Here is a 143,538-nt window from a genome sequence, read left to right as displayed (position 1 = left end):
CTAAAAGTGCAGTTGAATACCACTGTAAAAAATCGTTAGAAATAGCATCTTGTGTTTAATGGGATTTGTATTATTTGTTTACATTAATTTAAATTCTCTATTCATGCTCATTCTAGGTCATAGTACTTTATCCCGAAGCAGAACTTACTAGGTATAATGTAAATATAACGATGTATTACCTTTTTGCCAGTGAAATATAGAAATTATCAAACTAATGAAAGTTATATTTTCACTGCAGCGACGAGCAGTGATAATATAAGATTTTGCAGTGAAAATATAAGTTTTTTGCTTTTGAAACAATCAGGGCAAACCTTTGTATTCCCCTTATTGAAACATGCCGATTTTTGCAATCGAAGCGAAGATAGATAAATTGGTTAATTTACTGTATTTCTGAAATATTTAGACTAGTTTTTGACAAAATACTCACTTGCCGTTAGCTATTCAACCACAGATTCTGGTCGATAACATCACGAAATGGTGCCGTCAAGTTGAGGCGGAGGAACTTCACAAAGAGATGACTGATTCTTTTGACACTATTAATTTTTCGATGTTTTTAATTTTGTTTTTAAGTCCATGAAATGCAATAAAAAGATAATTGAATGGTTTCCTGTTAAATATAACATATATTTCACTCGTATGACATAATTTTCCGATATCTTTCTCTCGTGCTTCGCACTCGTGAAAATATCGATATTATGCTATACTCGTGAAATATATGTTATATTAAACTGGAAACCATTCAATACCCTCTATGTATGACCCATTAGTACAGTAGAAGGAACATGCCCAATCCTGGAACGTTTTCATCGGATGTTCTAGTCAGAAATCTAAGATGACGTCTAAAATGAGCATTTACGTGACTTCATGAATTGCCCAAGCCCGCAAAAATGAATACTTTTCATAAAAAAACTCATATGAAATGAAAGAACACATGTGAGGGGAAAACTCCGCTGAATTACTTTTCAGAATGATTTCACATAAACAAATAAGCGCCTTCTACCACTTTAAAAAGTTGAAACCGTCTACCCTTAACAGATTTTGTGCGTAGACGTTGGGTACGTCACTTTGGAATGGATGACAACAGGTTCAATTACAAAATCTTCAGGCAGACATGCATCATATATGTGTGTGTTAAAGCTGGGTGTCTTCGGCAGTATGCTTCAGTGAGGTAGCACTATAAAGTAGGCATCAGCTCTGCTCTATCATAAGAAGACAAACATGAACATACCGCAGCCTTCCAAAATGCACACGTGACTGTAGCTGTTCATAGGACATAAAACAATGTAAAACAAAACCATCGCGACAAACCGATTGCTGTTTCATTCGAAATCAAACATACTATCAATGATGTGAACTATGGAAAACACGGGCTAGGGAAAGACAGCGGGCACGCAATTTGACGCAATTCGCAAAAGGAATTTTTTTCTAAGATGTTTGGAACACTGTTTATTGACAATTAATGGGGCATAACTCTAAAATAAAAAATAAAAAATATTTGAATTATTAGAAATTATCATAAAATGTTAAGTAGTTTAAAACAATGTAGAATTAGCTTTCAAAATTAATAGGTTGAAAACGTTTCGATCCCGTTCCACAAAAAATGATTTGAATTGTTACCTTTTAAAGATGAATGGAATCCGCTACAGCAGGGCTTCTGTAGTCGCCGTAGTTGTACATGTGCAAATGGCGAAGGTGTTTCCAAAATTGTCGCGCTACATTACCACGAGTGACAGATCTGTGGATGGTTGTTTCGGACGCAGGTGAACTTCTGCTCATTGACATAAAATTATGCAAATTGAATTTAGCATCTGATTTGATTTAAGTTTTCAAATTGGCTGTCAATCGTATTTATAATAACTGTAAATTGTTTAATGATTAAATACCTGTAAAGAGGGAATACTAAATCTGTATGTCAGTGAGGAGAAGAAATATACGCTCAAACGTTTGTGTGGCTTACTAGATAAAGAAGAAAAAATATAGACAACGTTAAGAAATAATCTTTTAATTCCTAATATGTCGGGTATCAGCAAACATGTACCAAATATGAGATTAATATTCCAAGCAGAGAACCTATTCAATTTGCATGCACCACCATGATAGCGTCCATCAAAATATAAACCTCGACTCATATAACTGTCAATATATGCCAACGACTTGTATGCTTGTAGATAAGACGCTAATCGTTAAATGTTTACGTATGTTCGACGGACATCTCGCGCATCAATACATGACATCGTGATGTCTTTGACCACGTGTATCTCGACATTGCTGTCATGTTTCTATGTCTATCAGGATTTTATACCAGCTTATATCTGTCTTGATTTCCGTGGACAAGTTATACCGCAGTACTGATGGACAAAGACTTTGTGTCACCCTACACAGATCAGAAGATCTAGGTGGTATTAGCAATGCTGGACGAGAAGGTATATTTTTATAATGCGTAAGCTTGTCATAACAAAACAAACTGAAGTGCATGTCAGACTTGGCCGAAGGATTTTCCCCTTCGCCCAGCAGCACAATTACCTAAGACAAGTTGTTTCTTATCCGCGATAACTTACAATAGACACAGGTCAGTCCCACAGGCGCTTGCATAGAAAATGAGAATAAAAAAAAATGATATCAAAGGTATGTGTACTGTGTAAAAATGAAGGCCGAAAACTCCTTCGCGAGCGAAACGGAACCCCACCTCACTTCAATCGACTAAAATTCACATTTATTTAAATTGATACAGCGCATACTATATACTACCGTCATCTAGAAACATTCATCTTCGACCTACCGTTTCACTCAATATGAATTGTTACATCACAAACACAATAATCTGTGAAAACATTGCCGAATTCCTCCTTCATGACACCATTTTTCAAACTGCTCTTTTACATTCAAACGTTTAAATTAAATTTTGTCTTCTCTGAGAATGTCACACTTTTAAAGGCTGTAAAATATTGATCATATGAGGCGACCCAAAACTCTTAATTGGTACAAAGAAGTTTAACTTTCTGGATGGGAAGGTCAAGAGACCAATAACTTGATAAATGTCCTTATTTTTAGTAATGAATTTAGAAAAAACCTTAATTTAAAAAATTCAATCAAGTTCAAATTTCAAAATTTGTTTCATCCGGTAAGGGACAGAATAAACAAAGCACCTGTCCATCAGACTACCTGAGACAAAACTACGCCCTGAAATAAGAAAGCTGGTAATTACACTTTCGCTCTACCGCAGTGAACTGTTATGAAGACTGTCTTTTGCACCTGTTGTTTAACAAAGAAAACAGATTTTTTCCCTGAAAATGAATAAACACAGCTTTGAAGTAGTATGAAATATATGGGGCTCCATAACAAATATTTGCTGTATATTGTTTTTCCGTTACTCGTCTGAGTTTTTTTTTTATATTTCTTTTATTTTTTTAAACATTTTGCATGATAAACATCAAACAGGTTACATTTCACAAGTACAATTATATAATTACTCGCTCACAAATTTTCTTCATTTGAACAGTTTAACTGATCACACTAATACTTATGTTAGATCCAATCCACCTTACATTCACACTCGCATACAACATGAAGACATATAGAATCAGACAAAACACAAAGAAACAGCAGAACAAAAACATAACACATACAAAAGAGCTATAGTAAAGAAAGAGACAGAAAAGAGGGGGGCGGGGGGGTGATGGTGATGGAAAAGATAGAGAAGAGAGGGGGATATTAGGGTGAGAGGTGGTCAGACTTTCGGTTTATATATATAAAATATTAAATTTAGCGTTTTTGATCAGGCAAGTTCAACAAGTTTTAACCATTTTTTCCATTCATTATTTAAAACATTGAGGCACTGTTCACCTTTTCCCTGAGCAATGTACTTTTGGACTTTGTAATAATCTTTTATCAAATTTACCAATGCCATAACATTTAATGATTTATGAGCGCAGCTGGTTTGGTACAGATATTGTTTAAAAATTAAAATAATTTCATTATCAACTTTATTATAAATGCCTATATGTTCAAATAATCCAAAAATCATAGCTTGTTTATTAATTGCAAAAGGAATAGTAATGATCTCTAAAAGTGATTCAAAAATGAACAAAAATTGTTGAACTTCATTACATTCCCATAAAATATGGGTGATTGTCACCCTGTCACCATTACAGAATGTACAGTTAGGATTATTTACTCGTCTGAGTTTGTTATTGATCCAAAGTTATAGAAATTACAGTGTTTTCTGTAAATTCAAACAAAAAACAAAAAAAACAACAACATGTAACTAACACGAGAAAAGAAATACTATATACAACAACTACGAGTTCCTGTTTCTACCATGAGATTAAAAAATACTTAACCTGACTATCCAAATACGACTAAATGGCACCATTTAAAGTCCGATTTTCAAAATGCTCCTTTGGGACGCTTGCGTCTGCGCTCGCATGAATGATAGCCTGTCCTATGACATTGATAACCATACAGCTACGCCCCTGATTTAATAACTTGAAACTCGATTAATTACTCTATATATATTTTAAATATTATAAAAGAATATTTACATTTCTGGTGTGTATTCGTTATATAACCTTACTAATGAAAACATCGTTTACAAGTGTGTAAACGTCAAATTTGACGGACCTGTCCACACATACGGGAAAAGGTGTGAATGCGCAATGAAACTTTTCGTTTCTGTTTCGACATACATAAAAAACACAGGTTAAAATTTAAACATAAGGAAAAATCTTTCTTGTTTTTTATCGTTTTTAGGTGAAAAGACTGGGTTTTTTTACATTATTTCAACATGAAGCACTAAAACTGCAGTTTACACACTAGTAAACGATAAAAAATAGGAAGTACTCCTTAAACAAAAACAAATGAGAAAACAGTCCATAAAAGAAAACTCTAACTAGATTTTTTGAAGTTGAGATGTGCATTACACTAACTTTAGAACGGCATGGTAACCATTCGGAAGATTTTCAAAAAGAATATCACTTTTTAACAGCAATTTAGTAATTACTATCGTGTTGCTTAATACACTAGTATTATAGGAGAAGTTCCGGATTAGTTTCTTGGTAATGTTGAAAACTGATAGATAACAAGCAGCAACTTACAGCAAATACTGTTTTTAATAAAATCCAGCTAGCGGGCTAGTCGGTATACATGAATAAGATAGAGAGGTGTGATATCAATAATAAATCAAAGAATAGTAATGGTGGCCCTCTCTACACCCGTGGGACAGCATGGTTAGGTAAAACATGTAACAAGGAGAGAGTAAATATAACCACGCAAATCGGAACTCATTGGACAGAAAAGGTTCCGATTAATCAAAACTGTCCGGTATTTCAAATATTAATATCAAATATCAAAATGAGATTTATTCATTAGGTCGTTATCGACAAAAAGAGAATATCAATGTAACCCTGGTAAATACTAGCCGCAATATACCGCTCGGCTAGAGAGATCTTCTCTTTAGCTCGATCGGTTGAGTGTAAGACTAGTAAGCCAGAGGTCCAAGGTTCGATCCTTAGCGGAGGCAGTGATTTATAACCATGCGCTCTGTTACATTGGCGCCCATGTAGGGACTCGGGAATGATACTCAACGCTGGTTGCGAAAGCATCGCTGTTACCCCCCAGAAACTCGAGGACGAGTTCTTTCCTGGAGGGGGGGAGTATGTAACCCTGGTAAATACTAGCCGCAAAATACCGCTCGGCTAGAGAGATCTTCTCTTTAGCTCGATCGGTTGAGCGTAAGACTAGTAAGCCAGAGGTCCCAGGTTCGATCCCTAGAAGAGGCAGTGGTTTAAATTAAATTAATCATGCGCTCTGTTACATCGATAATCCTATCAATGGACTAATGTGCGGAATAACGGGATCAGTCCTTCATGACAAATTGTCGATGAGCCGTAAAACAATACGGGAATAATGTAATTCCTCGTCAATATGCTTAGAAATGTTGATACGTTCTGATCTATTTGACTTACTTCCCTTCGTTTCACTATGTCAATATAGTGTATAAGATAACTAACGTTTTATTAAATCCCCGTCTCCATTTCAACACCGTTAACCCGTAGTATCACTGACGAATTCTAGAAGGACGATACAGCTGTATGATGTCCCTAACATCACTGACGAGTCCTGGGAGAATCAAACAGCTGTATGATGTCTCTAGCATCACGGAGGAGTCCTAGAAGGACGAAACAGCTGTATGATGTCCCTAACATCACTGCCAAGTCCTAGATGAAATGAAACAGCTGTATGAAGAAACTATTCATTTTTCGACCTGTGTCATTTGCTAAATTCATATTTAAAGACGAGACTAATGTATTGTGTGTAAAGTCTACAATCCGTAAAACATCTGAGAGAAGACAGCTTTCCGGTATCCACGTCATGTTTATTTTTTACACGTTTTTAACTGATGATGCAGAGAACTGTCAGTGTTTTATTGATTTTTTTTTACACCAACACGCTTCTTGAAGTGGAAAAAACTTTATAATATGATGAATTTTCGAAATCGTGTAGATCGTGTAAGCTAACTATATGCTCTTTAAACTAAATCATATATAATTTCAATGTATCTTTAAAGCTGGTCCTCGACGAAACAGACACATCAGACCGTTAACAGACACAAACGGGTCTATTACTGACGAGAACAACGTAAACAAGGAATGTATAATCTTTCATATCTTCGCCTTCTTCTGATAACGCCACATCAAACAGGGAAATATTCAATCTGTACATCCTCAGTTTCGTGGGAGTAGTGATCTCATTACAGGAAACAAATGTCCAATGATATTTTCTATGCATACTTCCGTATTTGTAAAACGACCAAGAAGTATGTGTAAAAACCAAATCCAGTATGATATATAGTATTACAAGTCAGGTTCATGGTTTGGTTTAAAAATAAAATAATTGTACACGTTCCCTATCTCCACTTGATTACACACAACCATGTAGATTGTACAGTATCGTAATGATGATAGGTACTCTGATGCAAACAAATTTTCCTTACTACAATACCCACTCCAACCTCACCATACTACTCTACTAGCTGATATTATTTATTTATGTTACTATAAGCATTTCTATCCATACTAGAAAAAGTGATGAGCATTAACATTTTTTTTCAATTCGATAAGAATATGGATTTATTTCAAATCTAATTTCAACTGGATTAAAATAATATACAAGAAGAAAGAATGTAAAAATATCATAAACAACACTGTACCCTTATGTCACATAAATATTATATTACAGTCAAATGTTGTTATCTCGGGCTCTGATAAATTTAATAACCTGCTTAAATAGAACTAAAAATTCATATCAAAATGTTACAAACAAGTTATTCTAATGTATATTAATCACTCTTGTTAAGCAGTAAAGACAGACAAGAAAGTGGTCACCTTCTACCGCAATCGTGTTTTCTTCACTCGATATATTTTTCCTACATCCCTTCAATAACACCATTAATATGGCTACATCGAAATTTCGCTTTCTGTTAACTATAATTGGGTAGGGTCAATTAAATTATACCTCGGTGTTCTCTAGTGATGGTAATTATACAGTCGAATATGGCTTTCGGAAAGTCAATGAGATAATGAATAACTTATTTATCCAAAATATTAGAGATAACCGAGCATCTTTTGAAATCCCGTATTTCAAGGATATCATATAAGTACTCCGCAAATATGCTGTTAAAATCCATATTATCACACATGTTCTCGGTGTCTTAAATTACACGCCAATTGACAGCATAGTTGAACCGCAAGTCAGTTTGCATTAGATTAAAATTTCCACTAGATTCGTTTTGTTTAGTTACTGTTGCATTGAGGTATTAAACAACAAAGAGATGTTTCAGAATTGTGAACAAGCATTAGTACCCTACCAGTGTAATGGGACGGTATAACATTTTCCCGAATACAAAAGATTAAATATACAACTGAAATGTTAATGAAACGAACGAGGATGTGTGGAGCAGTAACAGATCAGGTGAAAGTTGAGTTTGTCTGGTGACTGGATGCCTTAGAAAAACTTGTTCGACTGTTCTGTCATTCATTGACGGTCTCATTGAAACTGCTCGCACATATTGACGTGCATTTTTTTCAGCTATGAACAAGAGCCAATCGACATAAGGCAGTGTAATATATGAGAAAAGGTTGCCTTTGGAATTCTCTGACCAAGTGATAATGCTGCCCATGTCTTATTACATGGGCTCCCTCGGAAGGACGTATAACTGCGTTATGCGTTGTAGACTGGCCCATAACCACCAGGACAGGACTGGTATACATCTGTATTACGTTATATACACGAAAAATAGCTATTCATGGAGATCACATTTTCTCCAATCTATTAAAGTTACAGCATCTACAATGATAAAGGGAACTAGGGGGATAACAACGGTGACAGATAAAGATACCACCAAATATGGAACACGTATTTCCGAATGATATAATGAAACATTTTCATGCTCTCCATCACCTTCTATGTCCCTTTTAGTACTTTCCGACAGTATCTAGTCGACATTTGCTCGGGAAATCGTGATAATGGGAACAAGTCCTTAAATATCAAATTAACTGAAACATTTACACATCGTAGGTAGGGTAAGCAGGTATGTTACTATCTTGGAACGGAAAACAGAAAACGTCACTGACGATCTATGTTCTTTGTTTTTTCTTGATTTCAAGTTCTGAAGGTAATTGGTCATAAATTTAAGACAAACATGTTAACACATGGCGATAATTCTGGAAAATATATGCTAAAGAAGTTAGAGTGCTTTATAAAGGTCTTTAAAGATTCGTAATTGTATTTTCCTTAATAGTCTCCTGTTTGACTTTTCTGAGGAATAGACAAAAACAAAACAAAACAAAATGTATCAATTGTCTTATGATTATTGAAAACAACAAACAAAACAAATTCGTATAAAAATATATATAAATGGTTCTCTTTTTCGGTTAGTAATGACAAAAATGACTAATTGTTAGTAAGCTAACTATTATACATATAAATGTAGTAAGATTTCTCGCGACGGACAAGGGTAATAGTGTTTTGACAATGACTGCGTAATAAATTTTAGAAATTATTTCGTATAACTATACTTATAATATCCGTAAACAGATATACACGATACATATATGATACAACAAAGACAGCTTCCTAAATTTCGTGTTGAAACATGTTAAAGAAGCGTTTTAAAGTGTTTTGCTGGGGGCATTTCATAAAAGTATATATATATATATATATGTGTGTGTTAATGAACATTTCCCGAGAAACTGGAATGTCTTATTTCTATTATTTTGTATATTACGTATTGGCGTTTAATCATAGATCTGTGAATCGTTAGTGATATCCTGATAGATCACTCCTGTGATACAGTAAAAGGTGAGATTACCACGTGTAAGTGTTTGTATGTTGACAGAACGTGTTAATCGTCTGGTATTGATCATTAAAACAAACTAAAGGGCACAACCTAATGCGGAGGATAATATCAAGACTCTGAAATGTCTGGCTGTGAAGTTTGTCAAATATCAAATTTTGTCAGCTTTATCATTTTGGCGCGCTTGGATATTAGCGCATAACAGAATCATGGGTTCAGTTAATATGAAACTAAGCTGCTTATAATGCTCCAGAATAGATATATTTGTGACACTTTCTTTCAGATTCATTTTAAACTCTCGTTCAAATGCCAATGGTCATTCTGGGTTTTTTTCCTACATTGTATGCTTCTATTACGTTGCGAAACCGTATGTGTCACAGATTTCAATATTTGTGTGATAAAGAAGTGAAGATTATCGAATTTCCAAATTATATTTCTTAAGTTTAATTAATCTAATTTCTCACCAATATCCTACATATGTAGATTTGTATATGAGCTATATAATAGCATGTAAAAAAGGATTGCCAGTGTCTAATGGCTTGGGTTCCATCCATCAACAATTAATGTCCGCAACACAGAAGGGCTTTTATATTCGTCTTTCATTCAGATTTTAAACAATCTTAAGTAGTTCAAATTACATTGATTTTGCATAGTATTATAATAAAAAAAAACATTACCATTGCAGTACACGCTCATAAAATAGATAGTCATGCAGTAAGAGGGGAAGAAATGTGCCTGCTACCATGTTCCTTTACAATAAGAGACGACTTAATTTTGGATATTTTCTCTACTTTCTAAACAATTTTCCCCTTCCTGATATCTCCATTTAAACTGTCCAACTTTTGAAATTTGGTAAAATGTTCGCCCCTTTGAAGAAGGCTTTGGGTTCTGTCCCCTGGCCAAGACATACTAGAGTTTATAAAAATGGTAGTTGCTACTCCTGCTTAGCGATCAGCATTTTGAGAGTGGAACGACTAGTTCGCCGATTGTCAGAATAACGTGATCGGATGAGATGTCCTGCTGAATGTTTCCGGCAGAATGATTCAGTGAGGTAGCACTATAAAGTCACTATAAAGTCGACATTATATGTCAACTTTGAATACGGCATAAGACCACGTATGCTTACAACAGAAGACTCCCATGATGTAATCCTAATTGAAATAAGCATTTCTAATGGTTTAAAAGGTATTATATCAATTCATGCAACGGAAAGTCAATAAGAGCCAAATCAATACACAATTTTTTTTTATTGTTTTAAATTACTGTTCGAGTTTGCAGTCTATTCGCTCTATAAACATGTAGATACATAACACAAAAACATCAAAATTATTTTTTCGTCTAGGATTATATAGTTTAAAGTGTACCATACCCTGCTGTGATAAACTGAATGTCATGTCTGTATGATCTACATCTGACACTCTATACTGGCTATTCGTGTGCATGGGATTCACTCTGACAGCAGGTGGTCAACGACTCATTTCTAATCAGGACGAAGTCACCTATCAAATGAGTTATAATTTAAAGCAAACATGTATGAACGAATGGGCTTTGTTAGTTTCATTGAAGGTCTAAATATGTCTCTTTTCGTTGACAATTTTGAAAACGTCTCCTCTTTTGCGGGCTGAACTTAGCAGCGTATTCGTTATTCGTTATTGGGGATTCGAATAACGAATCCCTCCTGTTTAGTCGTAAGAAAACAAAAACACACAACAATGCATATCAAATTAATTCTGATTTTATTTTTACAACAACAAACAAATAACTACTAAATTAATTACAGTATATAAAATGTGTTTCCCTGTTTATTATGTCAAAAGTGACAAAATTGTGGCAGTGAGCCTACTCATACAGTATGATTGTCTAGCGGTTGACAAAATAACCCAGGTTTGTCAAAATACCTCGGTATAATGTTTACAAATATACATTAGATTACAAGAAACATTTTTTAGTAGTAAACGATACCAGTAAGTCTTGTGTAAAAAATGTTTTGTATATTAGGTGAATAGAACATTCTCTTTATAATCCTTACACTATTTTAAAATTCTTACTACTTTACAGATATTTTCACACTACGGCAAAAATACACGACATCAAATACCTAAACTCAAATTAAAGCCAAAAAAATATTAACAAGATTAAGAGCGATTTCATTGAAATGGATATCTTATACTAAATAAACGTCTTCCACTACATCGACCATACCTCAAAAATATAAATCTAAATCACATCAATACTATTGGGCTTTCTTTGCAAAGACCTTAATGATGAGCCATGAGGGCACTAAAGAAAATACAGTCAGGAAGGAAAGATAGAGTTTTCAAATATTCTTTTTATTATAATGATGATATTAGATCTAGTGTAAGATTTTTGTGAGCAGTCAATCATTCTGATCGTGTAATTCATTTCTAGCAAGTGTCTTATAATGGAACCAACACATACATTTTAGTACCTAAGAATATCTTACTAGAGAATTCTAAATTTTGGAAATAGGTTTGTCGTCCGTCCAAAACATGCACTTAAGGGATTTTTCTGCTTTTTGGTATCGGACAATTTGCTCCATAACTAGGAATGAATTTATTTTTAGAAGTGTGCGATAGACTAGTTGAAACCATGTATATAAAAGGATTTTATTTTCCTATGTGACGTATCCATCCTATATATAACCAACCGGTCTCCGCTGTCTTTCTAACCGCCATAAATATGGGAGGTCTGTGAGCTTCTGAAGTTATACCAGAAATGTAACAAAATATATCAAAATGTATATTTTTCTGCATTGTTATATAATACTTTCATTATATTGAACATACAAAATTGTACAGCAGAAATTAACATGCTACAATCAAAAATGACAACACACTGATGATTTTAGTGATCAATATGCAGTATAAAAAAAAAAGTAAAAACAAAAAAATAGGTTTTTCATTAAGGGCAAGCAATACACTTTTCCAAAATAGTCACCGAATTTGTAATTTATTAGAATTCCTTTGAAAAAAATCTATTAACAACAAGCGTCTTGATTTTTGACAGATTCGTGTTTGATAATAAGATTTCCCATATTTTGTTAAATATTACAAAAAAAAACCTCTACAAGATCAAAACGAGACTTGAATGTGATTGAAACAACAGAGGAGTACATCCTGTAATGCTTGTGTTGATTTATAAGCGGGGGAAAGCCCAGGTATGACCCGTCAATTATTGATAAGTCTCTGTAATTCAAATGTTTAGCAAAATGCTTAACAGAAAAAAAATGTTAAAAATATACTGAATTACCTCTCCAGGCATTACAAACGTACGAGGATACGATAACCTACTAATCATTATATATAAAAGGACAGTTAAATAGGAATGCTTACAAACCCAAAACAGATTATTTAACGTTCAGGGTTCCCATAAAAAAAGAAATGTTAACACACATTTGATAAATACATATCAAATATCGACGTACTGACATCTAAAATACCATGGTGATCGAGATATTCATATCATCTCAGGATTATTACTTGTTAACTCAGATATCTTTAATCTTAATGGCATCCATGCCTGCGTGTGTTGTTTCCAACTCCAGATTTCGGCCATTATCTCCCTCAATGTTCCTCTTTAACAAAAGATGACGACACCATAGTTCTATACTAAACAATTATAATATTAATTAATCAAACATTTCTACGGATATTAAAGCCAAATGCTTCAAAGATGATAATGAATGTCCCTATAAAGGGAACGTTCATTGACATATCAGAGATACCAAACGTTTTTACTTAGTTAAAAAAATATCAAAAATATCCTTTTAGACTTTGTCAAAAATCTTGCCTGCTTCTAGTATAGAGTTGACATATAAAGAAATGTTGGTTCAACGTCAGCCAGAGTCTTGAGATTTTTCTGTTCCCCCAAATATTATATTATTTGGTAAAACCGAAACTTAGGAGACTTATCCTTAACAAAGTAGATTATTTGATTAGTGAGTATTATATATTTATTCTAGATACTTTCTCTGTGTTCTCATAAAAATATATAGACATACTAACATTTTGTTTGTTCTGAAATGGAAATGACATACTGAAATATCACGATCTTTTGCAGGAAATGTTACATTTTGAACATGTAATCAAATCGAAACACGCTCTTCTAAATTGTTGACAAAAGAACATACAAACAATTAAGTTGCTGAAGAACGACAGCCATGTGATACTGTTCAATATGGTCGCCAGTAACTCAAATGCTTCCTCCTTCGATTGTTTGTTTCGAGAAAAGTCGATAGTGGCGTAGTAAACATATGCCACGGCATTAGGGTACTTCAGCCAGAATAAAGATAGTCACGTTAGCTAGTGACATATACACCACTTGGTTCAGATTCGACTTGGAAGGGGACGATCCACGTGTTTCCTGTAATTTTAGTGATTTCTGTATATACGATTTACTGCGGCGAATCCCTAAAATCTCAAAGATTAGCAAAAAGAAACACGGCAGATATTGCAGGATCAACGCTCTTAATGCAACACCAATTTCGTCCACCTTCTTCATCCATTCGCTGCTATCCGAGGATAGAAATATGGTCATAGTGGTTATAGTTTTATCGTAATGATTTTTAGATTCCACTTCAATAGATTCCATATTACATGCTATAATTACGCTGGGAGTGAAGGTAGCCATGGTGATCACTATAACGACAGCGATGTAGATATAAATATATTTCAATCTGAAATATACTTTGACCTTCATAGGAAAGGACACAATGAAATATTTCTGAAAGGCAATCGCTATGGTTACAAGGATGGAAACCGTATGAAACATAGACGGTGCAATCACCATACCAAGATGTATTAATACACAAACGTGGTAAGGAAGAAATTCATCACTGTTTCGAAAAGAGATGAAAATTAGAATAAAAGGCAGGTGTGATACCACTGTGAGTGTATCAAACAAGGCCTTGGTACGTAAAAGCACGACGTTACAATTTAAAGACATTTGTGCTGTCAAAATGAAGAGAATGAACCCGTTGAATATAATAGTAATCATTCCAAAGGTTGGTAAGAAGTAAGCAAAGAAGTATGTTTTAACATCCGAGTCCAGAAATGTATTATCTATATTATACACGTGTCTCCGTATAGTGAAGTACTCAAGACAAAAGTGGTTGTCATCATGTCCCTCACAGAAAACCTCAAAAAATCTCCATTTTGTTAAGACTGTATCCGGGTTGGCAGCTTGAAAGACTTTCACGACATCAAAACAATTCCAAAACATCTGGCTTTCAGTTTCATTCAAAGCTATGCCACAATATCCCAGAGCCATTCCGTTATCTTTTCTACACTGTAAATAGTCAGGTGTAGTGTTGTTAGGTATGATTTTATCACAGCCAGAGACGGTATCTGTCAGAGATTTTAGAATACGTGTGATTAACGCCGGTGGAATTGGATTCCAACGTAAAAACATTGCGGTTATAATGACGACACAAAAGTCAAACCGTTCCTTTCCGGGGAAATCTTCATTTTCACTCCATTCTGTACACAGCGACAAAGACGCATTTTCCATATTTGGTTCGGTTGATATATCGTATAAAATGGATTAGTTAAATGGGTACTGTTTTCTCAAAAATTCGCTGTCTTCTTAGAAATTCAGCAAACTGGTGCGTTTCCAAAATATTTCAATGCTTGATCCAAGATGTTTCTATCCGTCACAGATATTCCAATAGTGAATCTGTCGTTCGCATATCACGCATTATATATAGGCGATGGAGGCTTTATTACGCCTACCTCGGTGGATGACACTCCGTTTTATCTCTCTGGGCGGAGTAGAGGAGAGCTCTAGTAACCAATAGGCGTTTTTGCTTGGGATAGAATTATGGAAATTGTGTTGGCGGAGGTTCGCCGAAATTGGAGCACAAGATAAAGAATTCATGCTGATATTCATATACATTATATATATTTTAGAGTATTTTCCACTAGTTAGAATCACTAGAACACGCAGCTTGATAGGATCCATTAGCGAAAGTCCTTAAAATGTAATGTAATTTAAATATATTACAAGTGTCACACATGACTTCGTCGGACCTCAGGGTACTGAATTTGATATCGTCATATAAATGATGTTGATACAGGTGCATTGACCAATGCTAGATTCACGGTGGTATCATCGTCTGATCATTTCTAATAAAGTTTCATTGAATATTTCGTTTTGTGTCAATCCGAAGTACAGAATGACAATGTTGTAGAGCATGGTAGCAGATTTGAACTATACATTGGTGTGTATCGGTATTTTTTTTTTTTTTTTTTTTTTGTTGAAGGGGAAATGAATAGGTCATTGTGATATTCAAATAACAGTGGCAACTTCCTATTTAAATAGAAGTATTTATAGCAATCGGGATCGCAGAAAGTGTATGACGGTGGCAAAGTTGTCCAAACTTATGTAGGTTAATCATAGTTTAACAACATTTTTAAAATCGTGATGAAATCATTTCTAGTTAAACTATTTTGAAAAAGTTTGTTTTATATCCTAAACATCTTATTCTAGCAGATTGTCATTCAAAACGTTCTTTACCTCATTATATACATCTGATGATATCTGAAAGTGTTCGAAAAATGGAATTGGCTATTTTGTTGAGTCTCATTGACTTTATTTCTCCAATTCATCAAGATAAAGAAATCTGCCAATTAAATAAGAGGCAAAACTTTACAAATTCATTTTACTTTCCATATAGCTAAAATTTTAACATTTTATTTCTATAGATGTTTTATTTTCAAATATGGGAATGGAGGAATAGATGTAACGTTTATATACAACAAGGTTTACACTTACTTATTTGTATACTTATGATTTACTGTTCATCATTTGATAGCATCTCTTCGCGTTATAGTTACTCACATGATTTCTTACATTTCTTGTTGTTATCGTCGAAAGTGTCTCCTCATTTACAGTTTCCAGTTCCCTTGGGTAAACAATTGTCTTATTTAGATGAATTTGGTGAATAGGTTGTTTTACGAAATTATTTTTTGTTTTGCTATCATTTATATTTTACATGTCTCTATAAGATATATATAGACATGCTCTGCCACTTCATTTTTTCATAATAGTTTTAGAGATTGTTCGAGTTTGCTTTACACTGATGATGTTGGACAAGGGGGGGGGGGGGGGGGGGGGGGGGGAGGGAGAGAGATAAAAGAATGAAAGAAGAAATCCATATTTAGTCGCCTCTTACAAATCAAAAGAAGAAATATCAACTTGCTGTGCATTACCGGGAGTCAAAGATAAGGAACCGCTCAATTCCTGGAAAGATTTTGTTCAACTTAGACAAATGGCATGACAATTATACGTGAGTGAATCATTAGTCACTTGGTGGTAGATCGATATAATGCTTTTTACATAACTTTGATTTATTGTGTTTAACGTCCTGCTAACAGCCAGTGTCATTTAAGGACGTGCCAGGTTTTTGAGATGGAGGAAAGTCGAAGTGCCCGGAGAAAAACCACCGGCCTACGGTCAGTACCTGGCATCTGCCCCACGTAGGTTTCGAACTCGCAACCCAAAGTTAGTGGGGTTAGTGATAAAATGTCGGGATACCTAAATCACTGGGTCACCGCGGCCAATATTTAGATAACAATGAAAATGATTGACTGATTATTAAGCTTTTGTATGAAACAACAATGGCGATTAGAAGGCGGGGTTAGGATAAACTTAAACTAATCTCTACTTCTAATTCCAATGTCTAACTCTGTAAGATTATTTTTGTGATCTCCTTTTTATTCACATTATAGAATCATGGGTTCCGTAACTCACTCTCAACTTGAGTTGAAAGGCTCTAATATCTTTATCTTTTGCATTATCCTTGCGACATTAAGTTAAATGAAATATAACGTAACAATTAGGGTCGCCGGTCAAAACACCGATTTTCATTTACTTGATGTGCTATGTAGAATTGTCTGAAGAAAGTCCGAATATAAGTTTACATCAAGTAATGAAAGTTAATCTAAATTTCTGTTTGGGTATTTTGCTCTCTTCATAAGCCGTTTTTCGTGTGATGGATACATAAAACATATCTAAACTTAAACCTAAAATGTTTACTAATGTCTCAGATTATTTTTTCGTAGTATAATGTTGTGACAAGCCCAACTCCGTGACAATGTGATCAACACATGACATTCCATGCTGATTGTTGGTTTACAGGGATATAATCTGCCAGCAGGTGGTCATCACGATTTATTTCTGCTCTGGAGAAGTGAAGTTATGACGAAAATTCAAGAACAAGAAGTTGCACCAAGGATTTCGGTACATATGTAACAGAGGTCAGTAGAAGGCAGGTTTATTGCGATGCATCCGCTCCGCTCCAACGGTCGAGCTGAAAAAAAAATACTCAAAACGGTGCTACATTTGTGCGGCAAATTAGTATGCAGAATAATTCAATATCAAAAACAGTTTTCAAACTTTGATTTTTTACGGGTTTATTTCCATCTTATTTTCTCCTTGCGACAACAGTAAGATATTTGATAATACTAAAATAAATATCTCAGCAGTTATAATAATTTTACGAAATATGTTATTCAGGTTGACAAGTGTGAATGTATGTAAACTTCCACACATTGTACCGAATCTACTTCCATTTAGAGTAGCCAAATCGACTTGTATACTGTTTACCTCTTCAGTATACATAGATTATAGTGTAGACGAAAAAGACCTGGGTTGGGTTGTTTACAAGTTAGTATACAGTACACCTCACTGCACATTGTTCCTGCTCTTGTCCATTGTTTGATGAAGGTGACAGTGTAGTCATCGAACCGTCAAATCAAATTGTGAAATACCAAAGTCTATTCACTATCATCAGAATAATAACATAGATAAACAAATCTTCTGATAAGAAAATAATTGCAACATCCCTACGCAATCATATCTGGTTTGTAATACTTCTTATATACTGTTAACGTTGTAGATTTCAGGGAGCATTAGTGTTTTGCTGTTTTCAGGGATTGAATAAAATAAGAAGCATTGCTCGTGTCTCGACCTCCGCGAAAAAATACACCCGTTTAATTCGAAGTTATGATAAAAATAACTGCTGAATATCGACTTGAATTGGAATCTTACATAAGAAAGAGGAGCAATACTTAAAAATGTACCGAGTCCATCAGTGCTATGATATATAGGTAAACCTACTGTTACAGAAAGAGCATACAAAAAGTGTTTATAAAATCATATTTGAATATTTCGTACAAAATCGGAAAAAAATGCATTACTGCTAAAGCACTTTTATATCTTATATCTTTTACATCTTAGCCTACAAACCATATCTTTAATAAATACTTCTTACTTCTTACGTATTCCAATTCCAATAAGCTTTCATTTTTTTATCCTTGTGTTAGTCGTACCAAACGTTATTTGAAAATGTTTATAGGCATTAAAGGATCAGAGCATGAACGGTGCTAACGGCTTGTGTTATATTTTTCTGTTTGCAGTGAACGTTGTTATTTCCTTTCATCCGAAACAAAATGTAGTTGAATACATATTCTAACATTTTCACCTCTTACCATGCACAAAAAAATTACGACCGAAAACTAAATAAAGCATACGAGGGATGATCGATATTTTGTGAGCCTCGTATTGAAGGAGGTGCTCAATTATGTTCTTTTCGGTCCTATTATTCTCTGACTATATAGGGCCGTGTACCCAAGGACTGGTCTCATTTGGTTAGTTTATATCGACGAGGTAGCACTCTAAAGAAGACAAGCGGCTTTTGCAAAATGGACAACATCATTGAAAGAGCAGCGATCCAATATTTGCATAAAAATGGTTTAACACATGAGGATATCCATAATGATATGAGTGCAACACTAGGGAAAGATGCCCTTTCATATGCTACAATGAAAAGGTCGGTGGCGGAATTTCAGCGCGGCCGACAAAGCCTTGAGGATGACCTCCGTCCTGGAAGGCCAGTCAATGTTAATTGCAACCTCAGAAATGGTCAATAAAGTTCAGCATATTGTTATGACTGTTAGATGAGTCACAGAAAGGTGTATTTCCAGTAGAGTTGGCATTTCACAGGAAAGAGTACAGTCTTTTCTGACCGAGGATCTTGCAATGAGAAAGCTTTCGGTCCGATTGGTACCATGACTTATGACAGTTGATTAGAAGCACACCAGGCAGACATTATCGAGTGCTAATCTTTACCTTTTGAGGAAGATCCTGCCAACTTTCTTCAGAGATTTGTCACTATGGATGAAACATGGGTCCATCATTTTACCCAAGAGGCCAAACAACAACCGAAACAATGGAAGCACCCTGGCTCTTCCCCGCCAAAGAAGGCAAAGACTGTTCCATCACTTGGGAAGGTTATGGTCTTGGTTTACTAGGGTGCAGATGGTATTCTGCTGATAGATTATCTCCAAAAGAAAAATACAAGCAATGGCACATGATATGCTTCACTTCTGAGACAGTTTTGGGAAACTATTAAACTTAAGCGCTGCGGAAATATCACTAAAGATGTGTTATTCCATCATGACAATGCTCCTGTTCACAAGACTGTCATTGCCATGGCTGCCATTCACGATTGTGGTCTTAAATTGATTGAGCATCCGGCTTATTTACCTGATCTCGCTCAATCAGACTTTCATCTCTTTCCAAAACTGAAAACAGTTATTTCAGGAACCCACTTTCAGTTCGATGATGATCATGACGTAATACATGCAGTGGATGACTTTCTGAACAGCCAAGAAAAGGAGTTCTAAAAGTGAAGGGGATTATGTTGAAGAATAATATAATATGTCCCGCAAAATTCAAATCCTTTAATATCAGACTCACAATCAACCCTCGTATCTCCAAGAGCCTCTTGGATGTTAAATTGACATAACAGCCCATAGCACGAGCTCTCTTTCCCGCGACGGAATCTTCAAATTTTCAACACGTTTACTCGATCATATCACAAAAAGTCATACAATATGGTAGCGGAGAAAAAGTCACTACTTTTTTTAACTTCTCGTTCAAACGAGAGTCACGAATGACCTGCATTTTTTGTTCACATTCGTGTTCATACTCATTCGTTTCATAGTTCTATGAACCGAAACGGAACTCACTAAGTTTATATAGTGGCACTGCAGCGAAATTCAACATTCAACAGGCTATTGGGGATATATCTTATCTAATGGTTTGTCATTAGTTTTTGCCGTATACGGTAAGGTGTAAACATGTTAATATAAGTATTCAAGAGCATTCCGATTCAACGTGATTCATGCTAATTTTCTGTAATGAACTTTACGTTCATATTATTTAACTCAGTGTGTGGAAGTTATTGGAAGGACTTGTAGGACTGGTTTGGTAAAATACGTAGGCTAATAAGACATGTCCTTGAAAAAAACTAATTTGAAAAGAGGCACTTCCGCCTTACAGAACAGACGATATCTTCTTCAGAAAGATACGAGGATAAATGTATATCTTTTACCGATAAAACACACGTAGCCTATGTTTGAGACGTTTCCTTAAGGTTAGCTGAGAATGTTAAAATAATAAATGTTATTCCAAAATGCGACAAAAAGTGAAAAACATCGAATGATCTATTCGTTAGGAGGATGTTCGAACGCTTTTCCCAGATCTCGACCGAAAGCTAAATACCTTTCTGTTTATAGTACAAATTGATGATAATTTAAAGTGCACCCGGAAAGATTTGCTAAATTAAGCTTATAAGATGTAATTTAGGAAGAAACTAAAAATGCTGAAAGTCCGACTTTCATAGCGACTTTAGTTTTAGAGTAATTGCGATTTTTCTCGAAAACACACCTGAAGCCCAAAGCCGTTGACCTCGTTTCGGTGACCTCTGACCTGTGACGTCACAGGTTTAACAGGATCAGTGACGCCATATAGGAAATATATAGAAATAAACGTGAACACGTGTCTGCAATTAATGCGAATTAGACAACAATCATATAAGTGCTGAATAAACTGTTTGAGTTATATTTGTGAATAAGTTAATAACAAGTGCTATCGAAACCCGGATATATAATCTTTTGTAATAACTGGACCGTATATAGCATGTAACATCTTACTAATTTTCTATTATAACTGGCCGTAAACAACATGTAATATCTTTCTAATTTTCTATCATTTCGGGCCAAATATAACCAGTATCATCTTACTAATTTTCTATTTTAACTGGTCGTATATAACACGTATAACATTTGAATAATGGTCTATAATAATAAGACGTTTGTAACATGTAATGACTTACATCATATCCTTTATCATAAGGGCATGGTTTGTTGAATACCAATATTGCTTTCTGTTATAATACTTCTAGTAATAGAAGTTTAATAAATGCTGTAAAATTTGAATTCTTACTGGCCAAATAAGTTTTGTTATCTTGGCCTGCTTTTTAACTTTAACGGTATATTCACTGCAGCATTAGATACTTTGGCTTGCCAAGGAAGAAAAGCATGGAACTTCCGGTTATGACGACCAGGTGAGCAGTCGTGGTGAGGATCGCCTCCGTGAGTGCATTGGTTATATGCCAGATTTATGCAAGTGTTTTGCCTCAAATTTTGATGTTACATGTTATATTTTCCCAAGGATGTCTGATTGACTGTCTTCTTTTTGAATATCAACATTGTTCATGACTGTGTGAGCAGTTTTTGTTGCTGGTGACTGGTATCTTATATATAGCTCTCACCTGAACGCGCACCTGTGTAACGTACACGTGTCATAATTGCCTCGTGCGTTCCAGTACATACTTTTATGGCCAGTATGGGTACCAACCAAACCCCAGTACCTGACTATAAGTGTGAGAACTTCTCAGATATATCTGAATGTTTCAAAAGTCTTCACCGCTCCTTTCCCAAGATTTGAAAAATGTTAAAGAAGACCTGTGTGTTCTTAATGAAAAAGTCAATGTCCTGGATTCGGCAGCTACCTGGGTCAACTCAGAAATAAACGATATGCATAGCAAACATCTTCCGACCATAAGAGATAATTTAGAAGAGGAAAGGAATGAACGGTTAGCTCTTGATCTCTGGGGGAGGAAATGGAATCTTGTGGTTAGGGGGATACCTGGAAACGTTAAGGAGTTACCCCAAAGATACACTAAAAAAATTTCGTGAGTTCCTTACAGACGAATTGAAGTTGGATGGTTCCTACGTAAACTCCATATTGGTCCAAGCGATACATCGTCTACCATCTGGAGATGAGGCCAAACGGAACATCATTGTTAGATTCGTGTCCCTTATAGACAGGGACACAGTCCTGAATCAAGCCATTAGAATACTGAGACCTAGGTGTGGAATGGCTGTGATAACTGACCTGCCACCAGAACTGTCCAAACGAAGGGGGGAGTTATTAAAGCAAAGAATGACAATGCCGGAATCACAACGGAAGAAAACGCGTCTGGTCTACAGGAAGGAAGCACCATTCCTGAAACTAGTAACTAAAGACTAAAAAAACCTGTCATTACTTGAATTACATGTTGATATGAACTGATTGATGCTGACGTACGTTATACATGTACCGTACTATAATTAACTAATTAAGTCTATGGAACAATTAATTATTGTTTGTGGGTCCATATACTTATTGTCGGTTTTAAATCCGAGACTCTTTCAGATAGATCTAGTCTACTCTTCTATAATGTCACTACATAAGTATGATATATAATAGGTGCTATGTACATTGTGTATAGATATATTTTTTTCACTTATTATCTATAAGTAAGACCCTATCTATACAATATATATATACATGTATGTTCGGTGATTAAATCTTGTCTGTATACATATACAGTTGAGTGCAGACTAAAGGTTACACAAAGTGCACTCCGAGTGCACTCCGTTTGGACTTGGAGTGCACTCCGTTTGGACTCCAGGTAAACTTGGAGTGCACTCCGAGTGCACTCCAAGTTTACCTGGAGTCCTATCAGGCCCCAATTCTACCTTGGTCCACATGTATCACATGTACCTGTAACCAAGTACATATACACATAATGTTTATATATAGATGTATACTCATATACAATTAAGACTCCTAAAACATGTAACAATACGATATGTGTTACTGTTTTATCTTTGTATATACCATATAATTGTGTTGGTTCATTTTTACTTGGTTAACAAACAATGCATCTAATATAATTGATTTTTTTTATTAGAAAACCCTGTATAAGTGACTGAATAGATATGGCACTTTGTTGAAAAACATATGACAGCATTCCTTTGATTTGAAGAATTTTAACAAGCCACGCCATAAATGAATAGATATTGGGAATAAACAGAAATGTATTTGGCAAGTTGTTTGTGGTCTCTCAAAATGTAGAGTCTGAATGTGTACTGGAACTATCTTGTACTCAAAGTACTACTGTTTTTAATATTTCAAATACTTTACTTCCAACAGTATATATATTACTTAACATACAATACAAAAGAAAGCTTGTTTTTTATCACCTTGATAGCATATTCTGGATCCAATGTCTAGTTTTGTTTAGAGTTTAACATCAGACTTACATTTCCATTTGGTAAACCAACTGTTTTTTTGTTTTGTTACACTTGCCTTATTAAATCCAGGTCATACATGGAGTTCTTTTAACTGTTATGTAAGATACAATCCCCCCCCCCCCCCCCCCCCCCCCCCCCCCCCCCCCATCCCCACTCCCCACTTCCAGAATCAATATTTACCTGTATATCAAGCGTGATTACAGGGGTGTGGAGAAAAGACAGACTTGTACACTGACCCCAATAATGACCCCTTCCTCCAAGTTGACCTTATAAGGTGTGAAGATCTGGACAGGTGTACACAGTCATCTAACTAGATAAAGACCCCCTTAATTGTTAGATGGAAACTGGTCATCACACCTTACCTTTACCTAGCCTGAGTTTCCTCTGGCCCTGACACCATATCTGGTGTATATGGTGTCAGGGCCAGAGGAAACTCGGGCTAGCCTATATACAAAGTTCATATAGAATATAGGTACAGACTTGTGACTGTCTATATCTGACACTTTTGAAATGATATGATTGTTCATTACTATTAAAATACTATTACAACAACAGTTATAAGTCATTATCATATATATAAAAAAAAACATAACAAAAGATATTTTATTTCAAACTGGTACTATTACTTTGTGTCTTTAATATTATAATGTAAGTATGTATAGAGTATTAGAAGTCAATTATAATGTAAATCACCATAGATTAATATGATTTCCATGTTTGAGTTGTAAGTAAATACTTATCAAACATTCCATACACTAACTGCAGCTTACCTTATGAATTTTTTTTAAAGTTTAAACATTTAACTTTATGATTTTATAATTGTCTTGAACAACCATTGTACATTCATGACCTGTATCTGTGACATGTATGAGTGACACATCGATGATAGATATTGACTGCATAGGAAGAGAAAACGATGTAGTTCCAACAGGTAAGTTTTCCAGGTAAATGGTACATAGGTTGCCAGTGTCTAACTGCCACGGGGCAAATTGTACCTCAGGCAGTTTCCTGTTTCCTATTATGATCCCATTTCCTGGACGAGAACAATGTGTACTAATTACGGGTATACGGCTATAGGTTGGTTTTGGGAAATAGTGAATTTACATTTATTATACCATTGGGAATTATACTGATTTTTTTTTTTACTTTAATCTCTTTCTTTACAAATATTTTTTTAAAGCAATGTCTTTATATTTTTAAATATAACAAGATAAGAACTGCGTCATTTCTTAATTTGATTTACATTATTTTTTTCTGAACTTGTATCATTCAACATTTCACCTCTACATACCGGACACCTGCATAAATCGGCCAATACGTTTAGTCTCAATGACTTACAGTTTAGACAGGTTACAATGTTATAAGAAACAGCTTATTTTTACTTTTTAATTTCGGTATAGAATAACTTCATTTCAATAAAGTTGGTCTTCTAAAACCTGTTTACCAGTTTGTTAATGGTTTTACAGCTTATTTTGACATTTCCACCTTAATTATATCGGTATTTCGTTTATAATTTTGGTCTGATTAAGGCCTCTCAGATGGAGAGCTACAATCCTTTCCTTCAGGTCAGGAGATAATCTTACTGTTTTGATGGCCTGAGGCTACACACCCAGCTTTGCACAGCTTCATCATTTGAAGCCATACAACAACAAAGATGGACATAGGTATTTCTGTTTAACCCAGGACAGTACCTGTAGCTGGCTACTAAAACTCACCTGGCACAGTTCTCGGGTGTGTCAGGCCAGAGTCAGTCATGCATGGCCAATAATAATAGCAATTATAACAGATACTGTCATTTATTATGGGTAGTACAGAACTAAATACTTGTGTGTACATTATGTCAGAACATTATTTTAACCAGGTAATGCTCGTGAATATTTACAGTTGTAAATGTATACTTTTTAACAATACATTTAAAAATGTAAACCTATGTAAACTATATTGATTATGTTTATTTTATAATTACTTGCCTGAACTGAGTACATATCTGTAGTTATATTTTCCTTTCATGCAGAGAATGTCTTATTAAAAAAAACACATAAGTCATTAAATACTGTAAACTTTCAATATTTTGAATAATCAATAAAATAATATAGATACATTATCTAAACTTCCTTTAAAGTCATGATATGTGTACAGAAATAAATATTCTAATTGAAATAATTTTTGACTTCCTTAATAAAATGAAATACAGTTTAATTACATTTTAATAAAATATGAAATAATAAGCAATTAACTGTCATAAAAACCTGATTATAGCATAAATTGTATAACTGTATTTTATGGATCTTAATAAATATAGATTTAACATGTAGGCATTATTACCATGTATTAACAATAAAATAAATATTCCTAGTAGACTATAAACAAATGTAAATAGTAATGTGAACAGAACAAAAGTAATTTGTAAAAATCTATTTATTTATAATAAATTATATTGAAAGCATCAAAGTATTAATATTTATATATGATATAGTCTTATTATAGACCCGGGGCAGACATGGTGTCTTATAGGACTCCAGGTAGACTCGGAGTCCACTTGGAGTGCACTCCAAGTTTACCTGGAGTCCAAACGGAGTGCACTCCAAGTCCAAACGGAGTGCACTTGGGTGTAACCTTTAGTCTACACTCAACTGTACATGTAGGCCTGATATACGGATAACTAGAGCTAGATTCTAGTAGGAATTTTAATCTACATCATTTAAATAGAACCTGGCCGAGTGTTATAATTGATAATGAGACCTGTGAATGTACAATGTATCTCACTAAAAATATTGCATCCACATTACTTTGAAATATGTCATCCTATTTCGACTACATCGTTTGAATACACCTTGTTTTTGTTTCTTCTCAAGGTCAAATGTGCATTATTTTAAATTGTTATACACTTAATTTGGATATTGGGTACTTTAGCCTGATGATATGTCTTTATTGACTCAGTATAATTTTTCAACAAGTTTTATCGACTTGCTTAGCCTGATCACTTTGTTACCAAATGTGTACTAGGTGCGTATACCAATCGTGTTAATCGATAGTAAACACATGGGAAGTGAAGATGACTGCATGACGTCCAATCAAGGTGTAGGTTCTTCTCAATCGATGTCATTTTATAATTATCCATTTATAATTAACGATGCTTTTATTCTTGATAGACTTTCTTTACTCAACGTTCAGAACTTTGCTGTATCACATGTATGTGTGTACAGGTCTTCAACAACACGTGACGTATTATAAGTTGTATCATTTACTGTTTGACAAAAATTTTGAACTCAGATGTTTTTCCTTACTTCCATTTGGTGGGAAGTAAGTTTGATGCTAGACCATGTTCGTCATCCATGAGTTGAAGGCAAGGTGGTGTCAGTAGGCACAAATGGACAATTAATGTCTAAAACTCTTGGTTGATGGATTAGGCCTAGTTGCCAACATTTATCTTATGATCTACTAATTTTAATCATGAGGCGAGTATTATATAATTGATAATATAGTCTTTAAACCACACTTTTTCTTGTGAATGTCATTGTATAATGATACATGATAAACATGGTATAACCTACAAGAATCAATTACCTCCTTTGTTTTGAATATATGGATTTAATCTCAATTTTTCTAATAATTTCCTTAAAGTCATTGATTGTTTTATATATTTTATTGCCAATGTAGTACTGTTGTGCATCAAAATATTATTAATTAATAGAAAAAACCTTGCATATATAAGAAATACATATGTACATGGAGGAGATCAACTTCACCAACTACAATGTACCTGTCCTCATTTTTGTTTTGTGTAACTGTTTTGTTTTGTAAGATTTGGTTTATATTATTCTTTGTAAGTATGAGTGTGTATGAATGTAGATTAAGTATGACTTGCTTTTTATGTCTCTTTACTACTAACTTAAAGTATTACCTTTTGGTAATTGTAATTCTACTTATCATGTCAGGTAACATACACATAAATCCAGGTCCATCCTCGACTTCTTCTGATGAAAAATATTCCTTCAATGATCTTTCAATACTACACCTGAATGTTAGGTCTCTAAGGAACAAAATTGATCTAGTTGATGCGGAATTCTGTGATAATGATATCATATGCTTAACAGAAACTCATCTGGACTCTAATATATTGAATACTGATCTACAATTAAAATCCCATCCTAATTTGTATAGAAGAGATAGACAGCTTCAACAAGGTGGTGGCATTTTGATTTACACTAAAAGTAATATCCTTGTTAATCGCAGAAGTGATTTAGAAACTGAAAATATCGAACATATTATTTTAGAAATTAGATCCTCAAATAAAAAAATACTTCTTTGTTGCTTGTATAGACCTCCCAATACAACAGTTGAATATTGGAACAAACTTGATAATACATTAGATAACCTTATTAATACTACTTATAACATTATTATTACTGGTGATATTAATGTCGACCTACTAAAGATGAAACCTTCTTCTCATCTTTTTAAGCTTTTAACTAAATATCAATTAAAAAACCTTATACAAACGCCGACACGTATTACTAATACCACTGCTACATTGATAGAGGTTTTTATTACCAACAATGTGAATATCTTTAATTCAACACTAGTCCTTTCACCCCTTTGCAGTGATCACTGCCCAATCCTAGCTAATATCTGTTTTAAAACTTTAAAAAGCAAACCATACAAAAAAAATATCTTCAATTTTAATGAAACAAATTGGGATAATATTAACAATGAGTTACTTAACATTGATTGGGATATTATTTTTAATGATAGTAATAATATTAATGAATTATATTCTATTGTCTTAGAGAAAATAAACACTGCTACTAGCACACATATACCACATAAAACAGTTATTGTACATCCTAATGATAAGCCGTGGATGACCGGTGAAATAAGACATAAATTGAGACAAAAGAACAGGTTACATCGATTAGCTAAACAAAAAAACAGGGAACAGGACTGGGCCAAATTTAGGAACTTTCGGAATGAAGTAATTGATTTGATTAGGCAAACTAAGGATAATTACATGACAAAATTACAGAGTTATCTTGCTGATAAGTCTACTAATCCTAGAAGATGGTGGCAAATTGCTAAAACGATGGGGAAAATTACTATTAATAGCAAACAATCATTTCCTTTAAAAAACAATAATGAAGTTCTTATTCATCCACTGGATAAAGCTGAAGCATTGAATACCCACTTTACTAGTATTGGCTCTGATATTACTGACTCTAATCTACCCGACTTACCTCCCCTGTCCCATGTTGAACTATCTGATATTATTATAACTGAACAAGATATAATTGATCAACTTCACATTCTAAATAAAAACAAACCAGCTGGACCAGATGGTATTTTACCAGTTATTATTAAACATATCTCGCCATCTTTAGTATATCCACTTAAATTATTGTTTAATAAAACATTATCTACTGGAGAAATCCCTGATATTCTAAAAGTTGCTAATGTTACTGCACTTTATAAAGGAAAAGGTGAAGTTAGTGACCTTAATAATTATAGACCCATAGCGGTCACATCTATCTTTATTAAAATTTTAGAAAAAATTATTTATAAATATACATATAATTATATTTCAAGTCATAATATGTTAAGTGAACATCAGTCAGGTTTTCGACCCACCGACTCTACAGTTAACTGATATATATAATACTATAAGTAGTACATTAGATCAAGGCAAAGATTTGCGCTTTGTTTTCTGTGATATAAGTAAAGCTTTTGATCGCGTATGGCATTTAGGTCTATTACATAAATTGAAATCTTACGGTATTAAAGGTAAATTATATAATTGGTTTAAAGCTTACTTATCTGACAGAAAGCAAAGGGTAATCTTTGAAGGGTATCAGTCTAGCACTAAACCTATATCGGCAGGAGTCCCTCAAGGATCTGTCCTTGGTACATTTTTGTTTCTTCTTTTCATTAATGATATTACTAATAATATAAACAGCAATATAAAACTCTTTGCTGATGACACCTCTCTATATGTAATAATACAAAATAATAATGATTTAGATACACCTTCTTCACTGCTTAATAATGACTTAGCCTCTATTTCTGACTGGGCATATAGATGGCAAATTCTCTTCAATCGTAATAAAACAATTTAATAGCTATGAACTTCAGTCGTAGACAAAACATTGATTATCCACATCTTTTGTTTAATAATAATCTAATTGTACAAAATGAATCTCATAACCACTTAGGGCTAACCTTTAATAGTAAAGGAACATGGGCATGCGGACCATATTTCTAATGTGTATCAAAAAGCTAACTCTAGATTAAGTTTACTTCGTGTATTAAAAAAATCAGTTGATAGGAAAACCTTGAAAACTTTATATACTTCATACATAAGACCAATATTAGAATATGCTGATGTAGTTTGGGACAATTGCACTCAAGCCGAATCTGATCTTCTTGAATCTATTCAACTGGAAGCCATGCGTATAATAACAGGTCTCAGAAGAGGTACTTCTCACCATATCTTATATAATGAAACTCAACTAGATCCTTTAAGTAAAAGAAGACAGAATCATAAACTTGTATTAATGTTCAAAATTATTAATAACTATACTCCATTGTATCTCTCTAATATTATACAACCATATTTAAATGTAAACAATATATACACCTTTAGAAATAACAGAGTATTTAATATACCACAGTCACGAACTAATAGCTACATGAAAAGTTTTTTTCCTTCAACTATGACTATGTGGAATTCACTTGATATTTCCATTAGAGGCTCTATTACAATTTCTTCTTTTAAATGTAAGTTAAAAACTACTAATGATATAACTATTTCTGAACTTTTCATTAATTCTGCTCCCAGACAACTTAACATAATTTTATGCCAACTTAGAAATTTTAAAAGTGACCTTAATTATGATAAACATTTTGATCACCTGATTGATAACCCATCCTGTGTATGTGGTGCTCCTAGTGAAGATTAAGTGCATTTTTTCTTTCAATGTCCCATGTATTCCAATTCTAGGCACCATATTCTGTCCATCTACAACTCGCTAGGTTATATAAATCTTCAATGCCTAGTGTGTGGCATCATTAATGCTCCTGATCATTTAAATATCTCTATTCTATATCATGTAAACTTATATATTAAATCCTCAAAACGTTTTTCTGTGTATAAATAAGAAACTATATGTAATACTGTCTTTAGTAGTAATACAATTATATACATTTACTCAACTATTATAGCAAGTTTGTTATGTTAAATACTCATCCTTATAACATTCTAGTATGAAAGTATGAATGAATGTGTGTGAGTGAGTTATTGTTGTTTATTACATTACATATAACTTTTCATTTTAGGCTTGGTGGAAATATGTTGTGTCTTCACTTTATCAAATAATAGTTTTGTTTTCTTACTAAGTAATTTTGAATAGTAGTTATCTCTATAATTATAACACCTATTCTATTTAATTTCATGATGAACATATAATTCCTTACAGTAATCCCTTTTTGAATTAGATACTATACATGTAATGATATATAATTTCTGTAGAAATAATAAAGTGAAACATATCATCTTTCTACCAAGCCTAACCGGAAGTAATAGAAGAAGACTGATATAGGCATTGCGCCTGTTGTCTTATTCTTTTGACAATACTTTGTATTTATTTATATTTGTATTGTTAATAAAATATTTCTGAAATGAAAAACGAAAAACATGTTATCATTTAAAAAGAAAAATGAAAGTTTTCACCCTTAATATTGAAACGAAAATGTCTTTATTTGACACTTGTGTTGCATGTGTTTTGAATTACGGATGTGAAGTATGGGGACAAGCTGTTTCACCACAATATTATTATTTTTGTCCAAGTGTTTATAAACTGACAGAATTATTTTCCAGTAAAAGTGTTAAAACTTTGAATAGATTGGGTAAATTTTTGTTACATGCCACTGCAGAAAGAAAAACTCTCCTCGTAAGTAATTCAGTTTTGGGAATTAAGATCACAGTTTTCATATATAGTGTTCTTGTGTATATTTAGAAAGTTTGTTACTGATATTGAATAGTACATGTTTAAATTATGTCGTCATACTGTCATGACGTCATAGGCATGCAATACGTAAATGATGAATTGTTATACATCAGTTACAAGTTTTCAAAATCATTATGTTATTCATTATTATGTGTCGTAAGTATATTGCCTGTGTTGTGCCCTCCGCCATCTTGTCATTCAAGTTGCAATATGTATACATATTATATGAATATTGTGTTATCCTATATGCTGTGTTGCATTTGGAATAAATAAATTGAATTAAATTGGACCGTAATTTCACACCTGGTAATTGTTAAGCGGTATACTTACCCACTCAAAGTTGAGTGTATATTATTTAAAGTCTTGTTTTAGAGAAGACATGGCCTGCGACACCAAAGCGAAACTAAAATCACAAGGATATCAATCATTTCACGATAATTACACAATTACAAAAAAAATATACACTTTAAGCATTGCAAGCGTAATCAATAAGTTTTAGTACTAATTATAATTAGTCACGGTGAACTAAATTGTATGGTTTTTCATCAGAGAAAAAAAGAAGCTAAAATTACGGTTTAATAATTACCTATATGTACCTGTACGTAAACTTGCCTAGATGCGGCAGACCTACTGGTATAACTGCCACATGTGTCACAGACAAACTGAATGGTGCGCGCTAGCGCACCATGATTGTTTGTCTGTGACACATGTGGCAGTTATACCAGTAGGTCTGCCGCATCTAGGCAGTTTATCGCTTATATTTACGTTCTATTAATGAATCGCAAAAATAAAAAAATATGAAAAAAATCTTATTAAAATCTCATGTCAATGTGACTTTACAATGTATGGCGGCCATCTTTGTTAGGGCAACTTCAGTTATACTCTCATAGATGAAGCTGCTTTTGGTAGGGATTTACTAGTAATATATAAGGGCATTGCCACACCAAATGTAAATATATATATATATATACTGTATATAACTTTCTCAAGCATTTACTCGTCGGTAATCCATGAGACCAACAGATTCGTGTTGATTTAGTTGTTTTGTTTTTCTGTCTTACAGAGTTTGTTCGAAACGCAAAATCACAGGGACTTGTCGTCTTATAATTTGTAGGACCTGTTAACACATGTATATAACGTTTTCCTGAGCCACATCAAAAAATGTCCTTCTACGTCGCTGGATCATGTTACATTATATGCCTAAAGACGCTGTCGTCTTCTAGACTTCGATTTCGAATATGAATCATATTTTAATTCAAGAATAAAAGATTAAAAAGGAACGAATATCAATGCGCGTGTGTGCGACGTGATTCTATCATATATATTGTAATAAGACTTTCAACTGCATATTTTTCATTTTTGTAATTGGAAGATTTTCGTTTAGGTCTATATCGCAACAATAAACGGAAAGAGCTGTTTGCGGTGACATGTAAATGGTCAAATAATCTGTGTCGAGTAAAAATACAGCAGCTATACCATGTACGTAGTCACAACAGATGTAAACGGAACTAGTGATTATGGGGAAAGTTATACAGAGAGCTACAAGGCCTATTAACTAGTTGTTAGTGAAGCTTACAGTTGCTTCGCAACACATTAAATACATCATTGCATTCGAATGAAATTTTGTATACTTTGTACAAAGGAATCAAACACTTGTCATATGCAAAAAAGAAAACATATCCGTAATTGTTCTTAATGAATAACAAGCACAATTGAAATTGTGATTAACTAAAACAGGTGTATAAAATCACAGGCTACATTAAATAAAAAAAAGATAAATAAATAAATAAACACGATGGGAAAGTTGAAGTTCTACCAATGATTTTGTGACGAAATAATTTTGTTGAATTTAATATACGCTACAATAACTTAAGTCATATGGATGTTCATGTAATAAAACAATTACGTAAATATAATATTCTAAGAACATATATAAATATATATGTATCGGAAAACCATATTTATTTTTTAAACTACTATTTGACGTGTTTGTGAATAAGTCAGACATCAGGAAAAATTACAGGACTAAAACTGGTTTTCATATTGCGGGAATAAATATGTCTGTTTTAAGAAACATGACTACACACTCTTAAACAGGAAGGATGAATATGAAATTTAACATGTACAGATATACAGCTATTAAACTAACTTAAAATATAACCATTCACTGCATAAAAAATCAATTAATCTCTTTGTCGATATTAAGATAACTAGGATATTTCCATTTTTAGACTCTACAGTCTCATTACATTTACTTTCTTACTCTCGATGGTAAACTATTTGAGATTATTGTTTAATATTCTTTATAATCTTTGAGATGCCCTCATCTCTTTATAAACCTTATATTTAATCAGAACATGCAATCAATCCCCTGTACAGCTAATTACAAGTGTGCATATATTGAATGTAGGAATCATGTGTCTGGGGTGTATGCTAGATCCCATAGCTATTGAAGGTAAAAAATAGCGCGGACAAAGGACTTAGAGATCAAGTAATGATAACATGAATAAACTCTTCAAATAACCGCACACATTGAAAAGGCGCCATTACTTTTATCGCTTGCTTAACCCCCCACCCACCACGACAAAAAAAGTCTCTAAATTTGTTATACACACTAACTATAGACTTTAAGAAAATTTCCAATTACCTGTGGTGATCACGTGTTTAAAATAAAAATTTTCAAAATGGCTATAAATAAAAAAAGTGGAAAACCCAAAGTATAACTGTGTTGATTTTTCCAACAAATAGGATGGGCTGCCTGTTTCTTATAATCTTACACTTATTATTTTATGTATGTATTGATTTTTTTTTATAGTAATGATGATGGAGGTTAGGGAGGAGGACGCGCTGTGTAGGCTACATTATCGTGACGTCATCCGTGTATAGAGTGTGATCCGATTGTAAACAAATCAAAAGTTGATTGACTTATATTGTATATATTAATCCACTGACTAATATAAAAAAAAATGTTTTCATTTTTTCTATTGAACATGACACTATAGAAACATATAATTTATTAATTCATAAATTTATCAATTTATTTAATTATTTATTTATTTTTATATTGTAGATCCCAGTTGCTGAACAGGCTGTGGAATATGTACGTCATTCAGCAGTAGGAAACACAATACACTGCATCCCTGTGGTGTGCCCGATCGGATATCGTGAGTTTGATCTATTTGTTTGCATAAGGAAACTAAGTAAAACACATACTTTGACACACACAAAAAACAAGTCGTGATATGTTAGAGTGTACTTTCGGTTTCCGTTTGGTATACACTGTGAACACTACTTCCTGGAACATTTGTCCTAAAATGTAATGTACATAATGGGAGTTTGCTCCCTTTATGCGAATTGCACAAAAATAAGTGTATTCTAGGTAATGGTGACACATCGCTATTTAAGGATATTACATAATTGGTGACACAAGCATTAAATTGGGCCTGGAAGTATGTCAAAATGTAATAAAATATTTCATGAAGTCACCGTGGGGCACTTGAATAAACAGTTTTTGACAAGGATTTCATTTCACCCAAAACAATGTTTACTTTTGTAGTACTAAGCGGTTTCTGTGTCGCTTGTTTGTTTACTGACTGTTTGCTGTCGTCATTTAATATATTCAACATGTACTGTAGTCATTTAAAAGGCACTTTAGATCTGAAGGATCGTCATATTTTTATAACTGAATGTTGAAACAATAAGTTTGACCGAGACACCCTGAAAAAGGTAGTTAGTATTTAAAACAAATGAAATCAATTTCCGAAGTTTAAAACACTTGTCACAAAGAAAAGACTTCATACTTGTATAATAAGTATAATAAACAACTGTTTACAAATATTAAAAGCATTTTTATATAAACAGAAATGGAGAGGATTTAGTTTTAATGTTAGTACTATGCAATGTACATGTATTATTGTCAATTGGACATTTCTAATAAAAGATTGATTACGATTGAAGACATACTGATGCGACATGTAACGTTTGTTAAAATTTCTCATAGAATTTTTATGACAATTGTCCGGATCATTTGTCTGTTTCAGAGTGTCGGATCCCCAATTTAAAAAAATATTAAAATGTACATGATATAAACACCATTCCGATCGTAGTCTGATATCTAAATATACCCACCTCCTATTAATCATAAGGGATCATATTACAGTATTTAGTAAAGCATGCATAAATATATAGCAATCAGATTAAAACACAATCTATACAATAAATACCATTTCTGTACAGGTAATTGTAGAAAACAAAGTAACTCGTCCTATTCTACCGGCCAACATTGCTATATTTCCTAAAAGGACTAAAGGTTCTAAAGTATTATATGATTTGTTAAACAATGAAAAAAACTCTAGTCGACAAAGGCAAAGAAAAATGGGGAGAAATCTTTAATTTTAATCAGGAGGACTGGTTGAGTGTGTACACACTACCTTATCAAATTACTAAAAACTCCAAACTTCAGTGGTTACAGTTTAGAGTTTTCCACCATATTCTAACCACCAATTCCTTTCTTTTTAAAGTAAAACTTGTAGATAGTCCTCTTTGTAATCTTTGTAACTCTGAAAGAGAAACCATTGAACATTTATTTTGGGAATGTGATCAAGTTCAAAATCTTTTACAAAGTTTAGATTTGTTATTGGAAGCTCTTTTTATTCCTTTTACTTTAAACAAACAAACAATACTTTTTGGCAAGATTAATACTTATAACCCTGCATTATACAAAATTGACAATCAACTAATTTTACTAATAAAGTGATATATTTACAGAACTAGATGTCTGCATAAGTCTCTTAACATCAATGCATTGATTTATTCTATACTTGATCACTATAAAGTACAGAAATACATCACTAACATTAAAGGGGAGGGAGCTAAAGAAAAATTTAAGAATGATTGGACGAAGTGGGAAAAATAAACACAAATCTTACAATGACATGCTTACTATTGTAGATGCATGTATATAATATATGACATCAAAAAGTACATGAAAATGTTAATTTCCGTCTGTGTAACTTTATTCTAATATTGGTATTTGCTTTACTATTTACATGTATATATTATTATAACAACAATTATATCATTGGACAGTCTTGAGTAAATTGAGTTAATCTCAGAGTCCTTCACCAGTCCCTGACAAATGCCATCTGATGCTTCTATTTTCTAAAAAAAAAATCTATTTTTAAATATAACTCACTATTCAGATAAATTTAATAACTACATGCTCGTGGTGCCGATGACTCAGTTGATGTGGCAAGAGTTGATATGACCAACACAGAAGCTGAGCCCTCGACAGGATTGATCAGGCTACCAGGAAACTGAATATGTATGTGAGTGTGGGATGGATATATGTTTATCAGAATATGTATACAGGTATAGGAGTATGTATGGTTTGTATGTAGTTATCCTTGTAATTAAATTGATGATGATGATGATGATGAGTATGATGATGATTATTATTATATGATGATTAGTATGATGATGAGTATGATGATGATGATGATGATGATGATATGATGATGACTATGATGATGATTATATTATGATAAGATTATGATGATGATGAAGTTGATTGTGATGATGATGGTGATGATGATGATGATGATGATGATATGATGATGATGACTATGATGATGATGATATCATGATGAGATTATGATGATGATGAAGTTTATTATGATGATGACTGATGATACGATTATGATGGTTATGAGTATGATGATTATGATGATAATGATTAGTAGGATGATTAGTATGATTATGATGATGATGACTATGATGATGAGGATGATTATGATGTTTATGATGATGATGATGATGATGATGATGATGAAGTTTCATAAGATTTACAACGTTAGCTCTTCTTAGTATTAAGATAGAAGTTACAAGATACATTCGGAAACCATTTGATAAGGGCTTTGAAATGGTTCCAACTTAACCCAACAGGAAAACTTATAACATTGATTAATTATCTTGCATGTACAAAACTTGCTATTTAAGAAAGTAAGGTAGTAACATCATACAGGTGTTTCGTAGTTCTAAAACGCGCCAGTGATGGTAGTGATGTCATATAGGTGTTTCGTAGTTCTAAAACTCGACAGTGATGGTAGTGACGTCATACAGGTTTTTCGTACTTCTAAAACTCGCCAGTGATGGTAGTGACGTCATACAGGTATTTCGTACTTCTAAAACTCGCCAGTGATGGTAGTGACGTCATACAGGTGTTTCGAACTTCCAAAACTCGTCAGTGATGGTAGGTGTTACGTACACTATATATGTACTTCTAAAATTCATCAGTGATGGTAGGTGTTTCGAACTTCCAAAACTCGTCAGTGATGGTAGGTGTTACGTACTTCTAAAACTCGTCAGTGATGGTAGGTGTTACGCACTTCTAAAACTCGTCAGTGATGGTAGGTGTTACGTACTTCTAAAACTCGTCAGTGATGGTAGGTGTTACGTACTTATAAAACTCGACGGTGAGGGTATTGACGTCATACAGGTGTTTCGTACTTCTAAAACTCGACGGTGAGGGTAGGGACATCGAATTGCTTTTTCGTCTTTCTAGGACTCGTCTGTGACGCGAGAGGCATCATACAGCTGTTTCGACCTCCTAGGACTCGTCAATGCTGCTATGAGCAAACCACTTTTCTTCCCTGTATTTAACTATTCATTTCTGTTCTCTTTTGATTGCATCGTTATAAGTTTACGTGATTACACTATACATTATACACATTGAATATCATTTTAATGTATCATTATTCAATATTATCAACATTGATACAAATCGGTGACAATCATTGATGCCTACTCTCGACAGAGCTTTCCTTCTGTAAGGAAAACTTTACAAGAGACTACTGTCACAAGTGTCCAATTGGCTGTATCCAAAACCAGGAGGTGGACTCGAGAACAGTGATATTCTCAACGGAAATCCTGAAGTGTTCACCTGGGCCGTCTTTCTGTCCACCAGGTGTGTATGATCTGTCAAACTATTTCCTGCTCACTGCCCCTCATCGATTACAATTGTTAACAGTAAATGATATAATGATCATTTAGCTAAATCTTCAAGAGTCAGAAATAATTTTTTGAATTTGATTTAAATTAAATAAATTGTATTATTAGCCCTTAAACCCAGCTACCGGATTAATACCACTTCAAAATTCCATGTTCAGAATGAAAATATTCTTTTTAAACAAACCAACATTTAAAAACAGAATAATAGTTTATTTGACATTTTGATACCTTTATGCTTCTATATATCTATTAAGATCATTGTGTTGTTAGTTTTGTTGGTGATTTGCTCTCAAATAAAAAGAAGTCAGAAGATATACCAAAGACAAGGAATATTTTGACCCTGATCTTCAATCATTTTTCTCCACGCGCATACAATGAATAAGCATATACATGGATTATTTACAAATAGTAACATTGTTTGAGATACCTGTCGAATCATTAATCAGACTTGTAGTTTCTCACATACTTCACAGAGTTATGCGACGGTTGCTAAGGAATACATAATTCGCTCTCATATAGGGGGAAAGGCAGCAGGCGCGCGCTATATGACGCTGCTCACAATAACGTTGAGTAACCATGTCGTAAATGGTGACGTCATCAATTTGGTGCCTATCCCACGGAGCATTGTAGATGGCGCAATGAAAACTTTTATGCAAACTTACATTTGCTTGCAAGTATGTGGAAAAAAATAATCAAACATGGGTCTGTTCCGCGAACAAGGATATCTCAACTGTCGTGTAAGAGTTCGGCTGGCCAGCCCAAGCCTCGTGCTGACTGGCCAAACTCTTACACTCGGGTTGACATATCGTTGTCCACGGAACAGACCCATGGTAGATTCTTTTATTGTCCTCCACAGATACTATAATGTTAAGCGTCCAGGGTGAGCCGCCAGTGTGTGAGTGCGATATAACACGAGGATTTGTTGGATCTGATGCCATGTTTTGTATGAAAACAGCAGCATGTTCCCCTGGAATGGAATTGAAAAGACGTAAATAAATTTCCGATATTTCTATTGATTCATGTTTTCTAGGTAATGTATGTTTACTTGTGTCGGTACCTGTTAGAGATCGGGATATTTTATATGATAAATTCTCATTTTTCTTATTTGTTCGATTGTGTATAGTTTCTCGTTCTAAATCTAAAATGCGTGCTTTAAATACTTTATGATCTTAACACTTCAGAAAGTACTTGAGACAAAGCGACAGAATTTGACATGGATGTCGTGTTTATAGATAAGGTGTACAATATCACTTAATACCTGGGTATATAACTAATTATCCTTTGTGTAATAAGATTAGAAACATGGGTCTGTTTTGCTGGTTTATGAAATCATAGATATTAGCAAACAAAAAGTATTGAGAATAATGCTTTAATGTTTAAATATATAGAGTAATCCAATAATATAAAAAAAAAAGACATTTTATATAGGCAATACAACAACACGAAAACTCCTCAAGTATCCACAAATCTTTTTTTTTTTTTAATTCATTGAAATGCAAATTGCATAAATTGCTGTCCAGATATACATTTTCCAGTCCATGTTGAGTCATATTGATATCATATTCGTTCTTTTTGTTTTCCTTTGTATAGATGGAAGATGTAGCCCCTGTCCTCCTGGTACATACAAATCAACACTGGGATACGGCCCATGCGAACCATTCACTAAGTAATTTTTCTGTTTATACTACTATCCTCCAATCACCAACGTAAGTAGTGTTTTCCCTGGCGGTTCATGTTTTTATAGTTTTGAATAGGAAACTGACGTGGGTTTTTTTCCACATTTTTTTTGCTGTATAAGACTAATGATGGTATCAAAGGCTCTTGAAGATGGCACTACAGTGGTTTATACACACTCGTATGAATCAAGTCAAGAGCGAGGTTTTGATCTCGAACGGAAGCGAGTCCAATCAAGTGTGATAACTTCCCGATTTCGCTTCATTTTTACCAAAAATTATTGAAGTGAAAAGAGCATTTTTAAATGACATTCCTGATTCATATTTCACCTTCGAAGCTAGTGACAATATCCCATGTTATGAATATAACCTGCTATATCTAGGATTTAGGACATTCGTTATTAGTGATATTACGGATACGGCCCATGCGAACCATTCACTAAGTAATTTTTCTGTTTATACTACTATCCTCCAAACACCAACGTAAGTAGTGTTTTCCCTGGCGGTTCATGTTTTTATAGTTTTGAATAGAAAACTGACGTGGTTTTTTTCCCACATTTTTTTGCTGTATAAGACTAATGATGGTATCAAAGGCTCTTGAAGATGGCACTACAGTGGTTTATACACACTCGTATGAAATCAAGTCAAGAGCGAGGTTTTGATCTCGAACGGAAGCGAGTCCAATCAAGTGTGATAACTTCTCGATTTCGCTTCATTTTTACCAAAAATAATTGAAGTGAAAAGAGCATTTTTAAATGACATTCCTGATTCATATTTCACCTTCGAAGCTAGTGACAAGTATCCCATGTTAATGAATATAACCTGCTATGGCTAGGATTTAGGACATTCGTTATTAGTGATATTATATTTTAACGTAGCTGTGAAGAGGAAAACAGGACGACGCTGTCAAACGGCAATGCAACTGCGAATGTAGTTTGTGGCAAACCCCTCAGTACTACCACCTTAACAAGGCTCCAAATAACAACGGCCAACTCATCGATACCAGACTTTCTCCTGGATGACGTTCTGAAAGAACCATCTCTACATGGAGACCAAAACAGTAAGATCACTCTAGTTGTCATCACCGTTGTACTGATATTAACTGTTTTGAATGAAAATAAAAATAAAGAAAATCCCTTTTCGGATGTCAAGTTGCATTATGATGATTAATCCATATTACATGCTCCCTTTAGTTTGTTTACGTCCTATTTACTGATACAAACATTTCAGGACGGTCTCCTATGATGGTGATGGTGCTCCAATAAAAAAGTATCTCGGATCCCCGGATAGTTCATGCGTGTTGTTGTCGGTGTTGGTGCTGGAATCTTTCCGCTCAGCTGTCTCTGTGTTGGTGCCTGTAGAAGATGACGAGTCTTTCTGTGGTGTTGTTGTAGATGTGTTGTCTGTCCTAACTAGATCCAAAATAAAATCCGTGTCGATCTCCTCCCCCAATAGTACGTCCAGTCCCTCAGGTGTTGTCCAGGTGTGTGCAGGCTCTATAAGTTGTGTGGGTGTGGTGATCTCTAATGGTTCCTCAACTTCTGTAGGCTTGCGTGTCAGAAGTGTAGATGATGTCTGATCTGTTGTCTTCTGTAGTGGTGTGTGGACTTGATCTTGGTGTGTTGTTGTTGATGTTGCTGTAGTGCTGTGTCTTGGTCGTCCTTGTTGTTTCTTGTTTTCTTCTGGAAAGTCATGTTGATAAATGTGTCTTCTCATCAGATAAGCTTTGCTCTTAGTACATGAAAATCTACAATTATGTCGGTCGCAATAAATAAGGGGCCCATGAACATTTCTGTTGTGTCTCAAAAATTTGTCTCTGCTGTTGAACCTCCTCCCACATGTCTCACATTGGTATCTTTCTGCTCCCTCTGCTTGATAGACGTTATTGCCATAGCGATACATTTTCCTGAAAACAGAATTGGGTCATTTCAGGAATGTGATCAATTACAGATCTAACTGTTATTCCTAGTGACAGCTACTGGTGTGGCAACGAACCAACGTCTAGTGTGACCATAGTAGGGTTTCAGTCTGCACATGTTTACTGTCAATATTTTTGATTTTGGTCCCTTCTGGATTTGATAAACTAAATCGGACAACTTCTGGACTACAGTATATGGACCCTCCCAATTTCTTTGTAACTTGCGAGCAGTACCCCTAACATTAGACTGATCTCGAAGCCAAACTGGATCCCCAACCATATAAGAAGTGTTAGAGGCCCTGACATCATAATTTCTCTTCTGGCGATCGCTAGCTTTTCTCATTTTCTCTCGCGCAGAATTGTGTGTCCTCCACAGCCTTTCAACAAGGTCCTCTATCCATTCATTTTCTACTTCTTTGTTGTCCTTTGGGGGTTTTCCATATAAGAGATCTATAGGTAACTCCACCTCGCGTCCTAACATCATCATGGAAGGTGACTCGCCTGTAGTTTCATGTACAGATGAACGATATGCCCACATTATAAGAGGTAACATCTTTTCCCAGTCCTTCTGGTTCCTATTGATAACCTTACTGAGCATTTCCTCAATGGTCCGATTCAATCTTTCGACCATACCATCACCTTGAGGGTGGTAGGATGTCGTACGTGTCTTCTGTATCTGTAATCGGTCACAGAGCTCTTTAAACAGTTTGCCTTCGAATTGTCTCCCTTGGTCACTATGTATTTGCTTTGGTATCCCATAGCGTGATATAAATCCATTTACTAATGTTTCTGCCACTGTTTCAGCTTCCTGGTTTGGTATAGGGAAAGCTTCTGCCCATTTTGTGAAATAGTCAACGACGACCAAAAGATGTTTGTTTCCATTTGCTGTTTCTGGGAGATTGACAATAATATCCAGTGCTATCCTTTCCATAGGTGCTCCTACCAGGTATTGTTTCATCTCACCCCGATTAGACCGGGAGCACTTCTTCCGAGACTGACACTCAGGACATCTAAAGATCCATCTGCGTGCATGAGTATAGTATCTACTCCAGTAAAATCTACTCCGGATCCGAGCCATGGTCCTAGTTATACCAAAGTGTCCTGCAATGGTCTCACTGTGTAACTGCTGTAATATATCTTTCTGCCAACATTTTGGTACTATCAACTGCCATCTTTCATTGTTGGTATCCTCCTCCATCCATTTACGATACAATATGTCATCCCGCAAGCTTATACGATCCCACTGTGACCAGTATGCTTTGACTTCCACAGGAAGGTGCGAAATATCTTTCCATTCAGGTCGTATCTCATCCTTCTTCCACATATAAATATATTTGAGTGTTGGGTCTTTGGTTTGAGCCTCCTTAATGTCCACTACAGATTTTGCTTCCATCCAGTTTGAGGAAGTTTCATTTAGTTCTACCAGTGGTTCAGATTCCTTTGATGTTGACTTCCTTCTTTTCTCTCTTCCTTTTGTGTGTGTAACCTGATGTAAATGTTCGAACTTTAGGTGTTCACCAGCTGCTTCCTCCTCATTATGTTCCCTCCTGTCACAATATCTACAGGATGTACAAGGCCTTCGCGACAAACCGTCTGCGTTTCCATGTTGTATTCCAGCTCGATGTTGAATGGTATAATCGTATGTGTCGAGAACCTCTATCCATCGAGCTAACTGCCCCTCTGGGTTTTTAAAACGGCGAAGCCAGTTGAGAGCACCATGGTCTGTTCTGATCAGGACTTTAGTGCCATACAGATAATGATGAAAGTGCTTTACTGACTCCACTACAGCTAACAGTTCTCTGTGTGTAACACAATACTGTCTTTCACATTTAGTCAGGCTCCTGCTGTAGTAGCATACAGGATGTTCACCGTCATCATGAACTTGTGATAGTACACTTCCTATCCCAAATCCACTGGCGTCTGTATCTAATATGAAGGTCTTCTTTGCATCTGGGTAAGCTAAGATAGGAGAAGTTACTAACCGAGTTTTTAAAGTCTGAAAAGCTTCCTCGCATTCTTTGCTCCATTTAAAGATACTATCCTTCTCTGTGAGTTTGTGTAAAGGTTTCGCAATGGAAGCAAATCCTTTGATGAATTTCCTGTAATAGGATGCAAGCCCAACAAAACTTCTCAGCTCCTTAACTGTTGTAGGTGTTGACCATGACTTCACTGCTTCAATCTTTCCAGGATCTGGTGATACTCCTTCCTCTGATACAATATGACCTAAGAATTTGACTTTCTTTTGAAACAATTTACATTTCTTTGGAGATATCTTGAGCCCTGCCTCCCCTATTTTAGTAAGAATCTCCTGTAGTCTCCTGTGATGATCTTCTAATGTCTCAGAAAATATGATTACGTCATCAATATATATCAAGCAAGTACGCCACTGGCATGGTGCTAGAATGCTTTCTAGTAATCGCTGAAAACTAGCTCCGGCATTACAGAGTCCGAATGGCATGGACTTGAATTCAAAAAGCCCACTTGAGGTGACAAATGCTGTTTTTTTCCTGTCTGCTGGGTCAACTTCCACCTGCCAATATCCACTCTGCATGTCGATCACAGAAAACCATTTGGATCCTCGGAGAGCATCAAGAGAATCATCGATTCGTGGTAAAGGGTAAGAATCCTTTATGGTCAATTCATTTAACTTTCGGTAATCAATACAAAACCTTATTGATGAATCTGCCTTCTTGACCAAAACTATAGGTGAAGCCCAAGGGGACATTGAAGGTGTAATTACACCGGCTTTAAGCATCCGCTTAACCTCCTGTTCAGCTACATCCTTCTTTGCTAAAGGTAACCTCCGGGGCGCTTGTTTAACTGGTCTGGCATTCCCTGTGTCAATCTTGTGGTAAACCAAGTTTGTTTTCCCTAAGTCATCCTTGTTCTTTGCAAATACCTTCTCATTTGTCTTTAATATTCTTTTCAGCTGCTTAATCTCCTCCTCATCAAGATGCTGCTTACTAGATTCTACTATGACCTCCAGATGTTCTGGTATGTTATTGTCCTCTGCTGATGTCTCTTCTATTCGACACAGGTGTTCTTCGTCTGGACCGATCAGTTCTTCTGAATCCTTAAGGTGACAAGAACGGACCACCATACATTCAGCTGTGATTGTCCTCTTATATATTGTCTGGGGCAAACTTGTCACATTGGCGACTCGAACCGGTATGACCTTGGACGACGGTTCAAATATACTTTTCCCTACAAAAACTCCTATTTTAGCTAACTTCGAGCTTCCCTCGTCGATTATTGCCTGGTGTCCTACTGGTATGTCTCCTACTATTCTAGCAGGTATTATCATCTCACTGCTAGCAGGTACCACTACATTCTCTGCAAGGGATAACTTGAAGATAGAGGTAGCTCTCTGGCTTTCCAGGTAACATTTAGCTGTCTCACCATTAAACTTCACAGTTCCTCTCCCTACATCCATAATGCATTTGTTCTGTTTCATAAAATCATATCCAATAACAGCAGGTACTTCAATATCAGCTACCAACATGCGACATCTCATGAGTTTTCCTGAAATTTCCAGTGGAAACATTGCCATTCCCATCGGCATAATGACCTTCCCATCGGCCACTCTCAATTGTCCACAATTTCTACTCAAATCTGGTCGCTTATTTTCCGGTAACCCTAAATATACTCTACTACTAAGTACAGAAATCGTCGCTCCGGTATCCATCAAACCATCTATCTGTTTACCATACAGAGCCATCTGTAAATATAATCCATCATCATTGGTATGTTTTATCAAAAACATATTGGGGGCCTCCCTTATGCTCCTCTATATTATCATCTCTTTTCTCTTCTCTCTGCTCTTGGGTTAACACATGGCCCTCTGTCTTAACCCTTACTGGTTTAAATTAACCATATTCTGGTTTTCAGACCTCATATCTGTGTTGGGTTGTCTCCCCTGTCTAGGTTGTTGTCTTTGCCTTTTTGGTTCCTTACAGTCTCTCATTATATGGCCTGTCTTATGACAGTTAAAACAGGTACGAGTCTCCACATTCATTCTTCTCTCTTCTATATTTGCTATCTGGTAGTCCTGTCCTACTGGGTCTCCATAATCATCAAAATTGGTAACATTTTGTTGGCGAATGCTATGGCGAGCTGTACCATTCTTCCTCTGATGACTCACCATAAAGGCTTCATATTTCAGAGCTGCATTCAAAGCTGCATCAATAGTTTCTGAACTTCCCTGACATACTGACCACTCCATTTCTCTATCTGTTAGAGCTTCCCTGAAACATCTGTAAGCTAAACTCTCTCTGACCTCTACTGGTGCTGTAGGGTAACCCAATCTTACAAGGCGTTTAATATCCTGGGCCAAATCTGTCAGACTTTCATTTGGTTTCCTTGTCCTGGAGGTAATTTGAGCTCTGTACATCTCACATTTGTTTTTCGGTTCAAATCGAGCTGTTAAAATGCTAACTAAGCCATCAAATGACTGCATATCCTCTGCTCTAAGATCAGAGATGACGCCTCTTGCTGTTCCTGTCATGGATGCTGCCAATTTTAGAGTTTTTATTTCATCGGTCCACTGGTTCAAACGCGATATCAGTTCATAGTGAACTAAATAATCAGTCCAGCTTGATTTCCCATCATACGTATCCGGTTTCGTGAATCCGACCTTTGGTTTCCTCTCCTCATCTGGCCTCAAGTTCAAGGATATGGTGTTGTTACCTGGTAACGGTATAACGGAACTTTCATCCTCATCTATTTCCAAGATTGGTGCATTGGAACTTGTATCGTGTCCAATTGATGCTCTGCTTGCTTGTGTGGTCCTGTCCTGGGTGGGACGGTCATTGGAACCTTGGGCAACTACTTTGTCAAGACGCTCTAACACTTCTGATAGAGTTTTCCCCACAGATTTCTCCAAATTCTCATGAGATTTCACTAATTCTTCCTGATATTTCTCAAATCTTTCCTGAGATTGGATCACAGTATTCTCTAAAGACTCTAATTTACCCTCTATAACTTCCACCCTTTCTATGGTCTTTGCTAATTCTGACAACTCATCCTGTGTATCAGCCACACCAGTATTAGCTAAACTAGCATAATCTACCCTAGCCTGTCTCCTACTCTTTGATCTAGGCATATTTTCAACAAATTTTTATTCAACTTTAATCTAAAAAAAATGTGGTACACAATTCACTATCTTATCCTGAGACAGAAGTAACAAAAATAATTCTACACTGTTTTTTTTTTCCTCGCACCGCTGCCACCAAATGTAACGGAGCCGCCTGCTACTCTTCTCAGGTCACGGTTAGTCAGCTGGTAGCGCTAGACTAACTATTAAGTCAGCTGGTATCGCTATCTTATATCCAGGAGTTAGCTGGTATCGCTCAACTCAAACATCATTTTGGTAGCGTAAATTTGAGCTATTACTTATCTAGATTAACTCCAAGAACTGTGTACCACGTTAAATGTTTATTTATGACACAAATTATTCAACTGTACGACAATATGGTTATCAAGCATACAACGATCAAATCACTAGTCAGAAGTATAAGAGGACATCGAGCAGACACAACTAAACTGGCTGAATCTAGCCTAGATAGTAAATAAATATGTACTTTTCAGTATAAATATAACTATAATAGTAAAACACTTCATAGCGAAGAGTAATTAGTTATGAGACTTACGTAAAGAGTAATTTTGGTTCCAGTTTTCCGAAAGGGTAATCTTGAAATGAACTTGAAGTCTGAAATCTAACAGTAAACGCTCGTCCTTTTATACCCCCATGGTGATCAATAACCAATAAAAACATCGTATATCGACCCAAGAGTTTAAACCAATCGAATAGCGGAAAATAAACATCGGTGTTTATTTTACGAACACCGACATTCATAATTTCCCGCTATCCGTCAGGCTAAACCCCTACGCCGGAAATACGTAATACCTCTCGCTCTCCCGCACATGCGTACTCTCACAACAATGGCAGCTTCCATCACACAGCAGAAACATCACCACGACCGGACCAACTCTCGGTAACTAACGCTGAAATACACACAACTGTTCCAACTCATACAAACATATCGATTCATACCAAACCCTTCCAACTGCACATTCTATCCTAGCGGCGCAGCGCAATCCCAAACTGACACAAATCTCGCACAAACACCACTACCAATCGTCACACGTGAAAGTACACAAAACAATCGCACTGTACAACACTCGCATCTCGCTACTTCCCTGCCATTGTCGACGACTCAAACAATCAACGATAATAAATATGATAAAATACAATGATTTGAAATCTACTTATTATTTACGTGATCACCATGGGACATGAAGATAAATATAAGAAAACATATAAACAATAACAAGCTGGCTTCGTTACATGTGCGAGAGGCATGTAGTGTATGTTCATGTTTGTCTCCTTGTGATAGCGTGACTTTTATAGTACAATCTAACTGAGGTATGCTGCTAAAGACACTCAGCTGGACAAGCATCTGGTTATATTATATGTTAGAAAAATACTAGAAATGTTAGGTTATTGAATCAATGTTTTATTTTACAGCTGGCAAAAATTCACAGGATACAATAACACGGCTATCCGAAGAGAATTATAATATCCCAACGTAAGTACTCGCTCTACCACCAGAAATATACATAGTAATCTCAAACTCTGGCATATGGCATTTACTATACGAGTTCAATAACTTGATACTTCATGAGCCTTTAGGTTGTCATCATATTACTATGTAAAATTGTATATATCAGTTAATTTTAATAGAACATCGCACATACGTATGTATATTCTAAACCGATAAATCCATCCATTATGTTCATAGATGCAGGATGATTGCAATGCTCAGAGAGGTAAATTCTGTTGGAAGATTTTACCAAAAATAATGTGTATCTAGCCTATATAATCGAAATTAATGAGCTTATGTTCTCAATTAATGGTGTTTTTTACCAATATTAAAAAAGATAGAAATGCGATTATTGAGGGTTAAAAAACACTTGTGTACGTTGTTTAAGGTTAGATGTCTTACAAAAAATTGTACGTTTTAGGTTCATTGTCTTACAAAATAATCTGTATATTGTTTTAGGTTTTATGTCTTACGATTACTTTAGTACGTGGGATGAGGTTCAATGTCTTACGAGGACTTTAGTACGTTGGATGAGGTTCCATGTCTTACAAGAACTGTTTAGGTTCGATGTCTTACAGATACTTGTGTACATTGTATTAGAGATCCATGTCTCACAAAGACTTATGTACGTTGTTTTAGGTTCCAAGTCTCACCAACACTTTTGTATGTGGGTTTAGGTTCCATGTAAAACAAAGACTTTTGTACTTATGGTAAGGTTCTATGTCTTATACAGATGTTTGTACTTATGTTAAGGTTCTTTACGTTTGTACGTGTGTTTAATTAAGTTATATGTTTTACATTACATGTATATCTCGTTCTTTTTTTCTTAAGTACAATGCATAATTGAATGCGCTTGAATTGAGCCGTACGATAAATTCGTTTATAACCTACGTCGGTAATCTGGAATTCATTTTGATTTTGTGTCATTTTTTTTCCAGTTTCAAGATAGTTTTCATGGCCTTACAAACAAGCTTGTTGTTGACGATATTGATCTTCATATTTGTCGTTGTGATGAGAATAAAAAAAATGAACCGAGGTACGTTCAAACCATTTACAACAGAAATCACCAGAAAACATAATATGTAACAGGAAAACAAGTTAACTATTTAATAGTTTTGAGATTATGCCTTTACCCAGGTTTGACTTAGAGCACCTGGTCTTAATCTCAGGAGTTTCCATTCAAATCTATAATATTTATAGTTTACCCCCTTTTGATAGAGTTTAAGTTTGATTTTTCGTTATTAAATAGGTATTAATTGTTGTTGTTGTTTTTAATGACATGATTTTGGATAAATCTGTACAAAATGTCAAATACCTCTATTCTTAACATTGTGTATAGACACTCGATTAATCTTCCAGATATGACTAAGGGACAAAAACACGATTGCACCATAGACGAGGAATGTCAACTAGGTATAGTATTCATATTGGATTTCATAACCCGGAAATGTATCAACATATCTAAATATGAGTAACATGCGTTTTAGTACTTTAATGTGTATATGATTTAGCTTTTGATCAAAGGCTAACAAATGCAGTTTTATGTCCGGGAATACAATTTGCATCAATGACAGTTTGAAAAAATATGTCATTTGATATAACTAACGCTCTTGTAAGGACACTTTATGCACATATCGTTTGCATATCTTATCGAGCATAGCTCATGATTATAATACAATGCTGCTTTCATTTATTTCCCTTTCAATCATGTATCCAAGTGTTATCAATAAGATAACTAACTTAGAATATCATATAAATATCATAAATGTGAGTCGGGAAGCATATATTGCAATAAAGTTGTTAATTTTCAATTGTTTTCAATTTATTTAAGCACTGATGTCATTGTTTTTTTAGTTTCATAGGGGTATGAAAAAAATTTGTTTGCAAACAAATTTTTGTTCATACCCCTATGAAACCAAAAGATAATTGACATCAACGCTTATAATTAATTTTGGAAAATAATTTTCTAATCTAAAACATGTCTTATGTACAATTTTACTGGTTTTATATGGGATTCTTTTTCTCAAATCAATACGCAACGTCAATTGTCGTATTGTGACGTCACATTTTTCGCGCTATTCTCGGATTTTTTTTTCATAGTAGTATGAAAAACAAATATAAACCAATCAGAAAGCCGCATTCTGCGTACAAACAATGGAAAATTAACTATATACATATATTAGTGACATCCTATAACAGATCATTGAGAATAATGCGTGTCTTCGGTGATATTTCATAATGCATAAGATATTAATTATTAATGTATATGTTAATTTTTTTATTAAGTTTCCCCAGACATCGACAGAGAAAGCATGTACAGCCTAAAGAGTAAGCATTTTTATCCGGTTTTCACTACTCAATCAAACCTGTTAACTGCGATAGTTTACATATGAAGTATGTTAAGCGTTGTGACGTCTGGTGGTTTTGTTGTCATTGCCCTGGTTTTTATTTTGAGAACATTAAAATAACTGGATTTGACCCAAATTCGTCAGGGCTGTTGTTGATGAATCAAAGGACGATCCTCATTTCGGAACAACTAATTCTACATATTGTTTATAATGAACTTGTTTTACCTATTGTAAACTGGGAGTATGACTTTGTTAGCATGTCAGGTTTCTTCATTTCTGTTTGTGGTACATCCCGTATAATATCAAATTACATTGTGAAGTGTGATATTTTAAAACTCGTAGATTACGTTCCTATAGTGACCAAAACAACAAGTGCTGCGAACATTGTGATATAAATAAAATCAAAGATTGTCATTTCTGACACCATGAAATAAAAATCATACGTATATGAGCAATAACTTGCCTCTTTAATCAAATCTGCCTCAATTTTTTGTGAAAAATGATGCACCTTATTAAGAATAATTTTCCATTGGGAGGGTATGAAGATGTTTTATCGATGATTCATTGTATGCGTCTAAACTTCGGTCACTTTATAGACATACGAATTCAGTTTGTAGTTAGCAGCAAAATAGTTTGTAACTTTTTGATTTTCTATATTGACCAAATATAAAAATAACTTCGCTGTCACTTCATATATTTATTAATAATCTTTTTCAGAAAGTATCCCGAACTTCATTTCTGTTTGTCAGCCAGGTAAATATGTAGATTTAACAGCAGACGCGATAATTCAATCATTGTTCATAGTATTTACTTCCGGTATATCAATGGAGTATACTATGAGTATATCCATCCGTATCTATTTGTTTGATAAACTTCTCACACAATACACTGAACTCAAACCAGAAAAGAGCTATTCGTATTGCTATGACGAGCTACTGTTTATTTCTTGTAGAAGATTCAATCTGCAGAAACGAGCATTGCGTCAAAAATTGGAATACTTTTGATATTTTGTTTTTATTTTGTTTGCAGAAACTTTAAGAACCATCTATCCAGAGATAAACGAAAGACCATGCACACCGACGGCACCGGAACCGTCAATACCATACAACCACAATATATGCTAACAGAGGATCATTTGTTTCCCTTCATATTAGATTGATGATACCAGTTTTGAATTTTAGCTCACCTGGTCCGAAGGACAAGGTTAGCTTATGCCATACCGTGGTGTTCGGCGTTCATCCGTCAACAATCGATTTTCTTCTTAACCACTGATCAAAATCCAACCAAATGTGGTAAGAAGCACCCCAGGGGCCCGAGGGGCAGTGTCAAAATGGGTTCATTTAACAATATTTGTATTGTCGACATCTTCTCTGGAACTAACAATGTATTACATCGATATTTCAGTAGTAGCACCCCTTGATGGGATTCATATTTATATAAATGATGAGACTGGCACCCATGGGACTTGAGGGTCCAGTTGTCAATATTGATATTATATAGTTCTCCTCTGGAACTAAGTTGTATGGCATTGATATTTCAGTGGTAACATCCCTGGGTGGCTGGGATCAATTTACACAAATGATGGGACTGTCCAGGGGCCAGAAGGCGGGCTATAAACGACTTTCCCTACCTCATAACCATATAATATATAGCATTACTAGGTACTAAGGGATAAACAAATCATGATGGGAAAATATGCCTGGGGGTTTTTCCCCATCCCTAGGGACTCAGTATCTTTGTTATATCTTTAAAACTAATGTGATCCCCACCCCAAAATCATATATAACATTTCTGATCATCAAGGGATAAACACGACTACGTAAAAATAGGTCAAGGGGTATTTCCCCACTCCAAGGGACTTAGTTTCTTAAAGCCTAATCATTATATATAAACATTCCCTGTGGTATTTTTAAATCCCTAAGGAGTCTAGAGTGGACTTCGTTTCTGGGTTATATCGCTGAATAAGTTCAGATCCCTACCTCATAACCATGTATAGCATTGTTAGACATCAACAAATACAGCTATTAACAGATTTGACATAAATGTTATTTTGACGTTTTGTCAAATCAACCAGGTGAGCGAGCGGCAATTAACAAATTCGAGAGGGATCTTGGTGTCCACCATCGAATAACAAAATTGGTTCTCCGCGGTGGTCGAGTGGTTAAGATGTCCCGAGAATTTATCACCAGCCCTCCACCTCGAAACCAACGTGGTTTTTCTCCGGGTACTCCAATTTACCCTGTCTGTTAATTGGACGTTATACAAAATAAACCAAACCAAACAAAATCCTTCGTAAACAAGCACAAGGACTAACATAACAAGAACGGGAGATGGTCTAAAAATTCAAAACAAGTCGCATCAATCTAGTATGAAGGGAAACAAGTGACAGATTCCATTTTATATGATTATATATTATATAAGATCCTTATTATAACTGAAAGGAAATTACTGTAGCGTTCCATTGGTTCGTAAATCAAGTTTGATCCGGAAAACAAGATGGCCGGTAGGCAGCTATCATATGGCAGCTTTCTTTTGACAGTTAAAGTTTGTTAACTATATTTTATGAGTTTCTAAGGAAATCTTGGAATGATATGACTCAAAGTTAAAAATCCCTCGGGGATCTCTTTTTTGACCACTAGAGAATAACATGTGGTGTTACTGTTTGAGTGAATTTTATTATAGTAATAATATTTTCTACCAAATACGTGTTCAAACTCGTGGAAAGTGAGCGTCGAGGCCGATTGCGTTTCGCTGTAAAGAGGCATATATGCATATATGAAATATTACTTCAGCTATCTTCAAAAATCATGGTACTAGACATGATAACATAACTTTATGTCAGTTAAGGAATGGTGCAAGCCAGTTAAATTATTATCTATTTAAAGATTATCTAAATGATTCCCCTGGCTGCAGTTGTGGCATGACATGTAAGAAAAAAAGATCAAATTAAAATCCTTGATAATGGGTCGAAGGAAGCAATTTCTTGCAATTGATGCAGTATGTCATTACAATGAACTTGGAGGCTTTTTTTTATGACTTTCTCCTTTTGCATACTAGTAGTACGTCATTTTGAAATAATCCTTTGATCTTTGTGAAATGCCGACAATATCATAAAACTGATTGCGGTCAAACATCAACTTCCAGTTTTGGGTTTGGGTCAAAGTTTGAACAAATTTTAAAGAGGCCCATGGGTCTTAATGGTCACCCTAGTTTTCATATAGTTTGGCAGATTCAATTCATGTGACCTTGAATTTGAGGTCAATGTCATTCATCCCAGCATGCTAAAGTTTCAATGTCAGGTATATGTGCCTCTTGTTTAGTGAGGCAAAGTTATCTAAAGATTTTAGCATATTTGACCCCTGTGATCTGGAATGAAGGTCAAGGCAAGATCATTCATTGGAACAAACCTCACACCAGCATGCTATAGGCCCAATATCAGGTCTCCTGACCTCTTACTTGAGACCTTGAATGAAACTCGGCGTTACTCATTTGAACGAGGGTCCTTCACCCCAGCATGCAATAGGCCCAATATGAATCTTGGTAATCAAGAAGAAATTGCTTTAAAAAATCGTCTCAGATGACCTACAAATCTTCTCAATAACCAAGTCACTTAAGGTCTTAATACTTGGTGAATAACATGCTCTAGCAATGCCCTATCAAGTTTGATAATATGAATGACTTTGAAGTACATTCAAGGCCACAGGAGTCAAGTAGGTAATACTAAGTAGTATTCAAAACACTTAATCTAAATAACGGAAATACCCAACGTTCTGCTGCTCAGTAACAAAATGACCCGAGGTAATGATAGTTTATGTCAATCATACTAAAGTAATCGGATATCAAGCTTGAATATAGTGATTACCTTGGCTATTTGGTCAATGTCACTGTGGTTAAATTACGTTAAATTCATTGAAAGACCTATTTATTAATAACAGAAATGACCATAGTAATAGTATTTTGGTATGTAGCAAGCTGGAGCGAGTTCGAATATGTGAATGTCAATGTTTTGAGACAAAACTTTTAAAACTTCTGCTCAGTAATTAATTGATTCAAGATCATGATATTTGTTCATGTATTCAGGTTTGATACTAACAACATGAATGACTTTGGCCTTCGTCCAAGGTCATCGGAGTCAAATATGTTAAAATCATTAAAAGAACGTTTTCGCAAAAACGGAAATGCTCGGGTTAATGATATTTGGTATGTAGCAAGCTTGGATGATTAGAAACCAAGTATATGTTAGGTATATCCATCAAAAGGCAACTTCAAGTATTTTAAAACGTATTGGTTTATTTCGGATATAACAACGCATCGATTTGATGAACAAGGGGAGGTAGCTCTTGCTCAATTGTTTACGATATGTAAATTTTACCAATTCGTTTAGTAGACCTCACGAGTCGAATACACTTTCTTGACTCATAATATCTCCTATGCTGGCTTCATTTGAGACATGAAACATATTTATCATTTTGCTGGAGGCATATAGAATTTCCTTCGTCAGCTTTATGCTTTGTGTAATGTTCGTGAAAGTCCGTCGAATTTTCAATGATAATGACAATGACAATATCAAGACATTTTTCGGGGGAAACCAGTATTGTTGTTCATGCTGGTTTTGTGGACAACGAACTAAAACTATACATTTACACGGTGATGTACGATACAAGTATACTGCCACATTTAGAATATTAAGGGTCGTTTTATGTGTAATTCGAGTCTGTAGTGGTCCTGAAAAGGACCGTTTTATGCGTAAATCGAGCGTGTATTGGCCCTGAAAAGGGCCGTTTTATGCGTAATTTGAGCGTATATTGGCCCTGAAAAGGGCCGTTTTGTGCGTAATTCAAGCGTGCATTGGCACTTTTTTTTTCTTTTGGGTGGCTCTGAAGAGCCAAAGCTTAGTGCACATGTCATTGCACCTCTTAGTCAGAAAGTTGTATCAAACAACAACGCAGACTCAATAAACAACCGTCTAAAACAAGTTGCAGATTGGAAACAACAAAGCTTACCGGTTTTAGTTGACAAGGTTTGCCTCGTCTCCAAAATGCAAATTTTGGACCTGAGACGTGCTTTGCATGGCACAGGAAATTTAGAGACTAACTTCAAGGTTTCCAGAAATTAGACCAGATTTTTGGGTTTCAAAAACACCGACAGAAAAAGAAAAACTTTTCAGGAAATTTCTTTCGAAAAACAAGAACACAAACAATGACAAATTTGTTCGGGCTTCCACGATTGACTTAGTTTGTCGAAAGCCTGAACAAACAAAACAAACCAGGCCAGAGAAGAAGGCAAAAATCAGAAAAGACAAAAACACTGAAAAAATGATTCAGAAACAAGTGTCATGCAAAACAAGTCTCCAGTCTTAAAATACAGTTTCAACTTCATATTCGAGCATCTATTATTGTAGAGTTTATATATTTGTACATTTTTGAAGTAGTTTATTGGTATTATTATAATTATATATATACGCAGTCTCGTCTTCATTGCTGTAGTCACTTGTAAAAGTGAAGAACTGTTGTATATAAATAATTATTCCGCTATATATTTGTACATTTTTGACGTAGTATGAGTTAGTGTTTATTGGTATTATTATAATTATATATATATACGCAGTCTCGTCTTCATTGCAGGAGTCACTTGTAAAAGTGAAGAACTGTTGTATATAAATAATCATCTGTGAATTATATCCTGTGTGTGTGTGTGTGTGTTAATGTTTAAATTTTATCTACTATATGTTACAATGTGATACAAACATAATTACTTTTATCATTATCAGTACTTTTATTTTTATTAGTATATACATATTTTTATTAATGTAATCATTATTATTACGCAAGTTATTGTGTGGAAAGATTAACTATTTTTAGAACAACAGGATATTTTTGTAGTTTCGGTTTGCAGTCGTACGTGGTTGGAAGTGTAACGGAATCTGTATGTAAGTTGAAGTTGAATTTTATCATTGTAAGTAATATCGTAAATTGTGTACGCAATATTTTCTAGCAAGTTTCCAGCAAGGGAATAATCTCGCGTGGTTACTATGGTAATCCAGCAACGCTCCAGCGTAGTTTGTTGTTGGATTTTTTTAGTCACTTCTATCCCAGAAGCTTAGGTGGGTGTACGTTGTGTGATGTCTCTCCGTGTTTTCTCCGCTAGGTATGTCAGAGGCTCTTGTCTTGTGTATGTCCCTGTGTGTATTTATGTACTAAATGTGGGAATATTGTAGTAATTCTTGGTGAATTTAAATTAGGGAATATTAGAAATTTACTTTACTAAATTTGGGGAAGGCTAGGTTAAAACATAATTAAATTCATAGGGGAGGGTCTTATCTTTGTCATAACAGGGATTAATTATAAAATAACTATTTATTAGAAGGGAATTTTTCTTCACTTTAATAGATAAATGTAATTCAGGATAGGGAGATTAACTTTTATTTTTACTCAAGTTCAAAGGCTGGAGCTTGCTGGAATTAGGGTTTAGAAAGTTATATCTAACATTGTATATTCCATTCATCATGAAATTGGTATTCCCATACTTCCAAACAAAGTTTGTTTATCATAGCTAAAAGCTACTGGTCTAAGGGCAGATAATTTAAGTGTTCCTTCTACTTGATCAAATTTGACATTGTATAAAAAAAATAATTACTGATGATGTTGATGCAATCCGAAGAAGAAACATAACATAAAGAGAAAGAAAGAAGAGACAAAGACATGGTGACAAATAGTAGTTCGGTTTTAATACTCATTATCTGACCCTTAGCTAAGTTCTTTATGGACTTGGTATCAATCAGATTGATACCTAAACCATTTGGACTTGGAGTGCACTCCGTTTGGACTCCAGGTAAACTTGGATTGCACTCCAAGTGGACTCCGAGTCTACCTGGAGTCCTATAAGACACCATGCCTACCCCAGTTCTATAATCAGACTATATATATATATATATTAATACTTTGATGCTTTTAATATAATTTACATATAAATAAATAGATTTTTACAAATAACTTTTGTTCTGTTTATATTACTATTAACATTTGTTTAGTCTACTAGGAATATTTCTTTTATTGTTAATACATGGTAATAATGCCTTCATGTTAAATTTATATTTATTAAGATCCATAAAAGACAGTTATACAATTTATGCTATAATCAGGTTTCTATGAAAGTTAATTGCTTATTATTTCATATTTCATTAAGATATAAGTAAATTGTATTTCATTTTATTAAGGAATTGAAAATTATTTCAATTAGAATATTTATTACTGTACATATATCATGACTGTAAAGGAAGTTTAGATAATGTATCTACATTATGTTATTGAAAGTTTACAGTATTTAATGAATTGTGTGTTTGTTTTAATAAGACATTCTCTACATACATGAACTCAATTCATGCAAGTAATTATAAAATAAATTTTAGTTTCATTAGAAAAATATACATTTACAACTGTACATATTTACGAGCATTACCTAGTTAAATTAATGTTCTGACATAACGTACACACAAGTATGTAGTTCTGGACTACCCATAATGAATGACAGTATCTGTTTAATTGCTATTATTATTGGTCATGCATGACTGACTCTGGCCTGACACCCCTGATAACTGTGCCAGGTGAGTTTTAGGAGCCAGCTACAGGTACTGTCCTGGGTTCACAGAAATACCTGTGTCAATTTTGTCAGCCATGCTACCAGGATTAGTGGTTTTTAGTTGTTTTTAATATCTAATACATGTGTAATTTGTGATTTTATTTCATAATTATATTTTCAAAACTATTGTGTGAAATCTATTCTTGCAATAACAAAATAAAAGTGATTGTGATGTATTAAATTTCAATCTGCATAGCTAGTATTGGTTTATTTTATTAAACTTATTGATCACACCAAAAACACTTATTCCTCTCCCTTTACTAAGTTGGCAATCAAGATATTTTGCTGATATTTGACGTACATTATATCTGTATCCTTCCTATCAATTAAAAGATGGACTGCTGTACATGATGAATGATCAAACTTTTTATAAACTGATATAGAAAGCAACGGATGATGAAATCACAAATATTAACACTTCATTTTCAAAACGAATGAAATATTCACAATGCCATTGGAAAATTGGAAAAAAAACCTTTAAAAGTTCAAATAGAAGTAAATATATTAGTTATTAAACTTTGATATAACGGATATGAAGAAAAAAAATTGTTGCTCAAATGTTTTTGACAAACAAAGTTTGCATTTCATTCTGGACAGAAAAAAAATATTTTCCACCGAGTTTGAAAAAAATGTGACCCTGATAAAAGAACGCAACAAGAGGCCCAATTGACTTTTAACGCCGACCTTTTAGCTTATTCGCTCCTTTGATGATTATCTACCTTTAGGTCAATAGAAAAATGATTCAGATGTCATTTTCAGTTAATCAGAAGTCATTTCACCAATTTTGCCCCAGTGACTGTGACTTTCTTTCGGCAAGATTTGTTTGGCGTCATCCCAAGGTCTATCAGCCAAATTGCTTCTGATTATTAAACCAATAATCTTTAGCGTTTGAACAAAATTGTTCTCTATGACCTTGAATATGGGTCAAGGTCATTTATTTGTATGAACTTCGTTGCGTGTCATCAAAGAAACCTACCAGCTAAACATCACGTTTCTATGCATTCAGATTTGCTGTAATTCGTTCGAATATTTTTCTATTTTTGACATCTGTGACCATGAATATACGATGTCTAGGTTATTTCTTTTCCCACTTTGTGAGGCGCCATCTCAACAAAACCTTCCAGCAAAATATCATGATTGTAGGCCTTTTCGGTTTGTGAAAAGGAGTCGTTTGAGGAATGCATCCCAATGGTGGACTTTCAAAATGTCCTAAGAAGCAAATACTATAGCTTGTATGTGATATCAGTAGCATCCGTAGTCCTACGTTTACAAATGCGTGTGAATAAAGCTCCCTTTTCGTGCCAAAAGCGATAAAAATGAGATAAAAATGTGATGAAATTTGAGTAAGAACATGCTCTTTTTACATTAAGCGAATTTTTGTAAAGGTACAAAATACAACTTCCTATTGCAGTGCATTCGTAATTATGTGCTTAAAATCATCTCCAAAAAATATGAAATAAATTACCAAAAAATAGTGATTAGGAGTTTTGTGCAAAGTAATTAAAATTGATTGACAATATTGCTATGTAATTTGTAAGAAAAACTAGCAAAGAGGAAAATCTGTTCTGCATTGACATTGTGTGAGGTGTACTGAAAGAAAATGTTTATACTTGGTTTCATTAATACACAGGAACACCTCAACTAATAACTAACTAAAGTGAAATTTCCACCTTCAAAATGGCCGCCGTGTTGCATGGCAACAACAACTGTTAAATGTTTGTATACTTGCTGAATCAATTTTCTACATTCAACTGGTCTACATCGTAGTTCTAATTGTCCAAGTCGACCATATCTAATACCTGGATGGTAGCAAAATCTCCATTACTACAGGTTTGTCTTAAACCTTTTGACTTTTGTATGGAAAGGCTTACTCGCTTCCTAATACATGCAGTATCCTAGATGGTAATGGATACTTGCAGCGTAGGCACATACCCCATGATTCTCTGTCTTGTAGGACATTGGCAAAAATAATCCTTCATGGTATTAATGGTGTCGAAGCGATCATGCTTGATCCAAGCATTGTACATAGCAATGCTCATATGCCTCCAGATCCCATAGTCACCATCATCGCTAAGATGCACACTGATGTAGTCAGCAGCGATTCATATTTGGTAAGTACCACAGGATATTGTCCCGGGGTATGCCATGTCTAACTTTGGAAAGTAACAATTATCTCCAGTCACATCTTGTTCGACAAATAGTGACTTAGCCCTTCTGGGGAGATCTGGCTCATCTTCAATTTCAGTGAAATAGTTGGAGGCAAGTTGTGTTTTAACATCCATTGCTAGAACTGTGTGTGATATGACTCCAACTACCCGTCTGGATTTAGTTATGGATCTATCAAGGTTAGCTTGTGGGTCGTCATGTTGAGTCTGCCCGGGTTTTAGATAAGAGGACATCTTTGTTTTCAAGTCACATGATTCCAAATATGGCCAAACATCCCTAAACCATCGATCAACAACGACATTGCCATCTTTCTCCGCCACGAAAGACTATCCATGATGGCTTGTATACTCTTCACATAATGATCGCTTCCAGGAAAAGGTCCCACTGTGTCCAGATATAACCATTAGGCAGGGATATGTTCACGAACCTCAAAAAGCCCCGCTTCTTCTTGCCATAGTAGATTCTCTTGAAATTGTGATCAGAACTCAGGATTAGATATATATTTACGGTCAAGTATGACAGTCGTCCGATTGCCTCGGAGAATGTTTTCTCTTGTAGGATGTTCACGTCTAATGAACAATTGAACAATTAGATTATGTCTAATTATTTTACACCGGAATAAAATGTTTTCGATTTCCTGGAACAAACACTGTTTTCAGGGTATATCAGTCTACACTTTTAACCGGAACAACAGCAGTGCATCCTCCTGGTTTGGAGTATAAATACCAGTGCCATTAGAGGACGAACAATGTGAAAACAATTCTAGAAACTTTGTTCTTTTCCAGTCTGTCTAGAATTCATAACCTGCATCATCAAGAGAGGAGAAACGCAGAGTAAAGGAAGACTCCTGCATCAATAGCATATGTCCAAAAGATCATTTATTATTTTCTTTGATACGGAAGGTACATGTAGCCGAGAAGTCAACATTTCTCTTTCATCAGTGTGAATTGCAACGCTAGAGCTGAGATTTTCTCCTATGAGGTGATTTGAACAAATACGTGAGGACCAATGACATCACAATTTGTAATGAAAGATGAGGTTGTGTTTTGCGCAAAATGGTAAAGTTTTGACAAACTATTCATTCATAGTGTGCATTTGGTCCTAATCATATGGCCATTTAAGGATGTGGCCTACACATGTCGGCATCACTTGTATGCGCATTACAGGTTGATATTAGTAAAGGAGCATGTGTGTTACAGGGTGGTCTGTAATGTCCACTATCGTACAACAAGTCATTGGTGTGACACAAATCAAAGCCAAAATCAACACTTTGCACAAATGGCTTAGGGTAAGTAATAAAGTTCTCTATACGCTAAATACTTTTGAATGGTCTGAATATGGAACAGATTCAAAATGTCAATTGTTCACACACAAAAATGAAGTTTAATCAAGTCATTTCTTTCCGCAATCATTGTGGACCTAATACCAGGAACCTGCTACCCAAATATCACGATTCCATGCCTTCCGGTTTGTGAGACATCGTTTGAATGTCAGTTAAAAGCTTAAACAGATTTGACCATGTGACTTTCAATACACATTTCTTTTCGCAATGTGTCATCCATAGAACACATCAGTCAAATGCATGTAGCACAACTCCGGGACTTAATGAGAAGGAGTCGTTCAAATGTACATATTGACGCCGACGGATGACGGACGCCGCACCACGACACAAGCTCATTTAAAGGATCATTTGATCTAATAAAAGAATATGTAAACAAATTACAGACCCAAATACTTAATTAGCATTCTTTAATCATAAGTGCTGCTACAACAGATATTTCCTTGTGCAATGAACTCTTCAAATGCATCAACAATTAACTAAAGGGAGCCCATTCGACACGAGAGGAACTTTATATCAGTAACTGTATATATCCTAAAACCAAGATGATCTACACTTATTGCATGTATCAAGCTGATCATTGCTTGAGTTACTTTGTATCAATTCTGTACATAATATATACAATATACTTATGAGTATTTTGACCTTTATGTCTATGTGATGTCTCCTGTCTGCCTCCTGGTGTCCCGTGAGTATAGTATTATTTTACAGGCGAAACGTTCAAACGACGTCACATAAATAAATCCTGTTTGTGTTTCACGACGTCATACGTTGTCAACTGTTCATGTCCCGGCGTCTTAGATTATGTCCCGGCGTCTTAGATTATGTCCCGGCGTCTTAGATTATCTACTACTGCTCGTCTCTTAAGATATCATATATTATCTACTTCCGTCTCTTTAGATGTCATACATTATCTAGTGTTTGTCTCTTTAGATAAACATATCAACTCGTCGTCTCTTTAGAGGTCAAACAGTATTTACTGTTCGTCTTGCTGGACGTCATACAATATCTAATGTTCGTTTATCTCGGCATCATACGTGCATATTGTGTTGCCATGGATGTATCATTTGGCAAGACACTTTACCCTATAAAAACTAGATGTAGTGAACTAGGAAATAGACAAGTTTTATATGTGATGTTCAAAGTTACGTAGAGTTGTTAAAGCTATACGCTATAATCAGCCAAATATGTGCGAGTTGCTTCCCTTAGATTAGTAGTTAATCAGCCCGTTTAAGGTTAACGCTCTTCAATCGTTGTCAACGTAAATAATAACCAAACGGTAGGTAGCACCTGAAAGTTAGTCGTAATATGTTGCACACACGGTCCGTGGAACCAGTGGTCAGTGCCTAGGACTATATTTGGAAATGACGATATAGGGGTTTAGATACGCCCATATTTCGGGGTAAAGGTCAGGATTGGTCAATTGACCACATCCTCAATTAATACATATCAATTAACTCTCAGGGGATATAAAAAGACTTGCGCGTTTTGCATAAGGAGTTCAACTCCGCCGTAGCCGGTCCCAAGCCCGTGTTGAGAAAGGAGGAGGGAATCACCAACTGACAACATCTAACAGTCACCCCGGACTAATGTTCTAACCTAGAGTCGCGAGTAGAGGTTGTAACCTAAATCGAGACTTTAAACCAGCAACATCAACATCAGCATAAGTAAACCAGCAACATCAACATCAGCATAAGGAGTTCTCCAGCAGCTTTCAGTCTAAACGGACTTTGTGCCGTTTAGATGTACATATTTAGGATGTAAATGTGTGTGAACTGTTAAGTGTGAGGGCGCCGGCGATAGTGTGGAAGATGGATGCAACTTCATTGGATTATATTGTACCTTCGGGATTTTCATGCGGATTAATAAATACAAGTAAACTTTATATCCTGTGTTGAATTATGTTTATCGCACCACAACCATCCCAAAAGAACTCTCACGTCCCGTGTTCATGGAGAGCGGACGTTACATAGATGGCGATGGGCCTCCCGAAATTTGTTCAGTGAAGTTGTCACCAAGTACTACAAGGAAACCCATCCTCAAAATGATCCTGGCTGTTTACAGAACAATAAACCCAGCAAACAACCAAACAAATTTGAATACATGTCATCTACAGAACATATAAAAAGTGTCCCGGTTTATCATGCTATTATCAGACATCCCTGTTATCATAACAACACGTATCACAGACGGAGATGATCTATACAATGGCATTTCTATCCTGTCACATAACCCGACATAATCTCCGTGACATATAGTACAACATCACCACATCCTCTAAAACACAGGCACTTGAATCTAACTTGTAAATAATAATAAAGAAAGCGATCCATTCAACTGTGATAGATTGAAAACAAAAATCAAGTACTTAATCAAAATCCTTCCATTTACTTGTAGACCCATCAAATTCTCATGAATTTTAACATTTCATTCTCCTGAATCTTGTATCAACATTCAAGGATCACAGGCACTATGTGATAATTTCGTGTGACTTCCTTATTTTGCGTACAATGTTCTTTACGTTAAATCAAGATGCTCCTAAAACAGGTTTTCAAAATGTTTGTAGATTTCCTTAATAAATCCTAACAAACGACACAGCTGTGCGATGTATCCGTTTAAGATTCCTTAGTTGGTATGAACTTGTTGTTTATTAATTTCATATTCAGTTGTGTATTAATTATACAATTCTGTCCTATAGATTAATTGCATGAAACCCAAGACATTAATATGTGATCAAATTGGCCCCGAGTCTCTAGAATATCAAATTATAGATAAATCGAGCTTTATGATTTTGGTCACTAGAATGTCTGAGTATAGATCTAGTATAAGAATTAAGCATGTCAATTCTTAAAAAAAATCTTAAGGGCTCATGGCCAGTCTTATATGTGGTATATACATATGTAAGTCTCTGATGAAACTGTAAGCTGTATCTACAAGTCAATAGTGTAGCATACTTAGGATGCAGTTTTGGTTTGTTTTGTTTAACGTCCTATTAACAGCCAGGGTCATTTAAGGACGTGCCAGGTTTTGGAGGTGGAGGAAAGCCGGAGTATCCGGAGAAAAACCACCGACCTACGGTGAGTACCTGGCAACTGCCCCACGTAGGTTTCGAACTCGCAACCCAGTGGTGGAGGGCTAGTGATAAAGTGTCGGTACACCTTAACCACTCGGCCACCGCGGCCCCGAACTTAGGATGCAACGATTCTTGATATTAGCTAAAATAATAAGTATGTTGAAAAACTAGAAATGTCCTTAAAAAACATCTAGGAATAGTTAATGATAAAATAATGTCCTTATGTAAATACATTAACAGTAATATCTGCAATTCATTTACTGTACAATATGAAATGTCCGTGTGTACTTTCTTTCGTGGTTTAGAGCTTTCAGAATATTTCGCGGGTACAAACTTTCGTTGTAAACCCATTTACTAATAAGTTAACAATAATACATACCAGGAACGATTCGTGTTATACAGTATAAGGACGCAATCCACTGGTGTGTCAATAGATTTATTGCATGAGACTGCATCCACAAGCCGTCAAAATAGTATTTCATGCTTAGTAGGAAGCATTTCCACCAAGACAAGTATATGTCAAAAACCGAAAACGGGTTCAAACATATGCATCCACATCTGGAAATATTCAGTATTTTTTTATACAATAAAATAACAAAATGTAAACTAAACCTATGTCCTCATCATATTTTATAGATTCTACTTTAGTGTACCTAGTTATTAGGGTATAGTTATTTGGATATGTGATCTCGGACGTTATATTTATTTTGATACTTGTCGTTTATATTGTCACTGATTATATCTTACCTTAAATTTTCAATGTCAGATCAAACACACTATCGGCACTTCAATGCTACATATATATATACTGTTTATATATTGTCAATAACCAACGAGAAAGAGAAGCAGAATGAATCCGAGATCAATCGTAAATAACAATATAGAATATTCATCCACTACAACATACATGTATATAGTGTGTTTTCATTCATTGTATTTCATTTCTATGTTGTATTACAAACCATTTTCATGTAAATATATAATTCAAATTATATGAAAATACCTGACTATATAACTACAGAATGCTTATAATCAAGAAACGAGTCTAATAATAATAATAATAAAAACATATATATATATATGACAGAATGTCTTTAATACTGATTCTATTGATCAGCCAAGTCAACAAAAAACTGTCGAGGAATACCTGAACTAACCGTTACAGTAATATTTAATATTAAATAAACAGTAATCTGTTAATATCTAATTTAACATGTTAGATATAAAATAGAGTACTGGTATCACAAGTCAATTAAAGTAACTACAGTAGAAAAGATCTAAACTAACTGGTATAGCAATATTTTTAGATATAAAATAGATTACTGTGATCACAAGCCAATCAAAGTTACTACAGTAGAATACTAGATATTAACTAACTGTTACAGTAATATTATTAGATATGAAATAGATTACTCACAGTGATCACAAGCCAATCAAAAGTTACTACAGTAGAAAAGATTTAAACCAACTGGTACAGGTAATATTATTAGATATAAAACAGATTACTGTGATCACAAGTCAATTAAAGTTACTACAGAAGAATAGATCTAAACTAATTTGTATATCAATATTATAAGATATAAAACACACTAAAAGAGAGCATAAGGAATAATGACCAATTTTCTTTGTTCAAAAATGATATATTTCACATTTTAAAACTTGATACACCAAAAAATGATGCCTCGAACAGGAAGCTGTATTAATTGTCCACCTTAATTAGCTAGATTAACTGTACAATTGATTCTGACTCACACTGGGGGTAAAACAAGAGACAAAAAATATTAACAAGGGTAAAAATATCCGACAAAAACTTAACAAATTCTATACCTGAAGACAGACCAGACAAATACTAGAAGTGGTTTTGTTTTTTTTATAAAACAAATTCACTTCAAAAATGTACAAAATTGCAACTGAACACTAACAAATAAAATTGTGTACAATGTTGCCATACAAATTCAATTTTAAATTGATAAAATATCACCAAAGCAAATAACTCAAATTGTGAATCCGATTAAAACCAAATCTTAATTTTTCATCATTTACAGTTTACATTTACAATAGTTCTGTACTTGTACAAAGTAAAATTTGTTAGAACCTATCATTTGGTGATGCATTGTACTTGTACAAAATCTAAATTTTGCTGCAGTACGTTCTTGCACAGAGTGCAATTTCGGTGCATACATCTGTGTTGTGTTTAAGCTGTATGTATACTTTGATTACAGAATCAATGGTAGAAAGATATACATGTATGTATCTGACGACCGATGGTACAGTTTACATTGTAACAGTTTGTGGTATAAAAACCACACCATTAAAACAAAGAAAAATACCTTATAAGGAAGTGTATTCAATATGCTGACAGATTTTTATATTCATATTCTTTAAGCCTCTAGAGCAGGACTGAATATTAATAGATTAATAATTTGATTTGTCATTCATAGCGAGGATTGTGACTTATCAAATTATCATACTCGCGATAGTCAACTCAATGTGACTCTGATCTTTATACAAGTTCCTATATATATGTAACATAATGACCAGAGACCTACATACAAATAACATTAGATATATACAACATATAACATCTAAAACATAGTACTGATCAAACGTATAATAATCATGACTATAAATTCAACATCTTGTGTATATTCATAATAAGAGGATATGTATTAAAATTTATCACTAAACAAAATCTACAAAATCAACAACAAGTTACAACAAAGACATTTAACAAAACAACAAAGAACACCAACATTAAAACATTAAAAATTAGAAATATACAAGAAAATCACAAAACTGTGATTTCGAACTACACTTGTATTGCTACATATTGGTATGCTGCCCAACCTCAAAATTCCAAGGGGTCACATTCATGTCAGAAGAGTGACAAGGAGACAACTTACCAGGAGCATAAAACCCTTGGATTTAGAAGCAGTATATTGCCAACTTATATGTACTCATTCAGTATCAAAGCAATAAAGTTCGTGTTTATAAAAACAGATTTACAATTCTGAGGGATAAATTCTGGGTCATGAAGATTCTGGGAGAATTTCAGGCTTTAATTAGAAAATGAATGGGATTGCCATATAAAATAAAACACATCCAAGGAGATTTTCCTTGGAGTTGTAAAATAACAACCTGAAGCCATCTAAAGAAATAATGACAAAGTTATAATTATTTCTTCTTTTATCACAAAGAAATAATGATAACTGTACTGAGTAATAACTAACAATATTACAGTGTCATTCATTACCACATAAACTGCCACTGATATTTTCGAGATATAAGCTAACTAAAACGTTTTAAATAAATATATTTCTAATCAACACAGAAATACATTTAATCATAAACAATCTTACAACAAATCAATACAAATTGATTATCAAACAAAGAATAATAATTAAGCTGTTGTAAATCAAGTCAATATGCTAATTAAATATACTGTAGTCTTTTTCCGTCAGGACAAAATCACTATGCTAATTAATCTTTTACTAAATTCTTTTAGGACAAAATCAGCATGCAAACTTCTGACATCTTCCATTTTATCAGTATAATTATAAAGTCAGTATTTTAATGTTTTTCATTAATTTGTGATGTACATGCTAAAATTGGAATTTGTTATTAATAAAAACAATTCCAGGACATTTGTTTTCACTAAATATTTATAAAAAAAATATATTAATTTCATTAAATTACAATTGCATTAAAATCTGAAAAATACTCCATTCAAGGCCTATAATTAATGCCTGAATTTCAGGTATCTGTAGACCGAAATCATATAACCCAATTATGCTTTCCCTGGGGTAAGAAGTACTTACATCTATAATGTTATACCTAAATACTGTACATATCCATGTGATATAATGGAGTTATCTCCCTTCAAATACTATAATGTGCAAACAGACAAAAGTATGCATTAGTTTTTTAATGACAAAGTGATTATCTTTTGGAGAAGGAATGCAGTTTCATGATAAAACAATAATGAGTTCTTTTACAAGAAACATAAAAATGAAGAATTTATCTCATAATATTCCAACTGGATATATAAGTAAATCTTGTTTAATATTCATTCTGGATTATGATTATCACAATATTGTTTTCATCTGGAGTATCATAATTCATATGTAAATGTGTTATAATCAAACTGCCATTTTAAAACACCAAAGCACCATAACAGGAAACAAAAAATACAGAATAAAATCACACTTAGAATCTATTAAAGTAAAAAATATCTGAGTATCATAGAAAATAGAAATATATAAAGACATGAAAAGTACCAGAACACAGAAACGAAAGCATGCTAATACAAAGTACATACCAAATATGCTGTACCATCAAATATCAAATCTGTACATATATATACATGTACATGTATATCCCCATTTTATTTTACAAACCTGTGCTCTGAATTATAAAGGCATATGTACATGTGACATTGTACAGCACTGGGGCTGACTAATATTTCTTCAAACAATATCAGGGTTAGATTAATTCATGCCTGATGACTGCAATCCTTTTATTAATCAAAAATATTGACGGCTAGTTTATAGTAAGGGGATACATACCAGGTATGACCTTCGATACTGCCCTGTACCAGATACTTTACAAAAAATGTTTAAAAGATAAACACTTCCGATCAGTAAAAGACAAATTAAACAAACGAAATCCCTTAGGTGTGCGATAACATTAATCAAAGAAAGCAAAATCTTTAAGAGTTTTTGATTTCTGCATATCTGGGTCTGAAGAAGAAGATTGTTATTCTAAGCAACTTTGGCTTAAGGCTTTTTTGAGAAGTCAAAATAGGCAATAATTTATTTGACACCCAAAGAAGCAAAATAGGTGATTGCATGCAGTGATATTAATCCTAGCGTGAGTTAGGTGAATCCAATCTAAATGTAGGCTAGCCCCAATATAAATAGAAATGCTTCCTACAGATATATAGTTGTATAGGTTCATTCTGTAAATGGACAGTCTCCACAACATCTTTGTCTTTCTATGTTCACTACAGTAATAAGCTCTGATCTCAGAATTGTTTTCCAATGATTTAAAATTTTCAATGTTTCACAAAAAAGTTTGAAACCTATAGCATGCTTTTTGTTCAGAGAAAGTATGCAATGGACCATATTTTATCTATCATTAATTTTACTTAAATGGCAAAATTATTTTTGCCATTTTATAAAATCCTCAAAAACAGTGAAAAATAAAACCCCATAGATTAACAGCCTTTACATTAAGAAGCCTGCAAAAGTTCAAATTAATTTAGGATATTTCGTTGTAGTTCAGAATTAACTTGGTAATGAAATAGCGCTAGCTTCACATTAACTGGAAATGGTAATAGAAACAGTGAGTTCTGGACGGAAACTCTACATGTAATATATTACACCGGAATACATTAATGATAGACATTAATATTCTGAGAACGCCTAGAAAGTTATATATTTGTTCAACATCAAATTGCTATTGCTTAAGAGTAAAATGGATACCATTTCATTTTCAAGAAATCTCTTTCTGATATATATATATAATATATAATTTACTACCATATTTGTCTGGCTGTAAACTCATGCCATGTAATGATTAAAGCCAAACTTATTGAAGTTCAGTAAAATTTCTATAAAAAATTATTTCATTGTTCTGCAGTAAGCAGGATAGATATTCTAGTTGTCAGTATCAACCACATTAAATCTGGAACGTTTAAAAGGTAAATAACAACAATATACTGTACAGTGTACATGGTAACCAACCTGATGGTCCACAGTCAGACACCCTGGGAATGTCACATAAACCTTACACGGACAATATACAGTCCTAATTTTCTTGATTCATGACCCCTGCATGCTTCACAGTCGGGCGCCATTCCTTGGTGAGGGAATGTGTACAAACTTTGCGTACGACCAATCCTGATTTTTCTGCCAACCTGCAGACATTTTCTTGATCTTCTTTCTGAGTTTTTGGTGTCGGACAAGTTGTGTCTGGATGTCCGTCACCCTGACCCTTGGTACCTGAAACAGAGCCGCTGTAACCCCCATACACGTGGACCACAGACCAGCGTGGATCACCTCCTCCATACCATCTCCCTGCCATAAACTCCAGGCAAAGCGACCTGTAAAACAACACAAACAAAAATAATCAGAAGGGTTCTGATGTTATTATTGTTTTTTTTTTTTAATCTGCTCTATGGCTTAATGTATCTGCACAGCAAGATTGTCAGAAAATTTGGACTAAAACAGTAGTAATTGCAGGCAGACAAGAAGCAAATCTCAGAATTTTAATTTTTTTTCCCCTTAGGAAATTTTAGGCATGAGTTATTGTCAGACATTTTTGTTAATACATGTATTCTCTTACAGTAAATAAAACTTTGATGAATTTAGATTTTTTTAGAGAGAAAAATCTTTGAATACTGTAAAAATATACATGTATAAGACAAGAATAAATCATTAAAAATAACTTGGATTTTTTTTTTACTCTTATGCCATCTTTTCGTAATAGAGAAACCAATTTAATTTCTCATACAAACTAATATGACGTAACAATCAATACCTGCTCACAAGAGCAGATAACTCTGCACACTCATGTAGGGGTTCTTTAATTTGTTCACTCTGACAGAATTCCGAAGTTACACATCTTTTAAGAAACTTTTGTGATGGAACCTGAAAATTCAAGCCCCTGATAAACTTAAAGCCGGGCCTGCAGTAGTGACAAAATGGTAGATACATGTGGGATATGATCGCTACTGTATATATATTTAGTTATTGGTCTACTGCAGCGATATATGGATTAACAAGTTCATGAACACTGATCTGTACATATATCCTTACAAACCACCATGTCTACAAAGAAGAGTACTTAATGATTCCGTGTAACATATGGTTTACTAATCAATTATCTCCTATTATATTAATACATATAACATTATGAGATGTACATGTGTTGATCTCAACTTAAAATGACATAAAATGTACAGACATTTGATATACCTGTAACAGTCTGGGCTGTTTTCAACAGGGAAATGAAAGAAGATGGATTATGACATAGGTCTATACATAGATACATTTTGCATGTCCTCAAAATTCCAGTGGTGCATGCTCATATATGTACAATCTCTAAGACATAGGTTATTGTGAATGTAAACCTCAGATCTAATTTTTAGAAAAGGTGAAAATTTACAGTTGACATATATCTTTATAAAAAATAATAAATAATCATACAGCATTGTTTCTAATTCTATGGAAGGATTCATCATGATCTTAAATGAATGCATTTGCTTTGTAATTAAAAAAAAAACTGAAAACTTAAAAAATTCTCGTTACGTTTGATTCAAAATTTCACAACCTAAAAACTGATATTGCTATTTTCATATAGATACCATTCATCTATTTCCGACATACGTACCTTACATCTTTAACTTATTCAATATTTTCTTCAAAATCAGTGGTAATATTAGTACCTTAGTGTAGGACAGAAAAAGGCAACCAACAAATGATTGCCAAAAAGGTTATATTTTATCATTTCACCAGTAGACTATACCTACCAACAGATATTGTTCCTACAGTTATGGAGGCCGTGTTAAAGAATCGCACTTCAAATCTACATTTCCTTTCGACAACCTCTACAACTGTAGCCAACAGGACATGGCAACCCTCTAACATGTCTAGTGCATGCTGGGATTGATGAGCCAGTCTTTCTGCATCCCGAACCGGAACAACATTTTTCTGTTTTTTAGCCTCCATCATTTCAACCATTCCATGTTGCATGGTAACTACAACTTTCTGAATGTCCACGATGCGGACTAGCAGCTCCTTAAGCAGGTCTTTTACCCTGGTTGGTATGACGATGACATCATCTGCTGCCTTCTTACACACGTAAGACGACAGTACCACATATAGTGTCTCCGACACAGTCACAATGAGACTCTGTAGGCATGGCAACCAGCCTGGGACTTGGATTGTATCTGAACTCTGTGGTGTAAACACGACATGGAGACGGTCCAAAAATATCTGAGTCTCCGATAAGAAAGTCTGATCACCATAGAAATGGTTATCGTGACACTTGAGATGCTGAAGTTGTTTACAAAGACATTCAACAGCTAGCTGCTCCTCAGATGAGGGTTTGACCAGGCTGTGTAGTCCTAAAATAAATAAACATGTGTGATTTAAGGAATCTCATTGACAATAATTTTATTTCTTTTTGCACAAAGCATTCCATAGAACTGCAAATAAATCTAGCTTCTATTCCCATGCAAACAAGCATATAGAGACACATTTAGTTTTAAACAAACTTCAATGCATTAGGAATGGGGTCATTATGTGCATCCAGTAAAAACAGTCAGGAAAAACACTTATCTATAATTCAACAAGCATAACTTTCCCGATTTAGTCAGGAATTTCCCGATTTCAGACTCCCTGCCCAGTCTCCCAATCATATTGATAAAAAATAGGGTATTCTCCCGATTTTGGAGAATATGTCTTTTTTTTTTTTGTATTTATTTTATTTTTCAAGTTTTTTTCAGCATAGTAAAAACATAAATATAACACATACACTTACACTCGCACATATTCATAATCACATCACATATATGATATCATCATTATCATCGATATCATCATCATAGTTCATTTTATCATTCTTTTCATGCTACATATTCAATTCCTTTACACACATTAATTCTTAAATATTTAACATACCATGTAGTGACCACACCTATACCTACAGTGTACATCATCACGATCATCATCATGAGAATCATCATCATCATCATCATCGATCATCATCATCATCCACTCAATATATCACAATCAACATATATATATACTATACAATAAGTTACAAGTTACAATAATTATCTTACATAGTGATCATCATCGATCATCATCATCATCATCATCATCATCCACTCAATATATCACAATCAACATATATATATACTATACAATAAGTTACAATACAAGTTACAATAATTATCTCACATAGTGATCATCATCATCATCATCATCATCGATCATCATCATCATCATCATCATCATCATCCACTCAATATATCACAATCAACATATATATACTATACAATAAATTACATGCAATAATTATCTCACATAGTGATAATCATCATCATCATCATCATCATCACTCGATATATCACCATTTTTATTTCATGCTATACAATATTCAGTTACATACACTAACTATCTCAGAAATAGTGACCAAAAACACTATCATCATCACACATACATCATCATCATCATCATCATCATCATGCAACATAATCATATATATTTGTTATGATATCATCAACATCATCAACATCATCCTATATCCTTATTATCATTTTCCTCATATATATTCATTATGATATCGTCATCATTACATATATATATAATTAGTAAAATAACAAAATCATCATCATCCACACGTTTACATTATGACAGTATATCATCAACATACACACATTCTCCATACCCTCACAAAAATCATCACATCCATTCCACAACAACAAAAAAAAAACGAGAGAGAGAGAGAGAGAGAGAGAGCAAGAGAGAGAGAAGATAGACCGGGCTAGAAATGAGACTTACCAAACAAATATGTCAAATAAAACCGTAAAAAATTATTGTCATAGATATTTATCTTACATAGCTATATCAATTGAATATAGGGTCTCCAGGGAAAGTAAGTAGAGAAACATAAAAAAAAAAAAAAAGAAAAAAAAAAAAAGAAGAATAGGATATAATACACTGGACATCATATCAATTCAGAAAAAACTGTCCGCCAATTCTAATAATTTTCCCCACTTTCTCCATTCTTTGTCAAAGTTCTGCTGTACCTGGTCACCTTGGCTATTAGCAATATATTTTTGAATAATATAGAAATCTTTAATAGAATTAATCAGAGCATGTGGACTTAATGTTTTATGTATAATATGTCTTGATAACCCCATATGGAGCCCCCTATTCATCTTGTTACAAGGATGAATCAGATCTACATATATATAGTCCTAATTATTTTTAAAAGTTATCCAATAAAAGATAATTTTAATATTGGACAAGATTAAATATAGATATATTGTTATATTGGGGAGTTATCATTGGTTGACAAGATTAAATATAGATCTATTGTTATATTGGGGAATTATCATTGGTTGACAAGATTAAATATAGATCTATTGTTATATTGGGGAATTATCATTTGCTACCTGGTTTTATCATACACAAACTTGACAGGATATATATTTGACTGCAATGATAAATAATATATTACATAAATGAATCATGTAATTGATTCTAGCTGATTCTAATCATTTGATAATAATGTGTATTGGGTATACAGACTTATTTGATAATAATGTGTATTGGGTATACAGACTTATTACACACAAAGCATGACATGATATATATATAGAGATAAATTTCTGTATTTCTGTCTTCGAATTTATGATTAAATTTTTGTAACGTGAATTTCAATTTTAATTTTTTTTTTCAAGAATGTACAAATGCTTCTCTTAAATTATTCATTACAGTCTTCTACCCAAAGGCAATGGAAAACAAATTCAATGCCATTGATACAAAGCTCGCCTCACATTGTTTATCACTATACCACACACTAGCAATAAGCATTAGAATGTGGCTCTGCTAACTTGAGATTTCTCCACCTTGCTACCCTTTTTTTCTGGCATATGTTTGCAGCAACATATCCTAAATGCACAGAAGCTCATAAAAGGCCAGAGATGGGCTTATTGTCAGACATTAACTATCTTATTTGCCAAAAGAAATCAATACCATATTTCTTTTTTTCGCTTCCCTATTTCAAATTCCTTTTATATATACCAATATGCATTTCAATTTTTGAAAACAATGGCCCGATGCTTACAAATGTAATTTTCTTTAGAATATAATGCATCTCATATTGGTAAAGCCTCACAAAATAACAGTTGATAAGAAAAAAAATTGCATGAAGACCTTGGCCAATATATTCCTGAAACCGTACTCATATATGCTCAAAGACACATTTAATATCTAATTTGCTCTCACATACTCAGGCGATTTCTGCATTGATTTTTTTTTCAATGTCAGATATGAAGGAATTTTGGAAACAAAACTTAAAGTGAAATGTTACTTTCGTTTGTAAAACATTTATTTTGTATTCCTATTTCAGGATTGAAGCCAGTTTAAACAGGGCTCTACATTAAGGCTCGTCTGACTTGTCCGTACCAGTCCAAAATCCTCTTAGACAAGTACATCACTTATGCCACTTGTCCGACTGGACGAGTGACTTTTTGCAAAAATATAACTTAATGTTAAGTGAAAATTGATTAAAATTGTTTCTCATAAGGAGATGTGCATTATTTTCTCTTGGGGAAAAAAACAACAAAATAAATCGTATCCATATTCCAGTGATATCAGAAACACTTAAGCCTTATGAATGGTATCTGAAGAAAGTATGTTTGAGTTGCTCGATCTGTAAGATGAAGTCAAAGTTCTGAAAATAAATTGTAATCGGTGTCAATTTTGCATTTTAAAAGGATGTTTGAGTGCTAGCATTTACAGTTTTAATTTGTTAAATAAGATGGATTTAACAGTGATTAGTTTCATCAGAACCATAAAGTTTAATTATTATGCAAGATTGTTGCTGAAAATCTGGACAATTGGATTTACCTTTCGGACGATTGGTTTTCACAGAGACCTATGGTTTTCATAAGTACTTGTCTGACAAGACAAGCGAGAGAAAAAGTTATTATAAAGCCCTGTTAAGGAAAGCTTTGGTTGAGCACAGATTTCACGCATCAGCGTGATAATCGTTTCACGAATAACGAACCCAGGTGTTCTGAAAGAGTAAGCGCCTTTTTGTTTCATCGGCGATACGCGCTGTGCCTAATCTGGGTGGAATCTAGTCATCTTTTTTTTTCTAAATAAGAAATATATATAGGGAGATGACAACGTATGGAGCCTCTAGCCTTAGAATCTCAAGAAGCATCCAACATCTGGCTTTTAAATTCATATGTACCAGACACGGAAATAGACTAATAGAATCGAAGCCTGACCTACCACATTTAGGCCTATTGCAATCGACCACGACTTATTCATAAGGTTAATTAATTACGTACCAGTATCTGACATGGTCCCTCACACCAAACAGTTACGTGTGTACATGTACATGTCGTTACACCTGAGCTGCTACATACATTGTACGTGTGGACAGCCCCGAGCCCGTCTGACCTTCTGCTGTCAACACGGGCGGAAGGGAGACATCCGTAGATTGTAAACATAATATTTATTAATACTCGATGTTGGGTAATAATAGGCTAATATTCATCGCATCATGTGAACTGATATGATAATAGTATTATTATTGACACATATGAAGTGTCGTGGGGGTTGATGTCTTAAATGAGTGATAATATGAAGGACTGTGCAATTATTTCAATGAATGATCCCTATTATGCAATCGGTGTCGAAGGCAATTTGTACTCTGTTCTATTCTGCCCGGAGTGTACTTGTACCTCTACCTCTTGAAACGCTAAATTATTTAGGTGTTGATTTATTCGCAGCACGAGTTAAAACAAATCAAAATTTTATATTCCACACCGATGACGTATTAAATCTTCAGTTTTACAGACAGACATTGATGACCTAATCTTCTGTTTTACGGACGGATATCGGTGACGTAGTATTTAGTTTCTATACTGGTATATGTATTGTATGTATTATAGGCGGACATGGGTGACGTAATCTTCAGATTTAAAGACGGATATTGGTGAAGTAATGTAATATTTAGTTTTACAGTCGGACATCGATGCCATAATCTTTAGTTTTACAGACGACCATTGTAACTGGTGACGTAATCTTCAGTTTCACAGAAGGACATCGGTGATGATGTCACAGTTAGGTGACAGACGGACATCGGTGATGTCACAGTTAGGTGACAGACGGACATCGGTAATGTCACAGTTAGGTGACAGACGGACATCGGTGATGTCACAGTTAGGTGACAGACGGACATCGCGGTGATGTCACAGTTAGGTGACAGACGGACATCGGTGATGTCACAGTTAGGTGACAGACGGACACCGGTGATGTCACAGTTAGGTGACAGACGGACATCGGTGATGTCACAGTTAGGTGGCAGACGGACATCGGTGATGTCACAGTTAGGTGACAGACGGACATCGGTGATGTCACAGTTAGGTGACAGACGGACATCGCGGTGATGTCACAGTTAGGTGACAGACGGACATCGGTGATGTCACAGTTAGGTGACAGACGGACATCGGTGATGTCACAGTTAGGTGACAGACGGACATCGGTGATGTCACAGTTAGGTGACAGACGGACATCGGTGATGTCACAGTTAGGTGACAGACGGATATCGATAACGGAATATTTAGTTTTACGGACGTATACAGACGGACATCGGTGACGTCATTTTCAGTTTTACACACGTATATAGACGGACATCGGTGACGTCATATTCACTTGACAGACGGACATCGATGACGTCATATACGTTTTTTTTTTTGTAGACCTGACAGACGGACATCGATGACGTCATATTTAGTTGACAGACGTACATCGGTCACGTCATATTCACTTGACAGACGGACATCGGTCACGTCATATTCACCTGCCAGACGAACATCGGTGACGTCATATTTAGTTTTACAGACGTATAAAGACGGACATCGGTGACATAATCTTCAGTTTTACAGGCGGACTTCTGTGACATAATCTTCAGTTTATTCTACAGACAAGACATCGGCGACGTTGTCTTCAGCTTTCAAGACGCGACATTGCGGTGACGCAATATTTAATTTCACAGCAGAAAGCGGTGACATAGTCTGAATTAATTCAGTTTTAAAGATGGACATTGGTGAAGTAACCTGCAGTTTTAAAAACGACAAAGGTGACGTAATTCTCAGTGTTACATATGATCAAACGAACAGCGGTGACGCAATCTTCAGTATAACAATCGGACTTCGATGACGTAATCTTCAGATTTACCGAAGGACTTCAGTGACGTTATCTTCGGGTGGGGGACTGACATCGCTGTGGCGTTATCTTCAGTTTGCGCTGAGTAACTGTTCAATTCAACAGATGGACATTGGCAATGTAATCTGCAGTTTTAGGGACGGACATCGGTGACGTAATCAGTGGCGGATTGAAAACAATATAATCGATTATGGTGATAATAGGCTAATTCTCGTCGTACCCTGTGAAATGATGTGATAATGGTATCATTATAGACACATCTCAGGTGTCGGGGATGTTGATGCATGTACAATTATTTCAATTAATGATACATGTACATATTATGCAATCGGCGTCGAAGGCAAACTTATACTCTGCTATATTCTGTCCGGGTTTTTTTTTTTTTAGATACATACATGTATACATGTACTACCCAGTGCCCATGCAAGGACTGTCAAACTATTGCAAAATTGTTACAGCACATGTGCATTAGGGGAAACGCCGCCATCAGGCTTACAGGGGGACATGGGATGTCATTTCACAGAGACCAAACAGCAATTGGAAGTTATACGTTAACTTACTGACTGAAAGTTAATAATGTACATAATTAGTCGATTGGATATGGTTGGTAATTAGACACAGAAGTAATAAAGTACGTAAACAAACTTACTAGTGCTATTAACATAGCAATGCATGTAATCCTTTTAATGTATAAAAGACATTTTAATTGCCAATGATAAGTCGCAATGGTACAGAGACTTATGGAGTAGTTTTACAGACGGACAGTAGTGATGTCATATTTTTCAGTTTTACAGACGGACAGTAGTGAGGTAATCTTTTTCAGTTTTACAGACGGACAGTAGTGATGTCACATTTTTCAGTTTTACAGACGGACAGTAGTGATGTCATAGTTTTCAGTTTTACAGACGGACAGTAGTGATGTCATATTTTTCAGTTTTACAGACGGACAGTAGTGATGTCATAGTTTTCAGTTTTACAGACGGACAGTTGTGATGTCATCATTTTCAGTTTTACAGACGGATAGTAGTGATGTCACATTTTTCAGTTTTACAGACGAACAGTAGTGATGTCATAGTTTTCAGTTTTACAGACGGACAGTAGTGATGTCATACTTTTCAGTTTTACAGACGGACAGTAGTGATGTCATACTTTTCAGTTTTACAGACGGACAGTAGTGATGTCACATTTTTCAGTTTTACAGACGGACAGTAGTGATGTCATATTTTTCAGTTTTACAGACGGACAGTAGTGATGTCATAGTTTTCAGTTTTACAGACGGACAGTTGTGATGTCATCATTTTCAGTTTTACAGACGGACAGTAGTGATGTCACATTTTTCAGTTTTACAGACGAACAGTAGTGATGTCATAGTTTTCAGTTTTACAGACGGACAGTAGTGATGTCATACTTTTCAGTTTTACAGACGGACAGTAGTGATGTCATAGTTTTCAGTTTTACAGACGGACAGTAGTGATGTCATAGTTTTCAGTTTTACAGACGGACAGTAGTGATGTCATATTTTTCAGTTTTACAGACGGACAGTAGTGAGGTAATCTTTTTCAGTTTTACAGACGGACAGTATTGATGTCATAGTTTTCAGTTTTACAGACGGACAGTAGTGAGGTAATCTTTTTTAGTTTTACAGACGGACAGTAGTGATGGCATAGTTTTCAGTTTTACAGACGGACAGTATTGATGTCATAGTCTTCAGTTTTATAGACGGACAGTAGTGACGTCATAGTCTTCAGTTTTACAGGCGGACAGTAGTGAGGTATTTTTTTTCAGTTTTACAGACGGACAGTAGTGATGTCATATTTTTCAGTTTTACAGACAGACAGTAGTGACGTCATAGTCTTCAGTTTTACAGGCGGACAGTAGTGAGGTATTTTTTTTCAGTTTTACAGACGGACAGTAGTGATGTCATATTTTTCAGTTTTACAGACGGACAGTAGTGATGTCATAGTTTTCAGTTTTACAGACGGTTCCAAGCAGTAATGTAATCTTCAGTTTTACAAATGGAGAACAATGATATAATCTTCAGTTTTACAGACGGAGAACAATGCTATAATCTTCAGTTTTACAGACGGACAGCGGTGACGTAATGATCTTTTTTACACAGTATATTTGCTGTCAGCGATGTGGCCTCTTTAAATATCGGGTTCTGATAACCTTATCTTCAGTGATGTGTACCCACCATATATAAAACATAGCCTTATATGTCTTGAGAGTATAGTATAGACGATTTCTATCCTGCACCAGAAATAGATCTGATCTTATTTAATCTATTATAGATTACTATATCTGGACAACTGGACAAAGGATGGGTCCTGAACAATACTATGATTTTTACCGGGTTTCTTTAGCTATATATAAATTATTATTACTATTTTAAGAATTGCGCGTTATGATTTCTAAAATACAAGCTTGTCTAGTTTACAGCTTGATAAGAATCAGTTCTCTCCAATAAACATGATCAGGTTTTTATATCTAGCTTTAATATAAATCTTTCATCTTTTTACATTCTAGTGGTGACGGAGGAATATTATCTTTAATAGTTTGTAGTGGTATTTTACATTTAAATGAATAAACTCGTTGAACGAAGTCCATTCCACAGAAACATAGAAGAATAAATTATATGATTCGTATTCAGTTCTATCACACGGACTATTTGTTTGGGGTTTCATTTATTATTTATTTATTTGCCGTTAATCTTGCCTATGAATGACATTTACCATCTCTCTCTAATACGGAAAATAATAATTCAAAATTGTTATTCATATTTCATTATTTATCATACGTCACGCTCCGGAATTGAAGTATATGTGTTTAGTTTCCGGTGGGAACTTTGGACTTACGGATTGGTCCATACTATCAGAGACTTGTATACATGTAGGTCTCTGATAATATCTAGATCGTAGGGTAAATATAGGGTCTGATGACGTCAACGAATCGAATAAGGATATCCGCAATATCCTGTATATAATCTAAAGACTTTAAATACCTCAGCGGAAAGTTCATGACACATTGAAAATGTCTGTATTAGTAATAACGGGTGTATTATATATGGCCATAATAGATAAGCATTTATATGAATTAAACACCATATATAGGCCCTACCCAACCGATCATGGCAAATAATTGGCAGTGACGTATACCCGTCCATGGTCAATATAGGATTGGGGCCACTCATGGTTCACATGTAGGTAGACTGGCCCCCAGTCTCTAAAATATTAAAATCGTAAATAAAATTAAGCTTTAAACTCAAGATTAATAATAATTTTGCACAACAATATGTCACAATAGGTTTTAAAAAGAAAATGAATATCACTTTAATGAAATAAACCATAAAGCATATATATTCTATTTATCGTGGTTCTGTAAGTGCCCTGTATACTGTTTGTGGTTTAGATCCAAAGTTTGAGTCTACGTCATTTCAGGGATGTGATATATTATACGTTCCATCTGTTTACATTCACATCACCAGAAAATATTCATACTACTAAAAACTTACAAAAATAGTCATGTTTTCCAAAAAATTATGTTTCAAATTTTGAACTATTCGCTAGATTTACCATTGACTTATAATGGAAGCCCGTGCTTTTACTAAACGGTAACAACTAAACCTACCGGATATACCACTAACAATGTACAGGTATTTATTTATGGTCTAAATTGATCTATTATTAACAATACCATGGCCCTGGGATGAGCATGAGGCATTTAAACTTTGACACACGGTGTATATAGGCCAATTGAAAAAATAAAATAGATGTCTAGGAGATAATTTGTAGTATCCGGGATGTAAAAATAATTGCTGACAATAATACAATACAATGCGTGTCAGACTTATACATGTATACCAGGCATGAAATAATCGCACTGAAATAGGAAGTACAACTGTGCCTACAATACCCGGAACTAAATTTAGTGTACAGAAAACTGCCATGCACCTATTGAAAAGGTAAATAAACAATTCTGACCTCTATGTAAATCAAAGCCAGTTAACTAGCACGTGATGGCTACGGCGCTATTTGAGTGGCTCGTAGGATTGTCGTGGGTATTTTACAAACTTAGCGAGGCAGGGGTACGATTGTCATTCAGACGACTGCAGCAGGGACTCGCTTCTAGCCCCGAGGCTGTCATCATGGACCCGGAGGTGGGAAAAATATCGAAAAATCTGGTGAAGAGTGTTACAACGGGCGAGGTAAGGAAGATGACTTGAGCATATCTTATTACTGATAGCATGTGTCAATTTGAGGTTATATAAATTTAAGTACCGGTCATCATTGATAACCTGATTGCTTGCGTCTAAGATACATGTGACAATCGGTCATTTGGCACGTGAGACACTGGCCATAGGCATAAACGGAGGCGACGTGTTGGACACTTGATTGTTGACCTACATTTGTGGATATTCTAATATCGTAAATCTTCCGAACTATTGGTATCGTAAGGTTATTTAGGTTACGCAAGCCAATAGACGAGGTTAAATAAGCCTATAATAAACAAAATAAATACATGAATGGACCTTGATGCAACTAATCTATACACAGGTGCTCGGTTTCGGATATTTTAGTAACATGTAGCATTGATTAACAACCACAACACAATAAACAAAGTATTCATACATTTCAGAAATCTTATAAAATTAAAAGTCATGTTTTTTACTTCGATAACGCCAATTTTTATATGATTTCAGATTGTTTATGTTGATTTGTTACTTAAAAGCATATAGTGTTCAGTCAAATTTTATATCAGACAATAATTGCACAGGGGCTCGATTTCGGGTTTTTGAGTAACATATGACATCAGTAAACAACCACAACACTATAAATTAAGTATTCGTATACATTCTAAACCCTTAAAAAAATTGAGGTTATCGATGTATAAACAGATTTTTTATAAGGTTTTAGAATGTATACGAATACTTAATTTATAGTGTTGTGGTTGTTTACTGATGTCATATGTTACCCAAAAACCTGAAACCGAGCCCTGTGAATAATTGATAACAAGTAATTTTATATCGGATGTACAGAAACAGTAATGATCAATACTTTTGATTTTTTTTTTTGATTTTTTTCATGAATTGATTCTTATGAAAGGGAAACTGGCCATGGTTTATATTTAAAATGGATTTAGAGTTAACAAGTAAAGCTCATTAACCGTATTAAGTAATATGTGAAAATGCAATAAAGTATTATGTATTACAAATAAAACTGCAACATCCCATTGAATGTAAGAAAATTTTGGTATGTGACATTGACCAAATGCAACCCATCACAACATGATTAATAGTAGGATGTATGATGGAGCGAAAGTTTGTCTAAGTATTGTTTGAGCCCGGCCAGCTTGGACGGACATTAATTTTCAGAATGACTCGATCCTTCCTATTTACAGATGTTTTGTGACCTTTACACCACTCCAGGTATATACATGCTACAGAAGATGAATTTTAAACCAAATTAAGCTGAGTTGTGGTTAAATTGTCTTTCGGGAAAGTGGAGAGGCTGGGTGGGAATTTCCCTTTAGCCTACTTGTAGGAGGTATACACGGAAAACACCCACTTTGGGAGCAAACTGAGGTCACTAGCTCTAACTGAAGCACAGGCATTTTTCTTCACTCCTATACCAATATCATTTAATTCATGCATCTGTATATACAATATATATAAATTGAGACAAGTATTGAAGGAAACATAAGGTTAAGTCCTGAAGAAAGAAATATTATTAATTCATGTGTTCTAATTTTTCAGAATGTTGCCATAGAAACCTTCTGGAAGACACAGTCATGTGTAATAGTCTTCTTGCGGCGGTTCGGATGACCCTTTTGTCGCCTCTCAGCGAGGCAGATCAGCGCCCTAAAACCTCAGCTTGATGCCATCAACGTTCGGTTGGTAGGTGTCGGCTTAGAGGAATTGGGGCTCGATGACTTCATGAAAGGAGAATTTTTTACCGGAGGTAATTATGAATATATAATCTACTTAATATAAAATTGACCAATACTATTGTTAGGTTGGAATATGATGTTAACTTACATATAAATGACACATTGATCTCTCACAGACGGCTATGATAGGTCAGTTGGTATTGTATCAGACTTGTGCAACATCTGGAGTAGATCCGAGGTGTGTGGTTCGAGCCCTTTTCAGAGTGGTGTGCATTTTTCTTACAGCAGAGCTCACAGACCAACCCATATTGCTTTAGAGTTGTCCAACTCCTTGGAGTGTCTTGGTGATGTTCATGGGTTGTGGGTTGTTGTACTGATGCCCATAGGTTTTTTGTACAGATTATGTCCTTGGGTTGCCGCGGTGATGTTATTTGATGTGTAATGGTGATGTTCTTGTTTTTGTACCGATTATGTCCTTGGGTTGTTGTGATGTCCTTTTAGGGTAATTATTGTACAGGTAAATGTCCTTGGGTTTCTTCACTGCTAATGTCCTTGGATTGTCATGGGAATGTCCTTGGGTGAGGCACTTGGACACTGGATACCTTTCATATGATACAAATGTAATGACATGGCCATCCATGGCCACCAGCTGCTAAAATAAATAAAAAAAATTACCCTAAGTGTAAACCCAAACAATAAATTTGAAACTACTTTTTAAAGTTTAATGATAATATATAGATTCATAGTTTTATAATCATCAATGTATCTGTCTCCTTTCTGATGAGGAGGGCACGCTAGCTCAGTCAGTTAGATTGCTGGCCGTGTAATGTCAGTGGAAGATCTGAGGTGCGTGGTTTAATGCTCCATACCATTGCCGGTTTTTGTTTTTCTGGAATCTGAGAAATTGGCCATGCAGTCTGTGCTATCAAGGGTGCATGTGTTCTTGTGCCAGATACTTTACCCTAATTGCTCTGGATGACATGCCACAGGCCTTTATGTTGTTTAGTGAGGTAGTCACCAACCATATATGCATCACGAGGAGACGCCACCTCGAAATGACCCTGGCTGTTCATGGGTCAATAAACCGAGCAAACAAGCAAAACTTTCTGATTAACCATTTTCAAATCCACTGTACAAGTTTGCCTTTTCCTTTTATATTTTGATATTGTGTTGTTAAAAATCAACTACGTTTTCATTTATTGGTTATGACTGATACAGTATTTGACCCATGATATATCTCAATACAACATGTAAGATTTTATTTTAAGAACGACTAACTTTTCTCTCAGTCTTTAGAAAACTCGCCAAACAATTTAGAATATGTACACACTGCAAACATTGTGTGTGTTGTGTATTTTAGCATGAACCATGATCAATTTGTACATTCTATTATTGGAAATTTAAGGTATACTCGCCTGAATGATTTATGATATTCTGGCCACATAATAAGGAAATAGCTTACCTATATTATTTTATTATGTAGGTACACATAGGTAATACTGTAAGGTTCCTGTGCCTTGGTTTTCATATACTGTAAAAATTATGCAATAAAGTTGTCTATCAGTTAATTCAGATCTGGTCTGGTCTGTAAATTTTAAGAAGCAGAAAATTATTTGATATTTCATAGATATGTAAAATTTGACAAATAGTGTGTTGACAGTTACGAATCAGGATCACATAAAAGTTTTGTATAATCTTAAAGTGACTATAACTGTAGAATTCGTACTCATTAAACACTAATTTTGCAAATGTTTGCAAAAAGTGTTACATGAGAAAGCCGAATGGTGTCAGTTCAGTTGGGTACAAGTGACAAGTCCACACAGTGTTTTGATTATGATCTGTAACTTATCCTCTTTTATATTATAATCCAAGATGGCAGCCAAGTTTTTCCCTATTGCATAGGTCCTTGTTATCCGCAGATAAGCTCACCCCTGACTTTTGTCCATTTTCAGTGCACCCCGGGGCTTATACCCGGTAAAATACGGTATGCATTCTTGTATAGGATCTACCAAATTGTAATGTTACTGTTTTGCACTGATTTAGGTATTTAAAAAACATGACTGCAGACACTTTTACTTTTCGTGATTATGGAAAAAATTTAATGATGTATTTATTTAAGAAAATATTATGTGTGATAAAACTTTCCAACAGTTGCTTTTACAATTATATATAAGTCAGTTTTAAGATTGTTCAGACAAAAGGACAATTAAAGCACAATGCTTGTCCAGCCTGTAGCTATACTCATTTCTAAATGCTAATGCAAATTGTAATCAAGTTGTGTTCCATGCACCAATCAGAATCTGAAGAGTAAATTTACCAAGGTTTGTTATTGTTGTCGAAAGGTCAAAGGTTAGGACTCTGTAGTACTGATATTTACAGAAATTAATGTTGTTTCTGGTTTCAAAAAAAAGTTGTGCTATTAAACGTGAATTAATTCTCTGTAATGTGGTATTTAGAACCATGATATTGTAAATAACATCAAATTAAAACACTTAATTTTTTCGGAAACAACGAAATGTTAATCTGCAGTAATGTATACATTGATAAACCTATTTGTTATCTAGTTTATTCCTTAAATCAGCCACAATAAAGTTCAACCAACAGGATACTTCTTATGATCAAATGTCATGAAAATGATCATCAATGATGTCATACTGTCATACTGAAAAGTCACCCTACTCGTTCATATCAGATTGTTAAAAGGCCACTAGCTTTAAAACATCAGAAGTCTTCAGATTACCTTGTTGCAAAATCAATAGATATATACAAATGTAGCTTCCCATATGGAATGGATATGTATTAGTTGCCATTTACAAATTTCTGCCTCCTTTCAAAAGAATTCTGTTAATATAGGAAAGTTGTTGAATATTGATGCTGATATACCAGGACAATTAAACCACATTTAGTTGTAATTCACTGTGCTGCAACAGACATGGGTGGGCTTTTACCAGACATCGGCTTGATACTTATAAATATGGGCTTATTACAAGACATTGGGCTTATTACCAGACATGGGCTTAATACTAGATATGGGTTTATTACAAGACATTGGGCTTATTTAGTTATTACCTAAGACATGGGCTTAATACTAGATATAGGCTTATTACAAGATTGTGGGCTTATTACCTAAGATATGGGCTTAATACTTATAAATATGGGCTTATTACCAGACATGGGCTTATTACCAGACATGGGCTTATTACCAGACATTGGGCTTATTACCAGACATTGGGCTTATTACCAGACATTGGGCTTCTTACCAGACATGGACTTATTACCAGACATGGGCTTATTACCAGACATGGACTTATTATACCAGACATGGACTTATTATACCAGACATGGGCTTATTACCAGACATGGACTTATTACCAGACATTGGGCTTCTTACCAGACATGGGCTTATTACCAGACATGGGCTTATTACCAGACACAGGCTTATTACAAGACATGGGGTTATTACCAGACATTGGGCTTATTACCAGACATAGGCTTATTACCAGACATTGGGCTTATTACAAGACATTGGGCTTCTTACCAGACATTGGGCTTATTACTTGATATGGGCTTATTACAAGACATTGGGCTTATTATCAGACATGGGCTTAATACTAGATATGTATTAAGCCCATAAATTATTACCAAACATGGGCAGTAATATAGGGGTATTACCAGACATTATTATTGCCAAATCGGGCTTATTACCAAACATTGACTTATTACCAGACATTGGCTTATATCCATAGAAGAAGAAAATGGGCTTGTTTGAAACATATGGTGTACTGTTAGCTAATGACTCATCTTTTAAGGGTACATCGTTTGTTAAAGCAGAGGCCATATTGATTGATGGGTAAATGTTGAAATTGAAATTTTAAACTCATCACAATATTTTCAATTTTTCACTTGCCACAGACTCTAAATTATCATTTGAAATGGAATCCCACAAAAGGTCCTGTATGTTTATGTATTTATGCTCGGAAGCAGATACCAATCTGATTCTGTTGGTAGTATGTCGAGATCTGTCTTTGTGATGTATATATTTTATAGTCATAACAGGAAAATGTATGGACAATAATGTTGGTTAAAAGTTTGTATATCACATATATCTCCCACTGCAATTCACATACCATAGGACAGTAAATATGTTAATTATTCAAGACAACGACATGATAAACTGCTACTTTGTGTAAATATCTGGCATATCAATGAATGTTTTATACATTAGAACTGCATCAGTGCATGGGAACACACGCTACGAGTTGAAAAATTGATTTTGTTCATAATATAAATACTATTAAAATGGAAATGCCATTAATCACATCATCAAAATCAGACATCAGAATTTTTTTTCAAAACTGGATGGATCATGGGGGTGAATAATTGTGTGATATGTAAGACTGCCTGACTGTTAGAGGTGGTTACAATGTGGTTAATTTATCATCTTTATCAGACAATGAGTCACAAGAAATATGATGCATTCCACTGCAGTTTGTGTGGGTGGAGATTTTACTGTCACTGTTGACAGAGTTTTTCTCACAACATTTAAATCATTATTGTAGATAGGGAACATATATTACCCTTTATAGATAAGCTTCATTATTACTGCACACTTCAAAAAATGTAGTCACTGGTAAATGAAAATTGAGCTAACAACCCGACACATTTATTGTTTGTCCGGTTTGCTTATATTGCTGTTAACCGAGACAATGTGGGCTATAAACATTATAATTGTTACAGGATAGGCTGTTTAAACTGACTGGAAACTGGAATATGACTTTATTATAAACTGATCTCAAAACCGATCATAATTCCTGCCCTTCCCATTCTAGATATATATAGGTAATACATGTGCAACCACATGTTTTTTTTCTTCACTCTTAATTGTGTCGTGATTTTTAGCCTGCAATCATTAGATGTTCAGGCAATAATTTCAAATTGCTTTTGGTCCCTTGAAATAACAGATAGATCCTCTAGGCGATTTTTGTCACCAATAAATTTGAAGAACTGCCATTGGATTCAATCTTGATGAACATGAATAGTATGGGGTCTAGTTGTACATGTCACATTTTGAATCTGATTTTTAGCCCACCATCATCAGATGGTGGGCTATTCAAATCGCCCTGCGTCCGTGGTCCGTCGTCCGTCCGTCCGTCCGTCCCTCCCTCCGTCCGTCCGTCCGTCCGTCCGTAAACAATTCTTGTTATCGCTAATCCTCAGAAAGTACGGAAGGGATCTTTCTCAAATTTCATATGTAGGTTCCCCTTCGTGCCTAGTTATGCATATTGCATTTTGGGACCGATCGGAAAACAACATGGCCGACAGGCAGCCATCTTGGATTTTGACAATTGAAGTTTGTTATCGCTAATCCTCAGAAAGTACTGAAGGGATCTTTCTCAAATTTCATCTGTAGGTTCCCCTTGGTGCCTAGTTATGCATATTGCATTTTGGGACCGATCGGAAAACAACATGGCCGACAGGCAGCCATCTTGGATTTTGACCATTGAAGTTTGTTATCGCTATTTCTGAGAAAGTACTGAAGGGATCTTTCTCAAATTTCATATGTGGGTTTCCCTTGGTGCCTAGTTATGCGTATTGCATTTTGGGACCGATCGGAAAACAACATGGCCGACAGGCAGCCATCTTGGATTTTGACCATTGAAGTTTGTTATCGCTATTTCTGAGAAAGTACTGAAGGGATATTTCTCAAATTTCATATGTGGGTTCCCCTTGGTGCTTAGTTATGCATATTGCATTTTGGGATTGATCGGAAAACAACATGGCCGACAGGCGGCCATCTTGGATTTTGACCATTGAAGTTTGTTATCGCTATTTCTGAGAAAGTACTGAAGGGATCTTTCTTAAATTTCATATGTTGGTTTCCCTTGGTGCCTAGTTATGCATATTGCATTTTGGGATTGATCAGAAAACAACATGGCCGACAGGCAGCCATCTTGGATTTTGACCATTGAAGTTTGTTATCGCTATTTCTGAGAAAGTACAGAAGGGATCTTTCTCAAATTTCATATGTAGGTTCCCCTTGGTGCCTTGTTATGCATATTGCATTTTGGGACCGATCGGAAAACAACCTAGCCGACAGGCAGCCATCTTGGATTTTGACAATTGAAGTTTGTTATCGCTATTTCTGAGAAAGTACCGAAGGGATCTTTCTCAAATTTCATATGTAGGTTCCCCTTGGTGCCTAGTTATGCATATTGCATTTTGAGACCAATCAGAAAACAACATGGCCGACAGGCAGCCATCTTGGATTTTGACAATTGAAGTTTGTTATCGCTATTTCTGAAAAAGTACTGAAGGGATCATTCTCAAATTTCATATGAAGGTTTCCCTTGGTGCCTAGTTATGCATATTGCATTTTGAGACCAATCAGAAAACAACATGGCCGACAGGCAGTCATCTTGGATTTTGACAATTGAAGTTTGTTATCGCTAATTCTCAGAAAGCACTGAAGGGATCTTCCTGAAATTTCATATGTAGGTTCCCCTTCGTGCCTAGTTATGCATATTGCATTTTGAGACCAATCGGAAAACAACATGGCCGACAGGCAGCCATCTTGGATTTTGACAATTGAAGTTTGTTATCGCTATTTCTCAGAAAGTACTGAAGGAATCTTTCTCAAATTCCATATATAGGTTCCCCTTGGTGCCTAAATCTTAAATTTTATATATAGGTTTCCCTTGTTTGAAAAGTACTAGAGGTTTCTTCTGAATTTACACAGATTAGTAAGACTTAGAAGAAGAGAAAAGTAGAGAAAAGATCAATCTGACATGGAACCTATGAAGAACATTCAATGGTGGGCGCCAAGATCCCTCTGGGATCTCTTGTATATTCATGATGGCAGCCATTGCAGCCTGGTTTTTGACACATGAAGTACATCTGTGTGATCAGCAGCAATTTTGGATTTGGCAGATGTTATTTCTGCAATTTTACAGTAATTTTCTTGAAATTTAATTCCAGTGCAGGGTTTTTACAGAGCACAATTTGAGCTTGATCAGATATTCAAGATGGCCACCAAAGGCCATTTTGAATTTTGATATTTGAACTTTGTTACTGTTAATTCGCAAGAAGTACAACTGTACTGAATAAGTGTTTTTAGCCCATTATCATTAGATGATGTGCTATCCAAATTGCTCTATATCTGTAGTCTGTCGTCCGTCCTTAAACAATTCTTGTTATCGCTATTTCTTGTGAAGTGCTGGCAGGATTTTTCTCAAACTCATCTAGTGGTTGCCCTAATTGGTCCCTTTAAGTTGTGCATTCAATTTTAAGTCTGCATGGTTAGGAAAACAAAATGGCCATGTACTGGGCGGATATTTCTCAAACTTCTCATGTAGGTTCCGCTGGACCCTAGTTGTGCCCTTTCAATTTTGAGCCTGTTTGGGAATTTTGTTTCTTCTTACATCTTTCTTAGATTCATAGGAAGGTTTTCCTTGATATCAAATTGAATTGGATGATTAAAAGGAAAAGAGGAAAAGGGAACTTATATAAAAGAAGATCATTCAATGGTGGGTGCCCAAAGATTCTCTTGGAATATCTTGTTCAAAATGTAGAGGATATATATATGCTCACTCAGTATGAGACATGAGTCTGGTGGAACAAGGGCATTTTGTATTTCGATATATCTTCTTGTTACATTTTACTTTTCAAATAATTAGGTTGAATGGCAGATCCACTTTAAAAGGAAAACTCCATATAACAGTTGAATGAGTTTTAGAATTGTAATCATCAAAAGATAGCTGATTACATTCATGTATTTGCTTACATCCTAGAATCATTAAAGTTAATTAATGCTGGTCAAGGATCTCTCCTGTTTATGAAATAAAATGTATTAACGATTTTGTAATTAGATTCTGTAATCCAGATTAATGAGAAAACAGATTTTAATTTTACATGTTACCCGGTAAGTCTCTAACTTATAGTGGTATTTTAAAGTTACACCTAGAATAACAAGATTTAGCACCAAGGACCTCCATCATAATTTTATATTTTGATTTAACCCTGTATAGAAAGCCAATGTAATGATACTCAACACCATATTTATGTGACCCCAATCTACCACCTGAACAGACTCCCTGACCCAGTGACAATAACGTGTCGGGTTAATGTCCCTGTGGCGTGATAAAGGATTACGATAATCAGGTTATATACTCCAAACTCGAGTGTCATCTGTGAATTGTGTAAGTGACATCATGGTAGACCACCTCCTTAAATTGTCTCACCTATAACATGTAAATCATTATCAGGTTTCAAATAAAATGAAGCTTTTGCTTTCAGTTGTGGTTAAGTACATTTCTTTGTAGTGTATTGTTACAGGCATGACTGAAAGTTAAAAAACCCACTTAAGTATTCATGTGGAAAGAGCGCGGTATGCCCTCAGCTCTCCTTCATTTCACAATTATTTGTGTATTGTATTTTTTTACTTTAGAAAGTTTACCATATATATAACCATAAAAACCCATGCATCTCAGCTGAACCTGATCCTGTAGGCCTCCTCTTTACCTGTCTGACTGTATTTGTTTTCTCAGATACCTGCGAGACAGGGATAGAACCTTCTCTATATATATACATGTACCTGTATTGCTTATTTATAAGGCCACCTTGTTTTCTCCTATGCATTTGGGTGAAGAATTAGGGCCATAACTCTATAATTGAATGAAACCTGTCATAAAATGTGCTCTCAATTAAACTTAACAGATACCACTCTATAGATCTATTGATAATGTTCTATCTCCCATCTGTGTAATTTGAGATAAACATTAAGATCATATAATAAGGAATTATAGGATGTATTTATTGAAAGAATATTTACTTTTAATTGTGTCAAGGGCAGACAACTAATTTGATTATATCAAAGGGAGATAAATGATTCAATTCATCAAAGGGAGAACACTAGTTGGTATTAAAGGGAGGTAACTAATTAAATTTATCAAGGGAGATAACTATTTTGTTGTATCAAAGGAATATCCTGATTAGAGTGTTTCAGAATAATATCAATATTTAAATTTTATCAGTGGAGATATCTGTCTTCGTTGAGTCCAAAGGGAGATACATGTAGCTTAATTTTTGTTTCCTCAAATGGAGATGACTTAATTGATTGTATCAAAGGGAGAAAACTACTGAAATTTATCAAGGGAGATGACTTATTCCATTTTATCAAAAGGAGATAACTGAGTATATAGTATAGTATCAAAGGGAGATAAATAATTCATTTTTGTCAAAGGGAGATAACTAGTTTAATTTCATCAAGAAGGTTGGTTTTGTATTTGATTGAAATACACCAAACAAATTTACAGATTCAAAAAACTTGCAATTGGTACCTAAAATGTGATTATAAAGACAAATAATTGATGATACAAAAGAAGTAGGCTTTGAAGTTTTTATACGATTTTGAATTTTGTAGCATATTTTGTTGTACATGTATATGTAACACCATATAGTTAAAGCTAGCATCAGTGAAAATGACATCAGAAGTATAATATGTGATGATATAATTACAGGTATATTCATATGCTCACAATTGATTTGAACTCATCGATAATCTTTTCATTCTATTTTCAGATTTATTTCTAGATTTAAAGAAGCAATGCTATAAAGATTTAGGATTTAAAAGGTAGGTACACAATACAAATTTAACGAATGATTTCTGTAAAATCTTATATTTGTTTTTTCTATTTCCTTGTACCATCTTTATATTAAGTGATCTGTACATTAACTGTACATTTTCTTAGTTTTCTGATTTGTTAAGATTGTTAACTGTACTTGAGTTTTATGATTTGTTAAGATTGTTAACTGTACTTGAGTTTTCTGATTTGATAAGATTGTTAACTGTATTTGGGTAAGATATATTGTACAGTAAGCCTATATTTGGTTCATTATAATTAATAGCTCATTAGCTGAAAAAAAAATCATACCTTTTTTGAATGCATAATTGATAATCTGTATTTAGATGTTTGTTTTTATATCTCTGGATGTTATTTTGAATTTTTTGAGTCAATTGTAAATTGGTTTTGGATAGGTCAAATGTACGTACAGTAGTCATTGGAAAGATCAAATATTTTTGATAATGTGTAACTTCTCTGCAACAAAAATTAGTTAAAAGTAATTTTCACTTCATTGTTTTCATTGTACACAAGTATATATTATGTGTTTTGCTTTACATATATTCTTCAGACTCAACTATTTTAGCCTTTTCCCTGCTATCTTTGGCTTATGTGTTTTGTTTTACACATATTTTTCAGACTCAACTTTTTTAGCCTTTTCCCTGCCATTTTTGCCAAAGTTTCTCGAGATGCTATGGACAAGGTAAGGATTGGACTATAACTAGTACTGTATATACCTAGAGGATATATCTATGTAAATCATCTCTAATCAGAGAGCTATTTGATAGTAATATTGCTGAAAGGAATACGAGTACTGATGTATATGGTATATATGTATACCCTGTGTTCCTGATCTGAGATCCAGATAAATAAGTTACAAAAGTTAACATAGAGTTCATGCACCAGTCAATACTGATGCCGTTAGATGGTATGTTAGTTAGATGGTATGTTCGTTAGATGGTATGTTCGTTAGATGGTATGTCCGTTAGATGGTATGTTCGTTAGATGGTATGTCCGTTAGATGGTATGTCCGTTAGATGGTATGTCCGTTAGATGGTATGTTCGTTAGATGGTATGTCCGTTGGATGGTATGTCCGTTGGATGGTATGTTCGTTAGATGGTATGTCCGTTAGATGGTATGTCCGTTGGATGGTTTGTCCGTTAGATGGTATGTCCGTTAGATGGTATGTCCGTTGGATGGTATGTTCGTTAGATGGTATGTCCGTTAGATGGTATGTTCATTAGATGGTATGTTCGTTAGATGGTATGTTCATTAGATGGTATGTTCGTTAGATGGTATGTTCGATTCATTATTACCAACACCATCTATGATCTTTGGTGTGGTGTAGTATAACCCATCAGATATCAGATGTGTTGATCGGCTTATTTTACCCTCCACAGTAAGGAGGATGGGGTTATACTGGAATCAGCCTGTCTGTCCATTCCACTTACTTCTCCAAGGATTTATAATGCTTGAATTTCAATGAAATAAATTGCACTCATGTTATAATCATGACCTGTTCTTGAGTCTCCCTGACAGCCATTAAGTTTATATTTGTGTTTATCAAAGGTTAATTCCGTATTGTGGTATTGCATGCTTACCCTTCCGGAACACCTGGTCTTGTTCTCCTTTTACTGGTACAAAGAGATCCATGTTATTTTACCTGAGATTGTGTAATCAGTTTTTATTTAGATTTATGATTTTGTGCGGTATAACCTGTTTCGACTGTCGGATGGTTTTACCCAATTGTAATGGTATCTACATTAAATATGCATCTGGTAATAGAGACAGACATGTTTTAAAACAGTTGTAATCAATACAAATTGGTGTCTGGGAACAATTATTACATGGTGGTTACTTGTGAAGATTGAAGCAGACATGTATTATCTATCGGAGAAGCTCTGTTCTACTTGAGTGTTGATAGCTGGTGTGGCTCGCTATAGTCCCTAATGATCACGATTTGGCCTTGTCCCACTTGTGCCAGTGTTTACACATCTTGACAGGGTATTGACCACTAACACATGTCATTACAGATATCCCATACTTCACTGTATAGAACACCCTGTAGATACATATTGACCACAATACTGTTACCTTTGTACAGGGAAGTCCTTATCTCATGGGGATTATCTTCTATAATAATATCAGCTCCAAGTAAGCGACTCGTCCATGGAGAACTTGTCTGCAAAACATTATATACTTAAGTAACAAGTCATATTTAAAACTCAGATTTTCTGAAATTTTGAAGTTAAGAATCTATTTTTGGTGTTTCTTGCATCATATATTGAAAGTTTTATTATAAAAGGTTTTTAAGTCTTCTTGGTGAAAATTGTTGGAAGTATACGTAGAGATATATACAGTCTAGACCAAGTGCACCAGGTATCTCAGAAGGCTTATAATAATAAGAGCAATTACTTCAGAGTTCTTATCCTGGTCTATGACCATATTTACAGACTCTATCAGTATAGATAAATTGGAATTCAAACTTTTCCAAGGGTATTTAACTCTATGAGTTTTCCTTCTATTTATGTCAGCTTATATTTTAAGGTCTAAAATCTTGAGATTTGTTTACCCTCCGTAGAATTCTAAGTTCAATTAGAAATAACTCTTGGGGACCAGATATCAGCTTGCAGTGGTTATAATAATCACTGGTCCTTAAGTCCCACTTACAATACTTATATACACCCTATATACTATGTGTAAAGGTATTTTCACAGGTAAAGATTGTGTTCATAAATCACCTGTAATACAGATATGCATGGTGTTGTCGTTGAAAGTGCTTGTTATATTCCCCAGCACTCTCCTGACTTAATTAAATTATTTTGAACAAGTACAGTAAACAATATGCATCCCCTCTTGCACATGTATGTATATCTTTGCACTTTTATGAGCAAGCAGGTAATCTCCACACTAAGACTTTCTCTGTCTCGATGGTAAAACTTTCTGTCTCGATGGTAAAACTTTCTCTGTCTCCATGGTAAAACTTTCTCTGTCTCCATGGTAAAACTTTCTCTGTTTCCATGGTAAAACTCTGTCTCCGTGGTAAAACTTTCTCTGTCTCCATGGTAAAACTTCCTCTTTCTCAACCATAGAACTTTCTCTGTTTCTATGATAAAATTTCCTCTGTCTCCATGGTAAAACTTTGTCTCCATGGTAAAACTTCCTCTGTCTCCATGGTAAAACGTCTCCATGTTAAAATTTCTCTCTCCATTGTAAATCTTTCTTTGTCTCCATGGTAAAACTTCTCTGCCTCCATGGCAAAACTTCTCTGTCTCCATGGTCAAACTTTCTCTGTCTCCATGGTCAAACCTCTCTGTCTCCATGGTCAAACCTCTCTGTCTCCATGGTCAAATGTCTCTGTCTCCATGGTCAAATGTCTCTGTCTCCGTGGTCAAATGTCTCTGTCTCCATGGTCAAACTCCTTCTGTCTCATAATGGTAAACTCCCTGTGTTTCCATGGTCAAACTCCTTCTGTCTCCATGGTCAAACTTCGCTGTCTCCATGGCAAACCTCCTTTTATCTCCATAATAAAACTATCTGCGTTTCTGTGGTTCAATTTCTTCTCCCCCATGGTAAATCTGTCTCTGTCTCCATGGTAAAACTTCTTCTGTCTCCATTTTGGTGATGGTAGCTAGAATACCCTTTACAATTATAAAGCACTGGAGCCATTACACTAGTAAAAGCTTTCAATTTTCACCGAAGCGGTCAAGTCAATCATCTGGGAAATTAGCAGCAAAATATATAGATGTTTGTATGTGTGTATGTATGAATTTAACCAGCTATACAGTAATATGTGTGTCAAATCTGTTGAGTTATTTTTTTCCTCTGTGCAAAACAGAAACACAATTTTGATCAGATACCAGCTGGTTACTGCTTTAAGTATTTTGAGGCTGCGGCTGGAGTGTAATGTCAGCTATTACTCCTTTCAAAACTTGTATGCAAGCTAGACTAGTATTTGCATAAACATGTACGATGAAAATGCATCTGCATCATATTGACTTTTATAATCCTCTGTGGTTTTGAGGAAAGGGGATTCAGCAAGCAGCCTGTAGTTGAAACCTGCTTGGTATCTCAGAAATGTTGGCGCCAGGACAATGTATACAGCCGTTCCGAGTACAGGAGATGTCTTTTTCCATTTATCAGTCTAGCTGCCTTATGTGACATTTTACTTTTTCTTGATACCATCTTGTCCTGAGTTGTGTGAATTATACATGGTAATTTTGTAGGTACACAGATGTTTAAGCATCGTACACAGAATCATGAAAAAGTATGGCAGCCCACAAGTACACTGTATCAAATACATATGTCCCGAATTACAAAATATCTCAGGATCCCCACAACTAATTTAACTCTGTATCCTGTACAGTATAGTGAAACATCTGTCCTTTCCTGTACAGTATAGTGAAACATCTGTCCTATCCTGTACAGTATAGTGAAACATCTGTCCTATCCTGTACAGTATAGTGAAACATCTGTCCTATCCTGTACGGTATAGTGAAACATCTGTCCTATCCTGTACAGTATAGTGAAACGTCTGTCCTATCCTGTACAGTAGAGTGAAACATCTGTCCTATCCTGTACAGTATAGTGAAACATCTGTCCTATTATGTACAGTAGAGTGAAACATCTGTCCTATCCTGTACAGTATAGTGAAACATCTGTCCTATCCTGTACAGTATAGTGAAACATCTGTCCTATCCTGTACAGTATAGTGAAACATCTGTCCTATCCTGTATGGTATAGTGAAACATCTGTCCTATCCTGTACAGTATAGTGAAACGTCTGTCCTATCCTGTACAGTAGAGTGAAACATCTGTCCTATCCTGTACAGTATAGTGAAACATCTGTCCTATTATGTACAGTAGAGTGAAACATCTGTCCTATCCTGTACAGTATAGTGAAACATCTGTCCTATCCTGTACAGTAGAGTGAAACATCTGTCCTATCCTGTACATACAGTATAGCGAAACATCTGACCTATCCTGTACAGTATAGTGAAACATCTGTCCTATCCTGTACAGTATAGTGAAACATCTGTCCTATCCTGTACAGTATAGTGAAACATCTGTCCTATCATGTACAGTATAGTGAAACATCTGTCCTATCATGTACAGTATAGTGAAACATCTGTCCTATCTGTACAGTATAGTGAAACATCTGTCCTATCCTGTACGGTATAGTGAAACGTCTGACCTATCCTGTACAGTATAGTAAAACATCTGTCCTATCCTGTACAGTATAGTAAAACATCTGTCCTATCCTGTACAGTAGAGTGAAACATCTGTCCTATCCTGTACAGTATAGTAAAACATCTGTCCTATCTGTACAGTATAGTGAAACATCTGTCCTATCCTGTACAGTATAGTGAAACATCTGTCCTATCCTGTACGGTGTAGTGAAACATCTGTCCTATCCTGTACGGTATAGTGAAACATCTGTCCTATCCTGTACAGTATAGTGAAACATCTGTCCTATCCTGTACAGTATAGTGAAACATCTGTCCTATCCTGTACAGTATAGTGAAACATCTGTCCTATCCTGTACAGTATAGTGAAACATCTGTCCTATCCTGTACAGTATAGTGAAACATCTGTCCTATCCTGTACGGTATAGTGAAACATCTGTCCTATCCTGTACGGTATAGTGAAACATCTGTCCTATCCTGTACAGTATAGTGAAACATCTGTCCTATCCTGTACAGTATAGTGAAACATCTGTCCTATCCTGTACACTAGAGTGAAACATCTGTCCTATCCTGTACACTAGAGTGAAACATCTGTCCTATCCTGTACGCTATAGTGAAACATCTGTCCTATCCTGTACGGTATAGTGAAACATCTGTCCTATCCTGTATAGTATAGTGAAACATCTGTCGTATATCCTGTACAGTTTAGTGAAATATCTGTCCTATCCTGTACAGTATAGTGAAACATCTGTCCTATCCTGTACAGTATAGTGAAACATCTGTCCTATCCTGTACAGTAGAGTGAAACATCTGTCCTATCCTGTACAGTATAGTGAAACATCTGTCCTATCCTGTACAGTAGAGTGAAACATCTGTCCTATCCTGTACGGTATAGTGAAACATCTGTCCTATCCTGTACGGTATAGTGAAACATCTGTCCTATCCTGTACAGTATAGTGAAACATCTGTCCTATCCTGTACAGTATAGAGAAACATCTGGACTCAGTTTCATCAATTTCCCCTTCAATTCTGTAATGGTTTCCCATGGAAAATTTTAAGGTAAGGGAAGTTGGTGAAACCAGGTGCCTGGTTGGATTTTGGTGGTCACATTTCAAACTTAGGTTAAAGAGGAAAAGGTACTTGAAAATTTTTCAAATAAAAAGTTTTGGTGCAACTCCTGAACCCCTTATGATTAACAGATACATTATGATTCATAATATTTTAAACATTGATGACATCAAGTTATAAATATGATTCAACTTTGGCGGATATTAGTCAGTGTTAAATGGTTAATTGTTTGAAAGGTCACTGTATCCCCATTGTGGTTCATATTTAATTTTGAGATAATATTCAAGTTTTTTTATTCAATATAAGGTCACCCCCTGCAGTTCTTGTTTTTTGTGTATGTATGCAGGTCCCTTGGGCCTTTTGAAAATAGATCTTATTGTATGTGCAAAGTCTGAAATACACACCATTGAAATAATTTCTATTAAGAACCAATATTGTGACACGATCATTTGTAATGAATTCCTAGTGACAGAAAAAAAAGTTCTTTATTTTGTATGGTGCCATAATTGCAGTACATCAAGCAGATGGCATTTTAAGTGCAGAAATGGTCTGGAAGCTATAAGTATTGAGGAATAATCAATTCAGATCCACCGTAGCTTTGCTATCAGTCGTACAGTTGTTCTGTAGTCATTACCTTTACTGGTGTCCATAATTGATATTCTCGTTCTGTCCATTATAACAGCTTTGTTACTACATATGTATATATATGTGTGGTATCCAGGGCTTAAATGCTAAAAGTCATGTCTATTATAAAACACACAGGGACTTAATGACACAAAATCCCAACCCAACATATATATTGTATTAATGAACAATTTAGATATGTTCTTTGGAGCTGTGACTAGTCCCTGTGGTTTTGTACATACCACACATACTATTGATTTATACAGAAGAGCGAGGGGGATGACAACATAAAAAGCATGTTAATAGCTGAGGACAACATCAGTTGAGTCATTATTCCTTGTATGTAAAATAATTACTGGTACATATTTGATATTTATAAGTATTGCATGGCCATGTAATTATAACTGCTTCTTCCTGAAAATTACTGGTAATAGCGCTAGCGCCCACGATGCTCCTTATTGATAAGGATGCTATTTTTAAACACCGTCGACAGCATTTAAAATGGTATAGATATATATCTTAAAACCAAAAAATGAAAACAATTGATAATATACTACAGTTCTCTGAAATATTAATATTAAATAACCGATTTTTAAACAGAAAGTTTCCACAAAATATAGAGGCGGAGCATGGTAAGATTAATTCATACAGATGAAATATTAATTTGTTTACTTCAAATTTTAAAGGGAATTAAAGCTCAAATTTTAAAGGTGGTAATAGCATATTTAACTATTTTGTATAAGAACATACAGATGTCTCTAATGTTTTTAATTGATCATATACAATTACTCTTTGTCTCAAAAATTCTAGAATCTTTAAGGCAGAGTTACCAGGATATAAAGCGTCTATCAAAATGGACTTAGATAAAATTTCCACTCATATTTAAAGAACTGATGAATTATAGAACAATATTTATCCCATAATAAACCGGGGAAGGGGTTAAATGCTTAAAAACATTAATGAAATAAGATCCAGTTATCATTATAAATTTTGGTAAATAATCTATTTGAAGAAAGCAACAAATTAAGAGGGATGCTTGATGATAGTTTCAGGATGTAAGATTACAACTCACTAGACCTGTAGGTTATATATACATAGGTGTTTACTGGTCCATGTCACAACACACCGATATAAAACATCAAAATCGGAATCAAATTTCATTCAGTAAAAAGGTCAATGATTGAATGATTTCATGTTATCTTAAATAGACCTTGTTTGTCACATACCTTTGATATACATATAGGTAATATTGATGGTGACCTCAAGAACTGTTTTTTTTTTTTTATAATTCATTTTTTATTTTGAAATCATGGTGTATAATACATATACATGTATAATCACATACACATAACACACAGCGACAGTATTACATTAATGTTCATATTTTTACAATTGCATTCTCATTCACTCAAAGAGTACGTAATATATATTCCTACATACAAACATATATCCTCACATACAACATTTTAAAACTTATTCATTGTATCAATATTCATATTCATTTATTGTTTCATTTACACCCATACACCCATGCATACATACTAGTATATCCACTCTCACACTGAAACATAACATATTTAAGAGAAAGGAAGAAGGGAAGGAGGAGGAAAAAAAGAAAAAAAGTGGTGATAGAAACAAGGAGAATAGTTGCGGTTAATTTGAATACATGTACAAAGAGAAAATTATTTATTTCTGTAGAGAGATAGAAATTAAAAAGAGTTTCCTTTAGGGTAGAGATGTGGGGAGTAATATTCATAGTGGCATAGGTTTAGTTACAAATAGAATATAATAGTGTTTGTAAACTGTCAGGAATAAGTTTTGGCTATTAAATATCAAGACAAATAAGGTTTTTCCATTTACACCAAGTATTCGCGAATTTTGCTTTGAAAATATCATTCTGACCGTTTGATATGAATTTCTGCGTATTGTAGTAATCTTTTATGTTGTTTGCCAATGCGTTGACATTTAAGGATTTATTAAGACACCTCGTTCTATAAATGTATTGTTTGATGATAAGAATTACTATATTATCAACTGTTGCATTAATACTATTGTTTGTGAGTCCAAAAAGAAAAGACTGTTTATTTATTGCAAAAGGAATATAGAGTGCATCTACCAGTGATTCAAAATTTTGTAATAGATTTTGCACTTCCTGGCATTCCCACATCAAGTGAATTATTGTTTCTCTTTCAGAGTTACAGAAAGTGCACATAGGGCTATTTACTATACCATATTTAAACAAATTAGAATTGGTGGTAAGAATATAATGAGATATGCGATATTGAAGCCATTGAAGTTTAGTATTTTTTGTTACTTTACGTGGAATATTGTATATTTTACTCCATTCTCCTTCTTCAAATAAGAGCTGTTCATTCCATTTTGATTTGCCAGTAGCAACAGTGTCTGTTTTATTGAAAATATTATAAAAGAGTTTTGAATCACTGATACTTGAGAGAAAACACTGTATATTAGGAGGTAGCAAAGGGCGAATAACTGGTGGGATATTTTGGGGTAGAGGATCTGGCAGACATTTCCGAACTGCAGATATTAATCCTTGGACCTGAAGAAAATTTGTATGTAATTGATATCTTTGTGAAAGTTCTTCAAATGAATAGAAAGTTATGTCCTCTGAAATCTTTAGAAGGTCTGCAAATGTATGTATTCCTGATTTATACCATGATTTATAGAACACAGGTTTACCAGCAACAGTTATGTCCTTATTATGCCAAATGCACTTAGTCAAAAATGAATTTTGTTGGGGTTCTTTAATTTCCTTAGAGTTAGTCAATTTATACCAGGCATGAAAAACGTCCTTCCAAAAATTATTAGTACATAATTTACCACAGTGAGATATATATTCCCCACCAATATTTAATAGAAGATCCACATCAAAATTCTCTTTTAAGATATATTTCCATTTCCCTTCAGTGTTATACAGTCTTCTGACCCACCCCAATTTAAGAGAGTTTATAAATGCATATAAATTTATCATTTTCAAACCTCCTTTACAATGGTCTTGAACAACAATGCTTCTTTTAACTTTGTCAGTTTTACTATCCCATAAAAATTCGAATAATAATGAGTTTATTTCCTTTATCACCTTTTCACTTGGGTTAGGAAGAGATATGAATAAGTGGTTAAATTGGGATATCATTAATGACTTGATGATGTGGATCTTGCCAATAGGAGTAAGTTTTCTTTTTTTCCATGTTTTGATTAAACTTTTTAATTTGACTATTTTCTTATCAAAATTCAGTTTAGGGATGTTTTCTAGGTTCACATCGAATTCAATACCAAGCAATGTAAATTTACTTTTTCCCCAATTAAGATTGTATTCTGTATCAAGAACTGTTAATATTGAATTTCAAGAGGAACACTGAGAATGTGACTTTAGATTACAGAAGATTCCTTAAGCTGGACTACTGTGTAATATCATGATAAGAACGGTAATACAAGATTGTACTGGTTGATTTACAATGTAATATCAACAGGTTTCAAAGGTTTGATGAATAATTTCACCTGCATGTACAGGTGTGTGATGGTATCTAATTATGTAGCATGTTGGTGACATTTTAAAATGGCTGCCTGATGTATAGAAATCTATATACCTGATAAAATTGTATCGAAATAATTAACATGCAATGTCAGTAATCAGACACCTGCCAGATTTAAACTACACCCTCCGTGTTTGAAATGGAGATATTAGTTATGTCATTACAGTATTCTACCTTTAAAAAGTGCAGTTTTACTTGCAGAATGACAAAATTATGTTTCCAAGTATTGGCAAGTTAGCAGAAGCTGAATTAATCATTCATCAAATGCATGCAAATTCAAACAGCCTCTATTGTAAAATATCCTCAATTGAATAATGATAGTTTCTCAACAGTTATGTGTAGACACACATATGTTACGATGTATGGTCGAAGGACATTAGCTAGGGTCTGGTTTACTTTATGTACCAGTGGAGAACTGTCTGTATCACTATGTACAGGCACGCGTTATGATGTATAGAAGGCCGTTAGGGTCTGGTTTAGTACAGTACTAGGGCATGTTACAGGTATACTGTATCATACAGTATGTACAACGTTAACTTTCTCCAAAGGTTCTCTATGGATCTTTGTCAGATTTCACATATGACAGTTCCCTGTTGTGCATGTTCTATATTTAGACTGAACAGAAACAAGATGGCTGACAGGTGGCCATTTTGAATTTGACAGTTGAAGTTTGTTATTGCTATTTCTCAGAAAGCTCTTCATTGATATTTCTCAAATTTGACCTGAGGGTTTCCTGATCATGAGGTGCTTAGGTGTGTATGTTCCATTTTAAGACTGATCTGAAAACAAGATCGCCACCAGGCAGCCATTTTGGATTTGGACAGTTAAAGATTGTGATTGCCATTTCTCAGAAAGTTCTTGATGAATCTGTCCCAAATTTCATTTGTAGGTTCTCGATCATTAGTCCCTAGTTTGTTGTCACAGTACATTTCTCAGAGATTTCTCAATGATCTAATTCTTAATCAATTTGTGATTTCCACTTAATATACCTAAATGTGCATGTTCCATTTTGGAACTACATGTAACTTGAAAACAAGAAAACAATCAGATCGTCATTTTGAATTTTAGCACTTCAAGTTAATTTTCCCTATTTCTCAGAGAGTTCTTCAGGAATCTTTCTCAAATTTCACTTAAACATCCGCTATGGTCCCTAGTTCTTCATATTCCAATTTAAGACCGATTAGAAAATAAGAATATATACAATTGTATCATACAGTGGCCCTGACTAATTATTTACAACTACAACTTGTAATATTACTCAGAAATTTCTTACAAATATCCAATATGGATCATCCGATGGTGGGTGCCAGGATCCCTCTGGGATCATACAATTTACCTGTGTCTTTCGTTCAGATTTAAATCATTTCAAATCTTTTGTACAGTGTTAATTAGCTATCACCAGGATATCAATCTCATGCAAAAAGAATATATTTTAGATATGAAAATAAATACATGTATATATAAATTACTGACATGTCTTGTAAATTTTTCATATCCTGCATTTTTACAGTAATATTCTAAATGTTTGAGACTTATCATTTCTCCGGTAATTTTTCAATTGAAGTTACTGTCCTTATTTCTGACACTTACCAGGTACTTTACAGATCAAACAAAAACTATCAGTATAGGGTCACACGGCTATGCTTCCGTTTGCTGTGGTCTTGTAGTATAGTGAAGGAATAATGTAATGCTAATGAACACATACACAAGGTATCTCTAACTGACCTCCTGAACTATTTCATATTCTCCAATCTCCAGCAATATCTAGGTTAGTGTGGGACTGAGACATCAGTAGTGTGAACACGACCTCCCCTGAAATCTCCAGACCATAAAATCTATTTCAAAGAAAGTCGTTTAACACGCTAGATAGCCTAATCAGATATCAATGATTTTCTCCTCATTTTAATATTTTGGGAGGTATAAGGACCTGAGGTTTGCCTTTTAAAGAGCCTTTTCCATTAAACCAGGCTAATTTAGATTCATTGTATAGCTCATGAAGTTGTTTAAAAAGAACTGGAGAATGGCTTTTTTATTTGCAGCCAAAGTATTGCTTTTGTAAGATCTTTAACTCTCAATATTTTCAGGAAAATATGTGCATAACTTTATGTAAACCAGTAAAACTGTTTGCAGCTATTGAAATTGGCAATTAAGACCAGTTTGTGATTGTTTAATTTTGCAATTCTGGTGACAAAACTTCATTTCCTACTTTATGAAACCAGTTTGGGGCTATATTGCCCACGCAAACCTGTCAAATGATTCAAATTAAAGTGTTATAAGAAACAGTAATAACTTTACTGTGTATAATCAGATTCTCATTTTCTCGTCAATTATTATTATTATGATTTTACCATTGTAAGTCATGAAATTTCCCCACATTAAAATCATCACGACCCAAATTTGCTGTGACAATATTATTATACCCCCGCAATGAAGCTAGGGGGGTATACTGGAATCAGGTTGTCCGTCCGTCCCTTTGTCTGTAGACACATTTTGTCCGGACAACTCCTCCTAAACTGATGGGCCGATTCCAATGAAACTTCACACAAATATAGAGGACCATGTGTAGATGTGCATGCCACTTTCTTTTCTTCTCAAAATTATGGTTGCTATGGCAACTGGTCACTATAAACAGGTTTTCCGATAAGAACCATAACTTTAAGTTTGTCCGGACAACTCCTCCTAAACTGAAGGGCCGATTTCAATGAAACTTCACACAAATATAGAGGACCATGTGTAGAACTACCTGGGACCTCAGTGCATTGAGTCTAGAACTTTGAGCCCGATTCTTAGAATATATTATTTTAGACAGCTGGCACCTTTATATATACATATATACTACCCATTATCCTGTTGCATCAGCAGTTTGGCTTTTTACACAGTATAATGCTGTATATAATTATAAATGAAATGTATATACATTGTACCGTAATTAGGTTTGAGCATGCATGCAGTGATGGTTATGATATATTTGTTTATTTCAGGCCAAAAAAGAAAAGATAGATGGCAATCTTAAAGGGGATGGTATGCAGAATGGAGGCATTCTAATAGTGGATGCAGGTAAAGTATATTATATTTAAGTTATCATTAAACAGACTATCTTCAGTAATTCATTCAAACTCACCATTGTTCAGACCGCATTTATTAGTCTTCGACTAATACTCAAAAGGCAAGTTAAGTCAGCTTTTGCTTGGAAAATTAGCTAGATGATGTGAACATTGGCTGTTGTGTTGTAATCTAATTAAAAAAAATACTTGATATAACATGAATATTAAATTCCATACCATTTCAACAAGTTTGTGACATGGCTGGGTATGCTGTATATACATATATAGTATACTGTGACATACTAGTAAGATTTTAATGTGGATGGTCCAAGGGCGATAATTGTAAACAAAATAACAAGGAATAATGTCAACAATCTCTTTTGACAGAGTCAACACTTATTACAGATCGAGGAATCTTATAAGTAAATGTTTGATGGTGGTAGGTAGGGCTTCTAGTAGATCCTTACTCAAATAATATACATAGACAACTTGAGTGGAGCATATTTGTATTTCCTTTTCCTCTCATTGATCCAATGTCTATGCCTTTCTGGGCTCAGTTGTTCCAGGGATGGTTAGCTTAATCACTTGATTTGTGAAAATCTCATTTCTCCTTTACTTCAAAACCCTGTGTGTTTTATACCTTAAAAGGGGAGGGTAGGAAGACACTGGCGAGTGCTATAGCTATGCAGACATTTTTCTGAAGTTGGTTTTACGAGAAATGATTTTATCATACTTTAAAAATTGTTGTTTAACTGTGATTAGCCTAATAATCTTTTGAACAACTGGGCCCAGAAACCCATTCCCTGTTTGCTACCCCCTCTGTGTGTTATATTGATGGCTTTACTTTACTGGTTTTCAATTTTTTATTTTCATCATCAGAATCACATTCCAGCCATACATACATATTTAGTTTGGAGATTTTATTGTCACAAGTGGTGTATATTTCAGATTTGGAAAATTGTCAAATTTAGGTCAAATTTAGGAATCTACATGACCAATTTTCAGTTGGGAATTAAGGGGCCTAGTACGAAACCCTATAATCACTCATTGTTCTTAATTTTGTGAATCAAAATCCCCAGTAATATATGTATGTCACTTGATACAGTCATCAAAATAATTAAATGATCCAGGAATTTGAATCATTCATCATTCAATTATGATGATATGTCATGACTGTAGTCAAAATCTGCCTGTGTAATTTTACTGATATATATATATATATATCCTTCCACATTATCATGCAGTGATAATAACAACATGATATGTTCAGCTTGCATTGTTTTCATAATATTTACATGTCACTCATTTGAAATTTAACAATTAATCAAATTTCTTGTAATTCTTTTTTTTAACACAAACATCAGACACAATAATTTCAGTTCAATTGAAAAACTCTTTATAATACGGAAATAACCTTTAGATAAAAATGTAGTAATTTATCAAAGTAATGCTGATTTCTATTTGGTATGACATATTGGTTTGTTTACTTTAAAACAGGTGGTAAACTATTGTTGAGCTTTAAACAGGAAAATCCAGCTGATCATTTGGAATCCAGTGAGATTCTAAAGGCCGTGGGGATTAAAACCGAGGATGTACCATCCCCAACTCCTTTGGCTAACGGTGACGAACAAACTTCAAATCCCACAGAGGACGGAGCTAAGGGGACAAGTGTTGACCAGCCCTCGTAGGTTAGTGTGTACATGTATTTTGTCTACCCTGACAACTTAAGCTTCATTTGTAGAACAATACTTGATTATCTAATTTGTGACAGATAATATTTATTTGTCCATAAGTAAAAACTGATCTTGTTATGTTAAGGTCAGAGCTACCATTCCCTGTGAATTTTTTAATATTTTTTTTTTCCTGATCTTAAATTTCATATTAAATTTTAGTAACATTAATGCTTGCCCATGCATATAAATAGCTAATACAATATACAGTTAGACTCCAAACATCATGCCAATTTTGAGGTACTAGTATTCTAGTAGTATTCAAAAGGATCCTACAAAAGCAACAAATGGACAGTAGTTTTAATGGAAAAGTGAACTAATTAAGATATTGATCAAAATAATGTTAGGCTGAAAAGGGGAGACAATCGAGAAAGGAATGGAATGGTAATTGTTTCATTAATGTTAGGCTGAAAAGGGGAGACAATTGAGAAGGGAATGGAATGGAACTGACCTAAATATGTATAAAATACATAGTAATGTGCTACTCCATAATAATCGTTTGTAATTTTTTTTAGATAACCTGTATCAGGAAGCGAAGGAATTTATGCTGACAATCTACAGACAGAAATCCTATAAAAGTCCTGGTGATTCGTGGATTGAGGACTAATTTATTTAACAGTGCTTGTTAGTGTTCTAGATCAAAAATTAAAAAAAAATATTGAAAAAAAAAAAAAAAATTTGATGTTTAATTAAATATCCCTATAGGCCAGACAAACCTGTATTTCCAGTAACTTGTGTAAAAATGATACAAGATGTAAATGAAGTCCTGAAAGCCAGACATTTAATTTTGTTCATACCTAATCATTTTTTTCATACATACTATAAGCTTTTTACATCTATTCAGTGTGCTTGTTTTAAATTTGCATGAAATGTTTCTTGATAGGTACCCTGTACCTAAATAAGAACCAATCAGAGTACTGGAAATACAGGTATATGTAAAGGGCCATACTGCCATTGTATATTGTATGTGTATAATATGCATTGCCAATTTATGATAAATTTACGTTGTGGTATAAAGAGTTGTGTTTGATATATTGAAATTCTAACTACACCTTTTAGATTTATGACGCCTTATCTTTTAAACCTGTAAAGGATGGGATTTGGCAGAGTCGTTCCCCTTTGGGAACTCTATTGTGTTGTTAACATTTCTTTGCATCATTCACACATTTTATTTTATTTTTGTGTTGTACAATCATGTAATATTCCATATTTTTAATGTGTATTTAAAACTATGTTAAGTGACTCTATGTAATGTTGAAGAGTGTTGGAAGGAAAATGCATTTAATAATATTATTTAGAATCTTTACACAATTGTTTTAATTAGGCAAATCATTATTCAGCCGCTAGAATATAAGGTTCTTTACTCTTGTCTGAACTTATCTGGAGATATTATATATAAGGCATCTGCCCGAACCAAGTACTATTTAATTGTAAGAATAATTGTTTTCCTTTAAAAGTTCTTCAAAGTAGCATTTAAAAAAAAAAAAAAATTGATTTTGACAAATGTATTTGACATGAAAAATTCCTCCACGACTGGTTGTGTCTCATGGAGTTGTTATATTATAAATGGATGTCCTTTACAGTTCATATAATGTTGACACCTTAATTAAGCTGAATTTCTATATGGTGTGAAAATGTGTGTAGATTATTGCAATTCTTATTAAGAAACCATAAAGAAAAAAATGCTTTTCTTATTCATTTGAATTTTCAAGAAAATTTTGAAAATACCGGCTGACAGAAAAGGCAAATACAGTACTTTTTAAATTAATTAATGTTGATGTTCTTGAAAAGTCTATAAAAACATCTTGATTATAGCATGTGTTGTGGATATTACCTCTATTCTCTTGGAACTTGCCCAACATTGACTTGGCACAGAATCCTAACCCTTCGGTTCACAGTCATTCGTGTGCTATAAGTGTCCATGTTGGGAATTTCATTTTGTGCCAAGTCCCGTTGACTTCATAGATAATGTTTAAAGTCAATAAGCTACATCCTTACCATGTGTTATTGTTGTTATATTCAAATAAATCGTTATATTCAATTGAAAAAAGGCAGTTTTTTTCGCTTGTTTTTAGTTATCGTTCTTGCAGGAAATTGCTGGGGAGCTTCAACCATGACACCTTGTCTGTCAGCATTCATTGTAAACCACTACAATCCATATAATCATACATTATACCATTATAGCCTTTTGACGAGGTTGATACATTGTTTTAATAACCGCAAAAAAACGATCGATGTTGATATTTTTTTAAGGTTAACAAGCATACTAGGTATTACTTAAACAATACCGGCCCTTACTAAAAATAGTAACGGTGATCTTGACATTGACCAAAAACCCTGAAACACTGACTTTTCTGAGATATTATGTTTCTTTGTCATTTCTGTGAATGTGGGAAGTTAATCAATATAACATCCCGGTAAAAAAAATTGTTTTCTCTATCTCGTTCAACAACAGAAATTAGGTGATAAGATTCTTTCAAATCTACCGAGGCAAACAATCTTTCCTCATCAAGACAATGGTCGATTTTAATACATCCATTTTAAAATGATGACGTTCGACAAACTCTTTGAGAGAGCATACATTTACGATGATGCGGTCTGTCCCATCTTTTTTCAATCAAAAATTTGCGAGACTGTGAAAGGTTGTTTGAATAATTCGTTTCACGATTGGCTTGGGTATTTCTTTGCCTATGAGTTCTCTCTCTTTTTGGCAAAATATCTTTCTGGTTGTGTCCATCTAGTGCCACCCTTTAATAGTATGGATGCTAATTTTAATTGGCGGAACCATTTTATTCTTCCCTTAACAGCTGACGTGGTGTATGTCCCCAAGATACTGCATCATTGTAATTCTGGAGGGGAACATCCGTCGATGGAGACAGTAATAGGGACAAACCAACCAATTGTTTCTCCATAGACTTTAGTGTTAACGTTTTTGAGTATATCATTAAATTACTTGAATTCAATATGGCAATTATGGTTTATAACCAAAGTTTAGGGTCTCATATAACATGTAATCAAAAACAAAAGTTGGGTCGTTTAGCTCAAATTTTTTCCAGGGTAGCCATTTTGGAAATGGTTGAATTTCGCAGTAAAAATTTTCAGAAATACCTGTTAGTTATTATTACCTAAACTTTTGGGGGGAAAATCAATCGGACTTACAAAATTTATATCAACATTTCTTATTGATAGTTACCTATCAGGCTACATATCTATTTTCTTACTTCATAACATACTGGCCAATCAGTGGCTGCCAGACATTTTATCCCTGGCTCAACTTTCTATACACGGGGGATGGTTGGTTGTTCCCTTATAGTATAAGGCTTATTGTACATCTCTTATACCGCATGATGTTTAAGCAGTTTTGGACTAACGAACGATGTGTCTTTGTTAATGCTTATTCTTGGCTTCCTATTTGTCGGCTGAGTGTTATAACATTTGTAGGCTGTTTTGATAATCTCCCAATAGTGATACTGTAATTCTGATAGTGTGCGATGTATCTCACAACACCGGTTACTCTTTATTCTAATCAAACAGTGGATCAATCAATCAAAGATGGCTACCAGTGTCTATTCGTGGTGGTATCGTATTTTCAGAAGAGTTTCTTTCAGGTGTACATGTACTGTTGTGATAGTTTCCTTCCATTCCCATTGTCTGATTTATCCATTTCGTTTGGTCTACAGTATCTAACTTTTGATTCTCGTTAAAGATGTTTTTTATGCACCCCTTGAAGTTATTTCGACATGTAATTGTAGGGGTGGGGGGTATGGAATTCATTTCATGATGGTACCACTGAATCTCCCCATCTGGATTTTGACATTCCTTTCGATCTATTTTGAATTACAACTGTCACCTTGTTTCTATTAATACTTAAGGCCCTTAATATTACTGACGAGCCCTAAAAGGTTGAAACAGGCGTATGATGTTTCCAGTACTACTGCCGAGTCCTAGAAGGTCGAAACAGCCGTATGATTCTTCCAGTATTACCAGTATTACTTACGAGTCCTAGAAAGTCGAAACTAGTCCAGCAGCACCCCACTAAACCTTGCAGTATTGTCCACATAATGTTTTTCAGTGTTTTGTGTATGTTGAATGAGTGCTGATTCCAAAACTGCTTGGTGCCACTTTGGCACCCTTGAGCATTTTGAAATATTCAAGATGGCTGAAAAATCTAAAAATGGCAATAAGTTAGTCATTTATTACTCTAGAGTTACATTTTTGTGTGTCTATACTGGGGTTTTTAGGGTCATAGATACCATTAAAATCATGTAAAATACAATGCAGTAATCAATGCTTTAATTCAATCTAAAATAGTCGCCGAAACCTCAAAATTGCAATAAATCATTATTTCCCTAGAGTGGTTTTTGTTGTCTTTTTGCAGGTTTTATGAGGCAAGGGACACATAATGAACATATTAAAAACCAACTTCATTATGTAATTAGTCAAATCCAAGGTTTTTAATGACCACCACGAAAATCAAAGTATCAAAATTACAATTACAGTTGTCAAACCATAACCATGTTTATCAGTCAAATTATTTGTTTTTAAGTATTATACATTTTTGCGGGGGTATAGGCGTACCTATGACACCAACCACAGCCCATACACATAAACTTCAAATGTATGGGGTATAGGCGTACCTTGACACCAGCAACAACCCATACACATAAACTTGTATGGGGGTACAGGCGTAAGACAATATTTGTGTTACTTCCTCCTTTTACACGACTATTGTTCGAATGCACACACTGTGCGAATAATAACACCCACTTTAGGTGCATTATATAATATTCTCTCAGCTCTTTCCTCATCCATCCTCAGTTCAATTTCCAGTATCACTCAGCTGATCTGTATATGTTGTCCACTGATTCTCCCAGATGTGTTCCATGGCGCAGTCACAGAAAATTGTGTATGTCAACTGAGCCTTCTGACAGCCACACCTAGCTGTTGCACACGTATGATCACTAGTGCAACCACATCTGATCATCTTCAGAATTCCATGGGAGTTGGGGGTACGTTGGAAGGCAGTGTAATGGGTGAAAGAGCTTTTGACGCTTCATTCCGGATCCAGCCAAAGCCTTCAGTACTGTCCCTTTTCCAAAATATGTAGACAATAGTGTCACATTCTGACAAAGCATGTGTTTCTTTGTCGTTGTTCGTTCATCTACTGACGACCTTTGTGGACTATTTGCTTCCATTATGACAGAGCATGTCGGATACTGGATGTGGTACAGGTAAACCAGTAAGATGAATACGTAAGTATCGTCACACTGCACTTTGATGCATTTGCGCCATTGTGTTGCAAGACACGTCATTTGCTCTGGAATAGTCACGTCTGCCTCCTCGTGAGTTGTTTTCGTGTCAGTTCTTTCTAGCAAGACAATCATATTGACTTCATGTGGCGCAGGGTCTAGTCCAGTTACCACTAGTCTGGGACTGAACGCAGTGTCTGTAGGCTGAATATTACGCACCCGTTCTAACATCTACTGACAAATAAGGACTGTGATCTGCACTTTGTTTTCTGTGACTGTTGAAAAGGTAAGGGAGCAGTGAGCGCAATCATGTGACATCTTGTTGCCCTTTCCCCTGCACACAAATTTCGAGTGCCACTCTTGATGCTATATACTCGTAATGTCTGTCGAACCCAAGGTACGTATACGAGCTGGCATATCCTCCCTGTGTGAAATAACTTATGGTTTTGTGTTTTCCTCGCGCATGTCGGCTATGTCTTTGATGAGGTGACTGCAGACATGAATGCTCAGTGCCCATCGTGTAAGAGCAGATTGGTTAACAGTTATCCCCACAAGTCATCCAGGACCATGGCTATACCGCATAAATGTTGTTATGCTAAACATGTCTGACCGCATTTCATTCCACAACCAAGGTTGATGACGCATCACATGCTGACCTCCAAGAATGCTTGACAGAACTGCATATGGAAGGGCTTCTATGGGTCGCATATAATATAATCCATACCTGGATTTTATTTAATCATAACATAATTTCCATTCATACTGAACAATATTTTGATTATGACTGTGTTACCATAAAGCAATCTCCATATCAAAACATAAACACCAATAACCATTTTAAGGAAACAATACATGACTTATTGCAAATTTGAGGTTTCAGCGGCCATTTTGAGGCTATTTTAGATTGAATTTTAAGAATTGAATACTGCATTGTATTTTACATGATTTTAATGGTATCTATGACCCTAAAAATCCCAGTATAGACACAAACAATGTAACTCTTATCTTAGAGTAATAAATGAGTAAGTTATTGCCATTTTTAGATATTTCAGCCATCTTGGCGGCTATCTTGAATATTTCAAAATGCTAAAGGGTGCCAGAGTGGCACCAAGCAGTTCTGGAATCAGCACACATCCAACATGCAAAAATCACTAAAATAACACTATGTGGACGAAAATGCATGCGCAAGGTTAAGAGAGAAATCGGGGTTTGGCAACCGGACTAAACAGCCGTATTATGTCTCTAGTATTACTAACGAGTCCTAGAAGGACGAAACCGCTACATGATGTCTCTAGTATTACTGACGAGTCCTAGAAGGACGAAACCGCTACATGATGTCTCTAGTATAACTGACGAGTCCTAGACGGACGAAACCTCTACATGATTTCCCTAGCATTACTGACGAGTCCTAGAATGACAAAACAGCTGTATGATGCAGTATAATTTATTTTCTTCTGCGTCATTTTCCCGCTAGCTGCCTTCCTAGCTACTAGTGCTATGACCTGTCTGACATGGTGTTTGTTTTCCTCTTATCTAACTACTAGAAGGACCAATTTCTTTTAACGCGCTCTGACATTTGTGTATTCATCTCCTCATAGTCCCAGATTAGCAGATATGCGTGTGTTGACACTTCTATTGATAAACCTTAAAAAACATGGGTTTCTGTTTTAGCTTCTGTTCGAGAATATATCTGATCGCCCCCATATCTTTGGGGATAGGAGGAATTCGACTGTGATAGCAGCTTTTGTAAGTGCAATGGTTATAAGCATGTTTACTCGTTTCAAATTGTTTTGTCCCATAATCCAAAAGTAGAATATTTGATGATTTTATTCATCAATAATTTCGCAGTTTTTATAGCAGTACTGGCAGATTATATTTCAAGCAACATGGCAATTCATCATAATTCATTATCATTAATGATTTATCTGTACAAGGTAATTTCTCCGACGATGTGTAGATGACGACATCCCTGTTTCCCTTATAACTATTGTTATTACCTGTGTTGTAAAAAAAAATGTCCCGGTTTATTCGATATCTAAGTGTTTGTCCCCGTTATAACGATTTCCGTGATATATATCAACTGCTGGCGTAAAAGTTGTTAATACACAGATTCGAAAGATGCAGGTTGATGAAGACAACAGGGAAGTGTTATGGTCGACATCAATATATCATTAGAAAATACTCTGTTTCCTTGAGCGATATGAAATCAAATATGTTCTATGCCTTTTATATTGCCAAGTGGTTCCGTTGTGACCTTCTAGTTCTCAGTTTGTGCCTAAACCGGAATTGACCTACATTTGTATAGTGGTTGTCGTCGTGACCTATATTTGTATGGCGAGTGTCGTCAATGAAGCAGAAGACGCTTACTCTCTCGGAACATCTGGTTTTATTCTCATTGTACTTTTTCAATGGTCTCCGTGTAAATCTAGATATTTTGTTTATATTTTCCCCTCGATACATATCGATGTTGATTTAGTGTTTTGGTTTCGTTATTATTTCTGTATGCCTAGTTGGGAGATATAATTTGCCTTGCTTCTTTAAATAATTGGTTGAGAGATTCCCAAGCCCTTACGGTAATGCAATTCTGAGGTTTGTTTAAAGTGCTAAATGACTTTATATCTTTGAAGTTTTGCCAATCAGACTCGGTATATATCTACTTATAGCTTCTCTTGGGCCAGACCATTATATGATATTATTGTAAGGTCGATTCACAATCTAATGCTATGCGTACTGGTATCATGGAAGGCGCGATTATAGATATAATGCATCGTATTTTAAATGAAATACATCATCGGTATGTATCTCGTGACCTTCGCATGGATGTTGACTAACATTTGAGCGATGCAGGCTCTTTGAAATCTTGCCATATTTTAAAACAACACAGAACGCAAGTTGCTGAGGCTGTCTTTCGTAAAACATTGTTTTAATTAATGAGTTTTCAGTAGCGGTTCCAAAATATATACATATGTATATATGATAATATTCATGTGGGTTGAAATATTCAACGGATTAACTATCTCCAGACGAATTGCAATAATGCTGCAGACTATACTGGCATGTTATTCCACAGGGAGTCGTACTAGTCAATACCGGTATACATCCACTCTCTGTACGTTTTCAAGAGTCTCCTTTCACATCTACATTTTTGTTTATATTTTCCCTTCGTTTAATCGATTTTGAGTTTGGATTGTCGGTATTCATGTTGGTTTGCGTTGTATAACACAAGGCAAGCAGAGTTGTTCCCCTTTAATAGAGCGTGAGCGACTGAAAATACCAAATGATACAGTTATATTTGAAGTAGCTAATGGGTTAATTTCGTTCTTACCTTTTTTACAATTCTCCCATACGATACATCATCATCATCATCATCATCATCATCGAATTTATAATTTTGGTAATCAAATTCACTCCAAACCGTAACAAAGGGATTTATACATAAACAGCAAAGTGACTTACGAAGGGATTTGTACCTAAACTTCTCCACACTCTGATGTGGTAACAATGAAAAATCAAAAGGATAAAAAGGTGAAACTTTCATCAGATGATACTTCTAGTGATGTCGAAGAGAGTCAGACCATCTGTGAAATTTGCATAACATGATTCAATTTCTTGACTTGGTTTGGATGTGATGAATGCACTAGATGGGTTCCTCATGACCATCAAATTGATCTGGATCTAAGCCTCATCACAGGTGATCCATATCTCTTCAACAGATGCAGGTCCGATCAGAAGGGATATATTCATTGCAATACACACAAGTTGTATATAATGTAAATAAAGCTTCCTTGATATACTTTTTTCAATAGCTTGTTAAGTTTGGAAAGCGTGATGTACTTTTGGATTATATTGGATACCAGATTACCACAAGGAGTTGACGAAGTGAAAATTGCGGTAAGCTGATCCTTTCTAATTTTGAAAACAAAACCAAACCATGTATTGTGCAGTACTTGTACAACTGTCAATCTAAGGTAACTTTTCTCGATTCCTATTAAATGTGATAGAAACTTATCTTAATATAAGTCCCGAAAGTGTGCCTTACAGGAAAGTAACTTAAGAAGGTATGTGTTCATTAGCAAAGAGAATGCTGTCTTATTTCACTTAATAACAAATACACGAGGTACCATCAGTGAGAACAGGACACACCAGGAAGTTATATTAAAATAGAAGAGTTGCTGTGCGCCGCCAGATAGTTTACTATGATGATAAATATGTATTGTAACTCGTCTGACGGTTAACAAAAACTCTTCTAACTTAGAATGCTGGAGACTACGATAGCTCAGTCCGCTGTAGCGTCTGCCACGTAATCTCAGGTGAAGGCCGCCGGTATCAACATTACCAACTGATTCCCATGTATACAGTTATTATTATTAAAATTACCTTTGTAATGATAAGTCATTCTGAAAATATCCATTTTGTTATAACAACTGTTATTTTCTTTATCTGTGTTTTTGACATAGCTTATAATCTCACAACACAACTATGATTGATTGATGTTTATCAGACGGAATTTAACCGGGTCTATAAAACTGCCCAAACACACAATGTAATGTTGTCAATTCACACCCTTTGGCACATGCAGCTGCTTGTAACTGTGACGGTTCGCATTCTCCAATCTGTCGCCAGTGTCCCGGGGAGTGATTCGTCAAAACATTCGTTATTCTGTCTCTGCAAAATATTCAGGGAATATAGCACAGGTCGACACTCGTAATGCCTGTACCAGCAGGTACTGTTATTGCACGTGCCATCCCGGACAAAGCGCGGGAAATGATCATCACCAAGATCCCGCCAGACCGGTGTCATGCTACATGACCAAGGCAGTGGTATATTTTCAGAGAAAGGACCAGAAAATCTCCTCAGCATCATTTTGTCATACGGATAGGATTTGGGAGCCCTTTTTAACGCAGATAATCCAGGAACTAAGCTTAAAATTTCCTCCAACTCATCATGTTCATCGCAAACCGGAAGTTCATCAATAGGTATTCTGTTTTGAGCATTGATGTATGTAGACGTACACATCACCTGTAAATGATATTGATATTATATGGAAGAGTTTATTTATCATCAAGTATAAACGCGTCATATTAAGAAGTAAACAAAAAACAACTTAAAATACCCAGACCTCTGTAACGAATAGATAGTTTGGAATTAAAGTAGTTTCAGAGTAGATTTGAATATAGTTGGCTTTATGATCATGCCCCAAAAGACACAGGTCATACATGATATAGACTTATGCTGATCGTTTTAGAAATATTGAATAAAACATTAATTGAGATCTCATTGAAAATAAGAGAAAGGCAACTTCGTGGAAATAAATGTGCACTAAACATAATATTGACCTTTTACAGAATTCCAATTCGCGGAAATAAATGTGTACCAGATATGAACAATTCAGTTTTTACATAATGTTAAATTTGCAAAAATAAATGGCGACAAATATAACGTTTACATTTTTTACAAAATGTCAAATTCGCGAAAATAAATGTACGCTAAAGTTAACGTTTACTTTAAACAGAATGTCAAATTCGCGAAAATAAATGTACGCTAAATATAAATTTTGCATAATGCCAAATATTAACAATACATTACAAAAATACAACTTTGCGGAAATAAATGTTTGCCATGCATAACTAATATACAGTGCACGAGTATTTACAAATTCTGATAATAGCATTATTTTTGTGACATGGACAAAGTCTGAAATGGTCATATGCTGAACGACCTCATACTTTGAACCTAACAAGCGATGCGTATCGGCAGGATATTGTTTATATTGTAGTTAATGGGTCCTGCAATGACTAGTAATTATGAGTTGTTATTTGAATAAAAACCACATCATAAATGCTATTAATTTCAGATAGGACACTCTGATAGTATCTATATAAATTTCGAATGGAATGTAACTTCAAAGTAAGTAATGTTGGGCTCGGCGCACCTATCTGACCTTTTATGTGTGGGAAGCTGCATTTTTTTAGATAGATTTATAAATTTCGTATAAAATTTGCAACTTTCCATCCATATTTCTTTTGGACTGTTTCGCGGTTTGTGTCTGTCTCCGTAGCATGATGCCCCTAACATCACTGACGAGTACTAGAACGACGAAACAGCAGTATGGTTGTCCCAACATGTCTGAGGAGTTCAAGAAGGACGAAATAGCTTTATGATGTCCCTAACATCACTGACTAGTTCTAGAAGGACGAACCAGCTGAATAATGTCCCTAACATCACTTATGAATCCTAGAAGGATGAAATAGCTTTATGATGTCCCTAACATCACTGACTTGTTCTAGAAGGCAGAAACAACTGTATGATATTCCTAATATCACTAATGACTCATGAAGAACAAAGTAGCTTTATGATGTCCCTAACGTCACTAACGAATCCTAAAAGGACGAAACGTTTGTATGATTTGTTTTTGAAAGATGCTTATATCTTGTGTGTCTTTTCACTGATCAACTAGTTAATTAAATCCAATATGTTATATACTACTATATTATGATCCTGGTATTTTCAATTCTTCTAATCTTTATAGGACTATTGACGGAAGAAGATATTTCAATTTCAACATATGTTATGTCTTTACTAGTAGATGGATTGAACAATAAAGAGTAACCTATTTTAGAAGTCCTCTCAAATTAGCACCAAAGAGTAAGTGGTATTCGGCCTGCAGTGTAATTCTTATTATGGATTTCATACGGCTTGGAGTTTTGAGACTGTTGTATCCATGGCAACCTTCGCTCCTCGACCATTTGGATGCGGCCAAACCGCGTAAGTATGCATACACAAAAACAACAACAGCACAGAAATTGTTCGAAATTTGAGATATGACCAAATAATACGAAAAATATAAAACAAAACAACAATATAAAACACAATAAATCTGTGTATCTAAGAATTATACAAAAACATACAAGATATTAGTATATTCCAAAACAAATCATTAAGAACACAAAAAAAAAGGAAGTAAACTGCATAATACAGCTGCTTCGTCAATCTAGTACTTGTCAGTGGTATCGATGCTAAGGACTTAAAGTGATCCTGGAAGACGACCAGAAAACTCAAAATTACATTAAAATGAATTGAAATGTGACAAGAAACTCAATACAAAATTGTATCTGTAACAATTGAATAGAGAATGTAGAAATAGTTTGTGCGTGCATTATCTATACATTTGTTTATAATCATAGACTAATTATGCCAAGTTATGAAAGGTTAAAAAAAACGTATAAATATGCATATTCTTATCCTTAATTGGGAAATATGTGGTTTTTGGTTTGAAAATGTAAATAAACACATGGGAGTTAACAAAACGCATTAGTCTGAAGCAATTTGCAGTAACGTCACTATTTCAACAATGGAAATTAAAACATATGCATCAAATCAAAAGCGATAACAGAATTGTAATGCTCACCATCAGTGCGATACAACATATGTACAGTCCGAGAAGTGTCATTATACCACAGCTTCTATCAGGAATACAAATTAGGTTTCTGTGCGGCTTATTATATACGCTAGAGTGTCATTCAGGCCATTCATAAACGATAGCATCCTGTTACACCTATAACACACACACGAACAATGCGTTGCAATCAAAACGAAGACCATTATTTTGAACACAATTGATAAAGGGGGTGATGAGAATCTCGTCTCCATTCATCTCCTGATCAAATGATCCTGAAATGGAGAATATGACGTGAAAACATTGTTCTTTATCTAGATATTTGTCATTATCGTTGACATGTTGAACATTTGACGTTGGTAAATTGTACGTGTTGGAAATAAAATGCTATCGTTATCATAACTGGAAACGAGTTCCATAAACAGCGATGATACATATCACATCACGATACTGTCAAAGCGGCATCTACGTGGGAAATATTTACTCTTCTGAATGGTGACAGCGGTTTAGAACACACACACATATCTATAATCTTTTAAAACTATTAATATAAAAAAGCATTTGATCATTTAATATTATATTTAGCATACAGTCAAAACTGCTCTAACGGCCACCTTGAATAAGCGGTGTCCTCCCTTAAGCGGCCAGTCTGTGGTTCGCCCGATGGAAAACACTATATAATGAACCTTAAATAAGCGGCCACCTGTCTAACGCGGCCAACGGCAACAAAAATCTGCCCCGAGTCGTTGTTTCGTCCTGTATTAAGCGGCCACTTTGTCCAGAAGTAGACATCCGCGATGATCACATGACCAGATATTTTCATCAAATTCATCAAAACTTTAATCTTTGTTGGTTTTCATTTCAAAATACATTGTACATGGTATATTGTTATCAATATCAATAAGTGCATTATAATATGATAAATCCAATAAACTGTTGAAAAAAGAATTGGGCAACACGCTGTTTCTGATCAACCTGGTTTAAGCAGCCACCTGTCTTAAGCAGCCAATATCTGTCAGTCCCTTGGGTGGCCGCTTAATACAGGTTTGACTATATTTAGTACAACTATTCAATTGTGTAATTTTGTAAGCGCCACAGACCTCTCCTAAAAAGAACGTTAACTTATTGTAGCACACATAAACACTCCATCAATTTCTTATCGTGGAAATTCGTGATTTGGATTAAGTTACAAATTTCAACTTTGATGAAAACCCAATAAAAACCAATAAACAAATAACCAGGGAATATCAGCATGAAACAGTATTCTAATACAAAATCGATCGAATAAGGGCTAAATATAAACAAAGTACAGATTTGTATCGAGTCCTTTTAAAAAAGTTCAAGGAGAATAGGAGGGTAAGCATTGTTTGTTCCATCGATACACCCACCATGCCAATCTACGTCAAACCTTGGCGGATTAATTCATATCAACATGAGGATGCCCAGACTCAAGATAGTGGATTAAAAATGTGGCATGTAAACACTACCAACATGGCCGACTCAGGTGATATTCTAGGGAAAAGGTATATTATGTCATAGAGTTCGGTAGTTAGGTGCTCATTTATGCCACACCGTGCAAAGTGGGTGCAGTTGTCGTTCGAGGGTATTTACTTTCGTTTATCGATTTTAAGATAGAAATACTTTTTGTTATGTATGTCGGTATTTGTTGTTATTTCTGTGTTATTCCACAACGTTACACGCTGGTTGCACGATTAAACATGTGTTATTGTATAATAAGACAAATGTGTGCACAACGCCCGATAGAGATAAATTTTGAATTTAGGAAGTAGTTATGGATATTTAGTTGATGAGTATATATAGACATAATAAAAAGAAATTGATTCTCGATAAAACGAGGACAATCTATAATATATGAACAACATATACATACATGGAGACCCTTTAAATAAACCAAGGAGAAAAGCACCCAGACGTTCCGGAAGAGTAAGCGGCTTCTGATTCATCGATGACACACGTCATCCAAAAGAGCAAAGTTTTGCAAGCTTATATAAACTATCTGTTTGTCCCTGTACATAATCAAGCTTCGTTTTTGATTTCATACGACAAATAAACTATTTCATTATTTCACAATAGAAATCCCATTACCTTACTAAACCGAAAGGTAGTGGTATGTAACCTCACGCATGTGTACATCACACATTGACAAGATGTATTTGCGTACGGTTTTTGTTACATTGGCAGTGACTTGACAGCTATTATCATACTGCAGGGTAATAGTTGTATGGTGCTATAGCGAGGTGGCCGTTATTTTCATACTCTATGATTTGATGATATTTCTGTATAGACAATCCTGATATTTTATACAAAACATTATTGTCAGTTTAGGGACGTATTTGTTAGAGAGTCATTTTCGCATGAATTGCGTCAACATTATTTGATCACGATTTTGGCACGCTCTTAATTAGCTTTACGTTATAATAATTGCCATCATCGTTAGCACGTCTCATGTTCCGTTCATTAAATCAGCACGTGTTGTCAAGGTGATATCCACAACGAGATATACAAATCAAATTATCACATGTAATGCAAATACATGATTTGCTGGATTTATCTTTTATTTCCCCCACATAGTTGTATACAGGTAAGAAACTAATCAAATTGTCATTTGAATTTATAGGTGTGTACAGGTAATGTAAACACTCTAGGTGAATTTATTTAGTCTTCCGACTATATAGGCGTGTACAGGTAAGGTATTATCTAGGTGAACCTATTCAGTTGGACATACGACTATATTAATGTGTACGGTACCTTCCAGGTGAAGCTATTTAGCTGGACACCAGACTATATCAATTTGAACATTTGAGGTACCATCCATGTGAATATATTGAATTGCCACCTGACTATATTAATTTGAACAGATAGGATGCTATCAATGTGAAGACGTTTAGGTGGTCATCTGATGAAAGGGTTTTGTATTATTCAAAACAAATAATAATATCTTTCCTCTGTTCCTTCCAGCCTGTGCTAAACATCTTCAAATGAAGCTGAAGTGTATTCACGATTAAATTGTTTTCATCAATTAAATGTCATCTAAAACAAACTAGTGATATCAAAGATGTTTTGCAAACCTATACATTTATCAGAAGTAACTTAATCAATTGTTAGTATACATTATTCCTAACCATTGGCCTTAGTATTGACATGATTTGTTAGTAAATTTCAACAAAACATACGAAAATCGCAGGCTGAGGAGGGTACAATTAGTCTTTTTTAACACATACATTGCATACAATAGCCATGCCATTTTGCTCACAAGTGTCTATAGCACTAATAAGGAACATTTGTTTGACCTGATTTGACTTAAGAACAAGCTACTGAAAATCCAAACTGGAACAATCCACATCCCTATGTAAAAAAAACAATTATTGTAAATTGCAGGTTTGTGGTAATTTCGTCCTCGCTCTGAAATATCGTTACACCTTAATTGAGCTTTGCTTGGGTGATTACCAGGGAAACCCTACCTACACCTTAGACTAACTACTGGCCGATCATTTTTCAATATTACACTTCATCAAAATACCAGCAAATGATAATTAACTGTTATGTGAAATATTAGGTGCAATGAAGTCAGCGTGAAGTCGTTGTGTAGCATACTGTTTACATACGAGCTGGAATAAATGTAATGTGGTTTATTAGAAAATTAGAAATTTCTATGAATCATTAACATCCGCTCCTTAAAGCCATCTCAAATATCAAAGCATTTAGTTTTTCCACAGATATAACTACCATTTTCCATATTGTAACGCCTTCGTGTTCTCTTGTTATAAGAGCTTAGGCGAACGATGTTAATGTCTCTAAACTATATTGATAATTAAACGCACGGAATATACCAAGGTTGAAATCGTAGAATTATTTCCTGTCAACAACACCTTCATTAATCTTAGAAACAAAATGGGATGATCAACTGGACTTTGATGACAATCATCAAAGTCCAGTTGATCATCCCAATTTGTTCTAAGATAAAATTTCCTTTACCTTTAAAAATACAATCCCGTCCCGACAGCTCCCAAAATTTGGGTTCAACAGCTTAAAGGGTCTGTAGTCACGAGTGGATTGGAAAACAGAAGAGTGCATGAAAATAATAAAAATATGACAAAGCATAGTTTTTTTTTGTTAGTTTTATCAATAATATTATATTATTCATTATGTGTTTTATTACGTGATTATAGATTACAAAGTAAATATATTTCGAATTGTCATACGGAGCAAATTTGGCTAATGGATAATATTCACTATACACATCTGAGCCGCTAAATGAACAAAGAAACATGGCGTGAACTTATTCAACTACTGCATAGAAACCTAACGACAGTTGGTCGTTGCTACAACAACTCGAATTATAGAGAATATGCTACAAACGCGGTCCAATTGATCAGGGATATCAGGCCTACACGTTATTAATGGGTGTGGAATAAAGGGGTGTGTCGCTATCGTAGATGAGCTGTCTGCTTACCTTATCACTCGAGCGTTTGCAAAGCAAAAGCGTCCCTGTGATGCGGTCTTATATTACCTCCGAGGAGAAGATTATTTCTTTGTGTTTGGATATAAACATTAGGCTGATGTGTCTGAATTTTTTATCAAACATTGAACGGCTGTTTCTTGTAAAGAAAATATATTCACACGCATGAAATACTATCAGGATTTGGGTGTCAGCATTGCTTTCATAGAATGCAAATTTATCTAGATAGTTGAGATATCATGCCATCTAAAGATAGATCTTACAACATAATTACACAAGAAAATTGCTGAAGCAAGCGCCGAATCGGGCCGTAAAAATATCAAAATACGATGAGATATTTGGCATCCAAATGCAAATATTACAACATAACTACACAAGAAAAATGATAACGTAAGCGTCAGGAAAACATATTCAAGTATGATGAAATATGTGATGGTGTGTCCTTTGAATCAAAGTTTGTTCCATGATGTATTTTATCAAAGGCCCTTTTTTTCCTTTGTTGTACTATATTCTTTCTGTAACACTGTTACACGTATTTTTTTTATTTTTATTTTTTTGTATACAGACTTGGAGTTAGCTCACATGGATTCAACACCATGACAAACTTATTATAAAATGTAACAAATCAAGCATTTCGTCAATTATTACTTGAAACATGTTTTGATCTGAAAGATTTTTGTATTTTACAAGTGAATGTAGAAACAATATTCAGTTTAAGCTCTGAAACAATGAAAAATATATGTAGTGATTACTTATCATTTTGGAATTTCTCTGAGCTAATTATATGTAATAATAAGACAACAAACATGAGATATATATAGGATATTTAATGGTTTCCCGTTTTGTATAACACATATTTCACGAGTATGACAGAATATCGATATTTTTACGAGTGCGAAGCAAGAGTACGATTTAATTTTTTTATAGTGGCCCTAATACGCTTCCGAAGCTACCCTTTGTTTTTTAATAGAACGACAGAAAAAAGAGATGCGCGCTGTATAGGAATTAATACGTACGAATTAATAATCCGTACGTACGAATTAGTAAATCGTACGTACGAATCAGTAAATCGTACGTAAGAATTAGTAAATCGTATGTACGATTTTTTTTTATAGCGGCCCTAATACGCTTCCGTAGCTACCCCTTTGTTTTTTAATAGAACGACATAAAAAAAAGAGACGCGCGCTGTATATGATAAGTTGCGAGCTATCATGAATTTATTTCCTTTTGCACTTTGGCCTGGGATGTTGTCCTCCATATGCTGCACATCATTGTGTAAACTTGCAGTGTTGTCCTTTCTGGTATTCACGGTATTCTTTGGAACGGGGGGTTCGAAAGGGAGCATTGCCTTTAATGACATCGCCCTCATATTTGTTGGACCCGAACGTATGAGAAGCGACATGGTCAATAAAGTGAGTTTGAGTTGTTTTCCTTTGACCAGACTAGAAGGGGATTCCTCGATTTACATTCGATGATATGTACCCGAGCCATAGCTCTTTATCATCCCTACAAGGAGCTTTGGTATCGTACCTTTTTGAGCCTGAATTGCTCTTCATGTTTTTACCATTCATTAGTAGTCGGCCTACTAGCTGCTCCTTATGTATTTCAGCAGCTCCTGTGGTTCTCAGTTTGTTTTTCGAGAACTTATATACATCATGGCCGTGCCGGTCCAATGTTGAATATCTGGCATGGGTTTAATGTACAGTTTTTTCTGAACCACAAGCTTGATCGAGCTTATTGTTTGTCATTAGCTGACTTAATTAAACGCATCCCTTGGCAATATTTTTCCTCAAGTTTAAGCGGAATTTGACCCGAATTTCATCAATCAAATGGTTGCAGTCCAAAGGTCCATGTCGGGAAACATTCATCATTGTGCTGGAGGTTCTGTCCCTTTAACATTGCCTTTTAGTCGTTTGGGACATTTGAAGATCGACGGAAGGCCAATATGTTGTACAAGTTCATCGCATATTTTAGACCTACTAGTTTCATCGTCTCAATTCGACCCGTCTGAATCTGGGTTTTTTAACCTTCCCTTATTTGTCAATGAAGGTTTGTCCTGAAATCGTGCAGTCAATTTCCTGAATCGTTTTCTCTCCCTCTCAGACTTTAATACTTGTGATTGTATACTGGCATAACGAATCCCCTTTTCTTCCCAATGCGGTGTCTGTGACAGAACAACCTCCAGTCCTGAGCTACCAGCATCACAATATGATATGAAACTACCATTCCCTTTAGAGTAGAGAGAATCGGAGTAAACACAAATAGTTCTTTTAACTTCATAAATGATAACTCACACTTCTCGCCCCTCCTAACAATTTTTCCTTTCCTATTCAGTTTAGTTAATGGGGATGATATGTGGGCGAACTCTCCTTTGGTCTCTGCAATGCCCCGGCCAATTTTCCAGACTGATGCAATTAGTGTTAGGAGGCTTGCAGTGAACGATTTGTGTTACACGTCCTAGACGACGTCTTTGCCTTGGTGTAAGTTTTGAAACTGCGAAGCCAAACCTAAAAGGGTATTTGATTGTTTAAGGAAAGCGTGTCTTGGGCCTTGAGAGCTATTATAGAAAGTTCGTAGCGCCTAACATTAATTTCGAACAGGCCCTCGTGTGAAGCAATGGCTGTTTTCTTTTCTCATTTTTATCCATACGGCACTGCCTATAGGCACTTGCCAAATCCAATATCAAAAACCGTTCTACTCTGGGGGTGGGGTATCGATAGATTCGGCAATGTTTGGGAGGGGGTATGCACCCTGTACTCTAAACAAAAACTAACCGTACCATCTGTCTTAATAACGAGGTTACACCAGGGACAATTGCTCGGTGAGATAACCTCTTTTTGTAACATGAATTTGAACTTTTTTCTACAAGTTTCTGGGAAGGGGAATGCGTCGAGGAGCCATCTTAATAGACGGTGCCCCCTGAGTGTCCACTAATGTAAATCTTCGAAAGGTTCAACCTGGGCCACTTCAAATATCTTGGTACTCCTCCAATTGTCAATATTGTTTTTCTGTGAAAGATCTAGTTTATCAGAAATTCTTTCCAAAAAGAATTGTATAGGCTGTACACTACATTTAAAAGTGTTGCTATGGATCTTCACATTTTCTGATGTGAGGTTCAGGACCGACAGGTAAATCTCTCCTTTAACCTGTGATGCTATACGCATTCTAGTTATAAGCAAACACTGATTCAACACTATTGGAGCTGGCTCTGCTATACCAATATCTACTCGACCATCAACATACCCCGGAAAGAAATATTCAGAATAGGAATGGAAAGAGTTTCTGTCATTCTAACATGTACACACCTCTTACTAAGTATGTTATTCAGACGGCCCTCAACGTTAAGAGTTCTCTACCAAAATTTAACTCTCCTTCAAGTCTCGAGAGAAAGTTCACTTCTCGATAAAAACCCTCAAGGCCTTGTTACTTGGCCAACACCATTGTCTAAAAATCTATTTGTAACTTTACCAGTAAATTTGCCTTTCCAAATACTTAAATGCTTTCACCCGGGGTGATAACCTAATGAGAGTCTGATAAATTTCACAATCTAACGAGGTAACAGATGAAGCATAATCTACAAAGAAACTTGAAGAACAATTTACTTGCTCAACATCTACAGAGATCCACTGTATTCAACGCTACTGTTTTTCCCTCTTAAGTATTACTACTGCGGGCTGACTCCTCGGATCTAAGTTCATCCCTTACTAGTTTTCCCGTTCCTTATTCTATTCACTATCGAGACCAGATTTTCAGGAACACTTCAACTGAGTGTGACCTATTTTTCCACAATTGTAACAAGTCTTGTTAGCCCAATACTGTTTACTTTTTGTTGCAAAAAAAGTCAAATCTGGTTTTCTATTTTTTTTTAATTTTATTTTCCATCAGATGATTTAGAAAGAGACCTGTGTCGCACAACAAATACCCCAAGCTCAATAGCAGCACTTGACAGCCTGATCCTTTGACCTAGGTGATAGACATGGACATGTCGCCCGAGCTCATAATTTCTAAGACGATAGATTCTCTCATATCTCGCCATATTGGATAGAGTTTGCCCATGTAAGATAGCTATGTAAGATAAATCTATCTTACATAGCATTTCACGCGCGCGGATTAATCTGCGTTCAAGGGGGACAACTCTCACAACGTCGTCTGCTTGTGTTCACATCCGACAGTCCTTATCGTCGGTGTCGGTTTTGAAACGTTGGACTTAACTATAAAAATACATACATTCTTAGATAAATATATATCATATCAGCAGTAAATCAATAGGGCTACACGGTTAAACGATTAGACATTTCATCTGAGCGAACATATAACTCCGTTACTGTAACAAACAGTTAGACTACGCCTAACGTTACAGGCCTGTTGTAACAGTTACAGTACAATACAGACTTGCCTACCCGACAGATTTGTCATTTGTCATTAAAAACATGTAAACACACACAATCACCTGGCAATGACAGGAAGTAAAATAAAAGCCATACATAAAAAAATATAAAAAAGAAAATGTCAATCGTCACAACCTATGAAATGGTTCCGTTTGCGTCAGCAGGGGGCCCTGGAATTTGTTTACTCTACGGTACTGTCAGTAACTGTTAGGCCTACTCAGTAACCTGTGTATTTGGAAGTTGGGAATTGGCTCTTAAATGAACGAACATTCGGTAAAAATGACACCCCTTGATGTTCATATAAAAAATATTTATTTCAATTGTAACTCAGAGTCTATATTTGTGTAGAGTAACCATGAAAACTAACTGCCATCCTAGCCTTTCAATATGATCATCGTTAGCCTATCGACTGACCTACCTTCGTCATTCCATCAAGACAACCGGTTAAACACATATAATCCTATGTCACAGAAAAGATCGAATACTCGTATAGAGTCACTGTTCGCTGGTTCACACACGAAGTTGCCAAAATCACAGTGAATTTAAAATTACCAGCCACGAAACATCGCCGCGTCATGGCGATCGAGATCGACATCACTCTCATTGAACTATGAATGGAATTCCAATGACAGTCGTGACGTCATGCAGTGACGTAGTATTTTATAAAAAAAAATTTGACTTGACATTTAAAAGTACAGTGTGTTCTGTGAAATGATTAAATATGTCGAGGTGCAAATCAAATTATATGTGAAGTTGGGAAACTCATTTCAGCGTTGGCTTTCAGTATTGTTGATAGAACTTCTTTTTCTCGGATGTTGACAATTTGATCACGGCCACGTAAAAGTCGGTCAAGTTACGGTAATTTTTATCGGCGAATTGTTCATTCGTTCATCACTTAACCACAAAATGAATGAAATTTGTGTGCAAACACTGTTTGCCAAAAATAGGGTATGATCTTTCAGAATATCACAAGTATATTTAGTAAAAACGTCAAATAAAGAAATTAAAAAATTGAAGAAAATGGATGGCTGAGGGACACTTTCGATAGAAATTCGGTAATGATATGAGAGAAAAAGACTCTTTCATTATGTGTGTATGTAGGATAGGGATATTCCACCCTCGGGATCACAAAATGTGGTAAAACCCTCGGCAAGCCTCGGGTTTCACCACATTTTGTGACCCCTCGGGTGGAATGTCCCTATCCTACATATACACATATGAAAGAGTCTTATATTGATCTACCATATCACCATCTAACTGATCTGATCCCTTATTGGGAAATGCTGTAAGTGCAGAAATCCAAAGAGCCTCTGCAACATCTGCTAAGCATCCCCCTCATGTCTACACCTATATCTTAATTCTGAATTAGGCTGCTTCTCTTCCCGGAGGATCAAATCTTTTGGCAATATGCTTCTGATTCTAGCAAATTATGGTAGGTCTCCTGGCTTTAATTTTCTAATTAGATTTTTTGAGCTGACCAGTGTAAACACATTGTCAACATTGTTAAGCCTTTTCTACTTCATTCTAAACAAAATTGGTAATGAATTCCTAAAACTAGATTTGCCATCGAAACTTTTTTTAACGTAGGTTTTGCTGTCAAATTTTCTCTGACTAGCAGACTCATTTACACTGTCTGGTATATTTTGACATTGGTATGGAGGACGTGGACTACCACATAAAGATAACGTCAAAACAAGTATTAACATCGCTGAGAGAATATGAGGGAGCATGGGGTATTGGAAAGCTGTCAAAAGAGTTGTCATCATCTCTATAATAAAAGGTATCTTGCCTAGACATTGGCGTGCTAGCCATTAAAGAAATGGCATAGGTAGCCCCGGGTTTAGGTTAGAAACATCAGTATGCCTCATAAACCTAGGCTGAAGCTGATCCCATTCCAATAATCCATAGTAAGAAAGGGACGAAGTAGGCCTTCTAATATAGGCAAAAATTAGGGTCTTACGTGCAGACATGCGCACTGCACTGCTAACAACTAGTGACACGTATTTCATCCCATATCCAGCTCAACATCTAGCTAAGAAGAAACATTACTGGTATTCAAACCCATAGAAACTGAAAACGTTATATTGCCAGTATAACTACCGCTAACAAACACTTGAACACCATTGCCGTTCTTCGGTTCGTGTTTTGAATTCAAAAATAGCCATTTTCGACCATACTGTAGAGAAATATTGTGTAACTAACATTTACGCTGAGTGCTAGTAGAACACACACAAACAAATTGAGATTCGGATTATCCAGAGGTTAGTCATGACACCATTTTGTAAAAGGAATGAAGTGTAATATTTCGCGACAGACCAAGATCCCGGGTTCCTCCTCTCTAATCAGCCAAAAGTGAAGAAATACCAAATCAATGTGATATAACAGACTAATATTTATTAAACAAAGAGTAGGAGACCCGGAAGTATATATATGCACATAACACGCCTGTCGCTTTCGTGTGCGCCGCGCTGGGGTATGTAGTGCATTTTATACACACGCCCATACACTAGAGAGCTAGAAGCCTATACCATCGACACAAAATGTGTTTGGTAGAAGGTGGGGTACAACTAGCACATAACCGACGCTATACAAGCAAGCTACCGGAGGAAGCTAATCGTGTCTTTAATATGATGAACCGGTGCTACCCCTATAAATGATATACATAGTAACTGTTATAATTATCAAGCTTTCAAACAAACAATCTATAAAGTATTCATCAATACAACCGATCATTCGTTCGATTCATACACACCCTTGCAAGGACTCACAATATTTTGGGTATGTCACTATGTTTGTTTTGAGTTAAACGCAGGTCCACTGGTACCAAACACGTCCGACCAGTTGTTAGCAGTGCAGTGCGCATGTCCGCGAGTAAGACCCTAATCTTGCTTATGTCAGAAGGTCAGCTTCGCCCCATTCCTACTATAGATTGTTGTGCAGGGAACAACTTCATTTTTAAAGCATACTTTGGTTTGTTTTAGAATACTGTAAAATAATGCAAAGTGTAAGAAAAAAATGATATGGTTGGTCGTTTTTTGAGCTCCACCTTTTAGAATATAACACCACATATAATTGTTAAGATAGGTAAACGGGCTAAAAGTACATCATGACGTATAACACTTTTCGATAACTATACAGAGATTAAACTACAACAAACTAATCTTTGATAACAATCATTCATTAAGTATCACAAAACAACACTGGCAGGGTCGGAAATAGTGTACTTTATAGATGACACGGACGCATCAAAGGATACCGCGAACTAAATAAATGGAACAGAGCACGAAAGATATACCAATATACAGATGTGTGATTAATGACAATTTAAAAGTTTAACCTTCAGATCTCTGTCCTGTAAACCGAAACATTGACAACTAGCATATCCGTTAAGGAAAATCTGGTAATCAAAGTAATCTGGAAAACGAAGGCAATGGACAAAATATAGATTTACAGAGAGACCCGGTACGGGGAGAAAAACCTGTGTCCGTATTTATAAAAAAACATTCTCTATATCATCCAGGATTATCGCGAAGACTTGGCACTGGTAGACGACCCGATAGGCCATATACATAGACTGTATGATGGGAATCAGTGTATGGTTAGGCCACTGTGATATCAAAGGCAACCTGATATTAACTGATACAACAGAGAACATTGGCGTATTAACGAAATCGCCATTCGATGAAAACCATATAGGAACTATTAGCCATATATGAATACAAGGTACAAAATTGATTTTCCAAATTAAGCCGACGTAGGGGCATAAGAAAATACATGTGTATAATATGAGATAATGTAAACATATTAATACAAACCTAAAGTACGATATAACTAGCATCGAATAAACCACCTTCTTGTCATAAACAAGAACGAACGAATCGCTGTACAAATAAATATACAAGTTAGAACATGGTTGCGATGTCATCTATTGCTATAACATGAAGTATAGTTGAGACATGTCTACTGTCATCATGGAATAGTTGGAATTTACTGTGGAATAGTTACAAACTATTTAACAGTAATCCAATAACTATTCCACAGTTGGAATGTATTTTTTGTTTTCAGTGGGGTAACAAAGTGAATAGGTCTGTTATAGTGTAATAGATAAAGGTTTACCTGGAACAATGGAATAGTTGAACAATACACCCGTGTTATAGTCAAGTTTTTTGATGCCATGTTTTAAGTATGAAAAACACCTTAAACTGTGGAATAGTCAAGATGATGCATAGTTCTCGGCCTTAACAGTTTTCGGTACTACTCCAAAACATAGAGGAACCTTTACATAGGAATTAAGTAACACAGTATATGTATTAATATATTAAACAAATATATTTGCCTAGAAAATCCATGATGTCGACCATGAAACAATAATGGTATCTACAAATTGCATCTCTCTAAAAACTTATTGTTATTTTTTCTGTCAGGGAAATCTTAATGTCGAGTACTGTCATCGAGAACAAGTCATGTAATACTTCGAATATGGAACAAGCTGGGTCATGTAAACACCGCAGGTAGTGACAGCAGGGATTTAACACAAAAAATAAAAATGGAAAATCAACCATAGGTAAATATCTCGTTTATCATATAATTCCTTGTTCGCTGTCCCCACTGCTTACACTGTAGATAAAGATCATGGTAATTGGCTTATTAGTTTAATTGGCCACGTGGTTGTTTAGTTATAAATGCTATATCGGATCGAAATGGCTTGTTTCACAAATTATCAAATGAAAATTTAAGTTTTATATTATAAAAAAATGAAAACGACATAATCACGTGTAATTCTTGTAAATACTATCTCCAATTTACCACTCGGCAAGGGAGATCTTCAATTAAGTTCTATTAGTTGAGACTAGTTATCATAGGGTCCCTGGTTTGATCCCGAACGGAGACATTGAAAAGCATAATTAATTAAGCAAGCTATTCGTATATTATATCTCATAATCGATCAAACAAGTGCGGAAAACGAATAAGACATATTTGAATAGAGAGCTTTGTTAAGGTAGCATAAAACCAGGTGTGTCGACAGGGTGCATTGATGTACATTTGTATTATGTCATTGGTCGAGTGTGAAGCAATCAGATTTTGTCAAGTTATCAACATAACACAGAACTTCCTTGTTCTAACAAAGCATTACATACAATGACATCTAGCAATATACCTATGCAATGCACCTTAACTTTACGTAATCACACAATTCTACTGTATGTATAAACTACTAGTATATAGCTGATGTCAACTCCGTGACTTCCTGGTCAAATTCTCATCGTCCTTAACTTGGCGCATTTGTTTCACCACTGCCCAGATTAAATAGCCGCGTTTTTATCTTTAATGGTACACGTCCACTAAGCCATTGATGAATCTATCGTCGACATCATTTTTATACGCCCTTCAAATATATCATGTTAACAATCAAATATGATATCAGTCGGACGCTTGAATCGAACAATTAAACACGATATCAGAGGGACGCTTGAATCCAACTAATAGAAACAATATCAGTGGGGCGTTTTAATCCAACTACTAAACACAATATCAGTGGGACGTTAAAATCCTACAATTAAACGCAACATCAGCGGAACGCTTAAATGCTGGATTTATCAAACGCAACATCAGTGAGACGTTTAAGCCAACAATTAAACACAATATCAGTGGGACGTTTTAATCAAACAATTAAACAGTCAACGATTGAAAAAATTGATGTGAATGTCAGTCCAATTCCCGTACCAAAGTAGTTCACGAGATCGCCTTCTTCACGGCCTGTGTTAATTCACTTTCTCTACGACCTGTGTTAGTTGACCTTCTCCACGGCCTGTGTTAGTTCCCCCTTCTCTACGGCTTGTGTTAGTTCACTTTCTCAACGGCCTGTGTTAGGTCGCCTTCTCCACGGCCTGTGTTAGTTCACTTTCTCCACGGCCGTTGTTATTTCGCCTCATCCACGGCCTGTGCTAGTTCACCTTCTCCACGCCCTTTATTAGTTCACCTTCTCCATGGCCTGTGTTAGTTCACCTTCTCCACGGCCTGTGTTAGTTCGCCTTCTCTACGGCCTGTGTTTGTTCGCCTTCTCCACGGCCTGTGTTAGTTCGCCTTCTCCGCGCCCTTTATTAGTTCACCTTCTCCACGGCCTGTGTTAGTTCCCCTCCTCCACGGCCTGTGTTAGTTCGCGTTCTCCATGGCCTGTGTTAGTTCACCTTCTCCACAGCCTGTGTTAGTTCGCCTTCTCCATGGCCTGTGTTAGTTCACCTTCTCCACGGCCTGTGTTAGTTCCCCTCCTCCACGGCCTGTGTTAGTTCGCGTTCTCCATGGCCTGTGTTAGTTCGCCTTCTCCACGGCCTGTGTTAGTTCACTTTCTCCACGGCCGTTGTTATTTCGCTTTCTCCACGGCCTGTGTTAGTTCACCTTCCTCATGGTCTGTGTTAGTTCGTCTTCTCCATGGCATGTGTTATATCGCCTTCTCCACGGCCTGTGTTAGTTTACCTTCTCCACGGCCTGTATTAGTTCGCCTTCTCCACGGCCTGTGTTAGTTTACTTTCTATATGGCCTGTTTAGTTCGCCTTCTCCACGGCCTGTTTTATATTGCCTTCTTCACGGCCTGTGTTAGATCACTTTCTCAATGGCCTGTGTTAGATCGCCTTCTCCACGGCCTGTTTTATATTGCCTTCTCCATGGCCTGTGTTATATCGCCTTCTCCCCGGCCTGTGTTAGTTCACCTTCTCCACGGCCTGTGTTAGTTTGCCTTCTCCACGACCTGTGTTGGATCACCTTCTCCACGACCTGTGTTAGTTTGCCTTCTCCACGGGCTGTGTTAGATCACCTCCTCCACGGCCTGTGTTAGTTCACCTTCTCCACGACCTGTGTTAGTTCACCTTCTCCACGACCTGAGTTGGATCACCTTCTCCACGACCTGTGTTAGTTTGCCTCCTCCACGGCCTGTGTTAGTTCACCTTCCTCATGGTCTGTGTTAGTTCGCCTTCACCACGACCTGTGTTAGTTCGCCTTCTCCATGGCCTGTATTAGTTTGCCTTCTCCACGGCCTGTATTAGTTCGCCTTCTCCACGGCCTGTATTAGTTCGCCTTCTCCACGGCCTGTGTTAGTTCACCTTCTCCATGGTCTGTGTTAGTTCGCCGTCTCCATGGCCTGTGTTATACCGACTTCTCAACGGCCTGTGTTAGTTCACCTTCCTCATGGTCTGTGTTAGTTCGCCTTCACCACGACCTGTGTTAGTTCGCCTTCTCCATGGCCTGTATTAGTTTGCCTTCTCCACGGCCTGTATTAGTTCGCCTTCTCCACGGCCTGTGTTAGTTCACCTTCCTCGTGGTCTGTGTTAGTTCGCCTTCTCCATTGCCTGTGTTATACCGACTTCTCAACGGCCTGTTTAGTTCGCCTTCTCCACGGCCTGTTTTAGTTCAACTTCTCCAGGGCCTATGTTATATCGCCTTCTGCACGGCCTGTGTTATATAACCTTATCCACGGCCTGTTTTATATCGCCTTCTTCACGGCCTGTGTTGAATCGCCTTCTCTACGGCCCGTGTTAGATCACATTCTCCACGGCCTGTGTTAGTTCACCTTCTCCATGGCCTGTGTTAGATAACCTTCTCCACGGCCTGTGTTATATCGCCTTCTCCACGGCCTGTGTTAGTTCACCTTCTCCACGACCTGTGTTAGTTTGCCTCCTCCACGGACTGTGTTAGTTTTACTTCTCCACGGCCTGTGTTAGTTCACCTTCTCCACGACCTGTGTTAGTTTGCCTTCTCCACGACCTGTGTTATATCGCCTTCTCCACGACCAGTGTTAGTTCGCCTTCTCCACGACCTGTGTTAGTTTGCCTCCTCCACGGACTGTGTTAGTTTTACTTCTCCACGGCCTGTGTTAGTTCACCTTCTCCAAGATCTGTGTTAGATCACCTTCTCTACGGCCTGTGTTACTTCGGCTCCTCCACGGCCTGTGATAGTTCGCCTTCTCAATGGCCTGTGTTATTTCACCTTCTCCACGGCATGTGTTTTTTTTGTTGTTGTTTTTTACATTGTCTGCGGCTTCTCGGGCTTTCTCCTATTCATGTCATCCTATGCGATAGTTCGCATTCAAGTGTCTAGTAATTTAGCTTTTTTTTTTTTTTTCTTCTCCAAATTGTTCTACTATATATATGACACTAAACTGATACACGATTCTTTAGCAATGTGTTCCAATATTACGTCATCAACAGGTAGTTATATATACAGCCCGTTCAATACACGATTAGTCTGCGCTACCGGTTACACCAAGGATGTTTCATAGCTGTTGGTTTTGGCTCTCCTTCGTAATTGTTTCAACACATGGTTGGTATCAGTGTAAAGAATAAAACCACCCTTATTCAACAAATATAATGATTATGAAACTGTATGATAAGTTCATTCACATTTTTGGATATATTTTTAATTTACTTTTTCCTCACTGTTTCCAGGACAAACTGACCCTTGTCCTGACTTGAATCACCACAAATTGAACGATACATGGCGTTCTACTGCCGTCATCGCCGGGAGTGTTTACCAAAATGATGTTCTTTTGACTGAAGGCTGGTATCGCTCAGTGTCGGGTGCTGGCGGTACCATCCCTCTAACGGCCCCTAATTCGGGAACATGTGGAACGAAAAATCCAGTGTGGATGGAGGACAGTAAGTAATCCTTATTATATTCCGAAATTGGCGATACATTTTAAACTTGAAGAACGAAATTTGTGAAAAGCTAAATATCATGCAGAAATGAGAGAGAGAGAGAGAGAGAGAGAGAGAGAGAGAGAGAGAGAGAGAGAGAGAGAGAGAGAGAGAGAGAGAGAGACACACACACAACAGAGACAGACAGAGAGAGAGAGAGAGAGAGAGAGAGAGAGAGAAAGACACAACAGAGACAGACAGAGACAGAGAGATAGTTTTTTAAAAATGAGACGATATTTATTCCATTTTGATCTAGAGCCATTGTAACGACATGTCATCATTTAATGTCGGTAATCATTGTTGTATCAATTAATATGAAGTTGTCATTGTTATCATTAGGACCTGTCAAATACACTCAAACCAAAGTCCATTTTCCCAACCTATAGTCCATGTGTCCAGCTTATGGGATCATAGTAATGGACAATAGAAGTGTTTTAATGATTTTTACCTTTGGTTGCTGGAATATTGACGCATAGAAAAAATATCATGTTTCAAAATAAATTAACAAAATCGAATTACAAAAAATGTAACAGTAAACTGTAGGTGAAATAAAAAAAATGTGTGTTAAGACAGCCATGCATAGATACAATGTAGTTTATTCCAGGTTGGTTATGATAACAAATGCACTTTCAGAGCTGAACACCGTGCTTAACATAAAACTAACATTGATTTGACAATTGATACAAAGTCAAATTAAACCGTAAAAATTAGGCTTATATCATAACTGAACCTTGTGCTGAGATACTCTTGCTAAAATATGATACCTTTTCAAATTATTGATCAACTTCGAGTTTAACAAAGTGTTGACGCCGCATACAAAGCGGGTTGTCATACACCACAATTTTTGCAATCACTATAAGCTATCTTTGGTACGAAAATGGACTGACATACACCTTTATTTCTCAAAAATCATTATAACCTGTCTAAAGTACGGAAATCGGACTGACATACACCAATAGTTCTCCGATCATACTGACGGAAATCGGACTGACATACACCAGCATTTCTTCAATCATTATGACCTGTGTTTGGTATGGAAATCGGACTGATATACACCAACATTTCTCCTATCATTATAACTTGTCTTTGGTACGGAAATTGGACTGACATGCACACCACTGTAATGCGTGTATACCAATAATAAGGAGTTACTAAATTAGTCACCAACTCAAATATAATTTGATATCATGATTGCAAATCCTACCAATTCAAATTTAAAGAAATCAGTCGAAAAATATGAGATAAGGACACAAATATCAAATACTGGAATTAACAAAAGGCAATAACTTTAGCAGAGATAGTCGAATAAAAGTTATCTTTGGTGAAACACAACTATACACCATGGTTATCATTCATGCCAAATTTCAAACAGATCTGCCGATAAATGTAGGAGGGGATCTGCGGACAAAGTTAACACTTGACGGACAGGCGGAGTCATGTCATAATACTCCCGTCATATTTGAAGGAAGTGTAAAAACGGTGCCGGCGACAGATACATCAAAGGAATATGGACGTGTTCCAGTAGAGAACATAAACTAACCTTTAGGGTTGACAGTTATCTAATTGGGGCAGTGGTATATCAAATGTCGCCACTGATAATTTGGCCAGGTAGACATGGAGTTGACGTCAGTTATATACCAGTACGAAATACATACTGTAGGTTAATTATGTGATAATTGCATGAGCGAAGTTTACATAGGTATATTGTTAGGTCATTCTACACAATGCTATTTTTGAACAAGGAAGTTTTAGAGGGGACGGCGCATATTAGTGTGTTATAAATATCTCCTTTATTATGTTGATAACTTGACTCCATCTAAGTTTCATATTCGACCAATGACAGTTTTAAACGTACAAAACATGACTTCACCATAGCGAGACCTGCTGTTATTGTACATTTTTTATGTTACCTACACATTATTCATTGTTTGATTTAAGCCCGAAACAAAAACAAACAAACCAAATGGGATTTTCTTTGCTGATCGGTACGTTAAAAGGACTGGACACAGACACTTCTGCCATGACATGTCGACAAGCTATGATCCAATTGTCACCTAAAACAATATATGATAATTGATTATTGCACGACACAGCTTCACTAAACTTCCGCTTTGGCCCTTTGTAAAGGTTCGTGGCGATAGAGAAGTGTCACATCTTCGCGTGTGATTATGACAATATTGTTGACGCTCAACTTGTAATGAACCTTTGGCCTTCAACAATTTTCGTTCGTTCTGAGTCGTCGATTTCGCAAGAGCTCACCAGGTGACATGCCTATCCTAGTTTGCGGCGTCGAAGTAATGACACGACCTCTGATTCAGACTGCCCGAATCTTGACTTGTTCACTACTTCTTTAAAAGCTCGAACAGCCCTTTCCCCCAACAATAAAATGCACGATGGTGTGACGAAATTTTGAAATTATGTTTGCCATATTAGCACATGAAGACTAATAGAATCTTTCACTCCTTTTGGGGTGATATAGGGGGATCTCAACCTGAGGAGGATTGTTAAATTCCCAAACACGAGGCTTGTGATTGGGAACTTAACAACAACAACACCCCCCCCCCCCCCCAACACCAACACCAACACCAACACCACACCGTTCTTTTCTTTTAAATATTCCTTAAATTTTTTACAGCCGAGTCTGTCGCTCTTCTTGTGTTTATGGAATCCTTTTCTGTCATTAACTTGTTAATGTTCTCATCGTTTAGAGACGCAAACCGCATTGTTTTAGGACTCGAATCCGGCGAAACAGCAGACGCAGCCATTTCCTATGCGTTGCTATGGTATTACGTAACTTCCGGTAGGGTATTTCCAGAATCTATTTTTAGCGGAGGTGTTATTAACTGGTTTTTCATAATCTATTTTTAGCGCCGGTGTTATTACTGGTTTTTTTATATTAACTAGTTTTGCTTTGGAAACCAGTTAATATCGCTATTTATCAAAAGTCACGTGTTCGCGATTTAGCCAACGAGAATATGGATAAATTCACATTATATAATAATGATATTTAACGCTCAAACGTTCCGAGTCAGGTCATAATTACGTCACCCTATCGAGAACAAGAGCACGTTCGAAGAGTACGTGTAGCT

The 143,538-nt window shown here is 35.3% G+C and overlaps 3 protein-coding genes and 1 long non-coding RNA gene across 6 annotated transcripts; 2 read left to right on the top strand and 2 right to left on the bottom strand.

The window, feature by feature from the left end:
• Window positions 1-26,776: 26,776 nt before the first annotated feature.
• On the top strand, window positions 26,777-56,631 carry LOC117345150. 3 transcript variants are annotated; one of them, XM_033908144.1, is made up of 12 exons: window positions 26,777-26,880; window positions 34,870-34,963; window positions 38,614-38,763; window positions 39,664-39,795; window positions 40,398-40,473; window positions 41,359-41,540; window positions 48,925-48,985; window positions 49,939-50,036; window positions 50,360-50,413; window positions 51,287-51,328; window positions 52,066-52,101; window positions 52,378-56,631. In XM_033908144.1, the coding sequence occupies exons 1-12, from the start codon at window positions 26,842-26,844 to the stop codon at window positions 52,470-52,472; spliced, it is 1,059 nt and encodes a 352-aa protein (XP_033764035.1). In that variant the 5' UTR covers window positions 26,777-26,841; the 3' UTR covers window positions 52,473-56,631. The 3 variants fall into 3 exon arrangements, 2 of the variants coding, with proteins under 2 accessions (XP_033764035.1, XP_033764034.1); XM_033908143.1 differs by lacking the exon at window positions 26,777-26,880 and adding an exon at window positions 34,524-34,590; XR_004536364.1 differs by lacking the exons at window positions 26,777-26,880; window positions 52,066-52,101; window positions 52,378-56,631 and adding exons at window positions 34,524-34,590; window positions 51,572-51,743 and having other exon boundaries at window positions 51,287-51,453.
• Window positions 56,632-65,984: 9,353 nt separating this feature from the next.
• Window positions 65,985-77,781, bottom strand: LOC117345149. Its single transcript, XM_033908142.1, has 3 exons — window positions 77,659-77,781; window positions 73,096-73,692; window positions 65,985-71,667 (listed from the first exon to the last, which is right to left on the bottom strand). Exons 1-3 carry the CDS (start codon window positions 77,669-77,671, stop codon window positions 71,405-71,407), a joined length of 873 nt encoding a protein of 290 aa, XP_033764033.1. The 5' UTR covers window positions 77,672-77,781; the 3' UTR covers window positions 65,985-71,404.
• A 5,710-nt stretch (window positions 77,782-83,491) lies between these two features.
• On the top strand, window positions 83,492-112,303 carry LOC117345148 (prostamide/prostaglandin F synthase-like). The gene is made up of 7 exons (XM_033908141.1): window positions 83,492-83,744; window positions 85,293-85,497; window positions 95,003-95,054; window positions 95,683-95,746; window positions 108,457-108,532; window positions 110,017-110,207; window positions 110,765-112,303. Exons 2-6 carry the CDS (start codon window positions 85,473-85,475, stop codon window positions 110,205-110,207), a joined length of 408 nt encoding a protein of 135 aa, XP_033764032.1. The 5' UTR covers window positions 83,492-83,744; window positions 85,293-85,472; the 3' UTR covers window positions 110,765-112,303.
• Window positions 112,304-118,730: 6,427 nt separating this feature from the next.
• On the bottom strand, window positions 118,731-123,014 carry LOC117345147. The gene is made up of 2 exons (XR_004536363.1): window positions 122,907-123,014; window positions 118,731-120,517 (listed from the first exon to the last, which is right to left on the bottom strand). It is a non-coding gene; the product is annotated as an uncharacterized LOC117345147 (long non-coding RNA).
• Between the last annotated feature and the right edge of the window lie 20,524 nt (window positions 123,015-143,538).

Source organism: Pecten maximus, chromosome 16 (genome assembly GCF_902652985.1).
Source record: "Pecten maximus chromosome 16, xPecMax1.1, whole genome shotgun sequence".
NCBI lineage: Eukaryota > Metazoa > Mollusca > Bivalvia > Pectinida > Pectinidae > Pecten > Pecten maximus.
This window is presented reverse-complemented; position numbering and strand designations above follow the sequence as displayed.

Bases quoted from the DNA above. Each gene is read 5' to 3' on its own strand.
- LOC117345149 (XM_033908142.1), bottom strand. The intron at 71,668-73,095 runs GTAGGTATAGTC...GTTGTTTTACAG, and splicing joins TGTAGGAACAATATCTGTTG to GTCGCTTTGCCTGGAGTTTA.
- LOC117345150 (XM_033908143.1), top strand. From the start codon at position 34,549: ATGGGCTGCCTGTTTCTTATAATCTTACACTTATTATTTTAT. The intron at 34,964-38,613 runs GTGAGTTTGATC...TACTCTCGACAG, and splicing joins GGTGTGCCCGATCGGATATC to AGCTTTCCTTCTGTAAGGAA. The intron at 48,986-49,938 runs GTAAGTACTCGC...TTTTTTTTCCAG, and splicing joins GAGAATTATAATATCCCAAC to TTTCAAGATAGTTTTCATGG.
- LOC117345148 (XM_033908141.1), top strand. From the start codon at position 85,473: ATGAAAGGAGAATTTTTTACCGGAG. The intron at 85,498-95,002 runs GTAATTATGAAT...TTCTATTTTCAG, and splicing joins AGGAGAATTTTTTACCGGAG to ATTTATTTCTAGATTTAAAG. The intron at 108,533-110,016 runs GTAAAGTATATT...ACTTTAAAACAG, and splicing joins CATTCTAATAGTGGATGCAG to GTGGTAAACTATTGTTGAGC.